Raw genomic sequence first — 118,225 nt, 5'->3', positions numbered from 1 at the left:
GAAACAAAACTTTCAGTGAGCGTATTGTGAGAATACAAATTAATTTCAAAAGCAATATTCAGAGCATCTGTACGAGAAGAATTACAGACCTGAAGAAAGGTGTGTTGGGGAAAGAAGTGTTGAGAAGAGAAAAAAGACAAGGCTTCTGTTTCTTTTTAAATTCAGGCATGAGGATATTTAGATCCCAGTCAGATGCTACCAGAAAAGGATTTGAAGTTGCTGCTAAAATTTTGAAGTGTAGTTTAAGGTGAGTTGTTCTTTTCCTTTTCCATAGGTCACAGCACTAGATGCTAGGTTCAAAATGTGCCTTTTGCACATACAGAGACCATTCTTACAGATCTTCCACAAGTAACTTCATGGCACATCAGGTGAACAAACCAGCTGAAGAAGCATTCATGGTCTGCAGGACAGTGATAATATACAATAGCAGGCAGAAAGCAGTCACAGTTCCTTTGGTATAAAAGAATGAACAGACAATAAAAGAAACTGCTTTGACCTTTCTAAGTGCCATGTGATTTTAAAACAGAAATCCAAAGTCAATACACAAAATGCCTCTGAAATTGTCTAGAACAAATTATGCTTCTGGAGACGAGAGGTGGCCTTTTTAACCCTTTTAGATGTCTATGCAAGTGGAAAGCCTCTGAATCATCCATACCTTTTTCCCTAATACAGTTCTTATTAGTCCCATTCAGCTGAAGATGCTAGTGCAATAATAACCATGAAGAGCTCGGTCTGGACTGGTACACTTACATACCACTAGTACTTTACATAGCACGGTGTGTAGCCCAGGCTGGTCTGCTACAGCCATTGTTGTGCAGCAACAGTGCTTCTGAGGAAAGATCTTTAGGCCTTGCCTCACGTTGGTGGCCTCTCATTGCCAATCTATTGTAAAGAGAATGCCCTATTCTCTCACAGGAGCAATATGTAAATTGGTCACAACTGTTGTGAGTCCCGTTTAGCTGAAAATAGTATCACCATGCTGGTGGAAAGACAGGTCAAATGGGTGAATGTGTCTGTACATGGTGAATACTTTTAATCACACACTTGGGAGTGCTCCCTAAACTGCAAGCTGTTCCTGCAGCTCCTGCCCCTTCTGCCTTTCCTGCCTAAGACTGCTTGGTTTCTGTTCAATCAAACAGGCTTTAACACTCACAGCCATGGTCCATTGTTGTATACTTTACAGCTCAGAAGTCAAAGGATTAGCCAATATGTTTTACCCTATCACTTCTAACTTTTGAGTATGCCTTGAATCTTTTTCCTTGACAATCAAATTGTCTACTGGTACGCTCCAGCTCACCATATGTGAGCCACCTTGGCATTTGTGCACCATCTATCTGAATCACATTTGGATCATCATAGAGAGACTGTAACTTAGCAGTTACAAAGATTTCCAATGAGTCAGTACAGTTGTTTCATAACAGCCAATCTGCAGCATTAATGTTCTTAGCAATGGCATGGTTTTCAAAAACTTCTGAGCTAAGTATATTCATTAATGAAAGGAATTTTTTGTTCTGCAGTAGAGAAGGGGCAGTACCCTCCTCCAGAAGCACGTTAAGACACAACCCAGGTCACTGTTTTTGTTAGCATTTCTATTTTTTATTGGTCAAATGAATGATTAATGTAAAGCAAGTTGCAGAAGCAACAAAATCATTCCACAAGTAAGTTAAAATCTTGATCATGATCAGCCATCAGTGCAGAATCATAAGAATTTAAGAAGTACTGCACAGTCTACTCAGCAACTTTAGATCTGTCATGGAGTCTAGTGAGATTAAGCAAACCTTCCTGTAGTTGAAACGATTCCTGGTATAAAAGATAATGGATTGCCCTGTCCAGTACAGCTGTGTAATGCAGCACAAACATAAAAGGATGTGTTTTGCCACATGTCCCTTTTCAACAATGCTTGTCCCAAGAAAGAGGTCAGCTAAGGCTCTGCTGTCCTTTGCTCTGCCAGGCACTTCATTGTGGAGCTGTCCCTAAACCAACAGACTCTTGGACATTTGAGCCTTTCCAAAAGGATATGAAGTCCAGGTCAGCTCACAGACCAAATCCTCTCATCCAATCACAACAACCCATGCAGAACTCAAGATTTTGTTCTCATCCATGCTGCTGCTCTTTTGCCAGTAGAAAGGAGCATGTTGATTATTTCATGTTTGTCTTGTTCAGAGTGACTGCCAGTGATTGTTTAGTTAGTTGTCACTGCAGACCTTGGTGCTGTAGCTATCAATTATGGTTTCTCTCTCAGTTGTCCTGTAGGACTGTGTTCTTTCCCCAGTCTGAAGAAAATGAGGTGTCTGGTCAAGGTCCTTCAGACAGGAGCTCATAGCCCACCTGGCACCCTTCTGCAGCAGCGCTGTGCCATTCTGAAGAGTTGCCTGCAGTGCTGCCTTGATCATTCACAGACTGTGACAGGGATGTGTGTACCTCAGTGTTGGCAGAGAGGATTCCTCCAGTGAAGGCATCTTCAGAAGGATCCTCTGATGGCCTTGGTCACAAGTTTCTCACACTTACTCACTGTATTTGCTTAGCAGCACACACAGCATCCAGGGTCTACTGCTATACAGGCTCCGGACCAGTGCACACAGCAGTCCCTTTATCAGTCACCACAGCATATGTCAAGTCCCTTATTCGTCCCTCAAGTTCCTGGGATCAGCCAACAGCCAGGGTGAGGCTGTGGATGATCTTACCTCACTGGGTCCTAAGGACGCAGCATGGTAACCAGGCCCTTACACCTGGCATACACACAGTGCAGGACAAGTGGCCACTGACATTGGCACAACTAGTTTACTGGCTGTGCCATACAGAAGCTTAGTTAGCAGAGTCCCTCCCCACAGAGAATACTGTTTGTGGCAGCCTGTGACTAGCACTGTTCATGTCACCATGCCTGTCTACCTCCCACCGCTCACTGGAAGGCTGCCCAGCATGCCAGTTACCTTGGCACATGCTCCCAGAAAAAATGGCATTATGCTCTTAACACTCGGGTTTTTTTCAACACAGACATCCTTCCATGAAGCCTTCTTCTCCTTCGACTAGTAGCCTACTGAGATTCTTAACAATATTTCTGGCATGTTTCCTGCCTCCCCTGCAGGAAAAGGCTGCTGCAGAAAAGGAGAGAAGGAGAAATGTCACTGCACAAAGCTCCATGCCATCATGTTGGCGTTGCAGAAAAGAACTGCGAGTCCTGGTAGATACCAAGTTGACCGTGAGTCAGCAGTGTGTCCTTGTGGCAAAGAAAGTCAACAGCACCATGGGCTGCATTAGAAAAATCATTGCCAGCAGGTAAAGGGAGGTTATCCTTCTCTGCTCAGGGCTGGTGGGACCATGGCTGGAGCGCTGGTCCAGCTCTGGGCTTTCCGGTACAAAAGAGATGTGGATGTACTGGAGCAGGACCAGAGAAGAGCCACAAAAATGATGAAGTGATTGAAGCATCTGTCATGAGAGGACAGCAGGCGTTCATCATCCCACCAGCCAGGTCTACCACCCCCTTCATGGGCAATACTTTTCCACTGCCCTTTAAATACTATGCCTCCTACCTGGTCTGTGGTGGCCAGGGCTTTGTTGATTGCTTTGGTGCTTTGTTACAGGTTTGGTCCAGTATTGCTGAATTTGCATTTTTTGCTGCCTCCTGTTTTCCCTTTTGAGAAAGGGGAAGCTTTGTACTTGCTTTTAAGCTCCATGACTCCTTTGCTTTTTTCCCATTCCTTCCTTTTGACCTTTGTTGTCTTTCAGGAAACAACGTTGGTCACTGAGGCATAGCTTTGTACTTTAAGCACTTTCCAGTTTAATAATCATAGGAAGGCTAGTTTGCAAATGTAACCCTTTTCAAGTCTTCTGATTAAGTGTATGGGCTTTTAAATTTAACAGACTGGATCAGCTGCTTCTGGCTACAAAAGATGCAAAAGGTGAATAAACCCTGAGATGTTAAAATTTTGCATCTCTTGGAACTGTTCATATCACTGCTTTCATTTCTAAAGAACAAACATTGAAGTATACATGGTGAAATAGCTGTTTTTACCACAAAAACCAGCTGAGTCTGTATCACAAATATCCTGACAATGTTCAAATAACGTGGATATCAAACCTGTAGCACCAGCTTCTTTCCTCTACAGATCTGCTTTTATTATGCCACACTATGTGCTAATGTGGAAATAGCCAATATTAACGACAGAGTTCCTCCTCTCAAGACTCTCAGTGGGGAAATACTTTGCCTAATAGTTGTCAATCTACTTATTCTTTTTTATGCCTTTTGAGTTATATGATTTTCAGATTATTTCATCATCTAAAATGGCAGAGCTGCTGGAATAGTTGTTTCTCAAAATATTTACCAGAATAATTGTCAGTGCATCTTTAATACCCTTTGGAATTGTATTGAAAAATACATAAGAATAAATTAGTACTCCATTGGGCTATTGCTTGGTAATCTGTAATACAGAGAGGAATCAAACTCTAGATGTGTGCATTTATGCATTTCATAAATGCCTAGGAAACTTCATATCTATATGCTTTATTCATTCTAAAAATAGAATTTTATACTAAATCCCATTTTAGTATAAGGTTTGTCAATGGTTACCAATGTAACGATATTTTTAAGGATTTGTAGTCCAGAAAATCAATATAAATCTCATGACAAGCATTTGTGATTTTCTTTTATTATGTTAACAAAAAAAAAAAAAAAATCAATTGTATGCATCAAAATCAATAATGTATGATTAGAATGAAAACAGGACATAGTATTGAGCCAATTTATCCATATCTGCAGATGGTAATGGACACATAGGAAGAAAAAGACAGAGAATACTAGGATTCTCATGTATTTCTTAAAAACAAGAGATATAGCCTTGAACTATCACAGGAACAAAGAACCCCAGCTGCATTCATGGAAGAATAATGTACTCAAGTTTTGAACTTCACCTGAGGGCTTTCCAGGGACTAATTGAAGTTTACCTGCTAAGCAAGCTCAACAGAGACAAGGATTACTTTGAAAGCTGTGTATTTCACAAAACTCCCATTGAGAAATCAGATTCTTTAATACCCTGTGGAGGATTTTTCACAAAAAATCAATATGTTCTCAAATTTGAAGTGTCTTCCAATGTTGTAAACAAGAATTCAGACAGCTCTTTTTCCTGGAAGTTCTCACTGAGCCCTGGATCGTCTGGATCACCTGGATATCCATGTTTCAGGCTTTGAATCTACACTCTGTGAGAAGGCATAACTGCACTCACACAAAGTTAGATATCTCTGTGCTCTCTGAAGTGGAAGGGAGACTCTCCATGACTTTGGAGAACCTCTGCAAGAAATTCAGAATTAGGTGAGGAACTCATGGTGAGAGGCCAGTTCTGATGATAGTGGACATGTACACCATTTCCCAGCAGCTAAGTAAAAAAATATTAAAATTTACATAGGCACCAGTCAATAACCTGCATAGCAGAATCTTATCCATAAGCATCTCCTCCAGACTGGAGATCTCAAAACCCATGTTTCAGGAACAACAACATGGGTTTGTCAGCACAATGTGACCAGGGAATGGGATGAGCACAGCCCATGGCTTTGTGTATAATAGACTCCGAAGACTTGGAGTCGTGCCTGCAACTTGTTCCTTGAGTGAAAATCACTTGGCCCCTTCCTGGCTGGTGGGTGCCTCTATTCTCTGTTGGCTCAGTCTTTGCTCAGCTCAAACAATCCTGAAACCAGTATGAGAAGGGAAAGGAGTACATGTGCTTGCTGCTGTTTCCTCACCTGCCGGTATGTCTATGATATGGAAGCTTCCCAAATGGGCATTTCTTAGATTAGGCTTTCCACTTGGAGAAAATCTTGAAGAGATGAGATTAAACTACAATACTACATTAAAGGGGGTCTGTTTCTGAGGGGAAGGCAAGAACTATTTCCAGCATTTTCTTTCTTTAGGGGGAACAATATCTACCAAAGAAGAGGATGCTGTTGGTTGGATTGTGTTTGATCAAGAAAAGGAATGGGTGGTCAGCCCTAAACTCTTCAAACTCAGAGGAATGTTTGATGCCTTCCACCACACCCGCTGAGCCAGCCATCTCGGTGCCCTCTTCATTGACTTCCATGTATGCCTCATGGATGGCCTCAGATATCTTCAGGCTCTCTGCTGAAGAGATGCCAGACAGATTGGCCAAAGGGCTGAACAGGTCAGTCATACCCAAGGCCATTAAGACAGATGTAAGGTTATATTTTTGCTCAATCTTCATGCGCGGGAGGTACACTTTCACTCTCTTCTTTTCCATCACATTAGGACTGGTCCACTCCGTAAGTTTTTCAAAGCTGATTTTGCTCTCAAGCTGCAAAGAGAGGCAGGGAATGAAATGCCTGGGATGCGAATACAACTTCTTCCTACCATTCATTTTAATCAAGGCTATTATAAAAAAACCAAACCAGAATGGTTCCTGGTGTGCATCCTGTCAACATCCTTCTTGTAGTTTATTATTTGCCTGTCCAGTACTGCCTGTGTCACTGTCTTGTTATTCAGTTCCTTACCGACCTGGCACATGGCCTTCTGTCCAACTAATCTTGTGTCTCATGAGGCACAACCCAACAGTTTCACAGCCTAGCAAATTAGTCAGCTTGTGAAAGAGATTGCAGAAAAAGGCCATGAAAATTCATCTACAGTCGATAGTACCTAACAAATGCAAACTCTTCTACATCTTTAATAGCTCTACTTTGTAACATAATCCCCAAAAATTGCTGAAATAAGCACAATGGGTTATATATTGCAGGCTGCATCACTTTTTCTCTTTCCTGTGCACGGATAGGTAATTTATTAACAATTTGATAACTTTATTTTAAATGATTGTCTTTGTTTATCTTCATTTTCTTCCAAGACCAAGACAAAAGGTTCATTTAATTTTTCACAGCCAGTAGATTATATTTGTATACTTGCCTCACTGCATATTGGTTCCACTTTTCTCTATTTCTTTAAAGGACAAAACTGGGTTTTTTACTATTTTTCATGCATCTGGCAAAAAATTACTCAACCTGACTTAAAGCAGTTTCGATGTTTTCTTTAAATTTCTATGCTGTTCCCATTTTCTGTCCCTGTATGTTCACTGATCCTTTCTGCTGTTGATGTTCATCCCATTAGACCCAAGCCTCTTCTGTTTTCTTTGTTTGATGTGTAATTTCCAAATATGTTCCATGCATTGCCTTTCCATCTCTATATTTAAGACTCTCTGAAGTCTTAACTGATGAAGTCTTATTGATCAGTTAGTTTAGCTTGATTGTTTCACCATTTCAAAATCAAGAATATTTTATTAAGAATATGCTTTATGTAACTTTGTTTTTCATTCCATGATGACATAATCAGAGCAATTTTTGAAAGCAGCCCATTTATGATGTTTAATGAGGATTTTGCTTAAAAAAAATCATTAGTGATTCCTGCAAAGAATGCCTAATTCTCATCAGTTTTAGCAACATTTCCTCAACAGTTTATATGGGGAGGGGGGTGGTGGTAAAATTACCTCTCAATGAAAAAAAAAAAATCTGCTCACACTTACATCTTCTTCTGCACAGCTACAGCAGCATTACGCTCCTTTACCTTTGTTTTATCAGATGGAGTCCAGGGGTCTCCTAAGAGGCCAGTCCCTGCCTGAGCACCTGGTAGCACCTCGGCTGTTGTTATGCTCCCGTCTGCCCAGCACAGCCATGGAGTGGGCAGCTGGGATGTAAATGGACAGCAAAAGGTGTGAGGGCAGCCCAGTCCCACTGAAGTGATAACTCTTCTGCTTCCCCTGCCAGGGCCATACCTGCTCCAGGCCAGAGACGTCATCAGGCAACAGCACCAACATGCTCAGCTCTCCGCTGGCGTACGGAAGCTCCAGGATCTTCATTTTCTCTGCAGCCACTGTTGCCACTTTGAAGGTACTGTTCTGACACATCATTTGCACAGGTCTGCTTTCTTGCTGCAAAAACAGAAACGTGAGACGATGTGACTGGGGAGCAATTTTTTCTTTAGGCAGGCAAATGTACAAGCCCTTTGAAAGGGACAGGACTCGATCTTCAAGCACGTTGCCTTTGAAGAATAGCTGTGTCTCTGTTTTCCTCTCTTGCCTGCTGGTGTGCTCTGGTCAGACACAACCTGACAGCGAGGGGCCCAGCTAAGTCACCCAGCCAATGACCACAGCACGTTGCATGTGTAACACCCAGCCTGCTGGCTGTGCAAGCCAACAGCCTGGCTTCCTGGCCAGGAGCAGTTTCTGTACTCTCCTACCTTTGTCATTGTGAAGGGAAATTCCTGAGTGTCGTCTTCTTTAAACGCTGTCTTCCATATGCCTTTGAAGTAAATGGCATTCACAAGGACCAGCACAGTATCGAGATCAACAGAGCCTGACACAAGGAAATCTTGGATCTGTCCTTTAAGGAAGAAGCAGGACAGAGAGTGATAAGTTTCACAGCAGTGGTCTTGCATTTTAGAGGTCAATCAACATGCTGCTGCTTGACTTGACCTCCTCTTCAAAGGTCTGCATGTGGAATTCAGGTTCATGAGGATGATTTAATACAGAATGAGTGGCGCCTGGCCAGGCATTTCTGCAAGAAGACAGGTAGGTTCTAGAGTGGTATACATCCCCGGGAATATTTCTAACCAGTGCTTGGAAAAAGATTTATATAGAAAAGAAGGAACTGGAGAGGGAAGCAGTGATATCTTCTGTTTCTCACTTTGTTTCTTTCTCACACTTCACTCCGTTTTTATTTCCCACCTCAGCACGATAAATGTACACAAGCTCCTGAATCATTCCTTTCCCACCATCAGCCTAGTGCATGCATTACTTTCTCCCCTGGAAGCCCACTTCTTACCCATCCAGCACATCCTCATAAAATTATGCCAGTATTCTAGAGAAGCTGGGACTAACCTTACATGAGTTAAACTCTCCAGACACAAAAAGTGTGCATATAAAGTGTGCATATCCTGGCACCTCTGCCTTTGCCAGATATGTTTAAAACACATTATCACTGCCACACAGGTGCCATAGAGTCATCCCTTTCCACAGGAAATATCCACTAATGGGGACAGGAGGAGGAAATGTCTCCTCTAATATTTAGCCTTTCCAGAAGTTGTTCAAATACAGTTGCAAGAGGGAAGTATATTTCAAAATCTTGTCTGACCTTACCATTTGTCTGATTTTCCACCCAGGAATTAATGAGCTGTCTGGCTTGATCTGATGCTGTTTTGAAGTTGACCATTTCCAGACCTGCTCTGTACAGTTTCTTCACACATTTTAAGTAGATCTGTAACGACAGCAATTGTAGCCACCAAGCTAGTAATTTTTTAAAAACAGTATGAAGGTGAAGTAAAATATGGCCAAAAGGATTTTTATAGTGATGCCATGGTTAGGCTGTTCTCATTGCTTTCTTCCTGGAAGAATCTGCTAAAACTGGGCCAGAAGAATTATTCTGATCCATGACATTTTCAGATCTGACATTTTTATTACTTGACCAGTCAAGAGTTATATATTAGAAATGTTTAAATATTTTCTTGAAGAAAGCCTGATCCAAAAACACTGTTTCAGGTTCATTTCAGAGTGTTTTATTATCATTATGTCAATTCCTTTTCTTTAAAGCATTTTTTCCTTATTTTTAAAGGCAGGAAGTTTCTTTGAATTAGAATATTTGTACCTTTTGTTTTGAAAATGTCAAATGAAAGATTTTGACACTTTCAAATGTTGTTTTTGAGGTGTGGTTTCCAAGTGGAGAAATGTGCTGAGGTCAAATTATTTCCTGAAAAAAAACAAACCACCTATTAAAATGCAAAGGCCTTGGGGGAGCAAGCAGGGAGAGGGGAATTACATTACCAAATAGTTTTGTTTATTACTCCATTCATTTTTTAATAGGGCTATCTTTTTCCTGGAATTGTTTTCCATTAGGGTATTGTCAGGGCTGTGGCAAAGGGAAGAGGCCTGGAATTACACACCAGCGGAGATCACTGGATTAACAGATCACCTACTCTGGCCAGTCCTCCTAGATTACATGTTTATACAGGGTTTAGCAAGAAATCACTCTAATGTACAACTCACCGGTAGGATTGGACGTGTCTTTTCAGCATAGAGTCTGTTGGCAATATGGAGTGAATAATTGGCTTTTGGTGCAGTGATATCAGAAAGAAGTTCTTTAAACAGTATGTGGATATTCATAGACTTGCCACACTGAATTGTTGATAAGAAGATAAAAAGGTATAGCTGTTAGCTTATTTTACTAGGAAGAGAATTATTTATAAGGTACAAATAACACGGCAAAACATGCATTTGGACATTTGCAAATGAATGTGTACTACAGTCTAAAAGCTCCAACATAAGCAACTAAGGATGTACAATTACTTCATAGCATATGATGACACTCATTCTAGGTGATAACAAGCAGAAAACCTCAGTGATTAATCTGAAACCATATGGCTCAGGAGTGAGGTGACAAAAAGAAAAATTCAGGTGTCAGTGACTGCAATTGGCGAGTTGTCAAAAATAAAGACCCTCTAGTTCCCAGCTTCTGCTTGCATTTTCATGGCAGCTTTCTGCTAAAGCTGCAGATGGGAGAAGAGTGCTAGATGACAAGTGAGTCAGGAAATGTCTCATAATATAGTGAAAAAATGGATCAAGCCCCCAGAAGAGTGTTCCAGATGACACAGGCTAATAGTGTGTAAAAAAAATGCACAAAGATAAACAGTGGGTGGGACTTCATTTTATGAGAAGGAGAATTGTGTTGAACTGCTCCTTTCTAAATGCTTAACCAGCCACTAAATGCTCTAGCTGATATTATGTTTATTTTTCTTTCTTAAAAACAAACAAACAAACAAACACACACACACACACAAAAAAAAACCCAAACCAAAAAAAGTATTCTCATCCTTTGCAAGTGCCACCTTGTGCTTGTGGATCCCAAGTGGATGGGGACAGGCCAGGGAGCATGGCTTGTGTTATCTTTACAGGGGCAGCAGATTAACATGGAGGAAAGCACACAGGTGATATCAAGGTACCGGAACCCCTCATGGTGGTCTTGGGGTAGCAGTGGGAATCGGGGGCTGGAAATGTCCCTGTAGCTTTTGGAAGACTGTGGTTACTTTCCAGCATTTGACGCTCCTGGGCTTTTTTCTGCCAAAGAATCTTCCTGCCCCACTCTGAAGTCTCAGCTGCAAGTCCGACTGCTGCACCCTGGCTCCAGGTGCTGAGCCCCTTTCAAGTGCTGTGCCCCAGTAGCACTTGCAGGTGCGCAGATGCTCATCTACACAAGAAGGCAGCCTGGTGCCCAAAGCATCGCATCCTGTCCTGACACTTGTTCTGGTGCAACATGTGCAGCCTCTCTTCTTTTTCTGGTTTGTTTTGGTTTTGGTTTGGTTTGGTTTGGGGTTTTTTTCGGCGGGGGGGGGGGGGGGGGGGGGTGTTTGGGTTTTTTTAACTTACACGTCTTAAATTAAGAGCATTAGCAAAGGTTTGGGAAGGTGTTGAACCTACTTGAAGCACAGTCAGAACAGCCTATTCTCAGGAGAAAAATGTGAAAGAGAAAAAAATGTACCTTAGATTTCTGTACCTTGGTCTGAATAGTTCCTCCAAGTCCTGCAATTTTGTCAAAGTGAAGAACCTGCAATTGAAAGAAGCAATAGAAGAAATTAAGTACGTGAAGTCCACTGAGAGTCACTGATGTTTGTGTTGAAATTACAGATTTGGACTAACCAGGTCTGATTAGCACAAAGATGAACTGAGAAGTTTCATGTAAGCTTTAAATCAGTTTTTTTTACTGCATGTGCTACACTGAAAATTTGTGACTATGATCCTCAGCTTAGATCTCTTCTTTTCCAGTTGATGGTATTGAGTCTATAAACCAGCTGCAACCTTATCGTATTGTATTTATAACTGTGAATCTTGTTTTCTGAATGTTTCATCTTTTGTATATTACAGGTTATCCTTTCCACCTGGAAAGAATCAGGTGTGTGAGATAATATAATCTGAAGCAAGAGACCTGCCTCAACCATTCTTCAAGACTGCTCTTTCTTAATGGAAGCCAAAGGCTGTTCTTGTCCTTCATGGGGAAAAGCAATGGTAAGTGAAAACTCAGCTCCAGATCCAAACCTCATGGTTTGGAATGCCATTCTTTTTCTAGGCAGCTTTGAATCCAGTGCTAAATGTGAGAATGTGACTTTCTCCCCTCAACCGGAGAAAGTCCCAAAGATCTAGATGGATAATCTGTTGCTGTGTTAAATGCGATCAAAAGGAGTTTGTATCCATTTATGTAACTTACCTTCTCCATCTGATACTCGGTGTTACCTCTTGCTCCCAGATAAACCATGGCTAAGGCTGCAATGATGCTCAGGGGCGAATAGAAGATGTTGTCATTGGCATGGTGGACTTTCAGTTCTTTGAATACATCAAAAGAAAATTCTGCATTTGCTGCACTGATGGAGCCCATTGTGAAATCAGTGTTATCTGAAGCAAACAGAAGTATTACTGTATAGTGGTGATATGTAGCAGTTGTTTTACTGTCAATAGTCAAGAAACTGCTAGTTCATTGCTGGTTTTGTGATGCTGAACCAATGAATGATGTGAAGCTCACAAATTCTGTGATCATTAGAAATATGGTAACTCCTGACCCATTTATCTCCGAATGCATGTTTGTTTTCTTCCAGCAAGATACTAGCTTATCATCAAGATAGTATTTTGTAGTTGCCTTTTAGGAAACAGATAGTTTCATCCATGCTTCAATATGGTAAATACAACACTGAATGGATGAGTTTCCCTATGGTCATCCAGAGTACCCTGAATGATGATTGAGACAATGCAAGCTTCATATTTAATTTCTTCTGCGGTTGCTCTGGACCATGCTCTGGATCTTTAAATCAAATGTAGTCAACTCACTATACTCTTAGTGTACTTCTTACTGTTGCTTAGTACAACCAGTCACAAATTTGGAGGTTGCTTTGTTGTAGTTTATAGGAATAACAGGAGTAAGTTGCTCTGTAAACCCAGCCAGTTGCTTAGATTCTGAACTATAGATTTAGGGGGGTTCTTTCCTGTAGTCCCATTTCAGACATTTAATCTCTGCTGATGCTTTTTTGTTGAGAAAAAGCACAAGCATATATATCACAAATATGGGGTTTGGCAGTACACCTTGAAACAGCATAGAGTTGCATTTATTCAGTCAGATGCAATTCCTGTAGATGCAAATGAATGTGATATGTTAAGGATAGTCATTGAAACCTGCAGTCATTCTCTCTTTTGAATCTGAGGCCAAGAAAGTTGCATACTGTTCTTTTGTCTCTAAAACAGTTAAAGTTGGAGGAATAGCAGCATATCCATAGTTTGGAGCAGATGTGGTTGATTATGTGACCTGAGAGGCATCTGGTGCTAAACCACAGACTCTGTGAATTGTCATACTGTACCTCACCTGTGTTCTCCAGAGAGCGAGACTGAGAAAAAAGAAATGTCTTTATTCCCAAAATAACTATTAAAATTATAAAAGAACTGTTTTAATGTGACACCAGATTTTCAACAAAAAAGAGGTATTTTTACTCAAAGCTATGGTGTACACACACTCATATTTTGCACACCTCAAAGTATTTTACAGTCAAACAGTATAAGCTATATTGATAAGGCAAGGTAAAATTACTGTATATGCTGTCTTTTTACATATATATCTTATACTTACCTTAAAGTTCTTAAACAAAATATCACTTTTTTTTCCATATTAAAGAATACAAATTAGAAATTATATTTTACTTGGAGAAATACTTACCCCACAAACTTCAAAGAGGCGCGTAATAATCCAGCTTGCCAGCTGAACCTAAACAGATTCTCTGAGCTCTTGGTGATATATATTGTACCATTGGAGACACTCCCACTGTTAGCCTTTAAGGAGTCATCTTTTGAGTCACTAACCTTTCGTCACGATCTTTTGATTCATTGCACTTTGAAACATTGAGTAGACCAATCTTAGACTGGTACTTTATCTGCAGCAAGACAAACTTTATTTATTGAAGTAAAACCTAATTTAAAAAATTACTTATTTAAGCTTTTGCTGTAACTTATAAGGCTGTAGCAAACCAATTGGAGTTCAAGTCTAAAACTATGTCTCATGCAGTTCTTTTGAATTTACACATTAATGTGATTGGGCCATATTAAGTAACTAGAGCCAAATGAAAAACAAATGCAAAAAACTAAGGAAAAACAGTGTTACAAATATTTCCAGCAACATATAATACATTTTTAATAAACCTAGCTGTAACATCAGGTCAGGTGATTCTCACAGTCAAGTGAAGCTATAGAGCCCAAATTATTACAGGAAAATAAGCCCCAGTCACAGTGCAGTGATCTGGGAGTGAGCAAACAGTTCCCACCACAGTTCATCATTAGTGAGTATCCATGGATGTAGCTGAGGAAAGAGCCTTGTATTACCAGGGAGTGCAAAAAAGTGCATCAGTCCCTGAAAACCTAAGCTGTTTCTCTTCTTCTCATCTATGAGGCCCTGTAAGTACCGAAAGCACTGTAACACAGTACTCCCACCAAGCGTGAAGGGAAAAGTGGATACTGGGCTAACTGCTGAAGGTCTGATATATATGCAACAACTCACTACAGAGTCTGTGCAGTGGAACAGGGGGAAGTTCCTCATGGACAGTGACCATCTGACATTGCCAAAATAATGCAATTCCAAGAAGAGCCAGCTGCAGGATGGTCATTCTATTCAGAGGGTTTTGAAATGGATTTTTTCCATGTAAGAACAAAGCCAAAGCTTTCTGTTTATTTTTCAAGACCAAAATAGTACTGAGAGGTGTTTTGATCTGCCAAAAATGCAGAAATATGTTCCTGGAGTCCAAGGACTGGTGTGGTTTATAGGTTGCACTTGTTAAAAGCACAGCCACATCTATTTCTGTACCTAGGTGAGACCAAAGTTTTTTACCTGAGGTGAAACTAAAGGATCTACAGCATACATGTGGAGGAGGGGAGAAGGGCTCTGCAGAGAAAGCATGTTTTGCTAAAACTTTATTTTGATGAAAACATTTAGAGCAGCAGTGTTGAGATGAATTAGAGGTCTGAGGGTGGGCATGGCAGAGGAAGAGATTTGAGGAACAGTCAGAACTTACATATTTGCTGGGCTGTAAGTCAGACCCCAGAGTATTCAGATATTCACCAATGGATTTTAACCAGCCGGTAGAATTTAAATGATGATTGAGGGTCAGCTTTTAATTTTCATTCTCCGCAGGTCATGGCAACAAGGCCCATGGTACACGCACAGGCCATTCTCATAGATCTTCCATACCTACCTTTTTACTATGGCAGGTGAATAAACTACAGAATCTGTCTGCAGGAACATTCATGGTCTGTTAGACAATCATAATGCACAATATCAAATATAATTCAATTGTAAAAAGCTATTACTCTTTATTGAGTAATAGATTTGATGAGCAGTAAAGAAACAAATCTGGCATCTGTAAAGGCCATAGGGGTGGATAATAGAAATCCCAAATTTGTACATATGAAGTCACAGAGCATACAGCAGTAGGTGCACCCTCTGTGAAAGGGAAAGGGAGCTACTTTACCCTTAACAGTGTGTTTTGTTTTGCTGAAATGCATGCATGAAATGTAGAGCCTGATAATTGGAGTGGCTTTCAGGTTCCCAACTCAGAATGAGCTTTTCGTCTGAGAGTGTTATAGCAGTGATGAGGATGGGAAAAACTAAAGACAGTAAGCAGCTTTCCTCTCACCTTGTTCAATGTTCCTTATTCTGTGAACTGGGCTGCTGTAGCTTTTACTTTATTCTATCAAACCATTACTGCCTGAGGGCACAGGTTTTCTGTGGAAAGAGCTGTAGTGTGTCTTCTCTTATTCTCCCATTTTCACATATTCACATTAGCGTTCCAGCTACTGGTCAGTAGTTGCTTAAATATGCCTTTGGGTCTTCCATGAAGAGCTTTCCTGGGCACTCACGCTCCTTTGTATGCTCTGGTTTGATGTGTTTGTCCTGTGTGGACATCTGTGAAGCATGCACATGAAGGACATAACTGGCCCTGCACAGATGGCCAGCTCTTTGCCTAATGTCCAAGATTTTCTCAGCAAACATTTTGTTGCACCAACTCCTGTAGAAGAGGGAATGTAGGTGTTTCTGGTATGTTCTCCCAGCCAATATATTTGTATACTCTACATTTCATACCTCTGCAGCAGCATGATCACAACAGTTCTCCACACAGGTAAGCTGGTTGAACGTCTGATAACTGCTCAGTTTCTGAATTATGCTAGCTACCCTAATGGAAAAAACTACTTTGTCAAAGCAAGCAAGATAGTTTAAAACACCCAAAGTAAATGAGCTCATGGAAGAGAGGAAGTTTGGTTCTGCCAGTAGTCATGGACTGGGCAGTACAACTTCTCCAGAGAGTAGTCTGTCACTACACACACTTGGGTTTGTTTTGTATTTTTTTCTGCACTGAATGTTAGTGCTAAAGTGGTTGCAGAAGCAGCCTGTGAGTAGCTGAAAATTTTGATCTGAATGGGCTACCATATGCAGTCATCAGCAGACAAGTGCTCTTTTGTAACTTTGCCTAGTCAGGGCATTGGACCTGGGGAAATCAGATGCTTCTCCTGAAATTCAAAACCTAAGAGTGTAGTACTGTAAAGCAAGACAAACTGGTTAAAATCTGCTCTATATCCATATTTGTCCCAAGAAAGAGGTTGACAAGGACTCTGCTGCCCTTTGTGCCTAAACCAGTTCATAGTGTTTGCCCTTCTTCCCCAATGTTGGCATAACTGAGGAGATATTAAGCAGCAGAAAAAGCAGCTCTTTCCGGCATTTCTCTGTTCAGATTTTCACACTTAATTTCTTACGGTTGCTCAGCAACTATTGTGCAGTGTTTGGGAGTATTGTTTGCTTATGCTTTGGTTGGCCTGTCCATCTGCATCATGCTTAGCAGAGGCTATACTGACATCTCTCAATGACCTTAATTGAACTGAGATGTGGCCAAAGAAGTCCCACTTACAGGATTTCAGATGCTTTTTATTCAGTTGTGGTATTTACTGTGCTAGAGATGATCAGCTCTGTGTGGTGCACACACAGTCTGAGGCAGACTGTCATTGGTATTGGTGCTAGCACTTTTAAGACAACCAGCACCTTGTATTAAACCTCTCAAAGAGTCAGTGTGCCAGGCCCAGGCTAAAGTTAATGCCTAACATGTCCTTTCCCCTTTAGAGCTCATAGTAGCTGGTATGTCAACATGTATTTTGTTTGCACAGCAACCCAAGGTAAAAGGAGGCCAAGCACATCCACCAGTCCTCTATGCCCCTTGATTGCTGATTGGCTCTAGCAATAACTCAATTTGTTATAATAAAGCAGCAGTAAAACGGTGACTTTTTTTCTGCTGCACATGCTTGCCAAAAGAAAGGAAGAGGCTTGCCCAGTTGCCACTCCTCAGGTAGCTGGATCTCACGCACTGCAACAGTGTCATGCTCGTGGTGCTTCCTGGCAAGCGGCACTGCTCTTTGCCTCGTGCACACAGCTGCTGAGTAGCTCATCTGTGCAGCCTCTGAAGGGACCTAAGTTTATCAATGCTTTCTTCTTTTTCTTGATAGTATTAGCTCCAATAAATGGCATGTGAAGCGATACCTTGCAGAGTCTGAGTGCCTTTCTTACAGGGATCATAAGGAACCAGGACTTCCTGGTATAAAACTTTCTACCTGTTATAGTTTGAAGGAAATAAGCACTAGTCTTCATACGGGAAAAAGTATTACTCAAAACTGCTCTCTTTGGCTTTTTCAGTGGCAAGCCAAAAATCTTCCTCTGCCCTTCTTGTTCATCCATAGCAAATCTTTTGAAAATATAATAACAATTATATATAGGTACTAAGAAACAGTTTAAAGAAAAGCAAAATATCAGAGAAAACTGAGGAGAACTGCAACCATCAGGGAGATTAGAGTCCAGTGGAAAGGTGAATATGTAAATTGAGAGTTACTCAGTAATCAGACCATGGAAAGACATGGATCTGTCTCACGTGGGACAAATGGGCATTATCTTTCCATGGATGCTCATGCAAATAGTATTTGACTTTTTCTGCTTTGCTTTTTGGCAGTGTATGTATTTGTAGGCTGTGAGGTATGCTGGCATGGTTCAACAGGCTGTGCAGCAATGCTTGGCATCAAGCCTGTCCCTGGGGAAGAGGCAGTGGCTTCCCCTTCAGAATGGTGTCTGCTCCAGGCACCATTTGGAGTCTCTGGCTTCTCTCTGCTCTGCAAGTTCTGTTGTTTGGCATTGCACATTTACAAGCTACAGTTCACCACAGGAGAAGCACTTGCTGCCAGAGTAGAGGGTTTCCCTTCTATTTTTAAGTAAACATCTCCGATTTTGTGGGAGCATTGCCCTCTACACTAGGAGCTGCTACTACTACATTAGCAGCAGGAGGCTACTTTCCAGCTCCTGGTTGCTTTCACCACATTTTTTAGATGTTTTATAAATTAAGATGGCAATTAGAAAAAAGAATATGTGAAGAGAAAATAGGTATTTTTTTTTATTTATACTGTATTTTGTTCCTGGTTTCAAAATTATCTAGCTATGCCCAGAGCAAGTTTAAAAAAAAACCCAACACAATACAAAGATTGTAAATGACTACTTCTGCTGTAATAAGCTAAGTGACAATCCTTATTTCAGCCACACCTTCTTCTTTGCTCACACACAGAATTCCTTTTTCTGTTGTGAGACTCATGCTCTTTGGGATAGTATTTTACAGCACTTGTCTTCATCACATATGCCATTAATTGTTTTTCTTTTACATTTTATCTGAAAATATATAGGTCTGATTATGCATGCTAATACATTCTAACACTGTTTTTTTTTTTTTTTTTAATGTGAGTAATTTATATTTGAGACAAACCAGGTATACACAAAATACTGATGGCAGTCATTGAAAAACATGCATGGCTATTTTTTGTATACCCTATTCACCAGAAGAGCCCACAGCCTGTGTTTTGTGTTCTCTTCTCTTAGCAGCTAATTGATATGAAAACTGTGCCTCTACTATTTCAGGCTGTATTTCATCCTGAAATTGCAGCCATGTGAGACAGCTCCACAGACTATCATGAGTATGCTTTATTTAGCAATTGAATTTGTGCTGAGTACTGCAATTTACTGTAACTTTTCCTGCGTATCTCAGCATTTGGCAGAGCCCTCTGAATCCACAGTTCTGAAATGACACTAGTATCCTCCCATTGTTTACCTCCTTCCCATCAGTAAGTAACAGGAAAAGGAGAGTGAATCATTGAAGAGGTGGAATATTTTTCCTTTAAAAGCAAGTATTTTTCATGTATCTGTGATTTTTGGACATAGCCTGCTGCCAAACTGGGCAGGCTGCTCTCTTCTCTGTAACCCCTCGCTATGCCTTCCCACCACCTACTCTGCAACATCCAGGAGGTGGTTTAGGGAACTAGGTCATCAGCAAGCAAATTAACTTTTATCAGAAATGTTCCTCTTGATTTATGTCCCAGAAAACTGTTCATCATCAAATCAGGCAAGTAATAGTGGTATCATAAGGGAGGGAGCAGAAACACATGGAAGGAAGGAGACAAGGGGAGCATCCTCCTCCTCCTCAGTGACATTAGACTGGCTCAGTCATGTCCTAAAAATGCACTTTTAATTCCCTGGTAAAATCAAATGCAAGAGAGAAGCAGTACATGAGGTTTGGGTTTTACCTATCCTAGTGTGGAGTTGTCCAGTGCCTAAATTTAGCATGATGAATATTTAAAAATGGGAGGTAGACAAAAATGTCACTTACATTTTTGAAAGGATTACCATTGTCTTTACTTGGTATATTAGACTACTCCTCTGTCCACTTAATTCTGCAGACTACTACATTTAATATTTAGTTTGCAGTGGTTTTATTATGATAAATGGAACAAATACAGGCTACCCACCTAAATACCATCACTATAGATGTTTTACTAGTTTTTTATGCTAATGAGGAATAAAACAGATGGAGCAAGAAACTCATGGTATCTGAGGCACAAAGAGAGCTGGTGTTTAGAAGTGAGAATGGCTTATCACTGCTTAAAGTTTTATGTGGGAATTAAGCATCTAATCACAGAGCAGGCCTTGTCAGAAAAGGCCTTCCATTATTCTGAAACCCTATTTTTGTTCTGTGGAAGTTTAAGAAGAAGTTGGAGAACTTTCTAGCACATACAGGGTTTCTCACAGAAAAAAATAAGCAATGGGTCTGCCCTGCTTGAGAACAAGCAAAATTACACCAGAAAAGTCTTCTGCTTTCTCTGGTCTCTGAGAACAAACCCCGAGTGTTCCAGGTTGAACCATTACCCCCAATCAATGTTTAAAGGAGGAGTCCCACAGGAATACTTTGCTACTCCCATACAAAGTGGCACCTGTACAGAGGTTGGGTAGGTAAAGTTAAGAGACTGAGTACCCGAGTTTATCCTTTTAATGCAGCTCCCTATCCTCCTGTCTCCTTGATGTGGAAGAATGTATCACTCATCTTTACGGCACTAAAATCATGGGTTCGCTGGAGACATAGTACATTAGGAAAGGCTCAAAGTAAGATTTTCTCTGCAGATGTCTCTAGAGGCCTACAGCTCTTTGGGAAATATCATACAGTGTATTTTAAGGTAGATGTCATTTTAGTGAGGCCTCCTAAAAGTAAAACATGCCTGAAGTCGACGTTAGAAAGGAAATGGTTAACGTCTTTTAGGTTTTTATCTCTAGTTTGGCTCTTATTAGATAGTCTTTTTACACCAAATTAACACATTAGGATAAAGCCTAGGGAAAACGTGCTCGTCTTTTGTCCTCGCTGTTTGCCAATGGGGATGTTAGTGGGGACAAAGATCTAATTTCCAAAATAACCTCCACTTAAGGGGAGGAATATCTTCCAAAGAAGAGAATAGTGTTGGTTGGGTTGTGTCTGATGAAGAAGAGGAATGGATGGTCAGCTTTGAACTCATAAGAAATTGGGAGACACAGAGGTATTGCAACAAGCCCCATGGCACCAGCTGCTTCCGTGCCCTCTTCATTGACTTCCACAAATGACTTCTGAATGGCCTTGGACACAACCAAACCATCTTTCGTAGAGATTCCTGACAAATCAGCTTTTCCCCAGTCAAAAACATTCATCACTCCCATCTCCTGGAGAGTTTTGTTGAGAACATAACTTTCCTCCATCTTGAACTGAGGCAGGTACACCTTCACTCTCAGCTGTTGCATCCTAGCCGAGCTGGTCCATCCTGCTAGCTTTTCATACGTGAGGGTGCATTCAAGCTGTAAGGCGGTATTGATAATAATGATTGACACCATAATGAATGGAAGGAAAAGATAATAAGGTTCAGCTTTTCCCACTTGTCTTCTGACCACACTGGAGTAATGTTAAAGAATTGTCCTGTTTGCAGACTTTTATGTATGCTACTAGAGAGAAAAGGAAGTATTACCTGTTCTAGGCCAGTAAAGTCCTCACAGACAACTTCAGGAAGAAGAATGAACATGCTCAGTTCATTATTAAAGTATGGGAGCTCTATCACTTTCATTTTCAGTTCCTCTATGATGGCCATGTTAAAATAACCTTCTTGAAACATCATCTGCACTGTCCTTCTCTCATTCTGAAACACATGAAACATGTTAAACAGAAAATACAGAAATGATCACCCTGGTTTTAATTGGTTTCAGTATCGAGATTAGAGTTGAGTCCAGAAACATTATTTACACTGGTCATGAGTTTAATCTACTTGTAGCATTGATGTGTTCTCTCTTAACTGTAGCTCCAGTGAAGTTATCCATTTTAGAAGCATAAAACCTACTTTTCCTTTTCTACTGGTGCCAGATTACTTTACTCACAACTCTCTGGTTACATCTTTTTTTCTTCTGGCATGTCAGATGAGGAAACTGATGCATCTGATGCAACCATGAACCTAAATTCTTCATGAATAATGTATACATTCTCCTGAGATAATTTGTCTTTAGCTCATTTTCTTCTGAAAACAAACACTGTTCTGTTGGTAAATCGTAGCATAGGAACAGAATCCTCAAATTCAGTCCCAAAAGTAGACTTTTTGAAACAGCATCCTTAGCTGCGAAATCCCCAACTAAGCTAGTGCATGTGCTCATTGACTTTGGCCCAACCAGGATCTCGGCTGCATGAGACTCACTTCTGATGTGAACTAACAGAAAAAGCTACAAATTTGGTTACCAAACTGGATAGAAGATGTAGCTTTCTATTGTTCTAGCTGAAGACCAGTATTTTGTCTTAGGATAACAGAGAGGAGGAAAGCTCCCATCTGTTGTTATAGGAGACAGACATCTGATTTCCATCCTCCAGCTGTTTCAGTTCCTGCCCATACTGTACCTTGTTCAGTTGGAAATATGTTTCCTTAGTGTCTTCTTTCTTAAATTCTACTGCCCACTTTCCTTTAAAATATATAGCATTGACCAGGACAAGCACAGTAGAGGGATCAATAAACCCAGCAGAAAATAGGTCTTTGATTTTACCTTTAAAAATAATGAATTAAGAATTATTAATTTGTTCGGGCAATCTGCTGCATTTGACTATTAATAATTGTTTCTGTAAATCTGAAAAGTAGTATAATACTGTCTAGACGAATAACAAAAAGTTTATGTACAGCTTTTGAAGCCAGGAACTCAAGGCATTTTTGTGCTTCTTCCTACATTTATTTCCTATTGAGCAAAAAAATGCGGTAAGTGTTTAATATATAAAAATCTTGCTAACTTTGGAAAAAAAGGTGGAAACTGAAATTCAGACATGATATTCCTAACTGGTTCAATTGCAAACCAAACAACCTGCAGATTTTCTTCTTTACCTTTTGTCTCATTTTCCACCCAGAAGTTAATCTTCTCTCTGGCTTCTTCTTCAGTGTATTTAAAATTAACTGGTTCCAGTTCTGCTCGATAAAATTTCTTTGTGGAATCCAAGTATTGCTGGAAAGTACAAATGACAGAAGCTTATTGCAACATGATGATTTTTGTAAGAGATAATTTCATGGCTTCAGGATAATTCCATGTAGTAGATCAGCAAGAAAGGAATGAGTAAAAAAGGTATATACCAAGAAATTCACTGAAATAACTCCAGCATTCAGTTTTTAGAGAATGATTATTTATAAAAAAACATATTTGTAAATATATTTTTCTGTATTTTCAAGCAGCACTGAGCAGCAGCAATGTCTCAGCACAGTAAAAAATATTTAAGATCAAAACCAGGTACCTTTCTTTAAGCTTATGTATCATTGTTATGCTGACTGCTTTCCCCCAGCCACCAAATGAAGAAGGTTGCCTTATTTTGAACAAATAACCAGGACTGATAATATCACGATGAGAGGTGTGTGTGTGTATATATATACATATTACTCTGTGTAGATATATACACTGTAAAACTTATAAGTTGTATTAAGTATAAAACTTTTCCAGGCTGCTGGTCACCTTTTTCTGGCTCTGAAAAATCTCTCTTTACATAGAGTACCAAGTTTTGGAAGCAAGATGAAATCTTGACTTGAAAAGAGAAAGATGGTTACAGAAAAAAAACCAGCACTGTTTCTAGCAATACTCTTATAAACACCTTAAGGCTGGTTCCCTGAGGAAATTCCACTTAAATTGACAAAAGTCTCAAAGATGCTACTTTCCTCTAAGCCTTGCTTGAAAAGGCAGCAGGAATCAGAGACTCCCATATTCGCATAGACTCTGAAGAAAATGTGGAGGAGTGAGTACAATCATTTTACTAGAAACAGAGAAGGCACTGGGGGAGAAAAAAAGTCTTCTGCGGGTCACAGATCTTTGTTCCTTGGATAGAAATGATGCAGCAAGCACCAGCTCTGTTAGACACCAGGTGTGTGTGGCAAGGATATATTGATGGTGAATAATGCCATTGCATTTTCTTGAATGCCCAGGGAGAGCTGTTACCATAGATCTGTTTCTTTATATAAAAGCTTTTAAGTCATGGCTTCCCAGTGCTCTGCTGTTCCCCACGTCTAACCACTGGGCAACTGAAATGGAAAGGCTTCCTGACTGCAGGAGCTGTGGAGTGCGGTCATTTGGCAGCATACCCTGTCGGTGCTGTCATGTTTCATTTCCCTTTGTACTTTATGATGGAAGAAATTCTGCTGAGCTTGTAACTCCCAGGAGCTGTTAAAATGGACACCACGGCCACTTACCTGGAAGAATGGATAAGTAATTTCTCCAAAAAGCCTGTTGGCAATGGTGAGAGAGCAGCCTGGTCTGGGTTCATTGACTGCAGTCAACAGAGTCTGGAACTGGGAATGGACTCCTCCAGCTTCTTCGCACTTCAAACAGAAGTTTCATGGTAGGCTTGAGCTTTCCTATGCAAAGCTGGACCTGAGAGTGAATTGCAGCCTCTCTCTCTATGAGAAGCCTGACTCCACCTAGTTGATATAGGCATTGGAATGAATGCATCAGGACACCACCTCCAACTCCCCCTGTACCAGATGTACAGAATGACAAAACGATTCCCTTTCAGGCCCCCACTAGTCCACCTCCAAATCCCATTGTATCCTAAAGTGATGTCTTTGAGCACACTGAGCAAAAGTCTGCTGGCTTAAAGCCTGGGAGGAGCAAGCTCCAAGGTGCCTTTGGTATGTCCTGTAGAAGGTGCACCTTTGCAGGTGACAATTTAAGCACTTATCACGTTTTAGACTGGTACTGCTGTTTTGGTTAGAAACCTGTAATGAGAGGTCTTAGCTGTTGAAATGTGTGATCTCACAAGGGCCCTTAAATAACTAATAAAAGAACAGTAATAAGCAGGTCTGCAAATCTAGACAGAGAGGCTGCTCGACTCTGCCATGCTTTCTGATTAAGTGATTGTTTGCAAGGAAAAGGGCTGACAAACCGGTACCTGTTTCTTCATCTCAGAGCTGCAACTCTCTTACCTTCTCAGAAGGGTATCTGTTTCCCTGGCTTGTACTGCTCAAAACTTCACTGAAATGAAATACCTGCAATGTAAATGTTGGGTGAATGCAGTTGAGTGACAGTACCTCAAGCTAAAAGAGCGTGTTGCAAGCCTATCCCAAAATGCAGCCAGACGATCAATGGGGAAAGTCTCTTTTGTCCTTTATCATGAGATCCTTGCAAGTGAACAGGAAGGTTTTGTAGAGGGTGAGCTCATGAAATCTTTGAAATCTTTCCTCTTAAGAAAGAAGATTTTGGGTATCCAGAGAAGGCAGAAGACCATATCAAAGGGAACCACCACTTCTGAGCCCTGGAGAGTGGAGGGATACCTCCAAAACACTTTCTTTAGCACTGATGTATTCATTGAACGATCAATTACTGTAATAGTGTTTAGTCTGAAAAAGTTTGGTATTAGGAATAGCATAAGAGAGGGTATTTTTAAAGGGCCCTCTGTATGCATCACTCCTTTGGATGCTTAGGAACTATATCAGATGGTACTATCAGCCTCTTGGCTCATATCTTGCCACCATCCCCTTTTCAGAGCAAAGGAAACCCACCTTCTCAATCTGTTTGAGTGTGTTGCCCCTGGCTCCGAGGACAACCATCCCAAAGGCAGCTGAAAGACTTAGCGGGGAGAAGAAGATGTTTTCATTTCTTTTTCTTTTGCTCAGCTCTCTAAAAAAGTCAAGACAGAACTTGGCATTGGCTGCGCTGAGAGAGCACATTGTGGAGCTGCGATTGCCTGCAACAAGGGAAACAAAGATTTAGGCTTCTCATCCTTATGCCTGCTAAGCTTAGATGCCTTGGTAGAGCACAGCAAGGTTTTCTGCAGTAGTGTGTCTGAATTGTTCAGCACTTCATGGAAGATTCCTGATTCACCACGTCTGGGATTTCACAGTGAATCTGAAAACCGGTACCCTGAATGGCAGGAGAAACACATTTTCAGAAACAGTATTCTGAGTTCAGCTGTTTCTCCAGCTCAAGCAATAGCTATGGCTTCATTACTTAGCCCTAACTTTGTTCTAACCACAGTCCCAGCTCACTTTGTGTCCCAATCTTTCTTGCCTCAAGTCCTCTAGGCATAGCACTTATTAATTACAGCCCTTGATCACACCTCACTCTCTGTGTCTCTCTCTACAAACTTTGTGTGTATTAATCAGCTGTGTCTCACATACTGTGTCCTTCTAAGGCTGGTTGCTTAATAAACATTTGACAGAAAATTGAACTACAGATAGGCTCACTTAGCAAGATTTTCAACAAAGGCACATTGTGTATTAGTGGAAAATCCCAGTCATATTTTTTATTTTCTCTGCAGCTTTAACACTTTTCCCACATATACTTCAGTTACAATCACAATTATTACTAGCAGATGACCTTGAATGTTCTGCAAAACTCTTCACATCTTACACCTAGGACAGAGTTCCTTTCTTATGAAAGCCTTTTCCCAGTGCCTTCATCCAGTAAAGTGGTGTAGAGGCATCTAATCCCTTAGAAAGTCAGTGTTTTAGAGTTTCCACTATTCTAAATCACTTTTGGTTTGATTCTTACTGACTCTGAATAACTTTCTCCACAGATGTGGAAGATACCTTCCCCCCATTACACAAGAAGAATTAAATTATCCATATAAGTATTTAAAAGATGGAATGGTGTAGAAAGATTATGCTCTCATAAATTAGCAATCTGGGTCATGCAGAAGAAGTGGGAAAAGGTTTGGTTTTAATCTTCTTTAGAAACACACCTGGTAAAGCCATTGTACAAGTAAAGCACAGCTTCATCACACAGCCCATACATTTTAATGTAATTCAAAATTGCACAGCATCTTGAAAATATTCTAACTTCCTCAAAATGTTATATACAGTATATATGTGCTAAGCACATCACTAATGCACGTATCAATCTTTAGACATTTCATGCTTATGTCATTTGTAATGTAAACATTAGAATTAAAGGTCAGGGAGATATTTACCTTCTCCTCAGGACTGATGGTGTCAAGTTGACTGTTGAGCTTGATGACAGGGTCTCTGGAGCAATGGGATATAAAGCCATTGCCACTCCCAGTGGCAGCATAATTTTTGCTCATGATGAGTCACATTCCTGTCTGTTGCAACCAGTTAGTGCAATTAGGGGACCTTTTGTGGAATCTTGAATTTTTCCTTATCCCTAGGAGTTCAGAACGAAGTCACAATTTTAAATGCATACTGAGATGTAAAAAAAGTCTACCTAGTTATAAAAAAGAAAACAAACTCCTAGAAACAAAGGAGATTTCAGGGTTTTTACCTGTAAAAAAAAAAATTCTACAAAATTTGATGTGTGTTGCTGTCAGAATTGGCACCATTGAATGCAAACATATGTTTTTGTAATAGAAATTAATTATTAAAACCTCTGCAGGTGGCACAGTAGCAAGGGAAAGAAAAATATAAAATATAAAAGTACCTGTTTGGACAGTTGTGACATAAGGCAGCAGTTCAAGACTGGAGGTAAAGCAATTCCCTTTGCCTGCTCCAGTTCTGTACTTCTGAAGACTTCTGTCTTAAAGATCCCTTCCAGGGAGCTTTCCCTACTTGTTTTTCTTCCTCAACTGGCAATTTTGTCCTTAATGGAGAAGAGGAACTTAGCCATTTGTTCCAGAGTTTGTTGAATATCCAACAGCTTGGACAAACAGCAGCTTGCTTTCATTTGCATGACATCCTAGAAGAGCAGGCACGGTGCATGCATCGCACGACTGTGCCAAGTGTGTACACTGGGTATGCTGCAGCTGAGCACTCTGAAGTTGTTGCAGTGATGCGGCACAGATTGTGTGCATTCATATCAACCACACAGCATGTGCAGACTAATTCTGGTACACCTGGGATGCTATGCTTTCTGCAGAGACACTGCAGTTAGGGGCTCCCCATGCATCATCTGCACCTCCTTAGGTTTTCTTGATGGAAATATGAGAGCCCTGTTCCTCTCCTGGGGATTCCTGATATTTCTACTGTAAGTGGGGAAGGCATTTGCGGCACAAGGAGTAAAACAGAGAAGCTATCCCTGTTCGCATAGTCTTCTTTCAAAACCTTGCATTCTGCAGATGTGTTTACAGGAAAGCTGGACAAGTTTTCTCCAGGCAGGCTTTCCACAAGACACTGATGTGTCAGCTCAGTTTAGCCCGGGACTTCTCATTACTCCTCATTTTTATCAGTGACTCTGAGGAAGACTGGTCCTTGCCTTGTATCAATTGCTTCAGCAAGGCATAGGCAGCAGGGACAGAGCAACCTAATTATAAGTAGTATGATTCTGGGGTTATTTTCCTGGAAAAAAAAAATCTTCCTTCACATTTAGGTTGATATGGTGTGTGGGTGGGCAAGTATTTGCATAGTATGCAAGCACAAATACTTATAATACTGTTTTGTAACAAGCATGTAGTTATTACTACTAACGTATACTTACGTATCAACCCAATCAGACTCTAGGCTTCTCTGGTATTTAGGAAGCTCTGAAGGCAGTTTCATATCAGTCATAAGATACTCATGAGTTTATTTCTTTTCCGGTTTGAATTTTCTCATATCTTTTTCTTGGAGGAAATAGAAATTAAAAACACGGTCTTCATTCAAGCCCTGAGCACAAGAGGGTTAGACCTGCACAGATTTTGCCTGAAGGGAAGAAAGCCATGGAGTCTGGTTTTACTTGCTTAATGTTGGGGCAAGAAAACTTCCCAAATAAGTGTCTGGTTTGCGTTCCTGGTTTCTGCTGAGGAAGTGGCTGCTCTCCACACAGTCACTTCAAAACCCAGCTCCTGAGCCTGTTCCTCATGTTGTCACCTAAAGCAAACTGCAGAGCAGAACTGGGCAGATGCTGTTCCCTTTCTTGCAGTGGTGGGCTGTTCTCTGCATTCTTATTTTTGTCACTAGGCATAGCACAGTTGGAGGAAAAATGTTGTGGAATATGAGTGGAAAGTATGCAGGTAGGAGCAGCAAGATGCAACAGTTCTAAATCAAAGTAGCATTCAGTCATCTCCCAGAACAGAAGGGAGATGGTTTTCAAGCAGCAAGACACAACTGTGTATTTCTCTTTCAGGAATACTGGCAATTTTGAATCAGAATTAATATAGTAAATGGGAAATTACAATCCTGGAGCACAATAAATTGTGTCCTTTAGGCACAGGGGTGTGTGCTAAAGCCACAAGTCCCCTTAAGATTCATTCTTCTGTGTATGAATCTGTCAAGGCAAAGTTCAAGTTACCTAATATGCTAGCAGAGTGAAACACTACACTCCTAGCACTGCTTAGTTTTCTGATACTTTTGAGCTCTTGCCTTAACTGTCTTAAACAGGTTTCTTTGTTGTTATTTGTTATTTCTCTATTTCTTTAGGTACTTCTGTTCATATTACATTTTTAGTTACCCTGAAGATTAACTGTTGCTCCATTGCTCCATTTGTTGCGATCATTTTCTGTCAGTCGTCAAATTATAGCTAATGAAGTAGCTGGACTGGCATTAATTCCCAGAAAGGAACGTTTTCTGCTGCTCTTCTAGTGTCTTCCTTTGATATTTTCTGCTCTTCTAGGTTAGTATAATGCAGGTTAGAGAGTGGTTTAGACAGGCATAGCTCTTTTATGGGAAGGTCTGAGAAACACAGGAATTTTTGTTCAAGTAGATTGAAGGATCTCTTGTGTTGTAGGTTCTGAGGGGATTCAGTACACAAATGCCTGCTGGGAAAGACAAAGCTATAGCTCATCCTGCCTTTGGACAGGGGGCTGGACTAGGGCTCACAGCACCCCTGTCAGCCCTGTGACTCCCTTCTTGTTCTTGGAATAATGCACGGGACCATTGCTGGCCAGAGGAAAATGAAGAGGATTGAAGATGATCATGGTAGTCTCAGAATCCGGAGACTCTCTTTATTCCTTTCCAGGGATAAGCCTCCTAACAGGAAAGGATAAATAACAGGAGGATTTTTCTGAGGGGTTACAGAGAAGTAGTTGCTGAGATGCATTGTATGGAAATGTAAAAGCACTGCAAGTACAAAAGAAGTGACAGATTTTGTTTCAGCCAGTTAGACTACTCTGGAGACAATGCAGATTTCAAAGACAGCCCTTTTAGCTGGTGGTCAGATGCTTGTCATGGTAAAGTCGCTTTCAGGCACAGAGGAGTGGATCACAGACTGAGCTGCTTCCTACCCCTAAAGTTCCCCACATTTAGGTAAGACTGTAAATAGTGCCACATCCTTAGAGACAAGTTTTGTTCAGCACTGTTAACCTGTCTGCAGTCATTTTGGCTGAAAGTCAGGCCAAGGGCTAGGACCAAGAGAATGAAGACTTCTCTATATGATTTATAAATCACAAAGAGTTCTGATGACATGGATGAGATAAGCATAGGAAGGCCAGAACAAGGAACAAGAAATCTGCTCGGTGATGTCAATCAGCAGAACACAATTTCACAGCAAGAAGCAACGACTCACTCTGTACAGAACAGACCATCAGCATGTCCCTTGTGATTATTCTTTGCTGCAAGTGGACACACTGCAGTAAGCCTGGATGGCCATAGTTCTCCCTTGGCTTTTTTCTCATCATTTGCAGCCATATGCTTCCCTTGCTGTCAGTGTCTGCAGGACACAGCAAGGAAGGAGATTCTTGTTGAGGAACCAGAGGCTGATCTCAAGCTTGACAGCAAAGGCTTTTCTTGTCCCTTTCATCTGATAAAATGCACATTCTGCTACCACTCTGAGACTGCTTAGGTGGTAATTACAGAGTACCTGATGTGTCTGAGGTTGTCTGTGAGTAAAGGTACCATTGGATAAGTAGGGTTGCTGAGTAGCAAGAACAAAACAAGGACTCCTGTGATTTTCACTGGGCCAAGAACCAAGAGGGCCCTCCCTATTTGCCAGACATCTGCTATGTAATCATCACAAAAAATACCAAACCTTATACATCATATCAGAGCAATTAGAGTGATAAAGCATCTGTGGCGATCCACAGCAACTTTAACATGACGGAAAAATACCTCTTGAAGTTGATGAAGTAGTGAGAGAGACTTCAGGTATTGCTGGTGGTCTCAGCTCATTTGGGAAGCACGAGGTGAGCAAAGCCTGATATTAATTCCTGTGATTTTCAGGCTGTATGACTCAAGAACCTAGTGAAAAGCAAGTATCACCTTCTAAATTGCACTGCTGTCTGCTGACTCTCCAATGCTGAATTTATTGGCGACAGAGTGCAGGAATTGATGAGTGTCAGCTTTGCAGAGACTTGGGCCATTCATGAATAAACTGGTCATTCAACTTGCCAAGGAAAAGGTGAGCCCAGCACTGTTTTGTCCCACCTGAACTTCCCTCTGCACCAGAAGTCTTTCTATGATTGCGATGGACCCCTTTATTCTCTACGGAGATTTAGACATGACACAAAAAAGCATCCAAAAATTCTTCATCTTTGATTCACTTATCAGCATCCAAAAAAAGCCCTAGCAATGCAGCCAGTTCTGCCTGTTGTTCCTTCTCTGCTCACACCCTTTCTCACCTGCTCATGAACCATGACTAGCAGGAAATTACATTTGTAAGCAAGGATGCCTGCATGTGTCGTCTTAACTGGCTTCCAGAGAGTAAGGGTTTATGGCTAGACAGATAAATATTTCTGGATGATGAGCCTATTTCATAACACCAGCTGATCCAGACTTTGTGACTGATCTCTTTTACAGTATCTCTGGCTATCATTCCTTTTTGGCAGTTTAAATCATTTTATAAGCCAGGTCTTTTTACCTAAATAACAAATGCAGCAATTTTTAAAGCTGAGATACAGAATATCCAGAAATATTCCTCTCCTAGCTCTACCTCAAGTAGTTAAACTTCCGTCCATCTCAATGCATGGCTTTTCTTGTCAGCAGCATTGTGGGGTGCAGTGGTGAAGATAGTAGAAAACTTCCTTTGCTTTTTAAAAAAGGGGCTGTTTTTCTATATTGATTAACCACTGAAAAAGATAATAGACATTATCATGCAATGGAGCTGTTGTTTGGGGTTTCTGAAAATGCAAAAAACATTGATTTGCATTTTGAAGTTCATTCCTACAAAGGTAGTGACTGGTTACATTTTTTTTTAACAATGAAATGCATGCATGAATGAAAATTCTGCTAAGATGAAACATCAGGATTTTGACATTTCAATCTAGGCAACAGTCAATAGATGATACTGCAGTGGTCTCTCCAGGCACCGGTTCTTATTATTTCATTGCTAAGGCCCTGATAATCCTCCAGACCAGTCATTCTGCAGCCCAGAAAATGATGAAAACCCAGAGCACAAATTCAAAGTGAAACTTGCCTATCATAATTCTGGTGGACTTGGGAGTGCTTCAAGTGACAGAAATGGGAGTTAGGCATGTTTATGCACTTGTGAAAAGGAAATTCCTTGTTTTTTATCACTTAAGCATTTCTCCTTAGAATCCTCAAGCTTTTTTCAATGTTACTGAGGATGTTGGAGAGCAATAAACTCTCATCACAAACATTTATTGTTTCGTCACTGTTAGAGGCATAGGTAATATCATAGAACAAGGTATATCTTCAAAGAATTGGGGATTGCCATAAGAATTTATATAGTGCTAATTTAAATGAAATTTGGTGAAGAATTCCCAAACGTTTCGGAGAACGCAACACATTCAACACAGGTCAGTGTTCATTATCACATTGTTCTTGGAGCTGAGTTGTAAAGAGCAAAGGATTGCTTGGAAACATTTTGTACATGAAGAAATGGGAGACACTTACCGCAAAATCTGCATTCAGCCACTGGCCACAATCTACATGGTGTGCAGACTCCTTCCTCTGGGCTGTGGTACCCAGCCATGGAAAATACAATGGATGGGCAATGGTTTTAGTATAGAAGAAGCTGATAATAAAATCTGTTGTCCATTTGGAAAATGAAGTTTCCAAGAGTAACATGTATGAAAAAGGAATGACAAATCCATTCCTACCAACAGATCTTGTAATAACTTTGAACAGATACATCAAGCAAATCTCTGTTGTTCTTTTGCAAATCCGTGTAGCCATTAATTAGATTTGATTGGAAATTACAGAAACGTGTGACTGGAAGGAGCCTTGAGATTGTCTAGTGCATATGCTGCCCTAAGGCAGGATCAAAGATGTCTAGATCACAGTTGATAGGTGTTTGTTGAACCTGTTTTTGGAAGCTTCTAGACAAAGAGTTTCCAAACCTCTGTTATGTTTCAGTGCTTCCTTATCCCTGGAGTTTTAACTCATCTCTGTCCTAAATCATCCTGACTGTAAATTAGAACGGTTACATCCAGGCATCTTTAAACTTTGACATATGCTGCTGCCAAGTCATGCAAATACTTATTAGTCAATTTATTCTTTGCACAAGATGTAGCATTTGGGAGTGTCTCCCTGGTCCTAAAATGTAATTATTGTAGACGTACTCATAACCAAGAACTTATTACTACACTAATCACACTATCCAAAACACTGTGGATGTTGTTAGCTACTGAGCTACTTCAACAAATTATGGACTTGGAAACCTGAAATGCCCTTCAGGGCTGCTCAGCCCTGTAGAGCATTGTGTAGTTTTCACAGTTCTGAGGAGAAAGGTATGCTTTTGGCCATCAGAGTGGAGGTTAAATGTAATTGTTCTTCCTCATTCCCGTGACAATCCTTGTGGTATGATTTCCATAGCTAGTCAAATTATCTAGTTGCTTGGTAGCCTAATATGTTATTAGCATAAAAGTTAGTGAGGGGATGTTTTTGCCAGTTCTTACAGCTAGTGAAATCAGATGTATTGTGGTCCAGACGTGGAATGTAAGTGATAGCCAATATTGTGCACATATGGTTAGTGACCAAGTTTTGAAAACAAAATATAAAGTTTGAAAATACCCTTCCCAAGCTGCCAAGCCCTGTGAGGAACTGGCAGGTGTATAATTTGAAAACACAGGGTCAAATTTTCAGCCAATGTAAACTGATTCAGCTCCAGAGGAGGTGTGAAAAGAGAATTTGCTCCCATGGAAAAAGGCTCTTCTTCAGGCCATGGAATAATGTGGATGTGCAAATGGCATGTTTTCCACATCCTGCCATGGATTTGTATAATATATAATGTCATCATTCTGCAATTCAAATTCCCTATCTACATGCCTGGGGTAACCAAGGACTACTGAACTGTCCTGAAAATAAAGTTCTCTACATCCCTCCCCATTTCTGCCTTTTCTCAGTTGCACTGATTTTTACCATTGATAAAGTTGTTGCTCTCATATTATCCTGGATAAAATTTGACAGCCTCTTTATTTCTGGCCTGCCTGTAACCCAGATACATCACCTTGTGAATACCAGACATTTGTATCCCAGCTGGCTGTAAACATTTACGTATAATCTAATGTAGAACCTGTGACCAGTATCACTTACCAACAACCTTCATAAAGCAAGATACTTTTACTACACAGAATAAGATATTAGTGAAAAGCTGACTTTAAAGCAATATGCTTGCATGAACAATTATTTCATGCACAATACACAAAGTACTCCCTGCTATTTCAGTCTTGCATGCTTATTGGATGCAAACAAGAATGCCTTGACAGAACATGATCTCCAATAGCTTTGGTATTTGACCTGGGACACCTATGTGAAATCTATTCACACACAGAAGTGTCTCACACTGCTTCCCATGCAACTATCTATTTGTGGAACAGTGGAACAGTGTCCCTGTGGTACAGCAGCACACACAACCACTGCTACTGCGGATGGAAAGTACCATTTGACCCTTTTCCTAAACCTCCATCTTGTACAAAGTAAACTTTGCCACTAAGCCACAGGAGGTAAACAGGAGCTGGAATGCCATCAGATGCTTGTGGGGTGACTTCAAAGCTCTGATCCTGCCAGCAAGCCTTCTCATTTGAGAGTGGGAGAAGCCTGCAAGTACATGCCTTCATTCGCAGAGCTGCAGTTTACTATGTATTTAAGACATGGTTCTTTTTTTTCCCCTGTATTTGGAAAACAGCTACAAGATGTGCTCATACAGTCTCCCTTTGTCTGCCTTTGTGCTACATGGAGAGACACAGCAGTGTGTGTGCATTTCTAAATTGAGACTTCATGATGGCCCTTTTTTCCTCCTGGTATGCACAGGTGTCTGGGCAACTCAGCTGGAGACTTGGGACTGAATTCTGTTCTCAGGCACGGGTGTAAATCTATCATAACTCCCCTGATATCGGTTCACTGATATTTAAATAGCTTATAAATGCATACTGTGTAAGTGAAGGAAATTGTATAGGCAGAAGAGACCAGAATTAGACCCAATTTAATTTTGCATACAGCTCCATTCTCCCTGTCCCAGTTGTGAATCTCAACAATCAGGACTGCAGGTTTCCAAACTTTGGAGTTACTAACATTCACTAAAACCTACATATATTGCAGTACTTCACTCACTCTGGTACAGACAGAAAATGAGCTTTGCTATGCAGAAGCAAACTGAGTAAACTGCACAAATACACTTAGATAACAATTCTTATCACTGAAAACCAGTAAAGACAGATTTAATGATTCAAGGCCTTACCTGAAGTGGGTTCTGGCACAGAAAAACACTCAGCTCACTATTTCATGCTATATTATAAAATGGATATTAAAACCTATGAACACCACTCAAGAAAAAAAACCAAACACGTATTTGCTGTTTTAAAATACTTCCCTTTAATTGCCACTTTTGGCAAACTGCAGCTAAACCCTGTGTTGTGGGTTGACCCCAGCCAGCAGCCAAGGGCCTACACAGCCACTTGCTTACTCCCCTCCGTTCCCAAAGGGATGGGAGAGAGGATATGAGGAGCAAAAGGGGAAAAAAATGTGAGTTAAGATAAAGGCAGTTTAATAGGTAAAAGAAAGAGTTAAAAAACAAGCAATGCAAATGCAATCACTCACCATCTCACACAAGCAGGACAATGCCCAGCCAATCTCTGAGCAACAAACACCTTGGAAGCAAAAAAAACCCCACCACCCCTTCTTCCTTTATCCCAATTTTTATTGCTGACATGATGTGGTATGGAATATCCCTTTGGCCAATGCAGGTTAGCTGTCCTGGCTGTGTCCCCTCCCAGTTTCTTGTCCACCCCCAACTTACTTGCTGGGGACAGTGGCAGTGTGGGAAAAAGAGAAAGCCTCAATGCTGTGCAGGCACCATTCAGTAACAGCCAAAATATTAGTCTTATCAATACTATTTTAGCCAGAAATCCAAAAGACCACCATACAGGCTGCTATGAAGAAAGTTAACTCTATCCCAGTCACACTCGGTACATCCCAGTACAGATATGAGATGATTGCATTAATATATTTTGAAAACATGATTTGGAGGATATGGTACTTTAGAGGGGCTTTCATCCATTATGAAATTCTGGATTGAGAAAGCCTTTCCCCTCAGTGGTCACCCCTCTATCGTTTAGTAAATAATTTCCCACTCATCAGGCAGAGGGCTGTAGAACTGACAGGGTGAGAGATTACAGGCAGAACAATCTTCCTCCAAGGCCAAATATCTCATGGTCTTGAAGGAGTGTGGTTTTTCAGGCACATGTCAAACACCAGAGCTTTGGGGAACAGTTTTCTTTGAAAGGTTTCCTAGTGATACTAAAAAGTGATACTAGTGATACTCCCCCACCTTTTGCATCCATTATTTTTAGAATGGCAAGTCAGACAAATGCAGGTGGAGGACATTTAAGTTCCCGGTGGCGGCACATTACACCTCACTTAGTTCATGGATGAAATACAACAGGCAAGAAACAAGACAATGTGGCAAGATGTTAAAAAACATTGAGTACCTAAGGCATCTTTCAAACCGGGATTCAAAAAGCCAGACCAATTAAATGCTTTGAATACCTTTATTGCTGCCACACTGTATGGTTCAGGAAAATACTACAGTTTAACAGGACTACTATAGTTAAAATTACTTCTAAGCTATCGTTCATTATTGTAAATGTATCAAGCTTTGGAAAACCACACTCACTCATGGCATGCAATGTGTCAGACCATGTGTCCACGCATGATCTACAATACGTCTACCCATCATGCTTGCAGCAGGAGAGAAAAAAAGGGAAGAAAGCAATATTCTTGTCACTTCAGCGGTCCTTCACAAAGGGGAGGACTGGAGAGGGTACGTGAGGAGAACAGTGAGGGACAAATGCAGCTCCATATCTCCACGCCCAACACCTGTGTGGAGCTGCTCTCAGGACATGAACATGTCCTGTGGGTTTGACTGCCATTATGGTGGCCAAGAGCCTCCCCTCATGGTGGTGTTAAAGCACTGGAGATGGGGTTGCTGGAGGCATGTGGGAGGAAAGCAGGGGATTCAGCATGAAGCTGTCTCTGGCTTGGGACCTGGTGGCTGGGGAGGAAGGTCTGCAACACCTTCTGGAGGCTGGGCCCACCACCAGCCTTGCCATACAGCTGAAGAGGGGAGGCATAATTTTGAACTTCTTATTTATACAGCACTTCACCCAACTGTTCAGACCACCACTGCAATGAGAGTTTTCATGGCTAAGAATGAGATAAGAATGAAATAAACTCCATTAGCGTTGTTCTCTCGTTTGAGAAGAGCTCTAAACAGGAAAGGCCCATTATAATTTTTTCCAGTAGTCTTGCCAAAGCAGCTTGGTGCTTTTTGTTGGGATCAAGACTACAGATATCAGGAAATGACGGTGACACTTGATAGCAGCATGTTGTTTATGCCTTACTCCTTCCTACCACAGTATTGTACTCTCTGTGGGAAGAAAGAAGTAGAACCTGCTCTAACCTCAGGGGGAACAACATCAGCTAAAGAAGAGAATGTTCTTGCTCAGATTGTGTTTGATCAAGAAAAGGAACGAGTGGAGTTCTGAACTCATAAGGAATGTGGAGGCACAACGGTATTATAGTCATTTGTGTAGCAGCAGCTCCCTCAGTGCCTTCTTCATTGACTTCCACAAAAGACTTGTGAATGGCCCTGGAGGGGAACAGCCCGGGCTGTTGGGCCAGAGAAACAGCCCAGAGAAATCAGCTTGTTCAAGGATGAAGGCACCCCTCATCCCCAGAGCCCACAGTACTAGTATGAGCTCACAGCTCTCCTCCATTCTGAACTGAGGCAAGTGTACTGTGATTTTTTTGTGGATACACGTTCTCCATGTTGGTTGATTCTGCTAATTTCTCGTAGGTGACAAGGGATACACTGAAGACAGGCCCTTCACCTCCTGAGCCACATGAATTTCTCCACTACAGAAGTCAGGTACCATTTTCACCTAAAAAAAATGAAGTCACTCTAATGGCATTTTCAGGGACCCCTATTTGAATAGCTTGCACAAGATCTGCTTTGAATGCATTCACTAAATGTTCCCTGGGGACTTGCACCTTATTCTGCCTCATTCCTGAATTTCAGCATGGGCAAAGCACGTCAAGGCAGTTCAGAGCAAGCAGAGAAAAATTCTAGCTGCTACAGAATTTACAAAAGTGAAAATAAAATGCCTACAAATTTTGGTTACCTCCACATGCATAGGAAAAGAGAATTTTTCTTTCGGATGGCTTTTGGGATGTACATGCTTAAAGCCAGCCTATGTTATGTTTAGGAGAACCACATCATTATTTTAGTGTTTCTTCTCCTTTCTAAAGCCATTTATAATTCTGTGCATTAAACATGTTACTCAGATTCTCCATTACATATACACTGAAAAATACAGTTAGGAAGTGTAACTTCTGAATCTGGTTTTCGTAAAGCCTATGAATACTATGATGTAGTACCTGCTAGAAGTGATTATAATTCCATATAGAAAATGAGCATACTTTACCAAGAAAATAAAATCAAGGATTTACTAAAAGACAATTTTTTAATAAATATGGAATTAGATGTCTAGATTATCCTGCTGCTGTTACCGTGTGACTGACTGTACAGCTGGAGTAGAATAGCACCTTGTACAGTACAGAAGGCATGAAACTACTTAAGTTACCATCAGTCAAGGCCAGCCTTTGCTGCTCTGTTCAAGGGTAACAAGCCCCAGTATTATCTGAATATAGATAGGTGCTACTATACGTTTACCCTGCTAAGTTGACTCTACTGGGCTAATGGAATAAAATATGGTATAACACAGAAGTTAAAAAATAAGTGAATTCAAAGCATTACTTCTGGATGATTTTCTGAAACCATCCAAGAAAGTGAGCTGGCACTTCCATACGTGTGTTGGATACATGGGATGGATGGTCCATGAGAAAGGCGATGGAAAGTTGGTAAATACTGGAAGGGAGACTGGAAGCCGGAAGATTTACAATGCATCAGATATTTTTTTTGAAGGGTTGCAGAGATAAGAATATTTGTAAGAAATCAGTGACAGGATTGTTTCTAAAGGTAATTTTATCACTGTTAGTATTTTTAGTAGTGATACTGCTGTGTTCAGTCTTAAGATCAGGCAGAATTACTATACTTACCTGAGTCTCTGTCTAAAATAGACTAGTCTCTAGCAATCCATAACACCAAGGCCAAAACCAAAAATGATTGAGAGCCAAATTCTGAGAAGTTCCTGGGACGACTTAGGAAATAACAGGTCAAATAAATCCTGCAAAGTAGCATCTTTTGAAGTGTACCAGTTGAACCTTTTCTGGTTTATTTTTTAGCCTTTGTGGTAAAGCTTTCCCCAAGAGTCAAATCAGTGTTTAAGCTTTCTACAGCAGTAGCTCAGGGTGTCTTGACTCCTCTGGAAATTTAAGTATGCCATCTTTATTAGATTTGAAATACATGTTGAATTGGTTTCTAAAGTAAAATTTAACTCTCTTTGAAGGTAAGTGAATAATACAAATAGCTGTGTATGGGGTAGGCATTTCACTTTACTGCTCATAAAGGACCAACTGATTTTGTGATTTAAGGGCCAAATCGTGGCCCTTCCCTCAGTTGATACTAGGGAAGAAGTGAGTACCTAATTCAGTGAGACAATAAGCACCATGAGACAGAGCATCCACAGCTGCTAATGAATCCTCTAAGAAGGGCTGGGGCCCCGCAACTTGGAGAACCTGAAACACTGTGCAGCCTGAATGCACCGTGCCAAATTTCAGGAGGAGAGGCAGAGACTTGCTGTGAGAATTTCTACTGCCACCGCTTGCCTCACACTGAGAGGAAACCACATGCAAAGTTAGCCCAGACTGAACACAAACATTAAAAGTGATACTGTAAAAGTGAAACTTTAAACACTGATCATGTCTCTAAATCCAGTCTCAGGCCATGAGCACCGAAAAGTAGTATTTCTTTACCTTATTGCTTAAAAGCTATATGTTTTGCCAATAACCACTATTCCAATCACAGTCGAGTTTCTCCCACTTCCAGTTCCAGATGGGAGTAGGAAAACAAGGCAGATCCTACACAGTTCCATAAGTATAACTCAGGATATTAAAGTCAGGAGATTTTAAAATGTGCATGTATGTTTCAAGTCTAAGACACAATACCTAATAACTCTTGTGGCTTTTACCGACTCAGATATTTTGTGATACAATGTGGTTACTATAAACTAGTTTGACCAGCTGTAAATCAGTAACTGATCAGAGCTCAGTGGAGTTAGCCAAATCCAGCTAACCGATGTGCAACACACAGAACCATAAAATGGGGTTTGGGTCGGAAGGGACCTTTAAAGATCACGTAGTCCAACCCCTGGGGCTCAGGGCAGAGCAGCAAATGCATCTGAACCTTGCCATTTGCAAAGGAGATGCCTGTTCCCCTGGTGAGCTGCAAGCTGTGGGAAGAGAAGAAGCATTGGACCTTGTTTGCATGGATGGGGACTGGCAGAGAGGCAGAGTCTGCACCAAGGGGAAAAAAATGTAAAAAAACCTATGTTGCATAGACATTTGGTTTTTCTTTCACGACATTCGTCTTCTTTTCATAGTTCATGAGATTGTGGCAGTAGTAAAACCGCTGCTATTTTGTGTACCAGAAATGTCCCAGACGCATCCCTTACGCCATGCAGGGCTCACCACATGTCTTCATGGCTCCCGTGCTCTGGTGGCACAGCAACAGTCCAGCTTAGCTGGTGCTAAACAGAGACTTTTATTGCAAACCTCCTCCTCTATTTCTTTCACCTTCAGGACTAAGCTCCTGCATTCTTCACTGGTAGCAAGTGCAGATCCGTCCCCCTGCTAACTCACAGTGTTGTGAGAAACTCCTGTTTTAAGTCAAGGGTGCTGAAAAAGGATATGCTGGGGGTTGGAGACTGTATATTCATTTCTGAGAAAAGGTGGGAATAAAGGGAAGGGTTTTTTCCCCTGTGGCATTTGCCATTTCATCACAGGAATCCCCGTCCCTGCATCTTCAGAAACAGTGTTGATTTTTGAGGTTGCAGTGCTCAGAACTTCCCTGGGGAATATAAACACTGTATGATGACAGCTTTAGGTAACAAAAACATTGCCTAATAGGCAAACTGGGCTGCCAGCCTCCAGAAGGGAAACACGGACAGAGCCTGGAGAACTAGTGCTGGAGCTGTTCTGCACCTTCAACTTAGACTGTCAAGAGTAGTTTGTTTATTTCACTCTTTTATTGTCCTGCTCCTGTCTGTTCTTGCTCAGTTATCATTCCCTCTTATTTCCTAGACTTCTTGTCCAAAGGGCCCCGGGTAACTTATGGTGCATAAGCTATGGTAATCATGAATGCGGAACATGAGGGTGCTTTACATCCAATTATACAGCGAACGGCTAACGTATATTTTCCTTTTCATGGGTCATAAAGCATGTTGCAAATGTTAATTTGTTAAATCTCATGCAGAATCCCTCTGAGGAAGATGTTACTTATGTTAAACCAGCATATTAGCGGTAATGTCTCCCTATCAGTCAGTGGCAAGTTTTATTTTTCTCCCACAGACTAAAAACCTTCCCAGGTTATGTTTAACTGTGATTTCCATGATTTACACTGCCCTTTACAAAACCTTTCTTCATTTCTCAGAGCATAGAGAGAGCCCTGTCTTTCAGATCTGCATCTCAGATTGTTAAAATTCACCAGACAGCAGCACGCAAGGAAGAAAACACATTTCTTGGAAGCTCATGGCTACAGTTTTCCACGTCAGTAAATTCAATGGGGTGTTTTAGACCATTTTTTTCCTATTCTTTGAGACTGAGATCACTTGATTTATCCCCACATAAAAGGCAGCCTTCTTGACTGTGTAAATAATTAACCATCTTTAGAAATGTGTGGTTTCATATCCTGTTCCTGCAGACACCGTGCATTCAAAATTCTCTTTGGAGTCATTTGAGAACTTATGGGGCACTTAGCGGAGGTTGTCCAGAGAGACTGTGGAATCTCCATCCTTGGAGATGTCCAAAAGCCGTCTGGACATGGTCCTGGGCAACCAGCTGTAGGTGGCCCTGGTTGAGCAGGGGAGGTGGTGGACAAGATGACCTCCAGAGGTCCCTTCTAACCTCAACCCTATCGTCACCATCATTAATATGCAGGAATGCATATGAATGCAGGAATACGGAAGCATAGGTGGGCATCGAGGAAACAAAATGTTATTCATATCCAGTGAGGTTAAGGCAAAATTTAATCCTATTCTGGATTCAGACCAATATTTGCAATTCAAGGAGCCTAGTGCCAGAGCATCCAGTTGATGGGTTCTAACCTAAAATGGTTGCAGAGATTACTTTGAAATACAAACTAGCTGTCAAAGGATTAAGAATTCATTGGGAAAAAAATACAATTTCTGATTTTCATCCAGGTGTTTCTCACAATGTTAGAAAATGGCCCTGATTTTAAGGTGAGCAGAGTTTTCCAAAGAAAAGAATGGTATTGGTAGGATTGTGTCTAATAAAGAATAAGAAAGGGTGGTCAGCCATAAACACCTCTGTGAGAGGAAGAGACCTCCTCACAATGACAGCTCCTGTACCAGCTGCTGCTACGGTGCCTTCCTCATTGACTTCCACGTACGTCTTATGGACAACATTTGACAGCACCAGAGATTTTGCAAACGACATTGCAGAAAGATCAGCTTTTGATTCAGTGAAGATGTCAGTCATCCCCATCTCTTGTAATACCTCATTGAGGTTAAAGGTGCCTTCAAGCTTGAATCGGGGGAGGTATACCTCCACTGTCATCTCAAACATGTGCTCTGAAGAGGCCCACAGCATTAAATTTTCATAGGTCATTGTCCTTTCAATCTAGAAGATGGGGGAAAAAAAGAATTTAACATAGGCAGGCAGTTTTGAAAAGCTTAGATCTTTACCCAGCCTCAATTCAGACAACCAACTTTCATCCACAGTCCATGATATATACTGCCTTACCTGCTCCAGCCCACTGGTAGATCCATCAGCCATGTCACCTGGCAGCAGGATGATCATGCTCAGTGACTTCTGAGCATAAGGGAGTTCAAGGACCTGAGCACCCGTCTCCTCAATGTAGCCTAACTTAAATGTGCCTTTCTGATACATCATCTGCACAGGTTTTTTCTCATTCTGTTTAAAAGAAAATTATACAGTCACTTAAGCAATACAGCTCTTAACATTTAAACTTATTATAGGTGTATTATCAGTAGTCAGGGTTTCAGCAGTAATTGTTGTTAGGCTAAACATTTTTCTTTATTTTGTTGTGACACACAAAACCTCAGCTTTGCCATGCATAAATAAAGGGGATAATTCTTTGGAGAAAAAACAATTTCCCTCCAACTGATCAGATAGTGAAGTTGCTTAATAGTGTAACACTTCCAAACAGGCTGATGCTGGTTGAATTTGCAAGTCCTAACTTGGACTGGGATAAAGAAGAAATAGCACTGCAAGAATCAGGCTGTCATTTATCAGACTGATTGTTTAGACAGGAAACAATAAATAGGTTAAGAGCAAAATCATAACCTTTCTCAGGCACCCTCTTCTAGGTCTTGTTATCTTGCCTTTTTTGTGACGGGGTTGTTTGAAAGCTTTATAAAGGGCCAAGTTTCCTATTACAGTTAGCTAACTTCTTAGCTAACTTCTAAAGCAGAGGGAGAAGACTTCTGGTAGATGACATATTTTCAGCAAAAATCCTGCTAGTATTGATTAGCGTATGAAGAAAAATCTATACAGCTTCTCCCTATCTCATAGTTTCTCCTACTGCAGCAGTGCACCAAATGTTCTCAGCTATAGATCATTGTCAACATCCATATTCAAAGAAATATTTAAAGTCACAAATATAAGTACCCAATATGACAGTTTCTTACCAGTGTCTTAACAATGGAATGCAACACAAGAACTAGAAATACATGTTTTTCTGACCTTTTCCTTTGATATATGAGGAACACTCAAAAGAGACTTTTTCCCATACAAAGCTCTGCAACTTAAGAGCAGACCTAAATGTGTTGGGCTTTTTTCTTTTGTTACAGATGAGAACAAATAGAGTATTGGCACAACATATGGAAAGACGCCAAAACTGAATTAAATGAAAGTAAATGTTTTTGATTGTCTTTTTTGAGAATATCTTAGACTTACAGGTCACACACAATACTTGGAGGAATGTGCTTATTAAAGAACTAACTTTGCAACAATATTGGCAATACTTTAGTTAAACTATGAAGGCTTTCGTGATACCCCTATGGCAGAAAAAAGGGCTAAAACTTAAAATATATTTAAAATAAACTTTCAAACGTTTCAAATACTATAAATAAACCAAAATACCCTGTAAGAATTTCTCCTTTTTCAAATTGCAGCTGTATTTTTGTAGTTTGTCACTATCTGGCCTGGTTTGTTTGGTCTGTTTTAATCTCTCAAATGCATAGCTAATGTTGAAATGTATTGAACATATAAACACCACAATGACCCCTTGGAGCCTATATGAAATGGGATGTTCATGTTTGCTTCCACCCATGACAACTATCTGTAATGACTACTATGTTCCAAAGCGCTAATCAGGGCTAACACTTGTGTTTTACCAGTCACCAAAGCAAAACTCTGAGTTGTTGCAACTTCTGAGTCTTGCACATTTTTTCAGTAAAGATTATGCGTTTCTGTGAATAACCCTCCTGCCACCTCTACCCAACAGGAGAGGCAGGCTAAGTTCCCAGCACACCCACACCTTGCTCACAGGGCAGCTGAGCCCTGGACATTGTGCTTCTATGTTATGCTTGCTGCAATGCTCACAGCCTCTAGGGTAAATAATGTGAAGATTTACAGAATGCAGATGTACCTCGTTCAGTTTAAAATCTCTCTGTACTGTTTTTCGTTCTTCAAACTTGTGTTCCCAGGATGCTTTGAAGTAGATTACATTCACCAGCACCAGCAATGCACGTGCATCGATCATACCCGGAGCAAAGAGTTCCTTGATTTTACCTAAAGGAAATTTTGGAATATACAAGTATTTGTTCGTTGTCATTAAGACTCTGGACTGAGACTCAATTACTTGTCTGTGAACTTGGTTTTGGAGAAACTTAGAAATCCAGTTCTTGGTTTATTCAAAGGACAGGGACAATATAGGCAAACAAATGGTAGATTCCTCTGCAGTGTTACCAGCCCTGAAGTACAGGGGGGAGTGGGGGTCACCAAATTAGCCAACCGTCAGTGTCAGTGACCATACATATGTGCCAGGTGACACTAACCACAGGGAAGGGGGCACTACCATCAATCACATATTTTGGTTTACATGAGGGCATCTTTCCCTTTGCACCAAACACAGCAGTTAGTTAACCAACTGTGGAGCTTTTGACTTTCCACACAGAGAGAGGCTGAAGGAGGACTTAGCAGGTCCACAGGCTTCATATGAGTACCCAGAGCAATGATGGCTCTTAACCCTGTGCAAGGTGGCTCCTGAACCTTCAGCCCTCTTACTGGGAGCCAGTTGGGGTTAACAGCTCTTTCCCACACCAGTCACAGGCCGCTCTACCAGTACAAGGACAGGTTTGGTCAGGAGATGGGCAACTGAGAAATTACAGAAGCCCTCAAATCTAATTGCCTGTCCCCCAGTAAGTTCTGGTTTATGTTCAGCCAGAAGATTTATAAAATTGTCATCCCACTGCTACTGCAGCTCTGGCAAAACTAAAGGAAAATGGCATATATCATGTTTAGTCTAATCAGCAAGAGCCAATGGCCCCCGCTACCTTGTTAAGGGCAAGAGCTGGTCGATTGTCATTTGTGATAGTGAGTCTCGCTGGTGGTCAAATCTCTCGTCTTTATGGACACTGCTCTACACATAACCAGATCCTTAGTTATCCTCCTCCTCCCCCCCGCTCCCCAGGCTGTTCCCAGTCTCACCATGAAGTTCACAGCTTCCATCCCCTGCTGTCCTGTATCTGCATTTCTGGCTGTTTGCGGAAGCAATTTGTCTGGTCAAGCCTTATAGGTATTATTGCAATTATCATGCCAGGCATAAGGGTGGGAATACAAAAGTATCTGGCAACAAACACACCTTTAATTCAGAAATAATTTAGCTGATAACTTACTCTAATATTTCAAGAGTGGATAGGAAGACAAGCTGTCTTTAAACAGCATAGGATTGAACACCCAAAAACATGAACAAGTCTTTGCTTTTCATACCCTGGAATTTCTTTTGTTAAAGCAGTCTAAGAAGGCAGTGGTAGTATGGCTACAGTTTTGCTTTGTTTTACCTTGTGTCTCACTTTCAACCCAACTGTTAATTTTTATTCTGGTGGCTTCAACAGCACCATGAAAGTCCACTGTTTGCAGCATTGCTCCATACAGTTCCTTAGCGCACATTAGAAATTGCTGTAAAGCAATAAAGATTATAAATTTGTCAAATCTGTTAAGCATTTATTCCCTTTTGAAAGAAATCAATGGTTCAGAACTATTTTAGAAATGGCGAGGGACCTATTGACTTCGTAAGGCAAAATTTAATTTTGGAAACATCAACTACCTGAAGTTTATTCAGAAAATCTTTGAAGAAGAGATAATTATTCTATTGCATAGGCAAAAAAAATTAAATAAGTAAAAGGAAAGCCAGAAGAAAGAGTCTTCCCATGGAGAACTGCATACCTGAGGTCCAGATAAAAATAAAACATTAGAGAAGATGCCAGATGTGTTGTTTGATGCTTAAGTATCCAAATCATTCAACAGAAATAATTGACAGAAAAGCAAAGATGTGACTAGCAAGTTATCTATACTAGGTAGTCTAGAGACTGCTCTGTCATTCAGTAAGAAAGAAGTAAGAAGTTCAGCACAGCAGCCCTACGCATGAAACTGTGTAACATCTCAGGTGATAAGCCCTCTCCAAGCTTACTGCTGCCCCAGCCATACCGCTTGCAAGCCCAGAAATAAATAGCTTACAGACAGCTTGAATAGGCCGGGTTTGGCTGTAGTGACACCTCAGGCTGAGTGTCAACATATGCCAAAAGCAGACTCCTGTTTTATTTTTGCTCTATAGCCATTGATAGCCACAGGGTGGGATTTTTTAACCAAAAGAACGGAGAGCTGAAATTCTTGTCTCTTTCCCACCAGCTGCAAGGAATCTGGCTCTAAGCAGCACATCAAGTGCTCCAAAATACACATGAGGAGGACAACAGTGAGGCTCACAGTTACAGGGAAGCTTGAGGTCAGGGCCACAGCAGTTAGCAGGTACAGGTAACTTACCTGCTGGAGTTCAAATCCTTGTTGTATAAAGAGATTGTTGGCCAGGGTTAAAACATATCTTTCACCAAGGTTTTGTAATTGCAAAAGCAGCGCCTGGAACGCTTCATGGTTAAGGTCCCCATCCTTGTTACACTGGGAATATTACAAACACAACAATTATAACGATTACTCCGTATAGCTTTGGTTGTTAATTTGCATCCTAATTAGATTACACTATAGGGCTAACTCCTACTGTACTGATTTTTAAATGCAGCTAGTCTAAGCTTTGTAGCCTGACCCTCCTTCAGATGAGATCACTGAAGGCTTTGGTATTGGCTTCATGGAAGACTTGGCCCTTAATAAAATAACACCTTGTATCAGGCATTTCCTAGTGGATTAAGCAGACTCTGTGCGTGTGATTTTGACTCCCTCCAGTGGCAGACTCCAGTGCTTTGTACCTAGTAACCTTCCGTGCAGTGAAGAAGACTCCAGTACTCCCTACCAAAGGACGCACCTGCGAGAGGGAAGGCTGTCTCTCCTGGCTTCGTTCTGGCTCCATTTCTGGGGCTGTGCTCTCAAGATCAGATCCAAGGCTCATTCTTTCTGCAGCTTTCCTGACGTGGAGCACCTGCAGTTGAAGATGTCAAATTATGGCAATTGTAACTGGGATAAAATCATTTTCCTTGTTTAAAAGATTTGCTGTGCCATCCTGGATAAATGGTGTAGATTTATGAAAGATATTTTCTCAATTTCAGTCAGGCTGAAATGACAGACTTGAAATTGTTCGTATATTCAGATTCACATTTTTATATTAACAAACCAAGAAGAACTTGCATTTAATCCCTCAAAATGTTTACATTTTATTTGTATTTTTATTGCTACCGTTACCTTAAATTTCAAAACAGAAAGTTGCCTCAGGCAAAGAGATAACTACAGTTTTCTTTGAAAACATCAAAACTGGCTTTTTGCAATCATTCTTAACCTTTGCATCAGCTTAGGAAATATATCAAAACCACGGTGCTCTTAATGGAAACCAGTCCTGGTTTCTAATGTGCAAATATCTCGCTGAAAAATTTCCAGCAGCTTCTCCATTATAATAATGTTGCATCATACATAGACTTAATCTTTTTTATTGAGGATACTGGATCCCCATTGCTCTCCTAAAATAAGCAAGAGTCCCTGTCTATTGGGTTTATGTGGCAATGCTATGGTAGCCGGGAGGCTGCAGGGGTGACCTCTGCGCAAAGAGATCTGGGGCTGCCCCCATGTCGAACAGAGCTGGTTCCAGCCACCTCCAAAACGAGTCGAGTCTATTTTGCCATGACAGTAATTGGTGAGTGATGTCCCTGTCCTTATCTCAGCCGACAAGCTTTTTCATCATTTTCCTCTCCCTGTCCTTGTTGAAGAGGGGGAGTATGAGAGCGGCTGGGTGGGCATCTGGCTGCCACCAGCCGAGGTCAACTCACCACACCCTGGAAACCTCGTGAGGACGGCACGTCTACCTTGCCTGCGGAAGACCCAGCAGTCAGACTGTGCACGTGGCAGTGTTCGGATATGATGGATGAAGATCTGCCAGTACAGAGCCAGCTACTGACAAGAACTTCTGCCTTAGGATTATTGGTCTTTTACCGCTCATGGGCACAAAGGAGAAAAGAGAAGATTGTAGAAAGTAGAACTTGTACTGTGGGGAGTAAAGGCACAGCAATCGGAGGAGTGGCCTTCTTCACCTCCTCCCTGCCCACCTGGGTCCCTGTGAGCTCTGCAGGTAAGACATTTTGACTCTTGAATGTCATAAGTGGTAAGAGAGCTAATGCTTCCAGTCACCCAGACGCAATCACTTCAGGTTTCTGCAACTCTCCCCACCACCCACCCAGACTCACACTTTCAGGATTCTCATAGCAACCACAAGAGGAAGCACCTGCTCGTAATTTTGCAACAAAGTCTGATATCCTGGCAGCAGGCTGGGGGAAAGCCAGAGTGCCCCACTGTGGTGTATTGCCTCCTCTCATTCAGCTCCTGCTCCTGAGTCTGCATGGGCCAACTCACACAAGCGGATGGCAAGGATCAAAGCACACCAAGCACGACGGTGAAGGCAGCACCTGTGCTCGTATTCCTGCTTGTTTCCTATGAGACCCTCGCACAAGTGTCCTGCTAGGATGCCCAACGTTTCCATTAAGGGAACAGCAAGCAATGTGGAAGCATCTCAGCATGTTTCATTAATACTTACTTTTTCTATCTGAGCAGCAGTGTTGTTTTTTGCACCTAGATGGACCAGGGCCAGGGCAACAGAGATGCTCATTGGAGAGAAGATGATGTTTGTGTCCTCTGCATTTCTGTTGAGCTTATTGTAGAGATCAAGGCAAAACTCAGTAACTGGTCTAGAAATGGAGCCCATCATGAAGCAGCTGCTGACTGGGAGCACAAAAAAAAAGAAGAAATTTAATGCAGCTTGTTACCTAGCTAGATCACACTGTGAAGCACCTGTCTGCTCTGAGATTGTCCCATAGCTGGTTGCTTATTAATAGAAGTTTTCTAAATTCTGAGCGTTTGAAACAGCCAACCTTGCACACATCTGTCAGTCTATGCTACGCAGCAGGAGCAAGGACACAGCGGGTCTGGAAAGGGGACCCACGTTCACGATGTATGTGAATTCCTCAGAAAGGACCATTTTTCTGTCTTATCCCATGGTGTATCTTATTTCAGATCATGGTATTTAAATCGGATGTGGATTAACATTTTCCTTCTCCAAACTGGTTTGATGTATACAGTTATATCAACTCTTTCCTCTTCTAACAACATAAGATTAGTGACAGAAACTTGGTGATAGAAACTCCGCCTGCATATAACCATGTCTGGTAACCAGAGCCGTGGTATGAGGGTTTCAAACAACAGGTTTATAAAAATAAAGTTAATTAAATGTTTTTATATATGAATAAGGGTCATTAACAGCTATGGAGACTTATGGGAACATGAACAGTTTGAAATACACTTTTTCCCTCCTCATGAGTTTTCCAGGAGCCACAGATTCAGGCAGGATACGCAATTAAAATTTCCAAACAAAGCAATAGCTCAACAGCCCTGAAAAGAAGCCTGTAAATTGCTGCTCAATGACATGACAAGATTTGTGTCACTTTTTGTACTAGAAACATTACAGTCTGATACCTTTCTCATGGGTCATTTACATTAAATCCACCCTGCTAAGAACAAGTTGGGACCAGGTTCCAGCTTGGTCCTTGCAAGCAGGAGGCCATCTGAAAAAAAAAAGGGTTTAGAAACTCCTTTCCTGTCCCTCAGGAGAAGAACTGTAAAGCTGTTATGTGGATACCGGTAGGATCACATGAGCTTTTCTGGAATTATTATACCGCAAAAAAAAACCCCATTACTTTCAGTGTCAACCAAATGATATTTTGGACAGCACACCAGAAAAATGTGTGAAAAGCAAAGCGTACACTCCTGCCTGCTTGCAGTCATAGAGATGAGTATCTGCGGCCTGTGTTCCAGAAAGATACTTTATTTAGGGGAAATACACAGCCGCAGTATGGAGAGAAGACCCTGATGTCTCCCGCAGCACAGATCTGGTTGGCTCTAGCCTTCAGCCTGCACTGGGACAAGCATGGGCCAGGTCCATAGCAAGCTTCCAGAGCTCTTCTCTGTTGAGAAGATGGTGAGTGCCTAGCCGGGTGTTTATTCCCACTGCCCACCGAAGCCCACGGCACAGCAGGCACTCTTCCTCAGCCCTGTGCTGCCCAGCTGCTGCAGCCTGCAAGGCCAAGGTCCCTGAGGAGCTCCAGCCTGTGTCACCAGAAGGCTGAGGGTGGGGAGAGGCTGGCGCAAAGCTGAACCTCAGGATCTTTCATCAGCAGACCCCTTCTATGGCCTGTCCTGGGCTGTCGGTGTCCAGCAGCCCCTTTGAGAGGGGTCTAGAGCCTTCTTGGGAAGGGACTGCCTGGTGCTGGGGACCTCCATCCCCTTCCAGCCGATGCTCTCCTGCCACCCTGCTCTCCCACCGAGGGCCCAGCTTTTCTACCACAGCCACAGCCCCCCCCCCTCGCAGAGAGCCTGCCCTTCAAAAAGCTACTCAGAATGTCTCGCCTTGTCCTCAGGATGCAGAGTGCACACTACCTCTTGCTCAGCCATGAGCCAGACATGAACTTTGCACGAGAAGCTGGGGCTCAGGTGCCAGAAGTTACCAGGGCATTGGGCGTTGATGTGGCTCAGCTGAGATGCAGCATTTGTCTGCCCAAACCATCTTAGCTCACAGCAAGTGCCAGACAACAGGAATTAACTCAGCCCACAGGAAAATAGACTTAGCCTAAGATAGATCGCTGCAGCGGCTTGGAAGAGCTGAAAAGTCAAGTTGCTGAATATATGAAGGTGCCACATGTGGCAAATGCAGACGTTTCTTGCCTTTTGAAAAGCACAGCATTAATCAATGCTTCATCATCTTTCTGACTGATGCTCTGTGGAAAGAAACTGTGATGCTGAAAGAAAAAGTTCATATATGTTTCATACCAAGATGTTTGTTTCACCCTGAAGTCCAGAAGTACTTCACATAAAGACCTAATATAAATGGGCAAAACAGAGGAGAAATACCCAAAAGGTCCTCTGAACAAACAAATTAAAGATGAGTTATATCTCATTAATTCTGAAAACAGCTGTTCTAGTTCTGCTGTTTGTGTATTTGTATGAAGCATGGTTTTCATTTTCCTTTTAATAACACAGTCATCTTACCACAAGAAAAAGACATTGCACTAAATAATAATTTATCTTTTCTTCCACCTTCATTACATACTATCCAGAACCTTCTGAAAACAAAACTCAGCACTTCTTTAGTGCTGCAGTTTGTATTCCTCCGCTTCCACACCTCTTGAAAGATCTGAAATGGAGCTGTGAAATTGTTCACGGCAAATGTAGGTCATGAGGTGTATCGTAGGTGTGCCCAAACCTCAGAACAAGTCAAGGAGAAAAAAAGAGTTAATAAACTTCCTCAGCAGGAAGGAGGCACCTCCACCCCAGCCTGCAGGGAGAGGATGGACTGCCAAGCGTGGAGGGAAAGCCCGAGAGCTGGGAACAGGTTTTAAAAGTGACTGCCTGGCGCACTGAGGTGGCCACTCCTTTAGAAAAAGCATCAGGCTGTCCTCAGGGAGAAGTCTAGGTGCAAACACTACGGCCAACTCCGTGGTTTTGTGCAGTGGGAACTACTTAGAGAGCTGCTCTGGAAACCAAAAGCAAGGGAGGGGAGGTGTGGGCTGGTGGGGGAACTTTCTTACTGCAGAATGAAAGGATTTAGTGAACTTTCTTAATCTAAATTGGGGCAGGCACAAGTGTATGAATGATTCCACACCATAAAGCCATGTGTGTAATCTGTGTAATCATTCAGTCAGTGAGAGTTTTGGAGTTACTGCGAGGACAGTGGAGTTTGGAGAACACCTACATGGTGAACAACAAATGGTAACACTTCTTTTAAAAGATCTTGGAGTGGTAAGGAGAGAAGAGACGAGATCAGGAGAAATGTTCCAGGAAGATGATAGCTGCCAGTCTGCACTAGCCAGGGTGTCTGCACTGAACATTAGCAATAGTGCAGAGACAGCAAGCAGGGTTGGGGCTGTACATCTGATGAAGGGAGATGTTTTGCATGATGGTTGAGTAGCTTTTAACATAGTCCAACAGATGGAAATTGCTGGTGCTGTTATATGTGAGCAAGAAGCTACCCAGGAAAAGAGCTTCCTTCAGAAGAAACCACTGTATACGAGAGACCTTGTAAAGATGACAAACTTCTTCCATGGCTGGGTGAAATGAAGAACACTCCTTTTCTATAACTATTCGTGATCTGTTCTCTTTTTATGGTTTGTTTTCAGCTAAGGGTAGATGAAATCAAGACAAAAATTCTCAAAGAATAAAAAGCTGTGCTCAAAGCTATCATTATTAATAGGTGTATTAAATTATATTATGCAGTCAACAGGAGGAGGCAGTAAATAAGGTGGGGAGGCTAAGAGAGCTGTAGCCTTGTTTTTAAGGTAATTCTGTATTTAATACAAGGTAAGCAAGAAGGAACCTGTTTTCCTTGATGCCACATGATAATTCCCATTGCACGTTTTACTTATTCAATCTGCCTCCCATTAAGGTGCTTTAATGCACTTTCATTTCTCATACACAAAGGAAGACAGAATTGGCAGAAATTACATGTGTCTATCCTAGAAAAGGAGCACATGCCAGATAGTATTGTCTCCTCACATGAAAAATCTGTGTTTGGTAGAAGTGACTTTCTTATTTTTCATTACCATTCATACAAAAAGATGTTTGCAAGGGTTTCTGTGCTGATTTGGAGTGAAAGGGACAAACAGCACAGAAAAAAAATTACATTTCCTACAACACAGAAATTCTAATCATCCCCATGTGCCACAAAACATTTCCAAAGTAACATGCTTTAAATTAAAAACCAATACATTTCAGTACAAAATAACTTTCTAAGGGAAATGTTACCAAGTTCATTTTCCAAACAACCTAGCTTCTCAGGCTGCTACTTTTGTTGCAGAAAGGGCTTTTTCTAACTGCTTTTATTATTTTGCATCCATACCTCCAGTACCTTTTCCGCCTCTTTCTAGGCCAGTTATTCCTGCATAAACAGACATGGATGTACATTAGCCTGTTATGGGCTGTACAGTAGCAAGTGATATGCCTGTGTGCAGCCACACAGGCTTCTCAGCAAGCTTATAAACATCGTTGCCAAACCCAAGAGCTAATATGTTGATAGCGAAGACTAGCATCCCCACTAACAAAATAAAATCTGAATACCACTCCACCCTTCCTATTTTATATAGTCATTGTTTAAGAACATAAACAATTCCCTGGCAGCCGGGATCAGGGTACAGGGGAAACACCTAAGCACCCAAAGAATTGCACGCCCTCTCTCTCGTCTAGTGAACTTTTCAAGGCTTTTTCTTGTGCCATGGAAACCTGAGTAAAGAAGGGAAATTAACCTGTATCTCCTGCTTCATGGATGAGTTTACCCAGGTCATCAGCCCATTTCTACCTGAGTGGGTAGAGGTGCTCTGAAAGAGCCTGCCCTTCAGCCCTTCTGGAGATATAGGCAGAAAAACATCTACTTTGTGGTATAAGCCACTGAACTGATCAGTCCTATGGCAATTAGAGCTTTCTGGATGGCAGAGAGGTCCTGGGGAAATTTCAGAATCAAAAGTCGGGGAAATTTAGGCAAGAATCTTTAGATTCATAGCTTTGGACATGTGTTCCTAAATTCCCCATCTACATCCCACTGAAGACCAGCTCCTTTTGTGTAAGCTCTTGAGCCACCTGAATTTTAGCAGTGTGTTTTGCTGCCTGCAGCCTGTAAGAGTATCTCCCCCCTCTGTCACATCTGTAAACATGATGTTTACTTTAACAACCTGTAGACTACGTTGGATCTGCCAAAAAAAAAAAAAAAAAATCACAAGTTATTTTGGGGAAAAAAAAAAAAAAAAGGAATTGTTTACCTTCTTGCCTGAAGAGGTTAATGAAGATCACAACAGCTGAGCTCTGGAGCACGTTCTTGTGAATACTGTATTACAAAAATCTCCGAGTCTCTTGTGGGAAAGTTCAGCCTCTAACGAATTGTTGATGATAGCAGCATTTTGCAATTTAATGCAAATGCCATCAACATGAAGTTTCCTGCAGAAGACTAGGAAACCTGTATCTAGCAATATGCTAATAGTATTTCTCTCAAACCTGCCCAACAAGTTTGGCAGGCAATATCTGCTGGCAACATCACCTGATTGCAATGCCAAGTCACCCTCAGCTGGAAAACTGGGTATTAACCCTGGAGATCCATGGCTGTACTGCTGTGCATAGTCCCTCTCAGATTTGGCCTGGACACAGGGGTGTGCAGGGTTTATGCCAGGATTCAGAGAAGCCTTGTTTGGAGCTGAGCTTGCTTGCAGAGATAGAGCAAATGAACGGGAAAAGCACGAGCTTTATGTTGCCTACAGCCATCTCTCTCTCTCTCAGGTAAGGAGTCAGCTTTATGTGTATGGAAGGAGCTTAATTAGAGAGGGGAAGAAGTATTTCCTTGAACTGTAACAGGAATCCCCAGCCAGGGGGTATTCTTTTAAATCGTTGGAGCTAAGAATAAAAGAAGGCCAGGAGTGGTTGATCACATAGGTTATGTCTCCAGCATAAAGTGAGACAGAAATAAAGAGATGGGCAGGGTGGAGCTGCACCAGCACAGTGTTTGATCTCACCTCATCAACACCACTGAGCTCAGGTGCAACACTGTGTTATGGCAGCTGGACTCGGGGTCAAAAGTAAGTCCTCTAGGGTTATATGTGGCTTTGCAACCCTGAAAATTTTATTTCTTTCCTTTCTCACCTCTTCTTTCTTCTTACAAAGCATAAAACTGGCTTTGGATTCATAGGATATTTGAGGGATCAGGCATGGTGAGGGGAGAAAGGAGGAAAGAGGAAGAAAGTCTCCCAGCACCATCTTGCCCTTCCTACACTTCCCTTCTGGCGCTGAAGCTGGGCCACCCTCTCCCTCAGGCACAGCTCCCACCAGCTCTCCTGTTCCCAGTTCCTCTGCCGAGGTCTCAGCCCGGTTGCCCAGGATCCAGTGCTCCAGGGCCCATCCGAAAAGAGGGATTTGTAAACAATGCAAGATACAATGATAGAATGAGTGTTCTTATTACCCTTATTCTTTTCCTTGCTTTTTTGCTTCCATTTGCCATTCACTTCTTTGCTTCTGTTTTTCCTTCCTGCATGTTTCTGTAGTGTTTCTAAGTCTTCCTCCTCAGTTTTCTGCCTCTTTATCTGGTTGGGGTTTTTTTAATTTATTTTTGAGCATTGCCTTACCATGTACCTTTCCTTCTGCTGCTTTTATGAGTCCTAGCCTCTTTTCAGTGACAGTCTAAGTATTTTTGAGTATCTTTGAAGACTTTCCTTCTTCCAATCTCTGTGCTTTCTCCCTCCCTCCTATATTAACATCATTTCTCCACTGATTTATTTTACTTGCTCTGTAAATATATTCCCTCAGAACTTCCTTGACATCAGTTTAACTGCTTTGCCTCAGGAAATGTCAATGTATGTGCAAATTTTGTCTTTGCTAGGCCCTTAGGATAGTATATTCAGGGTTCAAAACTGTACTGATTTTCCAGTGGGGCCAATTGGCTCTGCACAGCATTTTTCAAGTTTCAAAACCAAACTGCTCTTTGTTGCAGAAGGAGTGGTGCACGTCACTCGCGAGAGAGAAGCAACAATATATTTTATTGATATAAAACAGCAAGTTAATGAAGTTCAATGGTAAATGCGACAGTGGTTTAACAAAATTCAATGCCAAGGTACACTTGATTATTTACTGCATAGAGGACAGGGTCAGACAAAACTGTCAGAGATGCCCTCCCGTTGAGTCACGAGGTTCAGAAAGGACCCCCTTGCATTCTAAACTCCTTCTCAGAGGGGAGTTTAGGTGCGGCTGGATCCAGACTTAGTCCCAGACTTGGTCAACGGTTTATGTCTAAAGGATTATATTTGCACAATCAATCCTTTATATCACTTAGCTAATATTTCAAAGTTTCAGTGCGCTTATTCCCAATTCACTTACCGAGTATCTGAAGTGATAAGGATTCTCTTAACCTCGAGGAGTAACCTTGAGAGGCGTCCCTACTCAAGGGGAGATCCTGGCGTGCAGCCCGCTGCCGTGCTGGAGAGCTCAACAGGCTCTGGGCTCTCCACTATTTATGGAGTAAGATGATTGACTTATAGTCATACTTACATACCAGCCGTATTTCGGTTGGCCCATGCTCAACTAGCCCTCAGCTGTTGAGTGAGATGTATGGCCCTTAGCTATTGTGTTGTTATCTGTCTCCTCAGAGTCCAACTTAAGCCAGATGCAGCCACCACGACCACCACTGGTGGCTGCTGATTAAGAAGAAAAGGGGGGGCGGAGGGGGAGCACACCACCACACTCTTCCCCACAAACAACTTTTGTTACCACAAGACATTAAGATGTAACTCTTCTCCTCTACAAAAAGCTGAGAGCAGGAAGTGGGCAATGACAGCGCAGCTGAGCGAGTGATGAGATGATTAGACACATAACACTGCAGTTTGCAACCGCCTGCAAAAGCCAGCCACGGCTTGCTTTTTCCATCAGAGCCATCACCCATCACTGGATAGTAATGCTCTGCTGAAAGGTGAGGTGGAGCAGTTTGGCAATCTGAGCAAGTCCTCAGCTATGTTCACTTTCTCCATCGTAACCACCACCTTTCAGCACGTAAGTGTTCCTATACACAAGCTCCCACACACGTTTTCCCATGTCCTCCCATGCAATTTCTTGCCCAAGGCCCAGAGGCCAGCACAGCTGGGACTGAACAATAGACCGTAACGGCATTTCTCACCCCAGCAGGAGCCTTACTGATACTTCTCCCTCACATGCTGCAAGATGGATAGGTTTCATACTGGGACTGGCAGAGAGAAGAGGGAGAAGTAAAAGATGAACCTGAGCTTTTCATGAGCAAGCTACCCTGTTTATAAATGACCAATAAATGGGTTTGCCTTCTGTAGACTAAGACAGCTTTGTATCTCTGACATCTGATTGCCTTGCATAGGCTGGGATACTTTGGTATTAGTCAGGAGGTGGAGAAAGATGGGCCCCACCCTGAGGCAGTGTTTCTCTCTGCTTTTATGGGATAACCCTTCCTGGCAAAGCTACCACAAGGAACTCTCTGAGAAGACATGCTTACATAAATTTGTGTGGATGTGCTAGATGCTCTGATCAGCATTTACACAGAGTATGACCTCCCTTGAATGAAGACTGGCTCCTGGACTGGAATGTTTTCAGAACCTGAAAAAGCTGAGAGAGTGATGTCTGAGCTTTTCTCCTTCGGGAGATCTCATCCAGGTGGAAAAAGAGGTATGGGGCAATCTGCCAGAGGTTTTCATCAGTCTAGCAGACCAGCACAGAGGTAGCAGTGTGTGATATAGCCTGCTGGACAACTGGAACTACCTGACGAAGAGTGAGTGCCCAAACACAAACAGACTGTACAGATACAGGCAACTAGTCCATCTTGCCGATGTACGGACTGCCTGTGCAGCTGCTTAGCTGTCAACCCCATGCGCAATGCCCTGACCCACCTCCTCCAGGAGAACCTGTAGAAACCACAGTGATGACAGCTCTGGGTAACTCTGATCGAGCCTCCAAAATAGATCAGACAACGATGGGGTGTATAAAACACTTCCCAGTCGTTCAGCTACCTGAAGTTATTGAGCTGGTAAAGATCTTTGCAGGCAATTCCTTCTCAGGCAGGACGGGCTGCAAAGTAATTGTTATATCTTGCATTCTTTTTCTGAGACTATCCATGTATCAGGACACCTGGTTGCATATCAGCAAAGACCCCCAGAGGTCTGCAGGGTCTCACCTCCCATTGTTTTTTGTTGAAGTTAGTCCCCTCAGTACCTATAAAGATGGGCCAATGACTCCAGTTAACCCTCTGGTATTAAACTGTGTTAGAGCCCATTAAAGATCCACAGAGGGAGGGAAGCTGGTAAAGCCACTGAACCATTGTGTCTAAAGGCTTCTCGTGGGTTGGCAAGGTCAAGAAACAAAACAGAACTCCTGTCTCCAAATTCACAATAACCACTGTGCTGTTCTCTGGTGTTAGAAGAGCAGTATGCACATTAGGGGTTGCATGCTCCCATTTACAAATCTCTTTCCAGTTTCTTTCAGACCTGAAACACCAAGAGGAATTCTCAAGTAAAGTGCTCCCATTTTTTGAGGATACATAATTGAATTCCCTGTATATTGTGATCAGCTAGTAACATAGTCCTTACTAGGAACTAACATGTTGTCCAGAAGGGCAATCCAGAGACTGATTTCGATTTTTATTTTGATTTTGTGGCCTAAATGAATCTGTTCATTTCCATTCCTATCATTTATTGGAGGTCAATACTGTCAGTGAACACATAAAAGTGAACACAGACTGACGCCAGAGGTATTGCAGACATTTGACACAGGTTTTATAGTGCTTTATTCTGAACAGTAATTAGGTAAACCAGTACTGAACATATGCAGCAGGCAGTCTTTAGATAGAAATGAAACCTGATTACCATGATTTCATATGGAATTTGGAGACTGGTAATTACAATGTTAATCTCACTCAAATTGAAGTCCTTATTTCTTTCTCATGCCTCAGACATTAAGTAATTGTATGGAGTCTCCTTAATGCTGAATCCAGAACTAGAAATGGCAGATCATCTGTGCATGAAAAGGGTGGCACTTCCAATATTAATCCAACTGCTTTCTTCCCTAGAATTGCATAACATTCTTTTTCTCACGATATATACAACAGAGCTCCTTGTAGCTGCAGTGAACTGGTCCCGTCTTCCATATCTGAAGGGCAATGAGTCAAAATCCCACACAGCAGAGTCCAGCTTCCCCAATCTATGAACTGACGTAGCTCACGCTGAAGAGTCTTCTAGGTGCACATCTTGTCACCATGATTATTGCCCTTTGCATCCATAGGTCTCAGTGCAGCTGCTGTTTCACAGATGCAAACTCTGATGCCAGCCTGAGGTGTCTAGCTACGCTGCAGAACTTGGGCACTGTTTCACTGGGCATTGGCAGGGTCCGGTCGGGCACCGTGGACCACCAGAGTGTGGCCAGGTACGAGGGGAGGGCTATCACACCACGTGTCCACATTTTCCCCTTCTAGGCAGTAGGAATCCACAGAGCGTGGATCACGAGGGAGAGTGGTTTGGCTAGGAAGCAGGAATGTAGCTCTTCCTCTCAGAGCCCTTTCCAACTCCTGGTCTATCTAAAATGGGCTCTCAGTTCACTTCATTTTGGGAAAGAGATGTCATAGAGGAACAAAATATACTTGTTGCTGAGGCTGGGATACTTCTCAGTAAAATACGATGTGTTCTTCACAGTGGGAATCCTTCAGCTTAAGGGGATGAAACATAAGGAGATAAACTAGTTCTGCTGCATATGTAGAGTACATTGTATTACCCAGCTGATATATGAACCTCTTAGATTTCCTTTCAAAGATGATAGTCAGGATGCCAAGCTTTACAGGAACATGCACCACCATGGATGTAATTGTGCTTTTTCATAATGAATACTCCCTGCTTAAGGGGAACAGAATCGGCCTGAAAGAATCACGTTGCGAGTTTTGTTGTGCCTAAACAAAAATATAAATGGATGGTCAGCTTTAAATTCATCTTTGTGTTGCAGAATCCGATATCCTGGTACCTCTCGGGACTCGCCACCTTGTTCATTTACTTCCAAGGAGACTTTATGGATGATCTTTGACAAAACCACACCTTTTGTCTCACACATCTCAGAGAAATCTGATGCACTCTCATTGAAGACGTTTGTCATTCCCAGGCTTTCCAGAAGAGGCTTCAGGTCATAATCACCTTCCACACTAAACTTTGGAAGAAATACATTCACTTTGGTGTTGGCCATCATGCTGGGATTGGTCCACTGTAATAATGTCTCGGGGGTGAGTGCCTTTTCCAGCTGAAGACATAAAGGAACAAAGGAAATTAATAAGCAGTCCAAGGAAAGAGAGAAAAAAAAAAAAAAAGACCATTCCTGAACTTCCCACTCCTATCAAGCCCCCCCCCAAATAAAGTCCAAAAGGCAACCTTTGCTTTTGAATTCACAACTGTAGCATTCAGGGTTAACATACTCTGGGCTATATTGATGCAAGTATGATTTAATCCATAGGACAGGCCTCTGGAGCAACTCCACTGTATGTACATGCTCTGACTATTAGCCCCTTACAAGCTTTTGATAGGCAATCACCTCAACAACCATATGAAGGAACCTGAGAAAGGCAGTCCCTACCCAGGTTACAGCCAGCCAACTGGCAGAGCCAAAAGTCTTGATTTCTGACCTTACAGAGTAATGAAATTGCTGGTATTTGGGACAGAAAAAGACTCCAAATCCAGAGCCTGATCTCAATCAAACAGGCAGCTGTTTGAGCAATTTTTAGAAAACTGGGAAGTGACGAGGCAGAATTTGGGGCCACAACAAATTGGTATCAGGAAAGGCCTCACTTGCATTTTAAGATATATGTGTTCTGTAATTTACTCCTACATATAAAAGTACCTTGCAGCTGCAAAGGCAGATTCTTCCTGCCTTTAAAATTTATGGCCAGTTGCAGCAAATTACAAAGGAGACTTGTGTGATCATCTGTCTCCTAATCCTCAAACTTTGAAGAGAGGTGAAAATATGTTCTAAAATTTTCATAGAGAAATGACATAAGAAATGGGTGTTCTTTAGGAAATGCCCTATTCATTTTCGAATTCATGTGCAATTTTAATAAAAAATGGCTCATTTTCAGGCACCTCTGCTCAAAATTAAAACCTAGAGAAGTGTAAGACCTTAGTAAAATAAATCACAGATACATGTCAACTGAAAAAAAATGAGGACACTAGAGTAAATAATGTCAGCATTACTGAGTACCCAGTAAGTATGACTTTAAGCACTTTACTACAGCAAGAACAAAAATCTTAAGATGAAAATTATTTTGGGGGTCCAAATTTTCAAATTGATGCAGATTCCTAGAGTGCATCATGGGCACCTTCTGCACTTTACACTGTCTTCTGTGCATACCCTATCTAAAACAAAGTGTTGTTCACAACCTCACACTTGGCCACAGTGGAAACAATGATGTCACAAATATGAGATCAGGAACAGAGAAGCAGAATGAGAAGGCAAATTCACAGGAAACTTACTTACAGGAAACTTCTATATAGTGTCTAAATAAGGAAAACCTTCCATAAGCTATATGGCATTAGAAGTGGGCTGTTTCCAAGGGAAGCATCGTGCTAATTCTATTTTTTTCTCTCACCTGCTCCAAGCCAGTGGTCTCATCTTCAATCTCTTTGGGCAGCAGAATGAGCATGCTTATATGTTTGTTAAGGCATGGAAGCTCGAGGATGGCCACATTTAATTCTTTTACATAGCCCAGGCAAAAAGTAGCTTCCAGATTCATCATTTGCACTGGTTTAGTTTCAGTCTGTAAAACACAGAGGAAACAATCTAGCATTCCTTTTAATTCACAAATAAGATGGTGAGAGAGGGAAGTTTGTAAGCTTGCATGGAAGTGGTACATTCAGTTACCATCAGAGAATTTGTTGGCTTTCGTAGGTAATGAAACCAGCTGTAAGAGACCCTGTTGCCTTTTTACAGTAGGGAGCTTTCCAAAGAAAAGTGGAACAGAATTCTACTTAATACAATAGCAACATATTCGGGATGTGCCTTAAAAAAGAAATTTACCTAATATTGGTGGCCCTTTGTGCCTGTTTCACTGAGTGCTACAAACTGTACTGTCTACAGGGTAATTGCCAGTAAGTGTTAAGCACTGAGAACATCTCAACAGTGAAAGTCAAGCTGTTCATACAAATAATTGATATTTTGGTTCAGGAGCTGAAACAGAAGAAGAAATTTCAGGCTTACCTAAAGCCCTATGTCTTTGCTTTTCATGAATGAAACAAAACAAAACAAAACTCTTTATTTCATAGGGAAGATTTACAAACTGTTCTGTTCACCTGGAAACTCATTCAAAATTCAAATTCAGTAGAAAAATGTTACTTTAGGAAAAAAACCCGAGAAGTTTCACTTAAAAATGTTAGTGTTGATTGTATAATTCTAAAAACTTTTTAAGCTGAAACTGTTGGCTGATGTGGCAATTTATGAATATTTTCAGTGAACCTGAAACTCCAACTTTTCTCATGCACATATATATATATGTATGTATATATTTGGAGCATAATCTCTTTATCTCACAAATGTTGCCCAGCTTTATACCTTGGTTCAAAGCTGACTGTCTGACCACAATATTCATCACTGGTCACAGATTCCTGAAGGTGACAGCCCCAGGTGCTGCACCCACTCGGAGCTCGTGGCTAAGCAGGGCTGACACGCAGAGGGCTGCAGTCCTGCGCCTCACTGGAAAGAGGGAGATTCATGGGGCACCATCCCTGCAGAGGAAAGCTCAGGGCCAGGCACCTAAGGGGTATCCTCAAAGAGACCCCACGGGTGTAGATGTTTCATTAGCTCTGTGACCACGAGAAATGCGAAGTTTTGTGCTTCACCCCTGCTGGTTTTGGGATGCAGCCTCTGGTGCAGGCTGCAATCTCTTGGAAGAAGCTCGCTGTGAGACTGTGCATCTCCCTGTAGGCAATGGCTGCTTCTGATCACTTGTACTCAGCTCCCGTTGTCTAAATGTACTAACAGGACAGTCTGTTTTCACACCGAGCCTTTGAAAGATGGATGTGAAAGCACCAGCAAAGTTTTAAAACAACATGACAAGCAAACTGGTTTAGGGACCCTTGCAACAGCATATAGGTTTAGATAGAGTCTAAGAATGCCATGGTAATAATAAACATTTCTCATTTTCTCTTGTTGGGATTTCCTTAGCTCAAAGTTTGCATTTTCTTGAGTGGAAACAGCACTCGGTTTTGTTTCTTTTTTTCCAGAACATACCTTGTTGACTTTAAAAGGACATTCTTTGATCTCTGCCTCTGGGAACTTCTTCATCCAGTTTGTGACAAAATAAGCTGCATTAACTAGGAGGATCTGAGTCTGGTCACTTACACTATCCTCATTCAAAACATTCTCCATTTTGCCTGTGAACAGGTTTAAGATGGTTGTTAATACAAAAATACATTATCAGTATATCAATTGTTTCAACTGAACATGGAAACATTTCACTGAATTAAAAAATTTCTGTCTTGCCCCTCACAGATAAAAGATTTTAATTCTAATGGAAAATTCCAAAAAGAAGTACTTACTTAAAATTGCAGCTTAATGTTTGAAATGGGATTTGGGATCAAGGCAGATCTTCCAAATTACATGTTTTCTTGGCTTACATAGCATGGAATCAAAAATATGCCTACTGCTTTTGTTCAGTACCGTAAAGAAGGTACTGGATTTTCAGTGAAATTCAACAGGTGTAAGCGAAAAAGCATTTGTCATATGAAGAGCAAGACTTGAAGGGAAGTTCCAGATTAGCAGCTACTCATTTCTAGACAGATACATGAGAACAAAATAACCAGAATAATAAAAAATGCTGCTCTGATTACAGTTCATAGCCAAATACTGCTAGAGTCTTCAAAAAGAATATGGAAATGCTGTGCCCGCCCTCGCTCTGTTTCAGACCTGTTCAAGCACTGCCATAAAAGACACCGAATTCAGAGCACCGGGGAGGCAAGCCCTGCCCTCATGCACGGATTGCACTGGCAGGGCAAGGTGCTTCCACACGGGCACCCGTGCCAGCCTGGGAAGGACCAGACTCACGCACCCATGTTTTCATATTTGTGCCAGACGAGGGCAACAGGCAGCAACCGACCCCAGAGCTACCTCTGCCCAGGCTGCAGACAGGCTCTGTGAGGGTGCTGCGTGCTCGCGTGGGCCAGGGCTGGACCTCTGCCCCCCCCCAGACTGGGCAGGCTCTGCCTGGGGACCCTCACGGTCACTGGTGTGCATCTCCTGGGACCTGGCTCAGCGGTACTGGGGGAGAAGTCCCTGCAGCCCCATTTCCACAGGAAGGCACGCGAGAGACGCACGTCTGCTTGTGGCAGCCTTGCTGGCAAAAGCAGCTGAACTGAGCGAAGCTGAGCTATTAATTAACAGCCTGAAGTTCAGAGTCCAGCAAGTACTTCCCATTGCAATAAAACTTTTCAAGGAAACCAGGGCTTGGGTTAGATGCATTGATGTCAGATGTTTGTGAAGCTCCACAGCCAGGAGCTGTCGTTCTCCCAAATTGTCCCGCTGCAGTCAAACGTGAGCAGCTTTCCCCAAGGCTAATGCAAGGTCAGTCTCACATTTCCACCTTCAGAAATGCTGCAGTAGTAAAGTTAGTGATTTCGAAACAGGCTGACGTTGCTAATCCTCATGAATCCAAATAGTAGGTCTAGTCCCCTTGCTTTCACTATGTATTTACTTCTAAAAGCATTAGTAAAGAGGTGTCACAAGGACAAAGGTTTCTTTCTCCAAAGAGGCAAACAGCATCCCCAAGGTTAAGCTGTACTCACCGTCAGTTAGCTCTGAAAGACACTTGTTGATCTTCTGCCGGGTTTCCTCAGTTTTTTCTTTGAACTCCACTAGTTCCAGTTCAGATGGAAAAGGCCTCTTTGTGGAGTTAACAAAGTCCTGAAAGACACGAGGTACCAAAGTCATCCTTGGTTAAATGCCATCCACTCAATGGCTCTTTATAGACCCCTGCAACATCAGCATCCTGAGCTTCACCACAGGTTAGTCACCAGCTAAAGTAACTTTGGTATTGCAGGAGTGGCCACATTGCCAGAGTTTGAAAGGATAAAACTACTCTCAGTCCAGGCCTGGGTAAGAGAGAGGACTGAAATAAGGGCCACTGAAATAAGGCTGCTCACATCATGTCTGTCCTCACCAGTTGAGACATTTATTGCTGCGGATGGGTATTGGCCTTTGCTGTAGCAGAGGCTGAACAGCAGGCAATCTAATCATAGCATCATTTAAGCATGTTAAGTTTTCTGAAACATCACCTTTAGGCTGATGTTGTCCTTGCTTGGGGCCCTATTCAAAGGCAACTTCGGAGGTGCGGAACCCACAACATTTTTCTCAGTTATTTGCAAGGTCCATAAGTTATAAGGCCAAACACCACCTCCCTTACTTGTGTTGTTTCAATAGCCAGGCTTCTGCCTCCTCGGACAGCTTAAGAAAACTACAGCGTATGCAGTAATTACTTGGGTGTGTGAACTGGACACACACATGCACCGCCAACTGTTTTTAAAACTCCTTTTTGCTCATACTTACAATGCAAAGACCTTGATGTGGCATAGAAGTTATGTTGCATTCAAAACCTACTGAGCTACTGACCTAAAGCATATTAATGAAAGAATTAGAAGTGTTGTAATAGTTGCATAGCTTGCGGTCAAGCAGCACACTCATCCATCCTCCTACAAACTTTTATGGCAGCAGAGAATATTATGTTGTTCATCACCTGAGTCTAGTCAAGTAACAGCCAAAAGTGAGCGAATTTATTTTAAATAACATTCCAGTCTGACACCACAACCCGTCAACATGCTGGCCAAGCAATTCATAGCACCAGAGCTTTTCTGCAGTACTTACTGTGGTAGGATTAAGAGACTTGTCTACAAAGAGCCGTTTGACCATTTTCAGTGCAAAAAAAGAGCTGAGTTTGGAAACATCTGAAGTTACTGTTTGAAACCCAAAAGAAACATCTTTGACATCTTGCAAATGGAGTACCTGTTAAATAAACGTAATAAAATACTAAGCATCTTTTTTTATTATTATTATCTAAACATTCCTAACAGCTTAGCAAAAAATAATGCTAGTTTGTGTCAGAGCTGTGGCTTTTCGTATTTAACAACACAGCCTCTCGCTGTTGTTACTCAAAAATTATTTATTTATTTGACATCCTCATATAAATGTAAAAACCTGATCCTACCAGAACTTTAACCAAAAGCATTTCTTTCCTGTGAGCAGTCCAAAGAAATCAATAGAGCTGTTCATGCTGGTGATGTGGCTTAGTCGATTAAAACTCAGGGATGGAGTCATCATGTTTTCACCAAACTTACATTCTTGTCCAAAAACCTGGAGCTTTTAAGCCAGATAAATGAGGGTCCCAGTTAGTCTCCTTTCTAGAAGTGGGCTACACCTTTAAAAATGCTTAACAGATCATCAAGTTTTCTGATTGCTGTGACTGATACATGACATCACATGACATTTCAGCAAAAATTGATCAGATAACTATGTCTTTTCGTAGACAAAGTATGAGCTGGAGGTAAGGCTGCTGATCCACACATGGCCACCTCCCAGCTCCTGGGAATGACAAGTCCCAGGAAGTGCTGGGGTGACCTGAAACTCGCTGCTTTTACGTACCAGAGGCGAGAGGTTACTGCTGGTTTTGTTTGAAAATAACCCTGTAAATATGAATTGAACTTCTAATGCCTGCTTATTACAGGGTCTTTGATAGCGGCTGTTTCATTACAGGCAGCCTGCCCAACTCTCCTCCCCTGTCTCAAATTCCCGCACGAGGCATAGCGGGCACTAGTGACCTTCTTTTCCCTTTGTCCCTCGCTCCTGCTCTTTCTCCCTGAAGACATCATATCTTCCCAGACACAACAAATTGCTGCTCTGCCTTAGCCACCCCCCCCCGTGTCCTCCCCTCTCCTTGCTCAGTGGGAGCAGAAGGAAATAAGCTCCCAAGGACAGCGCACCCGGAGAGCTCTTATAGCCAAACTCCTCTTCTCAACTTAATTTCCTTTTCCTCCAGCACTTTTATTTCTTAGCATGTTAAGTGCAGAAAGATTCTGTGCCTGGAAACTGTGTTTGGGGAGGAAGCTATGCTACTGCAGCTTTTCTACCTGGGAAAGCTTTTGGCACAGGTTTGTTAACTGATATTCCAGAGTAAGCCTGCTGATCTGGCTCCTTTTGTATCTAGTATTTAAAACCCAAGCACGAACTCAGGGGCAGACAGGAGATACTACATTTAAGAACATACCAAGTTCTCCTTAGTATCTGTAGTCAGCACTTTTTATATACCACTTGAGAAATATGAAATATAAACGCACTTGTGTAACAGAGCTCCACTTATGGATGTGTACGTTAACTTATTATGGGATGGTTCAAAGCAAATTGCAGACACAAGTGAAAGCAAAATTAAGGGCAGGTTAATATTTTGAACTCTCCCATTAGAAAGACAACACTTGAATTTTGAAATGGTGAGGAAGCTGCAGGGTGTCATTTAAATAAAAAAAAAAAATCTAGAGTTAATTTTTAAATTTTTTTAAAAAACAATGCTGTTTGGAAAAATCTGCAATGCCTAGAAGATCTTAATGGATATATTGCTGCACAGCTCTGCAAATAGCACGAGACTCATTGTAATCTGTGGCATGAGTTGCGGCACAGGAGGCTGCGCTCAGGGGGACCCTTCAGTGAATGAGGAAGTACAGGGAGGAATTCCCAAAGGACAGAAAATATGTTCAAATATGTAGAGTGTCCCTCAGAGCTAGGTGATAATCAGCATATAAATGCATACTGAATTTGCTTCTCATCCACCTTTAGGTAACTGCAGAAACCGTGGGCACCCTCCTTGGGACACAAAGAAACTACACAGGTCTCTGCTTACACAGAGGCAGCAGAAGAGGCTGCAAGGCTGCCTCCCTGCACCACAGAGTGTGCTTGATAAACTGATTGCATCATGACTGCCATGCTGCATCACGGTGTTGGGAACCCTTTGAACACTATGAGCTGCTTCTAAGGAGAAACACGGTTGAAGTTGTGCCCTCTTCTACTGCACCCGCTTCCTCTTAGTGGTATTTCAGGAGAAAGCAGAAATGTCAGCTGCAGGCTGCTAAGCATACTTGCTGCTGACAGATAATGGCAAAATTATTTCCAGTCCTATAAAGTTTAGGCATTCTTGAATAATGAAAAAACATTATTCAGAAAATGCAGTGATCTTGACTGTGACTTGCAGCCACAATCAACACTACGCTAAAAGGAGACAAGGCTTTAATGCAACTGTTGAGGACTCTGCCATGTCCCCTTCCACTGTGTACACGCTTGAGAAAGCTTTTTCTTTAAGCCAGATTTTCAGCCTCTTTTGCTGTGTGGGGCCATGGAGTGTGGAACCATTCAGGAATTTCAGAGGGACAGTTTGCAGCCTGGCTTACAAGGGAACCAGACATCCAGTAGAATATTAACAAGAATAAATAAGAAAGCCACCTCCGACAGCCATATAATTTTGCAGCCACAGAACAGGATGCTGACAGCTTACCTGTTTCATTTGATCTGCAGTATCACCTTTCGTCGCTTTATATGCCAGAGCCAGAGACGTTGAGGTACACAGTGGGGCAAAAATAATATTGGCTGTTTTGTCCTTGTCGCACAGTTTTTTGAACATATCAACTGCAAAGGCAGTGTTAGCTAGTTGCAAAGCGTCCATGGTCATCCTGAAACAGAAAAGGGAAAAGAGAGATGACTCAGAGTGTAATCCTAGCTCCTGCTGTGGTGGGGCTGGGTCAGAGCACTGAAGGAGGCTGGACACCAGTACGGGGACTGGGCAGCTTGAACGTTCGGGGAGAGGAGAAGAGGGCCTGGCTGAGCCCACTCAGCTTCAGAGCACACTGGCAGCTCCTGGGGAGCAGGGAAGGTCTCATCCACGCCCAGCCAAGGAAATGTGAGTGGTTCGGTAATAGCCATCATCTTCAGGTGACAGCTGGCAATGCCACGTGTTACATGGAGCCAGTATTACCAGAAGCACTTGGGGAAATCTGGGTAGGTCAGGGCGACCCATTCATATTGAGTCAAATTGGATCACATATGAATTTAATCTCTTTTTAATTGATACTCTTAAAATGTGCCAACTTAAAAGGTACTTTGCCTATGCTCTGGGCTCTCCTGGCTCTCAGACAGGCCTTTAATAGTCTCATAATCTTTCCTGTCTCTTGCTTCATGGCTAATTGTTCACTGAAGCTTTAGCTTTGGTACGTGTCCTTCCTCTAAGGGATGATTCTCCATTCTTCCTAGCCTTGCTAGAAGTCTCCAGAAAGCTGTCTGGTCCTGTAGGTTGAGATTGTCCTCGAAACTTAAAGGAAGACTCCTAAATAAATCCTGCTGCGTGCCCACTCATCACTTACACTGTTTTAACTGTAAATATTTTCTAGCCATTCTTAATAACTGCAATTGCCACAGGGCTGCTAGAGGATCTCTGCAGTCAGGAATGGGAAGGGTGGTGCCCAAGGGACAGTTGCTGCCGTCCATGCTCTGGGAAAGCCAGAGAGTATTCCCATCTTCCAGACTGCTTTCACATACCTGAAATTGCACTTTGGTATAAGCACGTTTGTATAGATTCAAGCTAACAAGGGTGAACCACAGAATTTCAATCAATAGCACAAGTCTGGCTTTAGACCAGCAAGCACACAGAAGATGACCCCTTTGGCATACTGAATTTGACACTACTCTGCACCCCAATATCATGTATCCTTAAAAAAAGGGCAATCTATTAAAAATGGTGTTAAACAGCTCCACCAAAGCTATTGACAGAGACAGAAAGGAAATGGAAAAGATGAATATTGGGAAAGGCTTCAAAAGGCATAAGATTTCACACAGAACTTAAAAGGTGTCTCCAGTATTTGCTCTCTTCAGGAAAAATGGCAAAATATTGGAATAAATATGGTGTGGAGGGGTCATCTTAAAAAGTGTGTTCTTATCCAGACGCACACCTATCTACATTTGCATTTCAGGCTCTGATACTGAAGATCTAGGGTCCTATTTTATCCTATTATGAAAAGGAAAGTCAGTTATTTCTTTCATTGGTAGGAGGTTTGCTAACCTTTGAGAAACACCTTAAGGACAGTGATTTCTCTCCAATAACTGATTACTTGATACTGCAGTCTCAAACATTTACTTACCTAGTTCGTATCATTTGCATCCTAGCCAGGAAAGATCTCACTGGGTGAAAGCAGAAAGGTACAAGGAGGCAGAAAGGGGAAGAGGGAACCTATGGGCAGGGAATTGTCTCCAGCAAGGTACCTTTCTTGACCGTTCACTCTCATCCTGGTTTGGAAAAGTGTTTTGAATTAGAACACTCTCCTATTTGAATGTATGTGTCATACTGCCCAAACTTAGCTGAACGTCTGACACCATTGTACACAGAAGCTGTGGAGCAGTTGTGGTACTTGACAGTAGTGAATGACTTCCAAATAATCTGTGGTATTTATACATTTTTATGGGAGTAACAGAATGGGTGCGTCATTTGCCTGTGACACAGTAAAGAAAACACTTTGATTTACTCATAAGGCCTGTTTGATTAGAGAAGGCCTTTTACAAAATAAATGTCTTTATTTTTATTTTAATTAACTTATACATGGTCTTGGATCTATTTGGTAAGGCAACAGGTTTATTTGGCAACTGGTTTGTTTTGAGGTAAAAGATGCTGTATTAAAGGTTACTGAAATGCATTGCACAATCTAATTAAGTAAAAAAAAAAAAAAAGATACTGGCATAAACCCAAGGCTTTTTAAATCCATGTTTGAAAAGCATACCTAACCAGCACTGCACTCTTGCGAAATGCTCTGACTGTTGGTATTAGCAACAAACTGTTTGCTAACAAATCCCCTCCCACTGGAAAAAAAAAAAAAAAAAAAACGGAATTTGTATTGAAGAGGGGAAACACTAAATATATATCACTGAAGAAAGTTATCCCCAAGGAAAAATATAGAGTATGCTTTGCAACATCTAGAGGCTTTGCCAGAACTCCGAATTCAGAATGGGTCTGGCTGGACTTGTCCAGCTTCCAGTAGCCTGGCAGTGCCCAGCAGCTGCTTGGTAAAGAGAGATTATCCATGTGAGATCCCATTTCCCAGTGTCAGCAGGCGTCCAGCTGATGTCAGAGTGAGGTTCAGGAAACGCATCTCAGAGATCTTGGGAAGTAAAGGGAGAACGAAGCGCCAGCCCAGCACTGCAACCATCTATCTCCTTTACACGGTCACGATTTCTCATGCATGAAAGCAACTAATTACCAGAAAAGTCAATCTTGCCAGAAACCATGGGCTCAGCACACACCTTAAAGGAGGAGAGCTTTGGGCAGAACAGTGGCAAAAGACAGTTAAACAAATTTGAAAGACTGAGACTGCTGATGAGGGAGTAACTTGGAACAACAGGGGCAAAGGAGCAAAATGACTTTCTGCTCATCCCAGACGTGCACCTTTGTGCCTATGCATGTCTTAAATACACTCCCTGGCATAGGCTACTTATCTTATCTTCCCCATTACCTCAACCATTCACACATGAACACACAATACATATGTATACGTATACTTTGTCTCCTTCTCCCTCTCTCTCTCTGCCCCCGCCCCCCCCAGCTAAAATTTGAAGATCTGGGGCAAGTATCAACTTCCCAGGTATTTCTTACTGAGAAGCTGGTGGAAAATTACCCAGGGAACCAAGAATGTGTCATTCGACATCTACCACCCTCAAGAAGACAAACAATATGAAGAATCTCACAATGCAGAATGAGGCATGCAGTTTACCCGAAAAAAATCTTATTTGCTAGTGGGGTAGAACACAATTCTTTAGTGCTGGCTGGCCTGATATTATTCTATTTAGGCCACTGGATCTTCCTTACAGACTAAAAATCAATATGCAATCATAACCACTAAAAAATACTTCTTGTTCCTTTCTGGCTTAATATTGCAAATGCTATGCTGTAATTCTAACATTAGTATTTTCAGTTATATTGGCAAACCTAAAGTGATTTTAAGATGTGTATGTGCTACCTGTGTTTCACTTCCTTGGGTTGCAAGAGATTCAGAGTTAGAAAATAAAATAGGAAATTTTGCAAAATTGAATGCAACTCTTCTTCCTTATGCCAGTGAAAAGCTGTACCATAGCTTAAGAACTCTTCTTTTCTGACCTCACTGGTAATTCTGATACCGTTCATGTTGCATCACTTTCTAAAAAGTTTGGATGTTCCTTTTCAGTGAGGAACATGGGAGGTATTTCATGGTGATCCTTTTATTTACCTTTTGTTCATCCAGTAACTGCTGATACTCTGAGATTCTTTTGTGCTGAGTGAAACTATTTCTGGTAGTGGTAAAGCTCTCCATTCCTACAATTTCTTTCTTTTAGTGCTACTATTGAAATAATGCCCATTCAGGGCATTTTGTTAGGACAAAAGCTCAGTTTCTCCCTTAACCTTGAATGATGGGATGGATAGCAAAGCATAATCTCTATCCCACCATCTTTTTCAACTGCACCTGGTCAGTCAGTTTTTTATGCTCCATTTATTGATGTGTGATATTTAGGGTTCATGACATTCATATTCTTGAAAAGCATTTACTGTATTAAATATTACAAAATCTTAAATCTCATTAAAGCCTTGATTGTCCCAAGCCTTCCGAATCCATTAAAGCCAGTTCCAGTCAAGTGAGAAGGGTAGAAGCTCCCATCAAGAGGAAAGCCCATTAGCAGACTTAGAAATCAGACGCAGCTCCTGAGTGAGTAATCACAGGGAACCCTCAAACAGGGAGGAGTCAAAAAATTGAAAATGAAATTTTAAGAAGGCCGGCTGCATGGATTCTTGCTGAGTGCCTCCTTTCCCGGGAAAGCGGTACGTCAGCATTTCTAGAGAGGCCCGCGGCACTGGGGCATCTTCTAAGCATAGGTAGCTTGTGATCCACCCAGCTTTGCTTAAAACTGTGACTCTGCCACAGCATTATAGAAACACTTTCAGATTCAGAAGGGAGCTGAAAGGCTACTGAGCCAGTTCAGAAAATCCTGATTTAAACTTGTTTATCGGTGTAAGACACCATTTTTGCTTCGTCACTCTTGAATGCAACAACAACAACAAAACAAACAAACAAAAACCAACAGAGAGGCTTTGTTTAGTATCTGCTTACTAAGACAAAAGCTAAATATAGCTTATCTTCTTCAAATATAATCAGGAGAATAGCAACGCCTGTGTGGAAATGTCTGACAAATCAAGTTAGCTATACAGTAGGGATAATCTGATAAAGCAGAACAAGTATTTATTTTATTCCTTTCTCAGTTAAGCAGTCCTTCCAGGAGAAGACCCCTGTGGCAGATAAAGTGTGGACAGTGCTGGCCATCCAGTGCTGGGGCAATGTATTGGGTTTACAGCTCGGGAGCTGTGACTGCCAGCGCTGTAGTCTCTCCAGTTCAAACAAACTTGCACCAAGAGGATAAATGATATGAAACAGCCCACACGCATGTTTCACGAGTGAAGCATTAATATCTGAAACTAGCTCAAGCATTTAACATGACCCCACTTCAGCTCTTACTCGGTGAACACAACACATAAAGGAAATAAAAACACTTCTGTGAGCCTTTTCTGCTTACTTGTACACAAATGACAACTCTCCACCTGGCAGACTACCTGGCTACGCAACAAGGACACAATTTCCTCTGAACAGACATTTCTTTGAGGAATGCAAGACATCAGACTAATGTCAGAGCAGAGCGTCTCGTACGGTTAGGGAAAAAGCATTGTCAGCAATATAGCAGGGAAAGTCACTCCAGGAAGGAAAGAGAGAAACGAGCCACCGCAATATGCTTTGTTGTACCTCAATAGCCAGTGAATTCTTCAAACTAAATGGTCGCACTGAAAATAAATTGGTAATTAACTGGACCTAAGTTCCTGCCCTTCACTTTAAACAAGTGTGGATTAGTCACTTGATTCATAACTGAAAGCAAACAGAGCAGAGCACACACACCTCTGCAGAAAATGAGAGGAATATTCCTCTGTAACAGAGACTTACAAAACAGTCTAAATCCTACTTTGACACATGGAGCATTTTCACGGCATCGCACACAACCTGCTTTCTCTGATACGGGGAAAGCCATTTGCAATAAACCACCATATTTTAATAACTCCTAATGCCCTTCCTGTCTCACCTGCCAGATCCTACTCACGGCTTCCAGTGAATCTTTTCAGGGGGGGAGAAATATAGCATAGCAAAAGCAGTAATTTTGGGATGAAACCAAAACGTTGTAGTTTGGTAAGGCTTTTTTGCTCCTTTAATTCCACGCAATACCTTTTTGTACAAATTTCCTTATCCCACTCCCTCTTTGTGATTACGTTTCACAGTGGAGATTTGTTAACTATTAGTTAGGTATTTATTAAAGTATCAGAGGGAAAAAAAAAAAGCTGTACTTACTTTGCAAGGCTATAATCCTGGTAAACGAATCAATGAAATGGGTACAGTGCGAAGAACTAGCTACCCGCGGTGAAACCTTGCCGAGCAGAAGACTCTGTTAGCTTCCCTGCTCATTGACACCACTCCCTCTTTCCCAACCTTAATTTGTGCACACACACACTCCCTCTCACTCTTGCTTTCTTTTTTTTTTTTTTCCCTCTTAATCATTCTTCATGGGCAACTCCTACATTGGAGGAGCAAAATGATTCACACCAGAGTTGTTGTTGCCTGCCCAGCTACTAAAGACAACAACAAGCTCCGGCAGGAAAGAGCAGCCTTTGTGCATTGCCTTCAGCAAGCGCACTACAAAAGGCACCAGGCAAGAATGAACGAAGACTACGAAGGAGAGAATGCAGGAGTGCATGAGCAATTAAAAGACCTTCTGAGCAAAACCAGCACTCCAAGTTGCATTGGAATTGCCGCTATTTGCAGAAAAACTGTAACTGTGAAAAAGATGCTCAGGAAGACAACCAAAATGCGTAGGAGCGCGTGGCTGGGCACTTTGCATCTGTATATGCATTAGGACTGTGTCTTAACTCTGTCTTTGTAAGGGGCATGTGTGTGTATGTGGTTGCCTTAAAAGCCCAAGGCCAGACTGGAGTTAACGCTCAAGGAAAAGTATCTGCCCTTCTTGTTGCTATAAAGCAAGAGCTTCCTCCCTTAGGCAGCCAGGTCCTCTGCAGGGGAGCAGCCTTCCCTGCTGCTAGCTGTCCCCAGAGGCGGGAGGGGAACAGAAAGTCCCATCCCTTCACCTCCAGGACGGGGACCACGGGGTTCATGTCATACAGTCCACGTTACTACTGGTGAACACGGCGGGGTGGGAGAAGAAAGCGAGAGGGAGAGGCGATGGGGCAGCCCACCAGGTCCATTTTTATTTGAAAGATGTACGCGGTCCTTAGCGAGGAAGAGGTGGGCTGCCCCTGCTCCACGCCATTCCCCGGTCGGGCAGCTGGGCCACCCGCAGCGGGGAACTCCTGGGATCACTCCCTGGGAGGCCGTGGCTGCACCTCAGTCCCCATGAGGAACCGTGCCACGCCGCAGGCACAGCTCAGGTTCACACCTCAGTCACCCAGGTGGCCCTGCATACTTCTAGGCTACGAAAGATAAATGCGAGATAATTGAGTTCGCTTTCAGGTTTGCAGTGCTGGCATGCCCAGCTGCCCAAATGAAAGGGTTAGGAAACCAAAGGATGTGTGCTCACCAAGACGGTGCCTCACTGGTGACAGTGGGAACCGGGGACCTGTCATCTCCTCCTGGAAAGACACGTTCCTGTATTGCTTTGAGCACAAACCACGCCATACTGCGGTGTCCTAATCCTGTTTCCTTCCAAAAGGCTCCTAAGCTCTTATTACCCAAAGGAAACTATATTTTACTTTCTGCTGTGATGCAGATGGGGTTCACTTTCCGTCATTACCAGACAGCAAATTTAAAATTTGTATGCTTTGCCATAAGTGAATTCATAACAAAGACAGGGTGTGGATGTGTTTAAGCAATTAAAGTAAGATAGAGGTCAGCTGGCTAAACTGGGCCATCTGGGCCATCATTGCTATGTATCTAATTATGCCTTCTGTAAGAGAAATTTTGATGAAAATCCACAACAATATTGGCTGCCAGTCTCTTCTCAGGTGTCTGTAGGTAATCTGTAGCCAAACACTGCTGTCTCTGCGGGAGCAAACTTTCCTTCAGACCCAGGTCTACCAAGTATGGTCACTGTGAAATGGCTCAGGAGCTTCTGGATAAGCTGCAGAGAGGTGGACAACAGCCAGACTGCCTTAACAGAGACACCACAACTCACCAGATCCATTTCCTTGCTAGTGATAGGTGGGAAATAGAGATATAAGTAGGTGCATCAGTTTCTTTTAAAGGTGAGAAATTAATTGTTTCTGGTCATGGTGCCATGAAACTAATAATCACTGCTGCAATTGTGATGCTTCAAATGAAGGAGTCCACACTGGCACTGGTAACTGAGCGGCTCCCAGGGCAGTCCTGCTTCCCCTAAGAATGGATATTTTGGGCTCATTTGCTGTTGGAGGTAATGTTAAAATAACTGTGGCTTCCCGGTAGCTTCTTATTCATATTTATGGCAACTCCTGACATATGACTGAGTCTTACTTATAGCCCAACCAGGAAGATGTGGAAAAGCAGAAGATGCTGACTTGAAAAGTAGAAGATGCTTAACCTAGGTAGCTGAGGTTTGCAAGGGACAAGAGGTGAAGCAGTTCTCCCCCAGTCCAGGAACTCTCTTTCTCAGTCTGACTGAATGACAATCACTTGCATCAGCTTCCCTGTCTCCTGCATTTACCGTTCACTAAATTAGTCTTGTTCCGTTTAATCTCAAAGTATTTTCAACACACACCTATTATGACCTGTATTTCTATCACCAAGTTAAAAAAAAAAAAAAGAGCCAGTAACAGGATTTTTCCTTATCAAAAAATCAAAACTATTTTTAAGCCCCCTGTAAGTTGGACACCTCCTAGTGTGATACTATCTCAGAAAATAAGGTAAATAAATAAGGTAGAAACAATGGGTGTGTGACATGGAACACTTTGAATATTGAAGTCTGAAGCCTTGTAACGCAGACAAGTTACAGTCTACTGACAAAGTAATGACCAAGCTCTTGTCCTCACTCTTCCAGGTCTTCAATAGCCCAAGGAAAAACACAAACTAAGACATTGCTGGACGCTAGGATCCAGCAGTTACCTGTGTGTGTCCGTCTACGAAGCTGCAAGCCGGACACGCTTTGTTGCAGAAAGGATGCAACCAGCCAGGTGACGTCCCTGTTACTCAGCCTGCTTTCGGCCCTCACTCCCCCGGCTCTCCCCGCCACTCCCTCTGAACACCTCCTAGGAACACTGTTCCTACATGCTGCTGGAAAGGAAGGAAAAACAGCCTTTTTCTCTCCACTCTTTGAACAAGCTCATTTGGGGAGAGGGAATACTCCTCCTGCTCAGCACAGCATGAAGAACTATTTCAACTATTTCAGAGACTCAAAGCGTCCACTGTAGTCGGGTTTTTTTTCTTCGCCCAAACTCACTAATGTTCGGTGCATGTCTGATTGCAATTAATGCTGTCATGCTTTGCAGACCACATGGGAAATCATCTACAAGTGGGACTGAATAATGAATAGAACAAACTGGTGCATTCTTTCTATGCTGCCAGTCATGAAAGGTCTTCTAATTGAGTTACAGCTTTCACAGTAAGCTTTGGATCTTGCAATGAACCCAGTGATAGGAGGTGATTTGTACACTTTTATTTTGATTCAGTGACCTAAAATTTTAATACAGTTAGAAAAACGCAAAGGGTAAGATTGCAGTGTCTGTAAACAGGTACACACAGCAGAACTTTTCACATTCCTCACATAACATGGGTCTAGATTACTATTTAGCAACAGGAATAAACAATAGCCAAAATATTTTTTATTTTCATAAGAAATGCTCGCAAAGATCACACAGACCGTTATAAACCACAAGTTAATTTGAAATTAAAATAACACTTACAATAATGAAGTGTTACTCTATGGTTCCATTGAGAGAGACACAAACTGAACAGTAACAAGCTGTCTCTTTCTTCCCAAGGCGTTTGCACTGATACGCATAAAAGATGGTGTCACATAGCAACACACTGATTCAACATGTATGGTAGCAATACAGTTCTCTTCAAACATGTCTGCTGACGTAGAAGTATTACTCACCAGTGATTACTTCTAATAACGGACAGGAAATTAATTTCTCATACTTACATGTGCTCACTTTTGGGTTTTTTTTTAGTGAGGCTGTTCTGGACTTGGGTATACAGTTCATTGGGAAAAAAATTAAGTAGGCAACCAAACAGCTGACATCTTTCAGTGAGAACAAAGGCTTTAATCTGGCAAATGGGAAATGAATGAGCCCATGTGCTGGAATCAAGTTGTTGAGGATCTGACTATTTTCCCTAAAGGCGTTGCTCCCAACACTTAGCACCGGGCATAATCCTTGGTGTAATACAAATAAATCAGCTTAATGAAGAGATAGATTTGATTGACTACGTGGAAGAGCCTGTGAAAATAGCCTCGCAATAGGACTAGGAAGTCAAAATATAAGGGGAAATCCATCTATGTAAAAGACAGAAAACCCTGACACATTATTCTGAAACTTTATCTTTTTCCCACTGTACAAAGACTAAGATCAACTTCTGTGAAACAAAAGCAGAGAGGCAATGCTTTGGATTAATTACTTCTCACTAAAGCATCTGTGATCCACTCCTTCCAGGAAGAAAAAATTTTGAACCCATTGCTGTGTGCACTGCTGGTTCAGGTTGCCATCTCACGGGGACACAGATACTCTTTTTGCTTTGTCACTGATGCCCACAGTTATTGCACCAGCTTCCTTTGCCAAGCTGAAACTATAACTCAAAATCACCTGCCTTACGTTTGTCCCAGAAAAAAATGCAAATTTGTCATGTTTCCTCAGTAATTTTTTTTCCATTTAGTGATATTTTCAAATCTTTGAAGTGCCACTACCTAGTATTGTTTAGGTGAATGGATTCACCTTATTAAAACCACTTTACCACAGGAGTACGGTTAGTGAGGATGCTTTCTCTACATATCCACAATTTATTGTGCTTGATTATAGATCTGTGGAGGACCTCAACTAGTGAGTTATTGGCAGCATAATAATCCATCAGTAAGTTCCTAACTGAGCACAGGAGCAATTTTAGAATTATCCTCTTTCACCCAGCAAAATAAAATCTGTATGGGGATAGGATGTTCCTGTGCCTAGATCAATGTGGAAACTCTAAAGAGAGAGGAGACCACATTGACATAAGGTAAATTAGCAGAAGTACATTTCCCAAGAGGAGTAAAGGGACCAAGCAGCCCTCTCCCTCAGACACCAAAATAGTTTTAATGCAGAGCTCCAGCAGTTTCTGGAAGGGATTACATGACCTTCACTGCCCACCATAGCAAACCTGACTCTGACACACAGCTTCTCTTCCAGCTCTGTGTTTGTATTACTCCCTTAAGTGTCTCTTTATAATGTACAGAGGCAGGGGGTATGAGAATTAGGGACTTCTTTCCCTAATTCTTTCTTTTATCCATTGTCATCATTAGATGAGTCACTTTCTTCTGTAATCCAAGTAGATACGTGTCTGTGTGATTAATGTGGGTGAAGGCACACACTTTCCCAGAGTTGCTTAGTGCAGTTTCACAGCCTGAATATATGTGTATTAAAGGAAAATAAAAATTTAGAATCAATATTTGCTGAAGATTTCTCTGGAAATGGGCGTGCCTTTACAGGCTGAATTTTCTCCTGCTGTGTGTTTTCAGTGGAGGATGGAGTGAAGGCCTTTGTTTATCCCTGAATGCAGCTAAAATGAGGTGTGAACATGTTAATTCTTGCTTCTCGGGTTGGTATTTGGCAGATCTGTTAAAGGCAACCAAATCACAGCCTGCATTCTTATGTACTACTTGAAGGAACACACCCTGTACGTTGTTTGTATGATCAGTAAATTATAGAAGTTATACCTGCAAACCTATCTTGTCTTCCAGATGTAAAATTTACAAATAATGGTCCAAAACCCCAGCTAATGTAAACTGATTAGTGCCCATGCAAGCAAGGAAGCTATTCCCATACCCAGCAATTGATTCAGCTCATATCACCAGTAACCCAGGATTGCTAAACTTGCATCGCAAAACACACAGAAAAGAATATTATATTAGCCCGTAATAGAAAAAGTTTTAAAAACTTGGAAATTCTAAAAAAATATTCTGTATTTTACAAAATAAAGTGCTAGGACTTGATAATAGGATGCTGCTTTTTCACTTTCCCAGTTACATTTACCCAGGTGATAGGTAACCTACTGAGAAGTAGCTTTCTTCAGTCCTTCCGAGATCCAATGGTCCCATTAAGCTCTATGGGGAAACTTCAGAGGATACTGCATGCATATTCCAGCAAGCTAATAAACTTATTAACACAATAACATTAACATTTCCATAACAGGAGTAGGACATAAATACGTAATTAGGTCTATAGGAACTTGTGGTAATGCAAATACCTATCCATCTGTCTATCTAAGGTCAAGATTCAAAGCCCACTGCAAAGGTAGCTACCAACTTCAGTGGGTTTTGGGTAAAATAGGGCAACAGACTTGTTAGTGAGAATTGTATTGAAAGGTGTGGAGACAGTGTTGTACATGTGGAAGGATTATAGACAGTTTATGGTAGAATAATAGCCTGGTTCAAAGAGCTTCCTGCTTAAGGTGAAAATTATTCTGCTAAGAGTGGCTTGGATGAAGAGAAAGTTAAATGACCTCTTTATCCAGTTTCCACTCCTTTCCATACAAGACCTAATTAAAAGGCTTAAGGATTAATAAAGAGGGATCTAGGAGGGAAATGCTAGCCCAGAAATCTAGTGCAGAGTAGATTGCAGTAGCTGCACAGCCTGCCACTCGTAGTAGAGCTGCTGGCCTTTGGTGGTTATGGGACTTCCTTGTGCTCCCCTGAGCCTGCAGAAGTGGGAGGTGCAACAGCAAGTGTCTTACCGCTGCAGTGCTCACCCCCCAGTACAGCACTATTCCATATTCGGTACTGTGAAAAGAGGGAACATATTGGTTGGAAGACACCTTGGATGGCCCCATTTCTTCCTACACTCCCATGAATTAAAGAACTGTGAGAGTTCTTCTGTATTTAAGGTCTTCTGCAGTTCTGAAGCAGAGGGTATGTTTAGACCCTTACTTCTTAAAATACCATTTTGAAGAATATGACAAGACAAACCACCATTCAGAAGAAAACTGATTTGAAGGAGCTCCAGTATGGTCTAGTCCCAGACCAGTTCTCTTCCCCTTTATCTCCTTGTTCATTCAGACTGCAAGTCATTCAGTAATGTTGTAGACACTGCTCTCTACAGTCACACAGGCAAAAAACACTTTGAATTTAGGATGAGAATAAAGTCTGCTGGAAGCATCAGAGGTAGCACGTCAGTTTTAAAACTTAGTCATGCAGTGTGACTCTCTGTTTTGCAACAGCTAAATTCAGTTATTCTGATGTATATCAGAATGGCAAAAGTTATTCCCCTGTCATCTGTTTAAAGGAATCTGGAGTGGAACCGCTTTTCTGCTTCTCATTGCCTAACACAATTTAGATTTCTGGTACTCTGGCAACCGTGAACACTACAGGCTTTCTATTGCACAGGAGAGCAGATTCCCGGAAAGAAAATCTGGGTCAACTCACAGATTTGTGTCTTTTTAAGACAGAGGCAAAAGCTGTGACAAACCAGCTGGCTTGAACCCATGCATAACACAAGCTGTATAACCTGATCTATTGATTTTATGAGACCCATGATTTCTCTTTGGATTACAGTATATATTTTTGAAAAATCTGGCAGTGATTAAAAAAGACCCCCAGGTGATGAGAGCGTCTACAATATCCTTAGGAGTTGTTCCAAAGACGCTACAGGTCATCAAAATCTTAAATGAAGGCAACATGAAGCAATCCAAAGTGCACAGTCCAAACTTTAAGCTTTCTAAACTCAAAGAAGCATTGGCTGAGGATCATTTTTTAATTTTTTTAACAATAAAATCTCTGAAGTGACTAGAGCTGTAAGCCTATTAAACTCTGTGACTGGGAAGACGTTTCAAAGAAAAATGCTGCTACACCAAACTCAATAATACATAGCACAAAATCCCTCCCTGAACTCATATACAGGTAGAAGAGTTGGCAGTTCCAGCTGGCAAAATTGGATATCTTAAATGAACATGAGTCAACCAATACAGCCGTGAAGCCACAACTGCTCTATCGTGCATGAAGATACCATCGAAGAGATTTTATTCCATTCAATCTCAATGAGTTAGCAAGACCTAATATATGAAATGCTGTGCAGAGAAGACCTAGGTGAAATGTTTGTCCTTGGCCTGTATACAGAACGCCAATATGAGTGTCCCCGTCCGGTGAGTTCATGATGAGGAAAGCCTCAGAAGTCCCCAGACTTATGCTGTATATAGCAAATACTACCCTTGTAGACAACACAGGCAAACCTAAGAAAAATATTGTTTCAGATTTCATTTTTGTTCCTGACAATTTCTGCTAGTACCCATGTAACAGTAGAAAAAAGTCTTGAAATAAATACACTATGCTAAATGTTGTTCAAAAACCATAGTAGTAGTAGTGGACTGTATATTTCACAATTTAAGAAAATAAGCTATGTTTTTATTTCTGTGCTTTGTCAAAAGATCAAGTGAACAGTTTCAAAATGTGCCCTCACTTATATCTGCAATCATTTTCTCAGGCTATTTTCCTGATGTGCTGGATTAATCTCACTATGAAGCACAGGCGTATACATCTGGAGTCATTCCATTGCCTAGAGTAAAGTAACTTAGTCCAGAAGATAACACATTTCATACATACACACACCTCAATCAAAATCATAGTGCATCTTCAAGCATTTACATATTTAGAGTTTCCAACTTTAAAAACTAAACCAGAAGTAGAGTGAAAATTAACACAACTAAGAAATCCAAAGAGTTTAGCTCAAAAGGTACAAATTTAAATTTTCTTTTCCAGGGAGGCACAACCAGACCCATTACTGTACTATGCCAGGCAATGTATTGCCACCATCCACCACAGACTTTGAATGTTTTCCCAGTGAAATGGATGAGCAAGACCAAGGTCTACCAGCAGGCTTCGTGCTCTCTCAAGCCAGACGATAAAAGTAGGAGACGGAAGAGGAAATGTTAGTTTTTGGATGCCAGTTTTGCAGAAGTAGATGATTCATCCTCCAAACTTGGTTTAAATGGGATTCCTTACATCAACCTGTGACCCCACAGCCTTGCCCAGCCATGCCAGGGGTCTGACCCTGCTTCCCCTCATGGGGGGCTGACCCTGACCCCCACCCATGGGCCCATGTCCCAGCCTGGCCTCGGCTCATCCCCAGGGAGCCACCTCAGCTCAGATTTGCTCAAGAACTGATCATTCCCATGGAACAAAATCTAAACTGGTGGCTGGTGTTGTCCCAGCTGTGAACCACCGGGTCTGGGGTGCGGGAAGGGACAGGTGGCTTGTGCCCACGATGTGTGTGACCAGTGACACTCAGGTGGGGGAAGAGCCAGACACGGAGGAAATCCCTGCCCGAAGGACACTTCTTCCTGCCCTCTGCCTGCGCTGAACCGGCAGGCTCTCCTAGAAGGGCTGGGTTTGTCCAGGGAAGCCTCTGCCTCTCCCACCCACTGCTTTTACCTCCAGAGACACAGGGGAACGGGAAGGTGGGAAGGGGACACGTCAAAGCGGGAAGGTCCGACTTTCAAAGCAGGGCTCTATTTTCCTTCAGTTGCTGCTGCGGCTGCTGAAGAAAGGGGTGCAAAGACCAAGGGCTCTGGGAAAAGGATCCCTGACCTGCGGTGGAGATGCTGGCACTGACACCTCAGGCCATGGGATGGGATACAGAGTCTGAGGACCAATTACTCCTCAAAATCCAGTGCTTCAGGTCTTGCCCTGAAGCTCACCCTTGCCTCTAGTGCCACAGATGTAACATGGCTTTATTTTGGCTTCAGTCTTTCTGGTCCCGAGTACAGCTTTAACTCTTTTCCTCCTGGGCTCCACAGCTATACAACACCCTCTGCGCCCAGAGTCCTGAGTGCATTAGAAATGAGGGGTCTTAGGACACAGTCCTCTCCCACAATGCTGGCGTGGTTTCAACGCTACTGAAAGTGGTTACAGATGGCAGCCATCCACCTGGGAATACCGTAGCAGCAGTGCTCCCAAAGGCACTACACTGCAGGCGGACACGTTCCCGAGGACAGCTGGTGCCTTGGATCTCTTAGAACAGCAGCGCTCCTGCTTTTTGGCCCAGCATGCTTCCCACCACAGAGGAGGAGGCTTGCAGGCGACGTGGCCAGACTGGCTGCCTATGCTCAGCACAGCCACGCTGCACGTCCACTGGAGGTCCAGCCTCAGGTGCACGAGCTCACTGTGTGTACACCAAACTGGATCAAAGTAACATAATGGGATCTGGACAACCTGAATTTTACTTGCTAGTTTTGTTACCGACAGCCTTTGTCACCGAGGTCAGATTGATCTTTCTGCATCATTTCATCAGGTAGAAAAATATAGAAAAACAGAGGTTATATTTTTCTACCTTTCTTCTCTGCCTTGTCTATCGACACTGTTAAGTTCCCTAAGGCAGTGATCTCCCTTCACTGCATGGCTCTGTGTCATCTAGTTAATACCAAAGTCTCGCTCTGATACTAACATTAGTCATCTCTAGCTACCTCTCAGTTGCCACACTAATCAGAATGAGAAGGTAAAGACAGAAAGGAAATGAAACCTCCAAGGAAGCAGTGTGTTTTAAATAAAAAGGGAGGTTAGAAGTAGACCAAAGGCTCCATGAAAGGGTAAAAAGAATGTTTTTGCCTCATGTTTTGAAGATGGAATAAGCATAAGAAAGAAATGGATACATGTCATTTAACCCACAGAGTTTTCTTGAGCACTTCACACCATTGATGCTATGCTTGCGTCCTGATGACAACACAGCTATAAGGTTCCTTCCGAAATCATCAGCTCTCCTGTCACTTGGCCAATTTCAGTTGTCTTTTGTGAAAAACTCAATAAACAACACCTTCTCCACCATCTCTCTTTACCATGTCATTTCCCCAAGCCTCATTACATTACTTAATCTTCAGTACATCATGTCTTTTCGCATTTGCAATCAAGCCAAGGAGAACAGCTGTTACTGACCATGCCTAAAAACCAACCAAAGCATCCTCCAGCATGTGGATATATGAGGACACTTACCAAAATAAACTCCCAACCAGATAACTTGAGGAAGAGATTACCACAACCTTCCCAGGTATAGGGGTGACTGTGGCTATGCCTTTTACCCTCTGCCCAGAACAGGCAGCCTACTGATGGTATCGAAAAGGTTCAGGGAACTATTTTATTACAAAACAAATTCAAAAAGTGACACTGAAATTAAGTCAACTTGTATTGTGGTTACTTGGAGCTAGTTGGAAGAATGGGGTTTATGAATCTAGTGGTTTCCCAGATATTCCTTTTTTGCCCTAAAGGAATTACAGTAGCACAGGGAAGGACTCAGGCTGGAGAAGTTCATGGAGAACCGTCTCCCGTGGGAGGGACGCCACGCTGGAGCAGGGGAAGAGTGTGAGGAGTCCTGCCCCTGAGGAGGAAGGAGCGGCAGAGACACCATGTAATTAACTGAACCCAACCCCCATTCCCCGTCCCCCTGCGCCGCCAGGGAGAGAAGGTAGAGAAAATCGGGAGTGAGGTTAAGCCCGGTAAGAAGGGAGGGGTAGGGAAAAGGTATTTTAATATTTGGTTTTGTTTCTCACTACCCTGCTCTGATTTGATTGGCAATAAATTAAATTAATTTTCCCCAAGCTGAGCCTGTTTTACCCGTGACAGTAATTGGCAAGTGATCTCTCCCCGTCCTTATCTCGACCCACAAGCCTTCCATTCTATTTTCTCTCTCCTGTCCAGCTGAGGCAGGGAGTGATGGAGCAGCTTTGGTGGGCGCCTGGCCTCCAGCCAGGGTCAACCCGCCACACCGGCTTGTAATTTTCTGTGTTCTGAATCACTTCCTCCTTTGTGCGGGCAACGCACATCACTCGAGTTTTATTGCTAACCCACGGGTGAGTAACACCTGACCACTCGCGGCCGAACTCATTAAGAGCTGGTTCTGCCAACCGAAGCGTTCAGCACTTTTACCGGGTGATGCGACAGACAGCACCACCGCAGGCAGCCAAACCTCGGCGGAGGGCAGCGCAGAGGCGTAGGAAAATTTCTTAAGCTTGGCGTGAGAGGAGGAAAAATTAATTTCCACCCCAAGCCCCAGCAACAACCTCCCAACACTTCGCAGAAGCAAACCCCAAACGCCAGCTCCCCACGCCGCGGCTTCCCGCCTCCGGGACGGACGCACGCATGCGCAGAGCTCCCGCTGCGGCGGGGCGGGGCGCGGCGCATGGCAGTGACCTCACGCGGCGCGCGGGGCGGCGCCCGGAAGCGGAAGCGGGTGTTCGGGGTGCGGAAGCGCCTGGTGGAGGCCGCGGTTTCGGTTCTGTGGGCGGCGGGGGGAGGAGGAGGGGAGTTCCACCACCGGCAGCCGCGGGCCTACGCTCTCTTCTCCGGTCTCCTTCCCACCCCGCTCCACCGCTCCGCTATGGCGGGCACCAACAGCAACCTGCAGGTAGAGCGCCGCCGGCCCGGGGCGGGGCGGGCCCGGCAGCCTGGCGGTGGTGGGGTGGCGGCGGGCAGGGGGGAGCGGGTTTGGGGTGTCCCCGCCGCCTGCCCGCCCGTCGGCGGGGCGGGGGGCCAGGGAGCGCAAACGCCCCCCCGCTCGCGGGCCCGGGGACACCGGCGGGAGGGCCGCGGGCTGCCGCCGTCGGCAGGCGCAGGCGCAAGGGGCTGTCGAGGGGACCCGGCTCGGGGCTCGGCGGTAACGGAGGCCGCAGGGTCATCCCCTCGTCAGCGGTGGGCCCCGCGGGCGACGGGCGCGGCGTCCCCGGGGAGGGGACGGGGACCGGGACCGGGACCTGCCGGGCCGGTGGGCGCAGCAGCCCTGCGGGACGCTGGAGCAGCGGGGCCTGATGTCCGCCTGGGAGGCACAGTTGCCTGTGGTGGTCTAGAGGCGCGGTTTGTGTTAGGTTTCTTCTAGGGCTGCTGACTGCGGGAAGCCTTTGCTTGCTCTGCTCTTCTGTTTGTGTTAACCCTCAGCTGGGGCTGTCTGGTCGGTCCCGCGGCTAGTTGGCAAAACAGATCCAGAAGTGACCTGTGGTAAAAATCGTAATCTTCTATTGAGCTGTTCTGAACTGTGATCATTTCTGTAAGCTCCTTACAGCCATGTAATGCTTATGCTGGCAAAGCTAGGGGAGATATCACAGGGTCTAGAATAAGCAGAAGGAGAATGGAATGTGTTTAAGCTGACATTCTTTCTGAGGGCGATGTTCATCAAACTATCAAACCGTAGCCTGATAAATACAGCTTGTGCCTCATGGATAGTTAGAGCTGGGCATCTATTCCCTAGTCCATAGAACTTTCTAATAACTTATTTCCTTTTTGATAGCAGTGTTCTTCATCACAGTAACAGGCTAAGATTCCAGCTGATGTAATTAGAGCTTAGAATCCAATACCCAAGTAACAGTCTTTGAGTATTTACAAAAATGGAGTATATTAAAAACAGTCAATAAATGATGTAGACTTTCTTCTATTTCAGAGGAGCAGGGCTGCAACATGCCCTGTTTTCTCACAGTTCCATTTTAGCTGGTGGTCTTTGCCATTTATTCTTTGAATTTAGTGTCACATTTGTCACTCTTTGTTGTACTGGATCCAGGAATCATTGGACTGTTCTGTGGTAATTTAAGTCTCTAAGGGACCTAAGAACTTTAAGAAGGAGGTAACTTCTTTTCTGGATTAATTTTTATGCTTTTGGTGGATTCGAATGATGCATAGAGGGGCCTAACAGAGCCAGAACAAGGTGAGCAGCAAGGAGGGGACTGCCCATTCAAATGTGGTAAACTGCTTATCAGCTCATGGCTTCTCCAAAAAGGAAAGGCTAAGTTCTGTTCCAAAGAAATAAGTGCTTACAGTGTTCCAACACTTGCCACAACAGAACCGTAGAGTCTGCTTTATTGGATCACTGTTTTTAAATAGATTACTCTTTGATGTCGAGTACATCTGTTGAGATGATCTTTGCTTCCAAGACAGCAACACAAAGCAATAGAATGAGAGATTTTGCTGTTTCTTCTTTCATGTCTGCTGTTTACTATCTTTGTTTTGACTGAAACACCTCAGAGTGTCCAGATAGTGGCAAGAGTATCTGTACTGGAATGTCTAATGAAAACTCCTTGCTGCAGTTGAAGCTCTCCATCTTGTTCCCTGACATTACCATAATCATCCTGAGCATACTAACAATGCTTAGGAAAAGAAATTGACTGTGGAAAAATACATGTGGGGCTATAGAAGATTTAGTTAGTCTTGGTTAACTCTGGCTAACAGGCTGCCTTTTTTAAACTTACATGAACTAGTCGTTCAAACTGACAGCTTTAATTGTCCTGAAGTGGTATAGGCACTCCAAGGACCAAAGTGTAATAAAAGGTAATAAGCACTTAAGAGCAAAGGAATAACGGTGATACCAACAAATCCACAGGCTGGTGTATGCAACATCATGGCTTAGATCACAGTCAGTTTTATTTGAAACTAGCTCAACAAATAAATTAAAAATCCATCCATAACTTCTCCTAGAACTTCTCTTGATGCTCGCGATTTGGGTACATTCTTTGTCTGGTGGAGTTTTTTCTCCCCTCCCACTGGAGTGGTAGTTAGAATTTCTCACTTGGATATCAAGATCCTCAGTCCTTCTAGAGAAGCCAAACAAATAGTCAGTCTTTGAAGATGTCTCCTAGCATAGGGTTGGAAGAGAGATAGTGCTAGTTTCAGTGCATTGTAATCACGTACTTCCTGTATTGACTCTGCTATTGACAGGGTTTGCTGATGTCATCAGTCATAGTTCAACGTGTCTGGGTCTGTGATAAAAACCCCACAACTTAGAATGGATTTCCAAATCTTTCCATAATAAATGCAAGAGATTGGTAAGGAAAACTGCATAGACAAACCAGTAGTGCTTCCAACTTAGTACTCATAAACTTGTTCTTCTAACTTACACTTTTTTGTGTGATAGTAAATTTCCGCAGTTTGTTAATCACTGTTCATAAAAGGATAGAAATATGGTCATGTACAAAGCACCACCTAAGACTTGCAATCAATTGTATTTGACTTTTGGGGATAAATGTTGAAGAGCAGAAAAACTGGCCATCAAAAAACAGTCAGAGCAATAGCTTAAAATGTCTCTTTGATCATGCAAAATGCTCTCGCACAGCACTTCATTATTTCCTTGTGTTACAGAAAGCAATAGACCTTGCTAGCAAAGCAGCACAAGAAGATAAAGCAGGAAACTATGAGGAAGCCTTCCGCTTGTACCAACATGCTGTGCAGTATTTTCTCCATGTTGTTAAATGTAAGTGTAATGTATTGGTTGATTAAGTAAAGTTTAGTAGTCAAATTGCACAGAGTAATCTCTTATGTTGACATCAGTATTTAAATTTTTACTTTCTTCATCAGCTGATACTTGCAAATTGTAGTTTGACTGAGGTCATATATTTTGTAGCTTTTGCCTTTACTGTGTTGTGTACTTGCTCCATTCTTGTAAGAAATCAGATTTTTTTTTTTTTTTACTTGTGTTTTGTTTTAGGGATTTTTTTTGAGGAAGGCAGGTGTTTGCTGTCTCTCTTCTGGACTTCTGTCTTTGTATGTTGTAATTTTTCTTCAGTTTCCATATTCTCATTATTTTATGCCTTTTCACACTTCTGTGTACCTTTTGTATCATGTCAAGTGTTTGTATGCAAGGAGTGGACTTTGTTAATGTAGATACAGCCCTAATCTAAGTGGGCTAGGGTTGCTCACCTGACATAAGTGCGCTTGCAGATCTCCATGATTTGAAAAAAACACTATTTTGTTTATAGTCACATAGGATAATTTGTGTTTATCGGTTCCTATCCGTTTATATTTTATTGACTTTATCAGAATATCACTTTTTGTGCTTTTAACAATACTGATGTACTTTTGGAAACTTAACACATAAACCTAATGTTAAATTTGATTGCTGATTTGAAACACTGTAATAGTGACTAAGAGAATGGTGTGGCTGTTGAACCACACCTAACTTTCAGATGTTTTATGTAACTTTTTTCTTTACAATGTGAACATCTTTTAAATTTAGTAGGCCATGGAAAAATAAAGTATACTTCTAAATAAAAATTGCTTAGCACAAGCAGCTTCTTGATAAGCTATTTTAGAAAAGGAGTTACTAAGACAATGTATAGCAGCTTGAAAGACTGACAGAAAAGCTTCCAGTGCCATTGTCCTTAACCCTTTACAGTCAAATTTTAAGCCAAAGCAATGTTGAGGTGTATATTTGATTTCTGGCAGGTGATGACATCCTTCCTGTCACTTCTTTCTGTGGTACAGTGGAAAGATAGGTGTTTGATTGTGGTGAACCCTGGGAGAGGTATATTAATAAGATATAAAAAAGACAGATTTAGTCTTGAACCCTGGGAAAGGTATATTAATAAGATATAAAGAAGACAGATTTAGTCTTGTTTTCTGATTGATGCACATGTGTTTTGCTGTTAACAAAGCATTGTTTCTCTTCAAACTCTTAGATGAAGCACAGGGTGATAAAGCAAAACAGAGCATTAGAATGAAATGTACAGAATACTTGGACAGAGCAGAAAAGCTGAAAGAATATCTGAAAAAGAGAGAAAAAACTGCACCAAAACCAGTTAAAGAGTCTGGTCCTACTGATGGAAAAGGGTATGTTTTTGGAGAAGGTAAAGCAAAATACTTCCTGAACTCAGCTTATTCTAAAATTCAACTCTTCAAAGATCATTTTAACTAGTGTTTTTTAAATGCTTCAAATGACTACTAATGCTGAAATACAGTGGGCTAATAAAAGAAAAATAACATGTATTAGTGTCACGGGCATTTCTGTGCTTGTTTACTAAAATGTGTGAACATTTGCATAGGAAATTCACTGAAGAATGAAAGCTGTTTCAGACTAACACATGATTATAGGATTTAATGGCAATAAGTCTGATGACCCTTAACATTTTTCTACATTTAAATACTTACTAACTAGAAAATAAATTCAGACTGATGATTACTAGGGCCCGAGTTTGATCTGTCTCACGCTTGCTAAGAGGTGCAAAGCTCTACGTAGGGTGAAGTTTTATAAGATGGACTGAATCATTCTAATGCCTTGCTGCATTAGTTTCTCTGCTGTTTTCCTTCTATTAGATTTGGTTTTCATTTTGCGTATCAGAGAGCTGAACAAGCAGAGCCTTTTTTGCATTTGCTACTGCCTTTGTGGGGATAGGAGAGAGGAAGGATTCAGGATGATACCTTCTGGTGAGATTGCCCTTTTTAGCAGTCCTGAACAGCTAGAGTTGTTCAGTTGTCTCTTGAAACTTCACCTGATTTTCAGTCTCCTTCATTGTCTACTTGTCTCATCAGTTTTATTTTTTGAGCTGTACTGTGTTCTGCTCGTTTATAATAGAAGGAATTGGTAATATCACAGAGGCTACATGTATTTTCATGACCTCCACTCCAGTTGTTCACTAAGTCTCTTTTTTTCCCTTGTTTAACTTCCGGTTTCCTTTGTTCTGACAAGATGTTGATGTAGAGTTTCATAGTACTAGAGGGAATTGACCAAGTCCTGTTGCAGTTCCAGATAGGGGACAAGTGCCAATATCTACAAATAAACCATTTTAGTGCTTCCCTGTTGCTTTTGTTTCCTAAAGGCTGGCTCAGAGCATGTAGGAGTGTGTTAAAAGAGCTCAGACCCATAAGAGGAAGCTGAAATGGTGGGGAGGGTGAATTAGAAAGAACGTGGTGTAGAAAAACAGGAGTGCAAGAGGACAATGATGTAAACTTGTAGAGGTCTGAAGGCATCTCAAGGTTTCTTTCATTCCTCAGACTGGTGGTTTTTCTGCTTTCTGCATTCTGATTTTTATCCTAAGTCAGCAGTCTCCCTTACTGTATTTCAACATTTTCTTGTTTTTTGTGTTTTTCCAAATCAGGAATGACAGTGATGGGGAAGGGGAGTCAGAGAATCCTGAAAAAAAAGAAGCTACAGAATCAACTTCAAGGTAATTTTGAAGCATCCTTTTCTTTAAATAGGGGTGTCTTCAGTCAAGCAAATTCCTATGTTTTTGCCACGTAAATGTTACGGATTAACTTGCTGTCTGTAAGTGGCTCACATAGTATGAACTCTTCACATACAAAAGCATGGTCTTTATGGAAGTATGGGTTTGCGTGCCATGAAATTATGTAGTGACTGTGTTGAAATGTTTCTCCTGTACCCTGTGCTTCATGTTAAAATTGTACCATTTATCAGGATAGCATTTTCCAATGGGAGAAGTTGCAAGATCCCAGGTAGCTATTGGCTAAACTGAATCAGTATTTTTTACTCTTAAGTGCATTGGAGTATTGCCTAGAGGCTAAGGTAACAGACATCATACACTTAGTGTAAGCAGGACCATTTTCACAAAAAAGCTTGTGCTCAAGCATAGGAGTTGAGAACATGGATTATAGCCCATTTATAGTAACAGGCAGCATTTTCTCATGTGCAGTGATGATGCTTTTCCAGTTGAGTAACATAATAGTTTGGGTTTTTGGACTGAAATGCTGAATACAATCAGTGATGCGATGTATAGCAGCTACCAATAGTTTTATACACAGTAAAAAAGAGGCTTTGTTTGTTGTTTTACCCTTTAATGGTGAAGCACTGTTCAGAGCTTCCCTGCCAGAAGGTGCTTATGGATCTGAAGAAACTTGGTTGTTCTTCCCCTATTTTTCAGTGTAACAAAGATCAAATGCATTTACCACATCTCTCTGCCTGTGTAATTTCAGGAGTTATTGTATCATATTTGGAAACTGTGCCAAGTTTTTTTCTACTTCTCTGCACATTTATTTAATGTTATGCACAGTTATATGGAACAGTTTCCTGTATTTTAAAATGACAGAAAAATGATGAGCATTAGACTGTTGTCCTGTCTCTCACTATAAAGGCTTTGTTTCTTCCCACATGAATCTGATGTTCAGTTCTTACTTCAAGAAGTAGTTTCTTGCACACACCACTTCTTTGATACTTCTGTAAAATGACGATGTTCTTGCTTATACATTTGATTGCTTGAAAGTCTGAGGTGTGAGATCCTTGGTACCTTTAAATGTAACATAGGAGTCTGTTACTCAGATAATACAAGCTCTGGGCAGCCTTCAGATTACTCATTTTCATTTTGCGTCCCACAACAGCCGCAGAAATTTTTTGTATTTAATTTTGCTGCCTTGTTACTCCCAGCTGACTCTGCCTTATGGAACTTCCCCAAATCTGTGGGTATTTATCAGGTTTTTAATTATGATAGCAACTTGGCTTATTGTGGGTGAAGTGACCAGTAACATTAAGACTGGATAGTAGTTGTGGGTCTATTGTCATGTACTCTTGTTTAGAATTTTAAAGTACGTTTTGTACTCTATTGCTTAATCTTCCAGCTATTAATTTACACCTACAAAATTAGGAAGCCTACGATTCCAGTTCCATTTGTGTCCTGGTACAGGTAATCTCTTATAGTGCAGTGATTTCAGTTACCATGGCATGTCTGGTTAAGATAACTCTGATATTTCAACTTTAAAATAATCTCCTGTTCCTATCTGAACTGGTACCTGTTCTGCTAATTATTTTAGTGATGGAGCCCATAGTTCTGTTTACTTTAAGAAAAACTGAGATGTAATCAATCTAGCAAAAGAATTTAATGCATTGGAAGTGGCTGGTTGAATTAATTCCAGTAAATAGATTGCAAGCCAAGATGGTTTGCAATCAACTTTCTCTATAACATTTTTAACATCTTTAACAATACGATGTTGCTTTTGGACTCTAAATTCCACATTGTTAGCAATTGCAATTGTTAACAGAAATCGTTCATTTCAATCTGATAGAAAAGGAATGCAGCAAAAGAAAAAATCTCAAAGGAGATACTTAAAAAGTAAGCAAGCGTTATTTGCTTTATTCATTAGCCAGTGAGTAACAGTAAATTTTCAATCCTGTAGAAGAAAAAAAGTCTTAAATTACTTCACAGAGCCCTGAAGGCATAAGGTGAAAGTGTCAAGAAAAGAGCTGGGGAAAGCCAGTTGTGAAATTATAGAAAGCTCCTTGTAGAGAAATAGGGCAACTGAAACTTTCAGTGTGTTTGAGTACTTAGATAAGCATTGGGTTGGTTGTCATTTGTTCATGTTAGAAAATTTCGCTTACGTTTTGGATTTGCCTTGGCTAGGATTACAAGATCTAATATTCAACTACTAGCTCAGATCCAAGTTGTCCCATCTAAAAGTAGTCAAGACAATATCATTTTTAGCATGTCAGACTAACCAGTAAATTACAGCTCAGTTAGCTAAAATCAAGCTGAACTAGTTGGTTGAGCAAGATGAGACCTGGTGATAAACTTTGAGAGAATGTGGCTAGACTAAGAAGATGCTGCTTCTGCAGCTAAGCAGGCTCCATAAAACCTTTCCAACGCTTTCAGCCCTAGCTCTCAAAGCTCTTTACCATTAGATGATCCAATTGTTTGCTGCCCATCTGGAGATACCCAACAAGTTACTTCATCTGCTGGAGAACCTTATAAATCCTGGGCTAGTGCAGCTACATTGCTTCCCTTGTTTAAAATGAAGTTTGAAATTTTTCAGGAAGTACAGTGGTGGTTTAGTGAGGAGATGATGCCTGGGTACCTATTAGAGAAGGTACTACTCCTCTGTGACTACTAAATGCACATTTGCTGGTCAGTTTTGGGCTAGCTTTAACCATTGCAGGACTTCTACTAACTCTTGAGTATTCTGGTTATCCATGGTTTATTGTGATAAAAAAATGTGACCGATTTCTGTAGAAATAACATCCATTTGACTAACAGTATTCAATGTTTATATCTACTTAGAAATGCCTTGTTTTTATTCAGTATGGACATGGGCATAGATTCCTAATTTATTTTTTTTCCAAAATGGAATTTGTTGAAGTTGTGAAAAGATATGTGCATCACTAATTTATACAATCTTTTCTTATAGGAGCAATTGTTATTGAGCGACCAAATGTCAAATGGAGTGATGTTGCTGGCCTTGAAGGTGCCAAAGAAGCACTTAAAGAAGCAGTGATCTTGCCCATTAAATTTCCACACCTGTTTACAGGTCAGAATTAAAGCATTTATTTGCTATTGGCCAGTCAGGACCGGCAGCGGGGTCTGAGGAGTGTTGTGCCAATGTATCAGATTCAAGCTGAGCTCTTAAAAAAGAGATTGTGATCCATCTGACAGAAGTTTCATGGGTAGATGTGGAAAACCTCTGAGTAAACTAGAGGGACTTCATCAGAAAAATAGGTTCAGTCTTTCTACAGTATTTTGAAGACTGCTGGTTTCTCTCTTGCAGGAAAGAGAACACCCTGGAGAGGGATTCTCCTGTTTGGACCACCAGGAACAGGAAAGTCTTATTTAGCAAAAGCTGTGGCGACAGAAGCAAACAACTCCACCTTCTTCTCAGTATCTTCCTCTGACCTTGTCTCAAAGTGGTTAGGTGAAAGTGAAAAGTAAGTTAGAGTTGCCAGAGGTCCGGGAAAACATTGGCAAGAAGAAATTAATGTAGAGCTAGATAAGTTGCTGTAAAGAAATTGAATTTGAGGGAAGGGTCATGTCTTTTTAAAAACAAACCTCAGGTGTTTTTATGCTTCGTGCTGCAGTGCCATGTAAAGATATCATCATGTACTACATTTTGTGCTGCTGCAGCTGGACCTCTCTTCAGTGCTCAAGATAGTTTTTAAAACTAGTTTAGAAAGGTTTTGGGACCACCATGGAGCTCATTCCCCTTCTGAACTCAGCTGTGATTGCACACTACATCGGTCTGAAGCGTTGGGGTGCTCTGCCTCTTGGCATCTCCCCACTCATCTGTCCCAGCAGCTGTGCTGTTAACACATGGCATTTCTTCATCCATATGGAGGTGTTTTTTCTTTATTCTGATTTCAAACAAAATCTGGAAGACATAAGAGACTTGCAAAAATAGGTTGAAGGAGAGGAGCAGCCATGAAAGAAAATTTCATGGTTCCCCATGCTAACTCTTTGTTTGTTACTATGTGATGTGTGAAGAAGACCAGGAAGCCTGAAGTGACGTGTTGTCTGCAGTCTAGAAGTGCAGGAATTTGTCCATCTAGGTTTCCAATGAAGATTACCTGAATTAAGAAAAAGCTCTGGGTTTGTACAGAAGAGACTTTCTGTGATTATGAGAATACTTGTCAAAACCATGCTTTAATAGTTTGAAGTGTGAGACAACTGAGCAACACTATTTAAAGTTGATAGGATGAGGAAGAAAGGCCATTAGATAAAGTGTTTGAACTGTTTTTTTTCCTCAAAGCTGGAAACCTTAAGCTGCTTTTCTGTTGCAAAAGGAATACAGAACTGGAGTCTAGCTTGGCGTTTTTTCTGTTTGACTTCATTTGAGACTATTGCCTGAGATTTAGTGACGGTAATGTGAAGAATTTCCCAGCATGTTTCCTTTTTAACTTAGTAAAATATGTTAATAAGATATGGCTAGGGTTTTTTTGCAAACCAACTTTTCTTGTCATATAAAAGGTATTTAGTAAAGTTTTATAACATAAATGTACATGTTATTTCTTACAAAATCTCTAGAGTTAACCTGATTAGGTTACAAATGTTAAATAAGAGAAAGCCATGTTCTTTTGAATCTGCCAAAAGTGGTGGTTTTGTATAGTCCAGGCTGTCTTGTAGAAATGTAAACCAAAAAAGGGCTTTTTCTTGCAAAACCATGCTTGGAGTACTCTAAAATGTTTCACCTCCCTTTAAGCTGGACTATCTCGCTCAGTATAATGCTGAGTCTTGGAGCTGGAAGAATGTTGTGTCTTTGAGTAGCTTTATGTTAATACTTTTCTTTTTTTAGCTTTCTCTAAAGGAAGTGACTGTATCGTAATCTTAAGTTATGTGTTTTTACTGGTGTAATCATTAAGATAACTGAAGCTGTTTCCTTTTTTAAGATTAGTGAAAAACTTGTTCCAGCTTGCCAGAGAAAACAAACCTTCTATTATCTTCATTGATGAGATAGATTCCCTCTGCGGGTCAAGAAGTGAAAATGAAAGTGAGGCTGCTAGACGGATAAAAACAGAATTTCTAGTCCAGATGCAAGGTAAGTTTACTTGGTTTTCAGAATCAGTCAAAGGAATTAAGATAGGTATTTTAAGTATAGCTTGCATGAGAACACTAAAAAGATCTGCAGTTCCATGACATTTTAAAACAGTCTCTGTTTATCATCTAAATGGTGAAATGATTTCTGCCCTGCTATAGGGGTTGGTGTTGACAATGAAGGAATCTTGGTCTTAGGAGCGACAAACATACCCTGGGTTTTGGATTCTGCTATCAGGAGAAGGTATGATGGCATTTTTTTCATGGTATGAAATTCGCAACTGTTGTGAGAGTTCAGTCTGAGACTACTTCAGGTAGTAATCCAGCTCATGTTTGCAGACATGGCTAATGTTCTACAACTCAATTCCATGAGATGGGCTGAGCCAATCTAAGAGCCCCTTGCCCCTTTAAAGAGGTAGGTTGTTCACTCTTATATTGGCCCTGTAGTTTATTTGATTTCTTGGTTAGATGATTGTGCTTGAGCAAGCAGAAAACTATTCTGTTTCCTTGTTGGTTGGTTTTCTGGTGGGCTTGGGGGACAAGTTACAAAATATGTACCTCAGAAGGACAAGAAGGGGTAGAGCTTTCCTTTTCAGCTGTTAAACTGTTGAGCAGCTTGAGTTCTTTCATGGAAATGTAGCCTTATGTTACACAGAAACAGCATGTTTTTCTACTGGTCAGGCATAATTTGTGATCTTTCAGTGCATGTTTTAACTGCTGTTTTGTAGATAAAGGACTTCCATACCTGTATCTAATTAGCTGGGTCTTTTTTGAGCTGCAGAGCAGCAGAGGACAAATAACAGCTATGCGACAAACATGATTATGTTGTGATGAGAACACAGCTTGGATAATGGTAATTTTTGTAGGCTAAAGAAACATTACTTTTTTGTGCCTGTCACTGACTTTTATTTATGTACTTAAATGAAGCTGGCCACACTTTGGGGGTCGGACCAGGTGACCTCCAGAGGTTGCTTCCAACCTGTATGACTATAGTTTTGTGCTAGAGATTTAGAAGTGAAGGTGTTGCTTAAAATTTCAAGTCATTTTTGAAGTTCCAGCTCTGGGGTCCACAGCACAAGGCAGGTATGGATGGACCTGATTAGAGTGGGTCCAGAAGGGGGCCACAAAAATGATCAGAGGGCTGGTATACCTCTCCTGTGAAGCAAGGCTGGGAGAGTTGGGGTTGTTCAGCCTGGAGAAAAGGCGGCTCCAGAGAGACCTTATTGTGACCTTTCAATATATAAAGGGGGCTTATAAGAAAGACGGAGAGATGTTTGGGATTTTTTTACCAAGGCCTGTAGTGACAGGACAAGGGGCAACGGTTTTAAACTGAGAGAGGGTAGGTTTAGACATATGCTTATGTCTTAGACATGTCTTCCTTATGTCCATGTTTGGACATAAGGAAGAAATTTTTTATTATGAGGGTGGTGAGACACTGGAACAGGTTGCCCAGAGAAGTTATGGATGCCCCATCATTAGAAGTGTCCAAAGTCAGGTTGGATGGGGTTTTGAGCAACCTGGTCCAGTTGAAGATGTCCCAGTGAACCTGTTCATTGCAGGGGTGTTGGACTAGATGACCTTTAAAGGTCCCTCCCAACCCAAACCATTCTCTGATTCTCTGCAGTGTGAAAGAGTAGCTCTCTAAGTCTTGTCCGTAAGACTTAAAGGAACGTGTACAACAATGGCAGTAATCAAATGAGGTTTTCATGGATTTGGCCCACTTTGTCATGTATATCAAGTTGATTGTCTTCTACAGAATTTGGAGTCGCTCCTATTTTATTGGTGGGAGGTAATCTCCGCTGTGAGAACAGATGCTGCTTCAAAGGAAAAACTGCAGTTATCGACATTTTCTGACAACTGTATTGAGAATATGACTTCAAATTTCCTTCCAACTATGAGGTTTTCTTTAATTTAGTTGGAGACTGTAGAAAGTGGTTGTGTCGGCTTGTTATCAGGCAGTTCTTTGAGTGTGAAAACTGTTCAAATATACTTCAACACTTGAAGACTTTTTCCCCTCAATTTTTTCTTTTAAAACACAAACTCTGATGGAGAATATCTGGAAAAACTTCAGTCTGAAGAGAAGATCTTTGTCATGAAAAGGAAGTAGTTGTTACATTCTGGATGTTAGCTTATGCTAGCTACAGTATGTATGAGAACAGGTTGTTGAATATTTGCCTTAGAAATTTTTTTAAAGGTTTATAATACTGAAACTGCTTCTTTCTAATATTGTTAGGAACAAACTATATACTTATTTGCATAAGCTTCTTTCCACTGTGCACCTGCATGAGCTAGCATCTGTGGAACATTTTGTTTTTTCTTTTTTAAATGAGGTTTGAGAAGCGTATCTATATTCCTTTACCTGAAGACCATGCCAGGGCTGCAATGTTCAAACTTCACCTTGGGTCAACTCCGAATCTCCTAACGGAATCAGATTATCGAGAGCTTGGAAAGAAAACTGATGGCTATTCTGGTGCAGATATAAGCATCATTGTACGTGATGCACTGATGCAGCCTGTTAGAAAAGTGCAATCAGCTACTCACTTTAAAAAAGTAAGTAGGAATCAAAAATTTTTCAAGTTATTTCATCTCTGAGAACTATCTTAATTTGAAAATTCCTTGCAAGTAAACTGAATTGGTTTTGGGAAATACTGAACGCTTATGAATGTCCTTTTTATCGACCAGGGGAGAACTTGGGTATTCCTCCTCTTTTTTAATCTTCCCTCATCTCCCTGCCCCCAGCCTGTCCTGCCATAAGTCTGGTGGAGCTAGTTTCTGGGTATTCATGCTGTGTAATCCAAGCTCTGATGACTATTCATGTCTCTAGGTAGTGTTAAAAGCATTCAATTTGAAGTTTGACTTAAATGGGAATGTTAGAGGTGCTTTTTTTCTGGACCAAGTTACATGGTTCTTCATGTTTTTCTAGCATGTTTAAATAAATGTATCCCTCATCCACATGGGAACAGATGGGTTATAATTATGAACATTCTGCCTACTTTGTATATTTTTCGAACTGAAAAATTAAAGTTCTGGTAAAAACATTGAATCAATGTTACTTGTGACAGTAGTAAAGATGCAAGACAACTGAGCAAGGTCTGTGTTTCATTGGGCAGCATGCAGCATCCTATGGATGCTGCTGTAATGTGAAATAGTTTACACTTATTTAAGTGCACTTGAAGGAGACCATTGAAACTGTATTGTTTGGCTTATCTTGCAGTTACCTCTACATACTATGTACTGACTTAAGAAACATTTTTTCTAAATGTTTGGATCTCAGAAACTTTATCTGACAAAGAACCAACTAGAGTTCTTTAGCACCAATCTAAATCCATCAAATCTGGGAATGCTCTTTTTTCCCCTGGAGAATTTGCACATATAGGTCTTGTTCAATCAAATCAATTGTTCTCTATAAACTATTAAGCTCTTCAATGTGAAAAAAGAAGTGTGATAATGTTATCACTGGTTATAAACAGAGTTCCAAATACATACAACACGTGTATTGGTTAAATAAAATTATATTTTTCCTGTGTAGCATTTTTAGAGTAGACCCAGACTAAAAGTATTTTTTGTTTACATTTTTACTGCAAACTTTGATTTTGCAGAAATATTTGTATCTTGGGTAAAGGTGAGTCAAGGTATTCTGTAGAGGTCTTTGCTGCTCTAAAGGGAAGTTTTCATCTGTTGCTCCTTAAAAGAGCAGGTGTGGGGTTGGGTAAAGTAGTAAAAAATTTAGATCCTAAGCTGTCAAGAGACACGTACCATGTAATTTGTTTTGGCAGCAGTTCTTCGTCATCTCAGTTACAATTACAGGTTTTTTCACCAGTAACTCAGCCTGACATAAAAGGGTTAAGGGCCCTAAACTGAACAGCTACAGTTGTTTAGAATTGAAGATAGGCTCTTTTTTTCCATGTAGTTTCTTCCAAGGAACACATTCAGCTTAAGATTTGAAGAAAAAGGAAGACTTAAATCCAATATGGTCCAGAATGAGAGGACTACGTAACTTTCCAGAGTCTGCATTGAGGAAAGTTTGGTCAGCTTTGTAGTTACTAACATAAACCTGCAGTCTGTCATTTTGGTGAGGGGGGAAAAAAACCAAATAACATTTTAAAGGGTTTTTGAGGAGCTTTTCCCAGTTTAAAAACAAAACAAGTATTTTGAAACACTGAGTTGATAAGTTTCTTCGGGGGGCAACTCAGCAGTAACACTGTAATGTAAACTGTTTAAAAAAAAAACCAAAAACAAACCAGCTCTTTTGATATATCAAGGATTTTCTAGATGCTTCCTTTCCTTAAGCAGTGATGCCTGAAGTATTGTTGACTTTAAGTGACAATGACATTTCTGGCTAAAGGGCTGTTAGCTTTTAGCCTTTCGTTCAAATTCAGAAGAATCTGTGGCATGTCTCAGACTACCATGGAGCCATGAAATAACCTCAGTTGTCACAGTTTGCAGAGCAACCCAAAAGGAATTCTTACCTCTTGCCTCCTTTTGCCCCAAAAAGAGGAAGGAAAAAAAGGCACAACTGCAGTACTTTGAGGGCTCTGACATAAGCCGAGTTGATAGTTGATTCCATTTGGGTTGTTAGTACTTTAATTGGATGCAATTTCCTATTTTCATAAGCAAAATCTTAGCTTTAGTAATGATTTGCATCTAACAGGCAACTTTCCCCAGTTAAACAGTGCTTTCCTCAATTATTACTCATTCATTGTAAAACATTCCTTGCTTTATGTGATAATACATGTTTGTCAGTATTTTGAATATTACAATCTGTGCTCTCCAGCATCATCCTTTAAATGCAGTTTAGAATAGCAAATCCAGTTCTCTGCTGTTAAAAATAGCCAGTTAGTGTGTTGTCTTTCAATCTTTGCATATGTCTTGAGTTTCCGTGGATGTGTGATGCTTCAGGTAATGATGAAGGACAATAAAACTGTGGGTCCCAGATAATGTGTTGCAGAAAGGGAACAGACACACCTGGTGTAGCTTTTTTGGGTCTCTCCATGTGTCTGGGGAAAAAAAGGATGGTTTCTGTTCTCCCACTAGATGGCCCTGTTTTCTGTCGAGTGGTACTGAAGTGGTGTCAGGAAAGGTGCTCAGAATTTTGTAGTGCAGTATGTCAAAGATTGAAAAGCCATCTCTGGCTTCCTAACCTGAGGGGCACTCAAGGATAATTACTGAGAAGTTTTTAGAAAGCTGTTAACCAGTGATGAATGAACTCCCAAAGTGACCAGGGACTAGGAAGGGTGGTCTTTTCCAACTAGATTTCCTGGCATGTTAGTTTTCCACAGAAATCTTTGACCTTAGGAGAAAACAGCTCCTGGGATTTGACCTGATGTGAATTTAAGTATCTGGCTACAGCTGCATGTTTTCAAAGTGAATGATGCTAGTACATGTATACAATTTCTCTTTCACAGGACACGTCTTCCCAATTGGTGGGGCATCTGTGTAAAATCAAGGAATGTTTTTGCTCTAAAGATGCTGTTCAGCTTCTGGGTTTTGTCTTTAAAATCATAACTCCTGTAAACTGAGTGTTTTCTCTTTTTTAGGTAAAAGGACCATCAGTGTCTAATCCAAATACAATGGTAGATTTGTTCACCCCTTGCTCTCCAGGTGATCCTGAAGCCATAGAAATGACATGGATGGAGGTACCAGGTGATAAATTACTGGAGCCTCAAGTTTCCATGGTAGGTATTCTTCCGCAGCATTTCTTTCTTGCTTTGCAGAACTCTGAAAAGACTTTAAGGTAAAGACTCTTTTTTCAAATGGTTCTGCAAGGCAATTGGATGAGTTGCTTGTTTTCAGAAATGCCGGACATACCAGATAACACTCGAATTCCCAACATACAGTGCTACGGTACAGTGTGCTTGTGAAAAAGCCAGCTCTCTATCCCTGATAAGCATTTCTTTCTTACTGTTCTTGTCTGCTGGCATGCAGCTGCTGTCCTTTCATCCATAGACACAATCTGGCTCTTCCATTGTTCTTTCACTTGTCTTTTATTCATTTAAAACCTTCGGATTCCCTGCCCCATGATAGCTTCCTTCCCATCACTCTGTAGCATTAATATTGATACTGGGAAATGGAAAACTATATTCAGTGTAAATTGGGAAGTGATATGCTGTAGGTAAATATTGCCCATTAAATACATACAAGCATAAATAAATAAAATGTAAAAAAATCGTGGATGTAATGGTAGTTTTGGTTAAATTTAATCACAGGTGATACAGCTCTTTCAGCTGTTTTCTTTGTGCATGTTAAAATACTTGCTTTGGTCTAGGGAATAAAATATGTCATTTTAAGACAAATTGAAATCTTTAGTTCACTGATTAAAAAATAAAAATGATTGCTGGACACTCATTCTGTATCTCTCCCCCAAGAGCAACAAAAGAAGATTCTGAATTTAATTACAATGTTTGAGGGAAGGACTTGATTACAAATCTGTGCTGCTGTCATTTCTTGTGTGCAAACAGTCCTGTAATGAATGAAAGAAACCAGTATATTTCATGGGGACCACAAACTCTAAAACAGTAGGCACTGCTTTGTAAATATAACTGTCACTGTATTTCAGAAAATAATTTTCTGTGCATATCTGCATACTGAGAAAGCACAAAAGGATGTGTGCAGGTGCAGGCATGCCCTAAAACTTCTGCCTGCATGGTCTAAGCAGATTTTTAATTAGTCTTTCCTGGAATTAAACATAACCATTCCTTGTGTGCTCCTAATGATACCTGGGCTCTGATGCACTATAGTTGCATAGGCAGTTGTTTCAGTGTCTAAAATCAGTTCTTGTCCTTAAAAAGATCAGTCTTTAATTCTTTCTAAGCAGAGTATCTCTAGTCTGATGAGACAAATATCAATTCTAGGAAATCATGATATTAACTTTTGGGTTTACCCATAATTTTATAGCAATATGAGGTGTTAGGCATCTACTTTTTTCAGTTGCCTTTGGCTAGGACTTGATTAGTTTTTTTGCCCCTTTTTATTCATATGGTGTTTTAACTGCTGCTTTCAACTTCATAGGCCTGTGATTTTTCTGAACTCCATTTTCTAGTATCTGAGCATTTATCTAGGAAATTGACTGAATTGAAGAGACAGAAATTACCGGTCATGAACAGTAAAACTTCGCTAGAGATGAATCACAAACTACTGTTCTGTATTGTTGGACTATGAGAGTACATGGGAACATCTGATTATTTTCCACTTTAAACTGCTTTAGTTAAAGATGGGTTGAAGATAGTAACTGACAAAATAAAAGGAAGTTTGGTTCTTTACTGAAAAGAGAGATGAATAAAACTTGAATGGATGAGTGGCCTAAACCTGAGGTTGTGGTTTTGTTATTAGAAAACTCACTGACGGTTGTCTGTCTTCACAGGGTTAAAATGCTGCCTCTGTGCAGAAGTGTTTAGGCTTAATTAAAAGCTTTGTGTAAATAGGAGCTCCTGTGGTCATCTTGTTTTAACGGGCTTTTTAATGCATATTCGTCTTGGCAACAAGATTATTAGCAGTGGTACTATACTTGTTTCTGAAAACACTTGTTTTCTTTCTTTTCTGACAGGCCGATATGCTCAGGTCGCTAGCTAGCACAAAACCAACAGTTAATGAACAGGACCTGGAGAAGTTAAAGAAGTTTACAGAAGACTTTGGTCAGGAAGGCTAAACCAAAGATACATGTCAAGCATTAGAACTTTTTTGCTTTCTTAAGTATTCTTGTGTCTTTATTGATGGCACTTCAAATAAATGCCAATAAAATCACTCTTTTCTTACTTTGCAGAAGGAATAGAAGATACCTTTGCAAAGACCCCTAAGCTTTTGTATTGTATTGTTTTCCTCAGATGTCTATTAAATGTCTTCTATTGAAAAATAATATGAAAATACAATTTTAGGGTGAGACAGCAAAGTGATGTGGTAATGTCTATTAAATACTAGAAAATTTTAAACTATTAGCTCAATTTTAGGTATTGGTACAAGTGAGTTTTAAACTCCCAGTAGGCTCAAAAAACCCTTTTTTGAGGGGTGGAAGAGAACATATTTGTCGGGTGTTTTCAGTATCAGTCAATCAGCCTACATATTAATTGCTCTCATTTCATTTAGGAAAATGCAACAAAATTTGCTAATCAAGCATATTGCAAGTGTGGGTTAGCTATTAAAGTAAGAAAGAAAACACTGTGAGGATAAGACTACATGGGCCAGTACTTTGTTTAAATATTGATGGAACTGGTATTTGGCTTTTTCTGCTATGCTGTGTTAAAATTTTGCCTTAAACAGCAAGCTTTTGTTTTTAACTCTACTAGCTGATACACACTGTCACTATGCAATTTAGCAAAAGTTTGTTAAATGGAAGTATCTCAGAAGGTGTTTTGCTGGCTGTTCTTGTGCGTTTGTTTGTTGGTTTTTTTTCCAATGTGGATTTACTTTCTGCAGGAGTTTGACTGAAGTTAGAAAAAAGCATTAGTAATATCCTGTAAGATTCCACATGTCAAGGCTGGCAAGGTATAGGTAGTCTTTGGTGAATGTATTGGGTGTATTTTGTGAAACAGCATACTTTCACATGCAAGGAGAGTATAACGGATGTTTTAGCCACAGACTTTCCAGTGATAAATTAACTCAGAACCCTACTGATAACTATTGCATATAGGCTACATCAGTTTAGTGCTTAAACTTTGAGATAAGGCTGGCACTTTAGTACAGAAGTAGCACTTCCATTGATCTTTTTCTGAAGAGCTGTAAGTTGAGATGTGCCTGAATGTAACTTACAACACTACAGTGTCAGCACTGAGTTTGTGCCTTGTAAGTTTGCACTGGCTGTAGATACAAAACATCATTAGGATACCTAGAATACTCCATGTTCCATTATCATTGTACAACTCTATCCTGCATATGCTTTGTTTATCTTGCATTAAAAGAAATTTGCACATTGTGTGTATGTTATATGTACATATACACATATATGATCATCTTTTGATGGGGTTTGGTTTCCTTTGTGTACATATTTTGTGTACTTTATAAATCATAGGATGGGGTGAAATTTGCTGTACTTAAATGAAGTAAAATATTATAGTACATCAGCTATGTTCTTTGAGTATTTCCTCAATGTTATGTTCAAGTATTTAGCTTGATTTTTTTTTTTTTTTTTTTAGTCCTTGGTTTCTATGTTTAACAGCTAAACAAAATACTTAGTTAAAAATTCTTTGATCTGCAAGGTGCTGAGCTTTTGTTTACTAACATGATGAAACATTCTTTCCAAAATCATTATTACACACAGCTTTACCTTTGTCTTACATTGGAACATGTAAATGTGAATCGGTGGACTGCAAATCTTTTTGTGGACCTTTGTGGGGGCAGGGGGGACGACAGGAATTCCGGTGTAGGTGCAGGCAACCATGGTTAGTAAACTTAATCCTCATTGCAGCAGGATTGCTTTTTTGTCATTGCCTCTTGTGAACACTTTAGAAGTGAGCCACATACTGGCAGGGCTCTCACTCAGAGGTTTGAAGCTACTATCTGAAGTACTTGTCTCTTGACCTTTTTTTAAAATGAGAGTCCTTACTGCAATCTTAAAATTCTCAGGAACTTTTGGTTTTTTTGTGGTAGGCTGATTTGTCCTATGGGTTTCCATAAGCTTAACTGTGTAATCTCTTATCTTTAATGTAGAAGAAAACTATACTGTATGTTTTAAATTTACATCTTGCTGCTTGCTCAGTTGTGGGATGACATCTGTAACAGAAGCATTAATGTTTGATGTTTAAAGTTGTTTTTAGAAATATATTCCAAATAAACATTGCTGCCTAGAATTGCAGCTACAAGGACAACTTTTTCGTTTGCTGTCTTTGTAAAATGGGAATAAATTAATATAGATCACAGAGCTTCCTAGCTAAGTTATCCCAGAATAGATGATAGCCAAATGGGGGTGAGGGGAGGCTGCAAAATCACTTTTTTTGTTTTCGGTGTTAATTGAAAATACTCTAAATTAAAGAACTTATGAAAGGTTATATTTGCTTTACATAATCAAACCCTCTGTAAATATTGGATAAATTAGTTGTACATTTTTCATAAGGTCTGATATATGACTCATCTTTGGCTAATTAGCTTACAAATTTTTTTCCTAACTTCTGGTGTTACTGCTTACTCTGACTGCAATATGAAAAAATGTCATTTTCCTTCCTGAGGGTAAAATAGTTTTTCAATTAAATCTGTTGTACATGTGCTTGTTGTGTTCTTCACAGATGGTTTCTTGACATTGACATTAAACTTTGGATTTTCTGTCACTTGTGGTATACATCTCAATGCACGTATACTCATAGGGTTAAGAAAGCTCAGTAAATTAACTTGTATTTTTTCCCAGGTTGCCTGACAGACCTCAGATTCCAGAGTCTTGTTTCTTCCCTGATTTACCTGTCGACTTTGTTTTGTCACTCTCTAGCACAATGAAAACCTACAGATCTCCTTTAAGTTTTTTGGTTGGTTGGTTTTGTTTTTCAAATTATCTGCTGGTCTTCAAATATTCTTCTGTTTTAATTAGTGGAGCAGAACACATGTAGTTTAGGGAGATACTCTTGAATTAGCTTTTGTTCATGCTCCTGTCTGTCAGGGGTGTCTGATCATAGTTTGTACTTTGTCAACAGAAGCAAAGAAGCTGCTCAATATTCTCTGGTCAGGTATTTTGATCTGCTTTTTGTGTTTATTTAGTCCTCTTCGTAATAAGAATATATTCTGATTTTTTTTGTGTGTGTGTTATTTCTGAGTATTATCTTGACAGGAAGCTTTCTGATAGTTCTGAATTTGTTGAAATATGCAGGAACATCTTTATTTTGCTGTTTACTCTTTCCTTCCTCCAGAATGACAAGCTTGTTTCGTGATTGGCTTCCATACATGTTTTTGGTCTTAACCAGATTCATCCTAGTAATCATGGTTGAGTTAAACCCATTCCTGTAACTTACATAAACTATTGCAAGAACTCGGTGGACTGTTTGTTTCCTGCTGTGCTGCTTTTCCAACAGATATTTAATTCTTATCAAAACATTGTTCCTTTTATTCTTGAGCAGGTGGCTTTTGTTGTAGCTCTTGTGGCATAGCTGCAGTGCTTTCCCATTTGATTTTTCTTCAGCTTTTTTTTAAACAGTATTTTAATCTAGTGATTTTATTCCACAAATCCTCTGTCGTCATAATTAGCTGTGTAAAAACTCTTAATTGTTCATTCATCCTCTGTCCTGGCATTTGTGTACTGACAGCCCAGGTATTAGATAAGCTTGTCCTGTTATTTGTCTTTTGGTCCCTGTGACCTAATTACAATTCTTCCTTGCCCTCCCTACCTCTGCATACACACACACACACACACACACACACGCCCTTCTGATGGTAGCTTTTTGACTAGGTCACCGTTTTGTGCCATTTTCTGTTTACTCACCTTTGCATGCTTTATCCTACCCAAGAGGCTCCAACTCGATGAATGAATGCTCAAGGATACTTCTTCATCACATCAACTCAGTGTTCGGGGACGCCAGAGTCCATCTGTCCGTACCATCTGTGCATGGTACCTGCCACGTGGACAATCTGCTAGTCTTTTGCAGAAATACTTGACGTTTTAGGGCTCATTTATTTGGACTTCTCAACCATTAGTCATGAAAACAAAATACAATGTCCTGTCTGCATCATAGCAGGAGCTAAGGTCTCTTCTAAAAAGGCTTTGGTCATGTTTTGAGACATCTCCAGGAAATAAGTCACCAACACCTGAGCGCAGGCCCGATGTTGATAATGAAGGCAGGGTTTTCTTTCCTGCTTGGTGACCTATTACCAGGCACCGTGCTATGAATTGGCAAGACTTGATTTTGCTTGCCCTCCCTCCTCCTCTGCTGCCTCAGCTAATTTAAATCTAAGCTATTCAAGGCAGGGACTTTGCTTTCAAACATGCTCAGTGTCACCTGTGTTCTGTAAGCTATAAACAATAATTTCCTCTGACTCACTCTGTTGTTGGTTGATGACTGTCCACAGGTAACCTGTTAAGAAAAATCCTGGCTAGAGTAGTTGCCTTCTGCTACTGCTCTGTCAATGTCTCAGCAATAACGAGTCAACTAGGCGAGGGACTGAGAAAGTTGCTATAAATATCACCACCTCATGCAGGAAATGTAATGGCAAGTGAGGACTGTTACCTATAGCTCTGACTTGGGCTTTGGAAGTCTCAAGTGAATCGTTTGCCCAATAGGAAGCTAGGAATAAATGAAAATTAAAACTATATGAATTCAAATGATCGTTTCTCTTTCCTCCCCTCCCTGAAAGCTGGAGCATGAGCTGTAGCTGGGAGGCTCTGACCTGCCAAGGCCTTTGGGTTTTTTTAGGTAAGGCTTTAGAAAATCTGGAAAAGTAGCTGACTACTGTTTTCAAATGTGCCATTTAAAATGCCAGTTGAAATGCTCATGTTCTTGCCTGGCTGAGCCTGAGATCACTTGGAGTTTTAATGATGTTTTAATGAACTAATCACAGCTGTGAATTGCTATTTACACAACCAAACAGCAAAGCAATTACTGTTTTTTTAATCTTTACACCCGTGCTTGTTTTGATGCGGACTTGTGTGTTTGTGTCCAGCCTTGTTCTGTCTCTATAATTTAACAATGTTTTCTTTTTTAGTTTGTTTTTACCTGCCGGAAACCCTCGTGCCCGTGATGCAGGTGTCCCCTGTCAGTGTGGAAACAAGCGGGTGGTTTGCCTGCCTGACAGCAAACCTCGCGCAGCTGCAGCGTAGCAGTAGTTCCACGGGAACCACGGGGCCTGGTAAAATCGTCTGCCTGTCTGCCCTTCGTCTTCACTGTCCCTTCACCAGCTCCAGGACAGAGGAGGGATGCCTGTCTGAATAGATACTGTCACTGCCTAAACGCACGCAGAGGGCTGTGATACAGGTGCACGTCCATAGACGCAAACGCTGGTTACAAACGCCTCGCAACGGAGCGCGTACGTGTGCGACGACCCACCAAACGCACGAGAGGTGGGCGCCGCAAAGTCACCGTCATCCAGCACTCGCTGCGCTGCGAGGTGCCTGCTCCTTCCAGGCTTAGGGGGCTCAGTCCAGCAAGGAACGAACATGTTGGAGCACCTGTGGAGGGTTTTTTTGGGGGGGAGGCATAGTGGTGGTGGTCTTTCTGAGCAGTCTGAGGCTCTACAAGGGGGTAAATGCATCTACAGAGATGTGTGTGGGGTGAGATGCAGGTCTGTGCCTCAGATCTCCCGTAGCTGGCACAGGGTGGAAATGGACTGGTGAACAACGGCAGCGATGCCGATGCTCCGGGCTCCTATGGCTTTTTGTCCTGGTTTTGTCCTAGTTGTCAGCTGTGTAAAATGGTTTCCACAAACTTTGTAGCTACAGGGCTTATTCTCTTGGGCCTTGTTTTGTGTAAAGCGTGCTTGCTTCACCGCAGTAGATACTGGAAATGCATGATGCTTCTTAGAAGAAGAAAAAGGGTTTGATCAGATTTTTCCTTTGATGTGAAACGTTAATTGGCAATCTCTGCCTGCCTCTTTCCTGTTGCTTTTGAGTAGTATTCTCTTTTTTTGCTGTTCTGATATTGGTTTTTCTTTTTTTGTCTGACTTGCCCTCTGTCCTTCACACCATTTTTTTTTTCCTCAAATGGAAGATAAGACACTCATTCCTTTTTAAAATCCTACTTCAAAGCTCTTTATGTTTCTATATTTCTCCAGTGTTTATAACCAAAGCAAGCTTATACACAGCAAAGCCAAAGCTGACAGAGTGCCTCTGATTTCCCTTTTTCTTTTCCAAGGCCCATCTGTACACACTGTCCTTCCCCTGGCTGACAGCAGGATGGCAATGGGCTGTGCTGTTAGAGGATGGAGACAGACTTGGAGGAGCGCAGGCAACTCTCATGTATTTGATAGCAATGCAAGGGGGAGAAACTGTTGAATTGCTTGTTTTCAGCATGCTATTTTGTACTTGTTTCTTGGGTTAGAGGAGGAGAACTGAGCTATGTACAAGAGATCTTCTAAACTTCCATGGTGTAGCAGCAGCTTCTCTGCACTGCATGCCACAGATAATTTATCAGGGACTGATAACAAGGGCAGATGTTGTGTAATTGCATCCAAGAAATAAACACCAGCCTCTTGCTAGTGCTGTGTATATCCAGTATGTTACCTGGAACTGGAAACAGGCTTAATTTGTGTTAAAAGATTAAGCAAGCAATGTTCTCTGAATTGCTTTGAAAGAGAACCTGGCACGAACCTGGAGGAGCTAATTTCAGTTCTTCCAGTATTTTTAAGAGTGTGGCTATAAAGTAAAGAGCAACAAGAGAGCATGAAGCTCTCCCACACAGCAACGTGGGGTAAGGCAAGCAGCTCGAGAAACGTAAAACGTTGTCAGCAAGAGGCATGAAAAAGATCTGGGGAGTAACTCAGTAGCTTACAAGCACAGAAACTACCAAAGAAGATCACCTACAAAAGGTAAGCTTTTGAGAAACCAGAGGCCTACCAAGACTGCAAATCATTGACTTTTTGTAATAAGATTGAGTCATATAAACGTGTGCATAATAGATATGGCTTGACTGAATGACTTGGGGTGGTATAACTGGTAGCTTAATCCAGAAGCAGAGCAAACTCGTGAAAGTTTAGGACCTGTCAATCTTTAAAGATTACCTAGAAGTATGTGTTTCCAAAGGCACTATATAGAACACAAAATTATGCCTATTTTGGAAAACTAACAGTAGCGGCTTGGGTGGGAGCAACTTCACCACCAAGTTGCTGAGCAGAAATCAGGTAAAGTGAAAGTAACAGGCCAGAAGTTGCTGGAAGTATAACTACAGAAATGTTCCCCATCTGGCTAAAAAGCAAAATCATTCATGCAAATACATATCCAGGAAGGTAATAATGACAGTAATAGGTGAAAGACTGTCTCTGAGGAAAGGCAAAACGTGATACAGACATTGCTCAAGCAATGCGATAGCTTCAGTGGTAATTCCTGAAGGACTTAATTGAAAAGAGCCAGGAAAGGCTTCCTTCCTTGGCTGTCCACCTAGAATTACTATCTGAAAACCTAAAAACCTATAGTGACCTAGGAGCTAATTTCTCCACAGATTAAATTCCATATTAAAGCGCTCTCTGTCACAGTGTCACAACATGAGCTTCGAGATGGTAACTGCAAGCCGCAGCAGCTGTGGATTTCCTAGACAGGTAGGGAGCAAGGGCGGGTGGAACCGTGGTAATCCTCACATTACTGTTCTCAGCATTTGTTAAACAGTGGGGTTTCTTAGGTCTGCGAGACTCCTCCCTTTCCCTCATTATCCACTTTTCCAGTGGGAGGTAGGTGCCACCCCACAGTAAGCGCAGCACTGGCATCTTCTCCTCTTCCATCCCCCCGAAGCATAGATTCCCTATTGAAGCACAACTTCCTCTCTCCCTCCGGATGGCAGATCCTTGCTTCATGCACTGAGCAGTTCAGCTCTTCCCTAGGACACTGGGGAAAGGGCCCAGCTGTCACCAGGATGGAGAACTGTGAGGCAGGAGTCACAGCATCTGATTTTGCTGACAAAGAGGGAAGGGCTCTACCGCAGTGCTGCGAAGTGGAAGGTTGCAGGAGCAAAGGTATGGAAAGCCAGAGCGACTCCAGACAAGACTGACGTGTCCCATCTTGAAATGCTGTTATTGTAAGAGTGGTTCTACAGACCAATTTTAGGATGAAGACCTTCAAACTACTAGGACTAAGCTTTCTGCAATAAAGACTACAGCTTGTCTGCTATTAGAAAAACAATCACTTTTTATTAGAAATAAAAAAATCCTCTCGCCCAGCATTCAAGGTAGAATAAGTAGTGGAGAAAACCATACTTACTACAGCTGAGAGGAAGGCAACTTTGGTGCAACCATGTTTTCAAACTGTGTCGCTCCTACCTGCATAGTGCATTTTCCTGCACGTGTTCAGTTACGGTAGCCCGGCGGTGGGTTCCCAGGGGCTGGGTGCAACACGATGGGATGGGCAACAGGGGTGTTGTACAGCCTGTCATGGCTTCTGGGTCAGGCAAGCACGCGCTTTGTGTCTCTGTGGCTTCATCTGGTCAGACAACTGTTGTTATTGATAATGTCACGTGTGCTATCTTGTAACGTGAACTTCCATTGTAATAATCTACTTAAATGTAATTTTTGAGGCGATAAGAAAAATTGAGAATGGGTGCTCTTGTGTCAAGAGGCAAAGCGGATGTCCCTGTGTGAAAAGCCTGAGTTCACTTCTTACAGGCACTTAAAAGTTTTAGCAGAGCCTTCTAATGCAAAGGACAGCCATAGCCTGTTCCCTCCTCTGACCACTCCTGCCTGCTTTCAGCAGTACTCGCTCCAGAGAGTTTTCCATGCCACCTGAGAGGGAGGCCGCTCAGTCTTCTCCTCCAACCCACAATCCACAGCGTCCCTAGGAACACTTAGCAAGTTAAAGGAGTCTCTTATCTCCAAGTGTGAAGTCTGGTATAAGTATGTATACCAAATAATGAAAAGAAACACAGATACTAAATTAACTTCAAGATCATCTTGGACCCAAGTTTAATTTATGCCTTTTAAATTAGACAGCAAAGATTTCCTTTTACTACTGGGTTGTCATTAATTTTATTTCAATAGATCTATTGCTCAATATGCAAAATACCAGTACAGTTACTTCTTCAGCACAAAATAAAAAATAAATTAATTATAATAGATAATGGTTCACAATTTACAAGTTGATTTTTGGATATTGTTTTACCTTTTTTTTTTTTCAAACAACTATGGCAAACACATTAAACAGTTAAATAAGCTTGAAGAACAGTGTGAAGACAAAAATCTCATTTAAACAGTGCTTTCAGCATTTTTGTTTCCAGTGTCTTCATTCCAGAACAGCTGCAGAAGCCCTGAGAAAGTAGACTGGTGGCTGGGCTATATGTGTACATATCACCTGCTTTTGTACCACACGAGCAGCCACCTACACCTGCTCTGCTCCCAGCAGGCAGCCTCGGTTCGACCTGAGCCCGGGCTGCCTACAAATACCACCTGCCTGCGTGCTGGCAGCCTCGGGGAGCGATTCTGCAGAAGGCCCTGGGCCATCAGCCCTGCCCGAGTTCATTGCGATAAGGGCACCTGGAGTAGCTGGTGGCTGTGAGAGCGCTGGGATCTGTCCCTGCTGCAAGCAAGCACTCATCTCCTGGATGACATGCCAAGTTTGGCAGCGCTGGAAAACTTCTTCTAAGAAGACCCACAAGATCAGCCCGATGGCTTGCTAGCAGAGAGGGTATGCTGACAGGGTATTCTGGCCTGGGTAGCGCTCTGCGAGCCGTTTTACCCTGCAATACAAGGACAATTCTATGATCTCTGCCCAGCGTGATGACCAGTACAAAAGTTGTTGTCTCACTACGGGGGGCCTGGTTTTTTGTTTGGGGAAGCACAGCCAGGCAGACAACTGGGTGCGATACGTATTTGAGTCACACTACATTAGTCACCACCATATACAGGCCATCATTTCTTTCCTCTTTCCCAAGTATCCTCTAAGGACAACTGTCAGGGACAGACAGTATGTTAGATAGATCCTTTTCTGATCAAGTACAGCAGCTCGTACGTTCCTATTAGCTATTCTTCCTCAAGGGATATGGGATCAAGAAAGTTGGTTCACCGGAACCACCTGTTTAGGCTGCCATTATTCTAAAACCTGGAGTTTCACAGGAATCCCAGAATTACCCCTTGTAACCATTAACGCTCATTTCTTAAGAGGGCTGTTGGATGCCACACCTATGCTTGCTACAAAAAAAAGGGGAAAGCTAGAAAAGAAAGCAAGTTAATTTGGAAGGATAAAAGGAAAAAGTTATTTTCCTTGGTCATGGAAGTTACTCTTTCACTGCTATTTCTTTTTCTAAATGCAGTAGGACAGGCTGGATGGAAATCATATCAAGAAGTCTCCAGCGTTATCAGAGTGTAGCCTATAGATCCTGGTCTCCCCTCCCCCTTCCCAATATGCAGAAAACACAGCCAGAAAATTCAGCATGTGAATAGTCAGGCACAATACAAGTGACTCCAGAGGCTGGAGGCTGCAACCTTGCTACCTGCTCTCCTAAAACTTCATCCCTTCTCCTGAAGGCATCTTAAAACAAGCCATATTTCTTTTATGTGTACCTGGTATGTTTTGGGAGCGTTTATCTTTTAAGAAGAAGGTCAAAAGGACGCTCCTAATATCAGCCATTCGTGCTGTAGTACTACCAATTCACAAATTTGTTTCCATGTTTAAATGACTACTTTGATTCTTCAGTTGCCACACTTTGGAATCTCAACCCACAATATTGTTATGCAAAAGTCTGTTGAAAGATTTAAATTAACAAAACTGAGGAAGCAGAAAACCACAGCTGCAACAGCTCTTATAGTTTGGCTGCTTTCTTCTACTTGTATTGTATTGCCTCTCCTTCTCTAAACACATCACTTTTGTATTGAAGCATCTTCTAAAGACTAATTAGCAAAGCAATGAGCATGTTTTACCCATTCTTTTTCCCTCCCCATCCTCAGGGTATATACAGACATTGGTCAGCTTGCTCTTCAAAATTATGCAGTTTATAATGTTATTTATGAAGGTCAGATTAATTAAGTATTGCTTTATGTACAACTGCAGTTTGGAGTGGAGAGCAATGATGTTTACGTTAGCGTTCAATTTCCAGTTCCACAGTCATTGAGAAAACAGTTCTATAGTAAACAATTCCCTTGTGCCAGGAATGTATTTCCTCCGTGAATGAGGTCATGTGAGATGAGTACAAACCAGGTAAGTCAGGAAGGGGAAACTTTAGGTTTTGTTGGCATACTTTAAAAGAATCAAAAAAATCTGCTGGGGAATTCATTGGTGAATTATATGCAGTTCATAAGGTCTTCACTTTTGAATATATTTTTCACACAGAAATACATGACACTTTACAATCCAGAGAACAAAACAAGAGCGGACATTAGCAGAGCTGCATTGTCAACCCAAGGCTGTAAGGTGGCCTCTTAGCCAAAAGAAAAAAGCAGTACGCATTTCTCCATAAAATCTACTAAAAGGGAACTCCACGTTAATCTAGGAGTTTTTAAAATGTGGTTAGTAAGATGTGATCATAACTGTGGCCAATCAGGACCATATCATGCGTTCAAGGTTTTTAAAGGCCCCTACCAATATGTTTAACCTTCACTTTACTAAGAATTTACTGCAGATGATTTCTTGCACCCATGCCCTCATCTCACCTTGATGTTGAGAGCGATATTATATTGTGAAAGACAGATTTATCTCTGTCTGCTTTGCTTTATCTCCACACTGCTGACATTTGGGCTTTGAAAGTCTCACTGTCTTCTGTGGTAGAAGTCTATAAATAGTCTGTAGTTATTACCTGATTAATCCCCTCTTTTGTGTTAATGTTGTTGGAAGGATAACACCTACAGACTGTCCTATATGTAAAAGAGGAAATAAACGTGTTTTCTGCTTTTCCAGTCCACATCTTAGACTTCTGCTGACAATTAACATACAGTCTTTTCTTAGATGGATCGCTAATCAACTTCCATTGCTGTCACCGTAGCAGCTAGCATCTTACTATGCACAATTTCTTCCTCCCACTTCCTCATACCTCTGCAGCACTGAACTCAAAATGCCACCAGACATATTCCAGGTCAATCCCATTTCAGGACTAATTCTTGGTTTCTCTACCTTTTACTGCATCAAATTCAGGTTCTCTGTTCTCACCTTGAAAACTGCATAATCCCTGCCCACATCTCTGTTCCCATTTCCGCCTACTCACTATTTCTAATCTCCTCTCCGATATTATTTTCACACCCTTCTGCACACCCTCTTGCCTAGGGGTTTTTGGTTGTTGGCTTTTTTTTTTTTTGTAAACTATTTTGTACAAGTCAACGACTGCATAATAACTAGTGAGAAAAAGTAATTTGAGAGAGTTGTTCAGTTACAAATAATTATACCTTAAATTAAAAAAATACCAAATGCAGACATTTATACTAAATAAATATCTAAGTCAAATATATGCAACTATTTTATTTGGACTGCTCTGGGAGGGTTTTTGGTTTCTTCGTTTTAATCTCTGTTCTACTATTATGCCTTAAAGCTGAAAACCACGCTTTTATCTTTTTTTTCATGCGAGTAAGACAAAAATCCTGTAGTTTCACCCAGCAGGGAACAGCGTGCTGAAAAAAAATTTGGGATTTAAGAACAAGGGAGCAGCATTAACTCCCACTGCAGCCAGCAGAAACCGGTGGAACTCAACCGCTCTGAAGAAGTCTCGCAGAACCCGCGCCTATCTTTACCGGAGGCAATGATGTAAAATAGGCTTTAAAACCCGTCCGTGATGAAGTCAGTTAATTATCTTTCATAAAACGTTTACGTTTTCTGCCTCACTGACACACGATGTTTTCCCACACCGGGGAGCGCTCCCTGCTGCCGTCCCTTTCCGAGTGCGCGTCCCAGAGCCGGTCTGACACATCTCCACC

General features: G+C 41.5%; 5 protein-coding genes and 1 long non-coding RNA gene across 13 annotated transcripts; 2 read left to right on the top strand and 4 right to left on the bottom strand.

The window, feature by feature from the left end:
• Nucleotides 1-3,341: 3,341 nt before the first annotated feature.
• Nucleotides 3,342-16,025, bottom strand: LOC115352995 (ovalbumin-related protein X-like). 2 transcript variants are annotated; one of them, XM_030041879.2, is made up of 8 exons: nt 13,729-16,025; nt 12,238-12,422; nt 11,515-11,580; nt 10,026-10,154; nt 9,123-9,240; nt 8,225-8,367; nt 7,761-7,916; nt 3,342-6,299 (listed from the first exon to the last, which is right to left on the bottom strand). In XM_030041879.2, the coding sequence occupies exons 2-8, from the start codon at nt 12,403-12,405 to the stop codon at nt 5,898-5,900; spliced, it is 1,182 nt and encodes a 393-aa protein (XP_029897739.1). In that variant the 5' UTR covers nt 12,406-12,422; nt 13,729-16,025; the 3' UTR covers nt 3,342-5,897. The 2 variants fall into 2 exon arrangements, with proteins under 2 accessions (XP_029897739.1, XP_040974219.1); XM_041118285.1 differs by having other exon boundaries at nt 11,530-11,580; nt 12,238-16,025.
• A 3,656-nt stretch (nt 16,026-19,681) lies between these two features.
• Nucleotides 19,682-30,835, bottom strand: LOC115353133 (serpin B4-like). 4 transcript variants are annotated; one of them, XM_041118282.1, is made up of 10 exons: nt 28,300-30,835; nt 27,307-27,465; nt 26,840-27,033; nt 25,431-25,548; nt 24,855-24,917; nt 24,123-24,251; nt 22,779-22,896; nt 22,307-22,449; nt 21,396-21,563; nt 19,682-21,228 (listed from the first exon to the last, which is right to left on the bottom strand). In XM_041118282.1, exons 3-10 carry the CDS (start codon nt 26,938-26,940, stop codon nt 20,824-20,826), a joined length of 1,245 nt encoding a protein of 414 aa, XP_040974216.1. In that variant the 5' UTR covers nt 26,941-27,033; nt 27,307-27,465; nt 28,300-30,835; the 3' UTR covers nt 19,682-20,823. The 4 variants fall into 4 exon arrangements, with proteins under 4 accessions (XP_040974216.1, XP_040974217.1, XP_040974215.1 ...); XM_041118283.1 differs by having other exon boundaries at nt 25,431-25,615; nt 27,307-30,835; XM_041118281.1 differs by having other exon boundaries at nt 27,307-30,835.
• Nucleotides 30,836-39,520: 8,685 nt separating this feature from the next.
• On the bottom strand, nt 39,521-57,175 carry LOC115353015 (serpin B12-like). Of its 4 annotated transcripts, none has more exons than XM_041118280.1 (9): nt 56,904-57,175; nt 50,478-50,566; nt 49,543-49,727; nt 47,830-47,943; nt 47,337-47,468; nt 46,358-46,475; nt 44,944-45,086; nt 43,074-43,244; nt 39,521-42,950 (listed from the first exon to the last, which is right to left on the bottom strand). In XM_041118280.1, exons 2-9 carry the CDS (start codon nt 50,491-50,493, stop codon nt 42,546-42,548), a joined length of 1,284 nt encoding a protein of 427 aa, XP_040974214.1. In that variant the 5' UTR covers nt 50,494-50,566; nt 56,904-57,175; the 3' UTR covers nt 39,521-42,545. The 4 variants fall into 4 exon arrangements, with proteins under 4 accessions (XP_040974214.1, XP_029897776.1, XP_029897778.1 ...); XM_030041916.2 differs by lacking the exon at nt 56,904-57,175 and adding an exon at nt 54,806-56,615; XM_030041918.2 differs by lacking the exon at nt 50,478-50,566 and having other exon boundaries at nt 56,904-57,174.
• Nucleotides 52,546-80,526, top strand: LOC115353017. Its single transcript, XR_003927374.1, has 3 exons — nt 52,546-52,557; nt 69,458-69,465; nt 77,667-80,526. It is a non-coding gene; the product is annotated as an uncharacterized LOC115353017 (long non-coding RNA).
• On the bottom strand, nt 59,307-75,221 carry SERPINB5 (serpin family B member 5). Its single transcript, XM_030041920.2, has 7 exons — nt 74,993-75,221; nt 69,091-69,265; nt 66,420-66,557; nt 65,345-65,462; nt 63,795-63,937; nt 62,158-62,325; nt 59,307-60,818 (listed from the first exon to the last, which is right to left on the bottom strand). The coding sequence occupies exons 2-7, from the start codon at nt 69,262-69,264 to the stop codon at nt 60,426-60,428; spliced, it is 1,134 nt and encodes a 377-aa protein (XP_029897780.1). The 5' UTR covers nt 69,265; nt 74,993-75,221; the 3' UTR covers nt 59,307-60,425.
• Nucleotides 80,527-87,013: 6,487 nt separating the features above from the next.
• VPS4B (vacuolar protein sorting 4 homolog B) lies at nt 87,014-107,583 on the top strand. The gene is given in 12 exon segments (XM_030041884.2): nt 87,014-87,198; nt 89,913-90,024; nt 91,229-91,379; nt 92,645-92,684; nt 92,686-92,713; nt 95,676-95,795; nt 96,033-96,189; nt 97,645-97,793; nt 97,952-98,033; nt 100,120-100,339; nt 103,327-103,464; nt 105,333-107,583. Coding segments are annotated over 12 exon segments (1,326 nt in total). The 5' UTR covers nt 87,014-87,171; the 3' UTR covers nt 105,435-107,583.
• Nucleotides 107,584-118,225: the final 10,642 nt, after the last annotated feature.

This window comes from Aquila chrysaetos, chromosome 18, assembly GCF_900496995.4.
Source record: "Aquila chrysaetos chrysaetos chromosome 18, bAquChr1.4, whole genome shotgun sequence".
Classification (NCBI taxonomy): Eukaryota; Metazoa; Chordata; class Aves; order Accipitriformes; family Accipitridae; genus Aquila; species Aquila chrysaetos.
Note: the sequence above shows the minus strand (reverse complement) of the source record. Positions and strands in the feature narration are given on the sequence as shown.

What these genes read in the sequence shown, in the direction of transcription:
- LOC115353133 (XM_041118281.1), bottom strand. Translation starts at nt 26,940, where the DNA reads ATGCTGCCACTGGGAGTGGCAATGGCTTTATATCCCATTGCTCCAGAG. An exon ending in CCATCAGTCCTGAGGAGAAG is followed by an intron (nt 25,549 to 26,839) that starts GTAAATATCTCC and finishes TGACTTTTTTAG; the next exon opens with AGAGCTGAGCAAAAGAAAAA. An exon ending in ACTTTACTGGCCTAGAACAG is followed by an intron (nt 21,229 to 21,395) that starts GTAATACTTCCT and finishes ACCGCCTTACAG; the next exon opens with CTTGAATGCACCCTCACGTA.
- SERPINB5 (XM_030041920.2), bottom strand. Translation starts at nt 69,264, where the DNA reads ATGACCATGGACGCTTTGCAACTAGCTAACACTGCCTTTGCAGTTGAT. An exon ending in TCTTTCAGAGCTAACTGACG is followed by an intron (nt 63,938 to 65,344) that starts GTGAGTACAGCT and finishes ACCTGTTCACAG; the next exon opens with GCAAAATGGAGAATGTTTTG. An exon ending in AGACCACTGGCTTGGAGCAG is followed by an intron (nt 60,819 to 62,157) that starts GTGAGAGAAAAA and finishes TTATGTCTTCAG; the next exon opens with CTGGAAAAGGCACTCACCCC.
- LOC115353015 (XM_041118280.1), bottom strand. An exon ending in GGTTGAAAGTGAGACACAAG is followed by an intron (nt 45,087 to 46,357) that starts GTAAAACAAAGC and finishes AATTTCCTTTAG; the next exon opens with GTAAAATCAAGGAACTCTTT. An exon ending in GAGATTTTAAACTGAACGAG is followed by an intron (nt 43,245 to 44,943) that starts GTACATCTGCAT and finishes TCTTTTAAACAG; the next exon opens with AATGAGAAAAAACCTGTGCA.
- LOC115352995 (XM_030041879.2), bottom strand. Translation starts at nt 12,405, where the DNA reads ATGGGCTCCATCAGTGCAGCAAATGCAGAATTTTCTTTTGATGTATTC. An exon ending in CCGAGTATCAGATGGAGAAG is followed by an intron (nt 11,581 to 12,237) that starts GTAAGTTACATA and finishes TTTCAATTGCAG; the next exon opens with GTTCTTCACTTTGACAAAAT. An exon ending in CCAAGGTACAGAAATCTAAG is followed by an intron (nt 10,155 to 11,514) that starts GTACATTTTTTT and finishes TCAACAATTCAG; the next exon opens with TGTGGCAAGTCTATGAATAT.